At 38.4% G+C, this 144,179-nt stretch overlaps 2 protein-coding genes across 3 annotated transcripts; one reads left to right on the top strand and one right to left on the bottom strand.

The window, feature by feature from the left end:
• Positions 1-24,696: 24,696 nt before the first annotated feature.
• Positions 24,697-26,769, bottom strand: FBXO48 (F-box protein 48). The gene is made up of 3 exons (XM_021699217.1): positions 26,751-26,769; positions 25,404-25,745; positions 24,697-24,941 (listed from the first exon to the last, which is right to left on the bottom strand). Exons 2-3 carry the CDS (start codon positions 25,707-25,709, stop codon positions 24,780-24,782), a joined length of 468 nt encoding a protein of 155 aa, XP_021554892.1. The 5' UTR covers positions 25,710-25,745; positions 26,751-26,769; the 3' UTR covers positions 24,697-24,779.
• Positions 26,770-27,817: 1,048 nt separating this feature from the next.
• APLF (aprataxin and PNKP like factor) lies at positions 27,818-117,072 on the top strand. 2 transcript variants are annotated; one of them, XM_021699153.1, is made up of 10 exons: positions 27,818-28,164; positions 43,263-43,334; positions 52,430-52,602; positions 59,732-59,879; positions 60,196-60,328; positions 73,853-74,037; positions 87,145-87,500; positions 88,163-88,288; positions 106,470-106,516; positions 116,556-117,072. In XM_021699153.1, the coding sequence occupies exons 1-10, from the start codon at positions 28,069-28,071 to the stop codon at positions 116,759-116,761; spliced, it is 1,542 nt and encodes a 513-aa protein (XP_021554828.1). In that variant the 5' UTR covers positions 27,818-28,068; the 3' UTR covers positions 116,762-117,072. The 2 variants fall into 2 exon arrangements, with proteins under 2 accessions (XP_021554828.1, XP_044774646.1); XM_044918711.1 differs by having other exon boundaries at positions 60,196-60,337.
• Positions 117,073-144,179: the final 27,107 nt, after the last annotated feature.

Below are 144,179 nucleotides of genomic sequence, written 5' to 3'. Positions count from 1 at the left end.
TTCTAGTTAGGAATCTAGGAGTGACTGCTCACTGGTGGTTAGGGATCTACAGGACTGGAGCAAAGAAGAAAGGTCAAAGCTTTTAGATTTCAGAGTCAAGAGCTTGTCTGGGGGGTATTTGAAATGATAATAATGGATGAGAATACCCAGGGAGAGCAAGAACCCATGCATTCATTCACTCATACATTCAGTATTTACTGAGAGCCCACAATGTGGTAAATGAAGAAATGTGAGATCATCCTGGTAGATGTGTACTTTTGAAAAGAGCAGGAGTGTACTTTTCTTTCAAGGAACTTGATTGTTTAGGGGAAGTGATCAATAGCTGATAATTAGGTGGGATAGAAAACCAAGAGAACACTTTTTAAGGATGAGAGAGACCTTCTGGAATTGAAACTTCAGTTGAATTTTACCTACTTTTCAAAAAAAGCTTTTCATCAATGAGAGAAATATAACAAAAATTTCATTTGATTGTACACATAGCTGTTAATATTAAAATTTGCAGAAGTTTCAATCGTATTTATTAATGTAATTGTTCACTTCTTCCATCTGTTATCTGATTCTACTGCCCTGCAAACAATGAATCTAGGAGTCTGATGCTTCAAAAGAAGTTGATTGGACAAACTTTAATTGACCATCTCCTGAGGGGTTATGCAGGCACAGAAAAGTCAAGACTCGATCATGCCCCCTGGGACTTAGCATCTGTTTATAAAGATTAATGCCCTTGAGCTGCATAAATCATCACTGTGATGAGATTATACTTCCATTTGTAGATAATCTCTTAAAAAATAAGAAAATGGAAAGGTTGAGAAAAGTCTAGAAAACTGACTTGAGGCTCTATTTGTGCCAAATGAAAAGCTAAAGAATTTGAGCTTTTTCTTTTTCCTTGTAAGCAATGGGAGCCATTTAATAAAGGGGGCCAGGACAGAGGGAGCTTATAGGACAGTGACTCAAGGGACAGGGTACTCGGTTGGGGACTATTGTAGTTTATCTGTATGGGTGGTAATAGTATGTAGGTAGTAGAGATAAGGATGAGCACAACTATTTCAAAGGAAGAATCCACAGTTCGAACCGAGTGAATAAGATGGTAAGCATTAAAAGGTATTCGGGGAGGACTGTAGTGTCTTGATCTTCTGAGGACAGCAGTTCCTTAACAGAAAAAAGAAAGTCATAGAGTGAGGGCAGGTTTGGGACATGAATTTGAAGATAAGGAGTGAGGGGAGATGCAGGGATTTGCTTAGATTCCTGAGCAAAGAAGTTAAGAGCTGAGGTCTAAGGAGATGTGTTCACCAAAGGAGAATATGTGGAATTAAGAGATCAATACAGCTTTATGTCAAACCACTGGGAAGAACCATGGTGGTGATTGGGAGCAGGAAGAGGAGCCAGCAAAGGGATTGATAAAGATGTGGTTTATAGACGATGACTGTCAGAAGCCTAGGGAGAAGGGTGATTCTACAAGAAAAAGGAAGTGGTCAAAAGTGTCAAATGCGTAGAGCTTAAGGAGGCTGAGGCCTTAAAAAAGCAGTTGGGTTTGGTGATTAAAGCACCATGGTGACCTTCAAAGGAACAGTTTCAGAAGGAGGTCAAGGGGAAAAGTCACAGCACAGAGAGAGTGGGGTGGGAAGATGTGAAAGGGGGAAGCAGTGGTTGCAGACTATTCATTCTAGAAGTTTGTTACAGTGAATTATAGAGTAGAGAACTGGTTTGTAGCTTCCAGGAATAATATATAACTCATTCATTTGTTTGTTCAGTAGGGCCATATTTATTAGAGCCCACTAGGTGCTTGTTCACTGCTAGGCGAATAAGGCGGGCATGATCCCCGGTATTATGGAGCTTTCATTCTAGTGTGGAGGGACAGTCTGTGAACAATGAAGACAACTTCAGATATTGAAAGTGCCATTGATGAAAATAAAACTAGGCATGAAATAAGCACATTCCCATCTATGGAAAGAAAAAGTGCATAGATTCTGAAGCAGGATTGAGTGCATATTCAAGGAACAAAAAGGACAGTGTGTGTGGTGCTTGATAAACTACAGGGAAAGTGATAGGAGACATCCAAGGGACACAGGGAAGGACTTTGGATTTTATTCTACATGCAAGAGGACAGATACTCTTGTGGATTTTAAACCAGGAAGTGACATGATCAGATTTACAACTTTCAAATTCTCTTTGGCTGCTTTGTGAAGAATGGACTGTAGAAGAAAGCAAGAGTTCCAACTTGGACACATGAGAAGCTGCTGAATAATTCAGGCAAGGGGTAAGCATGGCTTAGACTGGACTGATAACCCTGAAAATGGAGAGAAGAGGTCAGATTTGGGGAATGTGTTGGTGGTAGAATCACAATAGGTTGTGCTAAATGATGTTGAGGATAAGAGAAGACAAATGAAGGATGACTTCTAGGTTTTGGTCTGAGTGACTGCATAAACAGTAAAACCATTTGCTGATATGGGAAGACAGGAGGAGGCGCAGATGTGGGGTGTGGTAGTGGGTAGGAGTCAGGGGTTTCGTTGTGCTCATATGTGATGATTTTTGAGTCATCCAGGTGGAGGTGGGGTTCAGAGGAGTGGTTAGAACCAAGTGAAAGATTTTTCCCCTAGTGAAGGACTGCATATTTGTAAGTAATAGATTGAGGGCAGGAATATGCTGGAGAGAAGAAGAGAGGAGGAAAATGAGGAAGGAGGGTTTTGGAGAGGGTGGGGAAGGATTGGATCATGGGGCCAGACAGAGGGTTGCCATGGAAAGCAGGAGGGACACCATTGATGCAGAAAAGGACATACAGATGCATGTAGCTATATAGTCCTTTAGAGGTTGATGGGAGAGAGAAGACAAAGCTTAGGCTGAATGCCTTCTGACATCTCTCTCTGAAGTGAGTGATAAAGTCACCTGCTCAGGGGGATTTGAGTGAGAGGAACAGTTGGAGCCTGAGGACAGACGAGGTTTGGAGTAGAAATTTTGGAGACTCAGTTGAGAGTAGAAAGCATCAGTCTCGATGTAGTGCAAGGAGTGAGAAAAGCCCTTGACATCTGTCAGAGTCCTTAGTGACCCTAAGGCAGGGACGAGGAACCAGAAGGGAACAAGTCAGGCTGGGGTGGTGGCTCCAGCAGTAGGACCAGGGCATGTGTGGGAGACAGAAGGGCGTCGGTGTACTGAGTGGGGCTAAGGGGTTAGGTTCCTGGTGTAGGCGAAAGGTTGGGTGTGTTAGCAGCAGCATAGAGATGCGGCAGTGCAACTAAAAGTGGGGTCCCCACATCGTTAGCATCCCCTGGGAGTCTGTTCCAGAAAGCCGGAGTTCCAACCCAGATCTCTGAGTCAGACCATGAAGTTTAACTAGATCCCTGGGTGATGTCCTATGTGTGTTAAAATTTGTAATGAGCTGTTCTAGGGAATGAGGCTTTCAAAAGTTATACACTTTTAAAAATAAGAATGGTGCATTTCTGCCAAAGATCCGAGGATCTTTCTTATAGATTAATTTAATACATTTACTTTTTATGTATCTTTATGTTTTCCTGATTTTAAAAAAGCATATACACTTGTTTCAGAAGTGGAAATACGAGCATGTTCGAAGAGACTAATGTTCAGCCACATTCTTAGGGCCTGTTTCAATAATAGAAGGAATTGAGTGGACTCCTGAAGGAGTATAATAAGGAAGGGCTGGGAGGCTCTCCCGGAGTTCAGTCTCTCCCAGGAGTTATCACTGGGATGCAGTTTAGTAGAAGAGCATTTACTTCCTGGTTAGATGACCTTCAGCCAGTTACTGAACTTAGCCTCTGTTTCTTTATCAGCAAAATGGGTATGTAAATACTACTACGTAGGGTTAACATGAGGATTACATTAAAAATTCACATAAATACCTGAGGACACTTCCTGGCACATAATAAAAGCTCAAAAGGTTATTGTTATATATTAAGATTGTACTAGGGTGAGAAATCACGAAGCAAAGCAAACTTTTAATGTATGTAAGATAAAAGTTCTCCTGCTTGGTGGTCTTCGGGCCACTTCAGGTATGGACCACAATTTTGAAGATCCTTATCAGCATGACAGTTCAGGAGAAGGACCCCGGAGGACTGAAGAGACGAGATACACTCCCAATCTGAGGCAAACAGTCAGGGAATAGAAGCCGAGATCTGCGCAAAGGGGGATACGATGTGAAGGCTTTGATGTGGGGAATTAGAAACATCAGAGCAGAAATCCCAGTCCTGGGATGGAGTACAAGTTTCTCCTGGGGCTCCTTCCACTTTTTACTTGGTGTGATGCCTTTTCTCTTTGTTCCATAAGCCCCCAGCTGCAATGTAATTGCTTTTGCAGTTAGCAGCTATAATCAACACTCTAAAAACCAGGAAATAAATTAATGCCCTCAGTTGCACCTGACTGGGGGGTAAACAGTTTAGAAATCCCCCACTTTCTCATTGTGGCTTGCCCACATAATTAAATAAGCACTGATGAGACACTCTGATACATGTTCAGCATAATGATGTGGAGGGGTACGTGAGATGTTTAATTTGCCATGTGGCACATACAGGGTTGAAGGAGTACATACTTTCTAATGCATTGGGTATGTCCCTCTTTTTGAAAGTTCCTTTAACCACATGTTCTGCTTGAGCGACAACAACAATGTATCTATGTGTGAGGGAATCATGAAGAATCCCGGTCTTGCTTCTTTAACATCTTTTCTCTTTCCTGGGGGATGAGTGGGAGACTCAAGTTATTTTATGAACCGTAGATTTGTTTGCAAGGGCAAAGGTGGTACAATTTGGGTGGCACAGTTTTAACCACATGTTTACAATTCTTCTGGGGAAAAATGCACGCTATCATTTATTCCTTGAGGAGTGACACGTGTGATATTGAAGCTTCCTCGGATTTAATAAAAGAACAACCATTTACAGAATAGGTAGCCTGGGCCAGGCACTGTGCTAAGGACTGAGCAAGCCTTGTTTTTTTCAACCTCACCCTAACCCTCTGCATAGTTCCTTTTATTATCCCCATTTTACAGATGAGGACACTGAGGCTCAGGAGGGTGAAATAAATTAGCCAAGCTTACATGACTAGAATAGCAGAGATGGGATTCAAACCCCGATTTTGCACTTTTAATCAATGTTACATTTTCTCTTCTATTCCTCACACTCTTCCCCTGGGTGTCATTTGAATCCATTGCTACATTTAGCATCTACGTAGCAGGAATTCTCCAGCCTTCTACGGTTATCTTTTCTTTTAGCATCCAAACAAAATGACTCTATTCTTGTATACCTGTATACCTGGGAAATCTGACAACCTCACCAATTTTTCCAAAATTTCTGAAGGGTGGAGAAGACTTACATTCTTTCACCCCTTCTCATTCTGAATTCTTCCTCCTATCCTAGTTCTCATCACCCATCCCTGACATGAAGCAGTTACTGTTCACTCTTTATATATAGCCTCATGCTACACATGCACACAGCTCTCCTTCCTCTATTCCCCCGAAAACCACTCCTCTGAAGGGAGAACATGTCTGCTGGGTTCTCTGGAAAGCAGATACTGAGACAGAATTAGGAGTGGAAGAGGTTTATTGAGAAGAGGGGCAGGGGTAGTAATCCCATGCAAGATAAAAGAAAAAGGAAGTGGAGTTGGGTAGAGAAAGCCTTCAGACTGTGATGCTGATCTGACCGGGGTTGCCTTGGAAGATGGTGACAAAGGGTAATCCTCCCAAAGGACAGAGGTTTGAGCTTTGTGTGGAAGAAGAGTGGCCCAGGATGATAATATATATGGGCTCATGAAGTGGCAAATGGGCCATACAGAAAAAGATCATAGACAAAAAGGTCTGGGGTAGTGGTATATGGACATAATGAAAGTGGGCTTCAAGTATGAAGGTGTTTCACCCTAAAGCTTGGCCAGTTGATGTCAGCAAGTCCTTGGTCTACTACAGACATGTGAGTAGAGTGGTCACAGTGGCAGAGATGGAGGCTATGCCCAGTGCCAATGGTATAGACCTCCACTTTCCAAGGCTCATCTAGCTCCTGCCACCTCTGAATGCCCAACCTGTCAGCAACAGAGACCAATGCTGAGCTCCCTGTATGGCCTTATTCTTCAAGGAGACCAACCAGCCCCTCGGCAAGTTGACTACCTTGAACGCCTTCCATCCTGGAAGGACCAATGATTTATTCTCATAGGAATAGACATCAATTTTGGGTGTTGATTTTCCTTTCCTGTCCATAGAATCCTCAGCCAGCATCACTATCCAAGGGCTTATAGAGTGCCTGATCTAAGGCATGGGATCCTATACAGCACAGCATTCAAACAGCTGACCCAGCTCACAATGAGGGAGGAGAGGAAATGAGCCCATTACCATGGGATCCATTAGTCATATGATGTACTGTATCATCCAGACGCTTCTGGAGTGGTAGAATGTTGGAATGGCCTACTGAAAGCATAGCTAAATTGACAGCATGGAGCAATACTCTGCAAAGATGGGGACCACCATCAAGGATGCAGTGTATCAACTGAATCAGAGACCTCTATGTGACACTGTGTCTGAGAACCAGTGGGTGGAAGCAGGAGTAGCCTCACCATCATGCCCAATAACCCACCAGATGGCTTGGGCTACTGGTCCTTGCAACTCTGGACTCTGCAAGTTAGAGGTCCTCATCCCCAGGCAGCATATTCTCGCTAGAGGACCCAGCAAAGTTCCCACTAAACTGCAAGTTATTGCTGCCCCCTGGGCATTTGAATTCTTTGTGTCACGGCACCAGCAGGCAAGAAGCGCAGTCACTATCTTCAAACAGAATTGGTATGTATTTTTTGAAAGACACCTTTCCTGTATTTCAGAAAGTGTCCTTACATATTTTACCTTTGTATTTCCTTAGTGTATAGTTAACGTTTAAATGAACTCTATCTGATCCTATAGAACATAAAATTCCTTTCTTCTCCCAATAAAACTTAGCACTTGCTAATGAAACCAATTGGTTTTCATAACTATTATCTCTAAAATGGGTATCAAAGCCTAGTTTGGAACTAAAAGCCGAACATTGTTTCCTTTTTTGGTAGCTGGGTTCTGCTCACCCCTCTGAAGAGACTAAGGGAGCAATAAAAATTGCCAAGAATAAGAAGTGCTTCTGATAATATTTCGAATTATTACCCTGCATAGATTCATCTCATGGATATTGCATGAAAGAAACCAGCCCCCAAAGACTACATACTGCATGATTCCATTTATGTGGCATTTAAGATCCAGCAAAATTAATGTTTTTAAAAGTCAGAATATTGATTACTTTGGGGGGCATGGGATATAATCTGAGAAATTGCAGCAGGGAATCTTGTAGGATGCTGGGATGTTCTATAACTTGATCTAGGAGCTGTGGATTAATATGTAGAATGCTAACCCGTTACCTGTAAGTTTTACACACATTTGTGTGCCTATCGTTATGCATTCATGTGTCAGTACTAAATGTTCTCTCTCTCCATGTGGATGCTTCACAATTTTATCACGAATTGGAAAAATATCTTTCCAGTTAATTCCCTCCCACATTCTCTATATCTTCACTCTTCATTTGCATTTGCCCTTAGGGGCTGGTTTCTTTGTCAAGTGAGCCAGCAAAGATGCAAATGTCCCCTTACTTGATTTGTTTCATGTGTTTCAGCATCATACCAAAACAAAGGTGCCAGGGATGCTGTTCCAAAGTCCACAGTGTCTGTGCATATGGTGCACACAGGTGAAAGCATCCACTTGTCTTTTCTACTCCATCTGGGAACCTGGATGTCAGCTACAAATACTAATTGGTTGAATGCATTGTGTACTTTCTCTTACTAAGCCTGAAGTTTTTTTTTTTAAATTGAAATTTCTAAAATCAGTAAAAGGGTTAGTTAAAAAGTGAGGCCTCAAAATAAAATGTGACAATTATAGTTTATTAAAGAGTTAACTTAGGTAAATTATCATTTAAAACACTATGGATGTATTGCTATGAACTAAATATGGCCCCATTGCTTAATACCCAGACAGTTCTATGCTCTTCTTAATAAATTGCTGCACAATGTGGGTAGCACCAATAGAATGACTTAGTTCTGCAAAATGTTGAAGAGATGGCTTGAAATGAGAAAACAAAACAAAACAACCAACTTGTTTTATGCCATTAAAAAAAAAAAATCCCTGCCTTAGATAACCAGCAAGATCAGATCAAAGACTTGGTCATTTGCTTGACATTTCAATTCATCATGCTGAATATAACCTTGCATGGGCATTCATAGGCGGTGACATAAACATATCACATGTAATCTACTCATTCTTAGTGAAATTCTTTTGAGGAAATTCAACTGGTGGAAAATAATCTGACCCACTTTGCTACGCTGAAGTCAGTTTACAAAAATAGAAATCATGGTATGAAGTATAATTGTGAAGCTAAGAACTAAATTTCAAAAAGTTCTCTGACTTCAACTTTATGAAAACAAGCTAAGATTATTCTTTTTTATCATCTGAGTATTGATAGTGTGGAAAATTGCTACAAAGGAAAGTTACTAAATGCAGTTAAACAAGAACATAAAAAAAGAAATCAAGTGATTTCAGAAGAGCAGAATTTCTTATCTTAAGAGTGGCTAGTCTAAAAACCATGGTGCAAAGATTGTATCCACATTTCGAAGTGCCTATATTTGTGATCAGCTGATTTCATTAGGAATAAAAATAATTATCTCTCTCACCTAAAGGTTTTAAGACTAAATTCTGCATTATAAACTATAACAAAAATACAAGCCTGGCAGTGACAGCTTAGTGAGGAAGAAAATGCATGATATTTTAGTTCCAAATTAAAGAAGTAACCAATTAAAAAAGGAAAATGTAACAGTGATGATATTTAGAGAAAAGTATAATTGTGCCTTTCCAAGTATATGACCATTTTCCTGGTTATCCTTGGAGGAGATTTGGATCTCCTCCAGAAGCGGAAAAGCAATGTGATAGCAAGAATAAGGTAATACTCTTTTTTTGGCATTCTTTGAGATTTATAATGAGACAATGTGCTTAAAATCCAGTTAATGGGGAGAGAGAAAGGGCTTACGCTTTTCTAAGTCTTGCAAACTGAGATCATAGAGTTAATGTAGAGAGGAGACTCCCACTGGGACAGCCAGGTGGGGAGGCTAGAGCACAGAAAGGGGTGGTGGTTGACACCTGCCCATTCTAGTTCTGGGGTTGTGGGACAAGCAGAGAGAAAGAATTGGGAGGAATAGAAGTGTGTTGTGATTGTCACTCTTTGGGCCTTGGTGTAGAGAATGGGAAGAGTCAGATAAATTGAAGGGAGAGTGGGTTTCCCTGCTCACAGTTGGAGATTCTGGAAGGGACTCTTGTATAGAGACTCCATGCCAATATGGGTGAACCAGCATAGCCAAGAGAGCTGCTGGGCGTGGCCAGGAAGAGGGCTGCTCTCATTTAGATTCCAAGCCTCTCTTGGTTCCATACTGAGAGCCAGGGGGCTTGTCATCATGGCTGCCACTGGTAGGAGCAGATTGCCTCACAGCAGAATTGAAGGGAGAGCTACTGGTTGTGAGACCACATGGAGGGGAGGAGAGTCGGGGCTATAGCCAAGCAATAGCTAAAGGCAGGCCTGGTTAGCATGAGACAGCGGAGAAAATCCCATGTAAGTCAGCAGTAGAGGCTAGTAGAAAGCCCAGGACAGTACCAGCCAGCCATGCTTCAGCAGCCATAAGACCAGATATGATAGAATAAATGTCATATGACATCTTCTGGTGCGAAATCACATGAATCCCTCTGCCCCCCTCCGCGTTCTTCACCATTTTGAATGAGAACAGGATAGAGAACAATGGAAATACAAGATGGTGAGCATTTCTCTCAAAGTTTGATATTTAATAATACTTTATGTCACTGGATTGGTCTAAGGTTTGAAATGGATTGAATAGTAAACCTTTTTTCCTCTGCTGAAACTCAGAGGTTAGAGGTTTGCAACGAACACCTGATCAGTTATGTCAGCTAAATGAAGGAACAACACTCCCAAAAGTGTTTTCTATGAAAAACACTTTTCTATAAAAACACTTTTATATGTTGTGTACGAAAACCTATGACAATATTCAGGATAATTCAATATTTATATTTTTCAATTTGTATTCCATTTCATCTTTAAAATAAAACTTCTAATATTATATAAATGTGTATGAGATTATGAGCTTAAGCCACAATTCTATAAAAATAAGGCAAATTTGATTATCTTTCCTCAGCTGACTTTTCTTTTTTTTTTAAAGGATTTTATTTATATGAGAAAGAGAGAGAGTGCACACACAAGCAGAGGGTGTGGCAGAGGGAAAGGGATGAGCAGGCTCCCCACTGAGCAGGGAGATGGATGCCGGGCTCTATCCCAGGACCCTGGGATCATGACCTGAGCTGAAGGCAGACGCTTAACAACTGAGCCACCCAGGCGCCCCACCTTAGCTGACTTTTCTTATATTCAGCTTGCTTCATTCCTCTTTATTGCCATCTTGGCCCCTGAAGGCATTTGAGGTTTACGTATTCCTATATTTAAAGAAATCAAATGACTCTCTAGGAACTTCTTGACTCTGAAAGGACACAAAGGGAAGAGAGAAAAGAAAACTCATATACTAAACTCACACGTTGAAACATTGAAAGGATCTTTTAGTAATTCCATGAAAAATGAACACAAATCCAATTAAAAATACATAAAAGTAGGCTTGTGAAGAATGGATTTGCCTTATTCCATAGAGATTTAGGGGAATGTTAAACATTATATGGTTCCTTACAAAAGTCAGCCTTTTCTTTTTTTTTTAAACCAGGACTGAGCCAAGAATAATTCAGAAAAGTAAAGTAATAGATTTGGTTAAAAAAATAAAAAAGAGGGGTGCCTGGGTGGCTCACTCGGTTAAGTGTCCAACTCTTGATTTCGGCTCAGGTCATAATCTCAGGGTCATGAGATTGAGCCCTGTGTTGGGCTCCACACTGAGCATGGAGCCTGCTTAAGATTTTCTCTCTCCCTCTCCCTCTGCCCCTCCCCACTGCTTGTTGCTCTCAAAAAGAAAAAATAAAATAAAATAAAAAGGAAAGAGTAAAAGGGATATAACTAAAAAATTAAAGAAACAAGGATTAAGGATAAATATTAGAGCTAAATAAAAAAGGATATAAAAAAGGATAAAATATACACTGTAAAGTCAAGAATAGATAAGGTGAAAAGTAAAAACAAAGCTAAACTAAGCTAAAGGATAAATACAGAGAACAAAAATAGAGAGGTGACAAAAGACTAAAGTGGGAAGTGCATAAAATAAAATGTTAAACCTTACTAAATTTAATTCCAAATCCCCAAGTATTTGTGGAATGAAGGTCAGAAAAAATAAGCTTCCATTACTTAAAAAGAAACAAAGCTGACAAGTCACATGAGTTACTCAGAGTGACCTCTCAGAGTGACCTCTGGGCTTAAGTAACTCCCAGGGGTTTGGGTCCCCAGCAGAGCTTCCTGAGGGCAGAGATGGTCCCAATTGCCAGAGTCTGCAGTCTCTCAAGTGCCTCTTTAATGCTAACAGAAGGCCTGTTCATCAACAGAAGGATTCAGCCTGGAGCATCACTGCTAACTAGTGTTAATAATTCTGTGGCTTTATCTCTGTTCCTATTTGCTATTGCACAAAAGTGTGTAATATGGAAAATACCAGAGGGATAATATATCTTGAGTATTAATGTATTGTTAAATGCTTTCTGCCACTTTAACCACAAAAGATATACTCCATGCTGAGATTGGCAGAAAAGACAGTCCAATCACTCCGAAGTCTTTTTTTTTTCTCTTTTTTCTGGGACAGTTTTCTCTCTCCTCCTTATTGAAAACTTCCCCAGCTAGGCTAAGGTTAAAAAACTATCCTCCTAAGACTCAGAATGGTCAAAACAATCTTAAAAAAGAACAAAGTTAGAGGACTTACTCTTCCTGATAGCACTTAATGCAAAGCTACAATAATCAAGACAAAGGGGCACTGGAGTAAGAACAGATAGTTCAATGGGATAGAATTGAGAGTCTAGAATGAACCCATGTAGCTATGGTCAAGTGATTTTCAACAAGGGTGCCAAAATTATTCAATGAGGAAGGAACAATTTTTTCAACAAATAGTGCTGGGACAAGTAGAGAGCTGCATGCAAAAGAATGAAGCCCTATCTTATGCCATTTATAAAAATTGACTCAAATGAAAATAATAGACAAATCTATGGGGACAGAAAGTAGATATGCAGTAGCTGAGGCAGGGAAAGGGGAAATGGGGAGATGGGGCATGACTGCTGATTTTTATAACAGTTCCATGAGATGAATCCTTTTGTAATCATATTACAGATGAAGATCTAAGGCATAGATAACTTGCCCACACAGTTAATAAGGGGGAAGATGCAGGAATGGACTATCTCCAATGGTTGTTGGAAAGATATCTTTTACATAGTGAGCACTCACCTTAGGGTAGCAATAATTATCTATAGGCATTAATCTTGAGTGGTGACTTTTATATCAGAAACATACTGTACTTTAGGCATGGTCAGAAAAGTAGAATAAAAAACCAAGTGATATGAGATAAAATTATACATTATACTTGAGCACATTTTGCTTTCCATTTTAAGATGTGGATATTACATACACAATCCTGAAATGGATTTCAAAATTTACAAGTGACAGGTTTATTTGTAAACGAAATGGAATCTTGCACATGAATTTTGATTACCTTGCTCAACTACTTAAGGCCCCTGGCTCACTCTTTTTGCCCAAATGAGTTTCAAAGGGAAACTAAAAACATAATTCTAGAAGAGTCTTCACTGCTGGATGAATTCCTTTTATAGTCTCTTCATATAAGAGAGTTGTATTTATTGATAATGTTGGTAAAAGGATGAGAAACTTCTTGACACCTAAAAACTGTTAAACCATAAATGTCTAATTCTAAGTCTTGGATGCGACAACCTCAGAGCTCACATCTGTTACTCCAGTAGAATATACTCACACTAACAGCCCAACCTCATAGAACTATAGTATCCATGGACACTGGGCTGAAAATTTGGAGAGTAAACCTATGAAAAATGAAGTAATACACCTATGTAAAAGCGTCTGCACAGAATAATGACGTGGACATACTTCTTTGGGGGAAAACCCTGCAAAACTGAATTCATATGTTCTTTATTGTGCTTGTGGAAATCAAGATAGGAACCTACTGGGTGGTCAGGACAGGAATAAAGGGCAGAGTAGGATGAGAATTCTTTTCGTTGGAGTGTTCTTTTCCCTGACAACTTTCTAGCTAGAAAAACTGTTGGTCATTTTTCAGTTATATACGGTGTTCTCTTCTGGGAACGGCCCAGAAGATGGGCAGGACTAGTTTCAGTTCTGTCATTTACAACAAAAAGGTTTGTACAAATTCTGACTTCCGAGATTTTCCGATCAGCTGACATGGCTGAAATGAGGAACTTTGTCCTCATACGCTCAAGCTCTGTCAGAGTTTCAGCAGAAACATTGCTCCCTCTGCTGGCGGCTAATTAGCATCTACCAGGTCTCAAGGATGGTGTAGCAGAAGCAGCTTCTGGGCCAGTCCTGGGGTCAAGGTCCCTTCCTCCAGGTACAAGCTGCTTGACCTTACTCAACTTACTTTGCTTCCATGAATCGCAATGTTTGCATCTTTAAAATATTAATGTTAACACACTAACTTTCAAGACTATTTGATGAGTAAGTGGCTATGTAAAAGTTAATCAATGGAAGATATTATTATTATTACAAGACAATTTTGGGGAAGAAAGCTGGCCTGTTCATCCAGTTTCTCAAGGTTGTAAAACATGATTTTCAATACTGTTGGCTTTCTGGATCTGAGAAAACATGCATGTGTTATATCAACCTAAGAAGCTATTGTTACAGCGTGTAGAATAATAACATAATATTTGTAAAGTTCTTAAAAATTCTCAGGTGAGAAATGTCTAACTTAAATCTTAAATGTCAAACAGTCCTTTTATAAAATTCAATATCCATTGCTAATAAAAGTATTAGATAAAATAGAAATTAATGGATGTTCCTTTAATGTGATTAACATAATATATATTATAAACTGTATAATATTATAAACATATATATATACATATGAGAGAGAGAGACAGAGATTGCTGAAAGAAACACTGAAAGCATCCCCATGAAGGTAAGGAACAAGGCAAAAATGTCCACAATCTTCATTACTATTTCACATCATTGTGGATGTATTAGTCAGTGTACTCATGCAAGGGGAAAAAAAATAGAGGCGTAAGAATTGAAAGAGAAGTAAAATTCCACTTGCAGGTGATATGATAATATATCTGGAAAACTCAATAGAATCAATGATAACACTAATATAAACAAAAGAATTCAGTAGTTAGCAGGCTACAAAATCAAGTTACAAAAATCAATAGTGTGTGTGTATGTGTGTGTGTGTGTGTGTGTAATGATAATCAAATAGAAGATAAAGGAAGAGAAAATCCCATTTATAATAACAAGATAAAAGATAAAAATACTTGGAAATAAGCTTAAAAAGAAATGTGCAAAACTCATATGAGGAAAATTTTAAAACACTCCTGAAAGACGAATGGAAATATTCCTTGGTCTTGGATCACTTGACATCATCGAGATGCAAATTATCCCTAATTTAACACTACTCCAGTAAAACTTCAACAAGTATTTTTCCTGAAACTGGAAAATTGATTCTGAAGTTCACATGGCAAAAACACCCCCCAAAACATACATGCATATATAGGAAAACCTGGGGGTGGGGAGAGATCCTTATCAATAAGGAGAGATAACTCTAATAAATACGAATAACACTCTAAATTCTCCATAATTAAAACAGCATGTCATGAGTAAATGGACAGATCTGGAACATAACTAGAAATTCAGAAATAGAACCAAGTCAAAGAAAAAAATTATGATTTGAATAAAACGGCAACTCAAATCGCTGGGGAAAAGAGAGACTTGTTAAAAAATAGTGTTAGGACAACTACACGACCATTTGAAAAAAATAATTTTGGATCCATAACATACATTCTGCTTCAGGAAAAACTCCAAATGGAAAAAATAAGCCATACAAGTACTAGAAGAAAACTTAAGTGAATTTATTTATAATTTTGTTGTCAGAAAACCTTTTAAAATATGCTCATCATCCAGAAACAATAACAGAGAAGATCAACAAATTTGACTACATTGATAAGAAGAAGGTTTATGAAAAAAAACTCTGCTAGAAAAATCAAAAGACAAGTGACAAACTGGGAAAAATATAATTGCAACATACATGATAGACAAAGCTCTAGCTTTCCGTATTTATAAAGCATTCAAAAATTGAGAAGGGCAAAAATTCATACACATAAAAAACATAAATGCCTTTAAACCTATGAACTTCATTTATGACAAGAGAAAAGCAAATTAAATCTGCAGGGAAAAAGTTCTTTCAACTTCACTTATGTTTGGAAAAGTTCATAATAAATGAGTAGAAAAGCTACATTGAAATATCATTTCTCACTATCAGACTGGCAAGCATCCACAAGCTTGAAAGCACACTTTTCTGCTCAATCAGTTGAGTGAAATTTGGGCCTGAGCTGGGTATTAGATGATATCATTATTGTATGAAAGTTATATTTCCTGGGTGTGATTATTGTGTTGTGGTTATTTAGGAGTGTGTGCATGTCCTTGAGGAACATATACTACAGTATTTATGGATAAAATACCACGAGACCTCGAAACCTTTCAAATACATCAGCTCAACAAAAGTGGTGTGTTTTTATTGTTGATCAGTGGTTCTTAATCAGGGACATTTGGCAATGTCTGGAGACATTTTTGGTTGTCACAACTTGGGAAGGAGGCTACTGACACCCCAATGAGTGGAGGCCAGAGATACTGTTAAACCTCCAGCAAGGTACAAGAAACCCCCTAAACTACTCTAAATATCAATAGAGCCAAAGTTTAGAAACCTCGTACAGATTATAGAGATAAAGCTAACGTGGTTACAGTTGGGTAATCTAGGTGATCATACGATTACACTATTCTTTCAACTTTTCTGTAAGTTTGAAAATTTTCAAGACAAAATATTTAGAGAAAAGGGGCACCTGGGTGGCTCAGTCAGTTAAGTGTCTGCTTTAGGCTTGGGTCATGATCTCCCTGCTTAGCGGGGAGCCTGTTTCTCCCTCTCCTGCTCCCCCTGCTTGTGCTCTTTCTCTGTCTCTCTCTCTGTGTCAAATAAATAAATTTTTAAAAAATCTTAAAAAAAATAAAAAATATATATAATCAAAGGAGTCTAGGAGAGAAAAAGGAAGTTGCATTGATAAAACAATAAGCCACACATCAGAAAACAATGGTAAAAGTCTTTTTTTTTTTATTAACCTGAGAATAAAGAAAGAGAAAATTCTGCCTAGTCTACCCATTGGCAATAAAACCAAGGCACCACATTAAGTTGAGGGATTTTCAAATGTGATTTTTAGGAAGCTTCTTTTACGATTATATATATTTTTAAATATTTTATTTTTTATTATTTTTTAAAGTAGGCTCTACACCCAACGTGGGGCCAGGTGCCCTTGTATTTTCTTTCCTTTTTTTTTAACTAGCCTCTCACTGTGTGATGGTCAGATACATAACTTTGTCATACTAAAACTACATCAAAATGAGCAAACTGGGAAACTATCAGCCAGTTTCTTCCCTACAGGGCTCAGAAGACCCACAGCTGAAAAAGGAGTCTCAGAAAAAAGTTACTAAAAAAAAAGTTTCCCTGACAACTTAATATTTATGGTAACATAGTGTAATTGGAGTGGTTTGCAAAGCTCCTGTTTTATCTGATTTTATCACCCATCCTGCCCTGACTGGGCAGGGACTAGGAGGTGCTGGGAAAGGCAAAATGGATTTACTACAAAAATGGGCTGGAAAAAAAATCTTCAGCAGGGCTGAAGATAAGGATACTGGGCTTTTATGAGACCTGACTTGCATCCCTTGCTTTGCGCTGTTACTTTCTTCCGTGTCATTCAGTCTTTGCCGTTCTTCATAGTCCTTACTCTTTCTTCCTTGCCCAGCACTGTTTTATTGTGCAGAGAGTATAGAATGGGTTGGTATTTTGGTAACATTTCTTCCTACTGTACTTTCTAGCCCCAGTAATTCTTGTTTTCTCTACAGCTCTTCATGCCTGATCATTTTTTACTGGAGGCAGACATTGCATAAGACAAGCTGTAGAGGCTCCAGGTGATGTTATCTCCTGCCAGACAGGGTTCACCCTGTCCTCTGCCAGGTGGAGGGGTTTGCTCACCTTAATCAAATTAGGGATGTAGCTGAATTGAGGCTGGAGCCTTTTGGTAAGACGCTCCATGGGCTTAAAATTGAGAACCTGGTCTGTTCACCTGGGCCACTGCCTCTGGTGGGTCCTTAGCTCTAATCACTGTCTCCTGAGCAGAGTGAGACTCGGGAAACTCCACTCTGCTTCCCAAAGCCTCTCTTGGCTTAACTTCTTAGCCTCCAACTCAGTAGAGCTTCAGAATTTGGCAAATGTCTTAAGAAAACTAGCCATGTATCAGACTTCATTCTCCGCCTGTCCCTTATGGTGAGCCCTCATGTCTCCAGTTTTGTTTCTCCAGGATCCCCCACCCCTGGAAAGGTAAGCTGATACTCTGCAGTTTTCCATATGTTCATGTTGTGTTATTAAATTCATCGGCTGAACCACCCAGGCACCCCTGTGTTATTAAATTCATGTGAATAGAAAAAAAGTTAAACTTTGTGAATTGTTTTTTTATCCTTATATAGTTTTGTAAAAAATCTCTAGTAGTGCATTTTCCCTTAAAGTTTAATTTGTCTGATATTAGGTGTACCAACTTTCCTTTTGTTGCTATTTGCACAGTATATAATTTTCCATCTTTTTACTTTAGACTTTTTTTTTTAAAAGATTTTATTTATTTATTTGAGAGAGAGAATGAGATAAAGAGAGAGAGCATGAGAGGGGGGAGGGTCAGAGGGAGAAGCAAACTCCCTGCTGAGCAGGGAGCCCGATGCGGGACTCAATCCCAGGACTCCAGGATCATGACCTGAGCCGAAGACAGTCGCTTAACCAACTGAGCCACCCAGGCGCCCATTACTTTAGACTTTTATGTATCTTTTTTTTTTTTAAGATTTTATTAATTTGACAGAGAGAGACACAGCGAGAGAGGGAACACAAGCAGGGGGAGTGGGAGAGGGAGAAGCAGGTTTCCCGCAGAGCAGGGAACCTGGTGAGGGGCACGATCCTAGGACCCCGGGATCATGACCTGAGTCGAAGGCAGACGTCAAAGACTGAGCCACCCAGGGGCCCCTGTATCCTTATGTTTTGATGTCTCTCTTATAAAATGCCTATAGTTTAAAAAATGCAATCTGGTCTCTTTATCTTTTCATTAGAGCATTTAGTATACTTATATTAACTGTAATTACAGATATATTTGGGTTGAAAATTCCCATCTTACTATTTTTTGTTTATTCTGCTTGTTCTATGTTACTGTCCTTTCTTGTGTTCATTATTTTTTAAATTATTCCATTTTACCTTGATAGTTACATATTAGTTTGGTAGTTATATATTCCTTTACAATTCCTTCAGAGTTTACCATAGAGATTACTTCACATACCTATTACTTTCCAAAGCAGAACATTAATTAGCTTTTTTACTTTCTTCTCAGACAATGCAAGAAATTTAAATTTTAATCCCATTTATGTCCTCCCTACTTAAATGCCATTGTTATCCTGTATTTTAATTCACTCTGTATTTTATTATTATCTTATGCTTGCTATTCATTGAGATTTGTCCACATATTTACCACTTTTCTTCCTATCTAGTGTTTCCTATACTTCAACCAGATGAAATCTGGGAACACATTCCTTTTACCTTTTGAATAGGAGTCTGTTCATGAAGAGCTCTCTCAAAGTTTTTTGTTCCTGAGCATGTCTTTGCTTCATCTTCCTTTTTGAGAAGTATTTCCTCTGGGTACAGAATTCTAGGTTGGTGGTTTGCTTCTTCTGAAAGTTTCTTTGAAGGTAACATTTCTTTGTTATTCTTAAGAAAAAACAAACAAACATTCAATTTAATTATTCCTCATCCAGAGTTAGTTTTCCTTTCTCTTTGGCTGCTTTCATTTTTCTCTTGGTCTTTACTTTTTAGCAGATTTACTGTGTTACAGTTTAGTGAGTATATGGTTTATTTATCATGTTTGCAGATTGTAGGGCTTCTTGAATTTATGAATTGAGGTTTCTCATCAGTTTTAGAAAGTTCGTAGCTGTCCCCACTTCAAAATTGCTTCTGCCTCATTCTTTTTTTTTTTTTTTAAACATTTTATTTATTTTTGACAGAGAGAGAGAGAGCACAAGCATGGGAAGCAGCAGGCACAGGGAGAGGAAGAAGCAAGCTCCCCGCTGAGCGGGGAGCCTGATGTGGTGCTCGATCCCAGGACCCTGGGATCACGACCTGAGCCGAAGGCAGACGCTTAACCGTCTGAGGCACCCAGGCGCCCCGCTTCTGCCTCATTCTATCCCGTCTTGTCTTCTTGGTCTCTAAGTACACATATATTAGACCTTCGTACTTTATTAATATTTTCCCACTGTCCTCTGTTCTGTATTTTTCATTCTTCTTTCCTTACTTCATTCTGGATATTTTCTTTTTTTTTTTTTTTTTTTAAAGATTTTATTTATTTATTTGAGAGAGAGAGAGCACATGAGAGGGGGGAGGGTTGGGAGGGTCAGAGGGAGAAGCAGACTCCCTGCCGAGCAGGTAGCCCGATGCGGGACTCGATCCAGGGACTCCAGGATCATGACCTGAGCCGAAGGCAGTCGCTTAACCAACTGAGCCACCCAGGCGCCCATTCTGGATATTTTCTTTGCTCCTATCTTCAGATTCACGAATGCTTTCCCCTCTCTTCAGCTGGGTTTAATCAGCTGTTAAATAGCAGATCACTTTTTTAACATTGCTTTTTTAATGTGCCATTCTTTTTAGTTGTGGGCTCTTTTTATTATTTTCAGTCCTTTTGTTGAAATTTTCAGCATACCTTTTATCTCATTGATTACCTCAAGCTTTGTTATTTTGGAGGCTTCATCTGATAACTCCAACTGTGGGTCTTTTCTATTGTGTCTTTCTGTTTTTATTTATGTTATCATGACCCCTTATTTATATGTGTGTCTGTATGTATGTGTGTATGCATCAGACACTGATTTTAAAAAATGTTCGCAGACATAATGTGAAGCCTACAAAGTTGATCTCTTTCTCCAGGGAGGACTTTTTTTGCTTCTGCCAGCTGTCTGGGGCATTATTATTCTGGGATCCTCACATGCCAGTTTCAGAGACTGAGGTGTTTTGAAAGTGCTTGATTCTCTTGTGAGATTTTGTGTACTTCCAGGCCACTCCCATTCCTAGGGTGGAGTCCTTCTGGGTCCCAAACTACAAGAGGGGAGTTACTAAAAGAGGGTTTCCTCATTCTCCTACTCTTATTGAGTCCTAGATTCCACTCATTGTCCTCATAATCTTGAGAAGCTTTCAGAATCTGTTTAATCTCTCAGTTGCTCTTGCAGAAATTGGCAAATGCTCCATGGTAAGACTAATCTTAATCATGGGCTTACCTCTCTGCTTCTCTTTCTTTTTCCAGAAACTGGTCTAATATTTCTTTACTACCTTGTTAGCTCTATGATGCCTTCAGGTAGAATAAATTTTTTTGCTTGAGGTTTTCAAGTTGTCCTATGTAGGAAGGCTTAGAATTAACTGTTCTACTATTAGCAGAAATGTTAAGTTCTATATGTCTAATATTGATTTCCTCTCATTTTCTAGATATTTGTACGGGAGGTGTTCCCTGTTAATTAGTCCTTCATGTTGCTTCAGTGTAAGGACTAAGTGTCAAAATTATAAAAAGCACTATACTCTAGTGGTTCAAAACTTAGTCTCTGAAGTCAAAGAGATTTGGGTTTAAATAGTAGCTTTACATCTTCTTATATTGATATTTAGATTAACTGCAAAATACCTCGAAGATGACTTCTTGTGTTCTTTGAAAGTCTAATTATGAAGATGAAATAAGAAAATGTTATAAAGCATTTAGCATAGGGTTAGTCAAAGGGGAATACTCTAGAAACAGGTTCTTGAAAAAACAAATTTTGGCTTTATGGGAAAATATCCTTTTTTTTTAAAAGATTTTATTTATTTATTTGAAAGAGAGAGAATGAGAGAGAGAGAGCACATGAGGGGGGAGGGTCAGAGGGAGAAGCAGACTCCCCGCCGAGCAGGGAGCCCGATGCGGGACTCGATCCCGGGACTCCAGGATCATGACCTGAGCCGAAGGCAGTCGCTTAACCAACTGAGCCACCCAGGTGCCCCGGGAAAATATCCCTTTTAATGGAGAGATCTGATGATTACCACCTCAATCAAATAATCAGACTTACTCTGTCACACAGTAAAACAATCAGACATTATGTGCCTTTTAATGTGGTGCATTAAGAAGCCTATTACATCCACCTACGTATAATTGCTAAATATGTTTTACCTGAATCAAATCATGAAGAGACGATCAGACAAATCATTTACAGAACATTCTATAAGAAAACCAACCTGAATTCTTAAAAAAAAAACCCCAACAAGTCAATATTCTGAAAAACAAAACCAAAGGCAGAGTGATGCTTCTGGTTAAAAGAGATTAAGGGGACATAAAAAATGATATGCACTTGTAAACTTTGTTTGGGTCCTGAATTGGAAAAAAAAAATCTATATATTTTTGGGGCCATTAAGAAAATTTAAATAAGGATTGTAAATTAGATTATATTATTGAATCATATAAAAATTTTAGATGTGATGATGGTATTGCATAGAGGAGAATGTACTTATTCTTAGGAGATGCATGTTGAAGTATTTAGGGGTAAAGTATCATGTCTGCAACTTAGTTTCCAAAGCTTCAGCAAAAATAAAACAAATGTGGAAATGTTAACAACTGGTATATCTAGGTTAGGATATACATAAGAGTTTTTTGTCATATATTTTTGTCATATATTTTTACTTTTCTGTGTTTGAAATTTTTCAAAATAAAAAGTTGGAGGAACATTCTTGGCATTTTCATTCAAGTTACTCAATCTCAGGTTTAATTCATTCAATAAAAATTTATTGAGCACTTACTGCGTGTTACATACTCATAGGTGCTGGGGAGTGGTGATGAACTACATAGATAAGATCATTCTCTAATTTTCAGTTTCTTCATCCATAGAAAGGACGTAGAATAATAGCATCCCCTATAGAAGCACTATGCTTGGTTCTGAGTAGGCACTCAATAAATGTTGGCTATTATAATTAATCAACTTTCTCCACTGTTGATCTAATTTCATTTATGTGATGATTTGGGTCTTTCAATTCTACTGTAAATAAAAATGTATGCTCTTTCATCTTATGTATTATTCTTCCCATGATGTTACTAGTCGTCTTATTTTTGTTATTATTAGGGCATTTGAAGTTTTGGAGAGAAGATATTATATGAAATCAAAGCAAAGATGAAATTAAAAGTGGTTAGTGGCATATTTTTCAAATTAGGCTTTTATTTACTGGGGTATTCTAAGGTCCAAAGTTTATATTCATACAGATTTTATTGGTGATTATGTTCTGGTCTAAGACTGGGTTATAAATTAGAAGCAACTAAAGAAAGGTTTCTAAATTAAAAAAAATACTAGCTCTTGAACTGATTAAATATTAAATAACACTGGAAACTCCTTAATATTCTATGCCAACAATATTCTGTGTTGTTGTTCTATGCAACAACAAAACTGTGTCTATGTAACATGGTATTTTATCTATGAGTAAGAGCACTCCTTCCCTCCATTCTACTCCACCCACTCATGTTCTCAGATGCTAATGGCTTGGTCTGATAAATGTACAGTTCATTCTAGGCCATACCATAAAATTTATCATTAAGTCCCCAAACTTTCCTTTCTGTGTAGAATGTGATCATAGCTTATAACTTATTATATAAAATAATTTTAATGCTATAGTACTAAAAACAACCAAACTAAAGATTATTCATATAACTTGCAAAATAATACTTAAAACTCATTGGGGTGACCCAATAATTAAAAATAAGTGATACTTTTGGGTTAAGTTGATTTTCAGGTGTTTATTCCCAGACATAAAACAAAACATTTCTATTTTCCTGTTTCTCTCTTACAGCTTTTGAGAAGACTAAAACAATTATTCATGTATTTCCATTAATAGTAAGCATCCCATCTACCTTATGGGTTGCACATTGCATTTCAGTACAGTCTTGTCCACTAACAATATAGCAAATTATTTTTATTATACAATCTGGGTAGGATTAAAATAAATAATACAGAAATAATTTAACAAATCTTTATGGAATACCTACTATATTCCAGGTTTGGGGAACATAAAAATAAATAAATGGTCCCTGCCTTCAAGAAGCTCACAGTCTAACGGGGGAGGCAGACAAATTTTAATGTAGTAGACAGCTTTAAGAGTGGTATGTACAAAGAACTATGGGAACTCTATTGAAGGTCACTTAATCCAGAATGGTAGGATCTAGAGATGGTTTCCAGATCAAGAGAGTAAGTTTTACAAAAGAGTTTGCCAAGAAGAGAGTTTGGCGGGTGGGAGGGTGAGAGGAATTTCTCTAGAAGGGATTGTTAACTAGTCCTAGAGACTGCACTGCCTGATCTTCAAGGCCCCTTCCAGCCAATTCTCACCTGCTTGATCCAACAAAGGGAATTTGTATAGAGTGAAGCATCTTTCTGATATTGTGTCTATTTGTTAGATACAGGTTTCCTGGATGCTTCTTTTTTGTGCTATGGAGCCCAATTTAAGAAGAAAATGCCATACTAACTTAAAATGTTTTGTAAACACTTTTTACTATGATGCTGACCACAGATTCAGAATGAACAATCTGGTATAGTGAGTACTATACCATCTACTTTTAAGAAAAAGAGAACTAAAGTTAAACTGAAGGTTCCTGAAGAGCTATAAACTTAAATCAGGTATATAGCGTTCTCTAAAATAATATATATATTTTTCTTTTAAATGTGAGGAAAACAAAAAGGACCTTAAGTCCTTTGCCTTGGTTATCTACGAGGAGTACACTAGATGGTGCTATAAGGCTGTTAGAAAGAAGGCTTTTACCAAGAAAAACAGTGTGGCAGTTCAAGTGTTACCGGATACTTTCCATTGTCCCTGAGAACAGTTCCAGGTCTGTAGGCAAGTAATGGGAATCTTAGTCTCACAAGTTTTAGCCTTCTGGTCAGGTTAATTTTAAACTAAACCACAAGTTTAACACATTTTAAAATGGGCTCAATGTTTGACAATTCAATCTGATTCCACTGAAATGGTTATTTTAAAGTTATTGAAATATAAGTGTATTACACTCTACATTTAAATATAGTGATTAATTTCATTTAGGTAGTCTTCCTAGTGTTGTCTACTTCCAGTTATGAGCCTAATTATGTCTACTGCTGAATGAATCTCTAATCAGTTTCTTCAAATGGTTTCCTGAATTTTTGAATTACTATTCAGTAGAAAATATCAATCAAACTCTCTTGTCATTAGAGTACTGCAATATGCTGATACAAATACATGAAGCAATACATTTTGAAATCACTCTATCCGTATAGTATTTCCTACATACACAACATTTCATGATTCTTCTACCTTACAATAAAACCAGAAAAATTTTTATGAAAGTGCAGAATAAAAACAGTTTGACTTTCATAATATTTTCTACTTAGTTTTCTTTTAAATGTTAAACATTAAAATGGTAAACAAAAAAATGAACCTAAGAGTCATTTTTGTTTGAAAGTCTCAAAGTTACAAGATCTTTGTAATTTTCTGGCTTATCTTTCCAGTTCTGCTTCTAGAATTTCCCCCCACGTATCTACATCCATTGGGTACATGATTTTTTCTGGTAGGCTCAGAGGAGAACATATGTTGCTGTATCTGCCACTTAGCCATTCGTGTTTCACTTTACTCTTCTGGTAATTCCTCAATAGTATTACCTGAAAGAGGTAAATCATCACTGTTAAAGAATGTAGTAGGTGGTTGGTCAGTGAGTTTGTTTAAAACTAGAGGAGCTGATTGACAGGGCTGAAAAGAAGATTAAGTATTTACACTGATACACATACACTAATAAATGTGTGTGTATGTGTGTGTGTGGGCGTATGTATATGTGTACATATGCAAAGTGAGCCATGGAGTTTGCTGTGAGTTTTGGATAAAGTAGAATGAAGTAGCTAACGGAGGAATATGCCTAAATTTAGGATTTAAAAAAATGTAAAAGGATGGATGGGATGGTGTGGTTTGTAGGAGAAGAATAATAATTCAACTTCAACTCCAAAAGCCAACACACTCTGTATGCCACTCCGTCTCTGAAATCCTACCTCCTCAGGCAGAAGGTGGGGTTGGCTCAAACCTACCACCATATTGTCAACAACACTGCAGACTACAAAGACTAAACTTACTCTCCAGGAATATCCACTTTCTAGATCATCGTCTATTTCTCTTTGGCACACAGCTCTTAGAGTCAAGCAATGAGGTTTCCACAAGGAGTCACTGTTTCTTACTGTGTTATTCCAGCTCCTGCAGGTTACTGAAGCCCTGCACAAACTCCGAATGTCTAGCTGACTGAAAATTTTAAAAGTAACTTCTGGAGGCAGCAGTTCAACAAAGTTATTTTGACTCTCTTTTTTTTCCTTCTCAGCATCCACAGAATTCAATTCTATGCCAGAAACTCTTGAATTATTGTTCCTCTTGGAGTTTTTCTGCATAGCTTGATGTTTTAGCAAATTATCCTCATATGTAACCTAGAAGGCAAAGTTTAAACATACTCAGTCTCTTCAGATCAGACGACAGAAACTTCTCTGAGCCAGATACGTTCTGGGTATGATTGAAAGAATCTTAACTTTCTTGACTTGAGTTTTTCAACCTGTAAAATGGGGCCAATGATGCATCTCTCCTGTGTGTTCTTAAAAGGATTAACAGGGATTATGTGTAAAGCATCTAGCTTCACATCTGAATTGCACATGGGAGGCACTCAACACATGTTACTTCCCTTCTTTTAAAATGTTTTTAGTAAACGGGCTTGTTTCTAAACATTTGTTTTTCTGTTCCCAGAGAACATTATCTAAAAAAGAGAAGTGATTCTTCACAGACTACAATTTGAGTTTAGTAGTAGAAATGACTATTGTGGGAACATATTTGATTCCAAGCATTTGCCAAAAATACTTCTGAAAATGTGTATGATTCAATTCTCTTCAACTCCTAAATACTTGTCTGTGGGAGCTGATGCCTTATCATTAAGTTCTTCATCTACAATCTGTGATTTAATCATAAATCTGATGGACTTTTGTAGGGTATATAATTATTTATCTACTTGTACCTAATGGGTAGGTGCTCACAGATGACATAAATACTATCTGAAATGGACAAGAGGTTGAAGTCCAGGTTATAATGACACAAGGTCTCAAATATTCAGTTCAGTTATAAGATTAGTGTTTTAGAAATGGCCTCTTGAAGCTATCCTACATGCATAATTATGTAACTAACAACAATAAACAATGTTTATAATTCAGCTAGGTACAGCATATAATTAAAGATGGGTAGGCTTCCAAAATCAGCTGAGACCATGGAGCTATTTTTGCATATAAAGACAGCTCATATTAAAATCAGTTTATTCCATGCTGCACTTTCTTTTATAATGGGTGTGTGTGTGTGTGTGTGTGTGTGTGACAGTGCAGGAAGAGGGGTTTGTTAAATGCTTCTTTTTAATTCAGCTAATGATTATTCCCCTTTCTAGACATGTTACTCACCTATGTTTCTGGACTTGCCGAGGCCACAGTTGCTCCCATTCATTTGGTTGTTTATTATCCCAATTAGCTTTGGTGGTTAGAATTTTAATGCCTCTGCTCAACAGAGAACTTCCTCTCCAAGTTTTGGGGAAGTAAGAAAGCAAACTGATAGAAACAAATTCATGAGTCAAGAGCGAGTTTTTGCCACGGAACTCATCTCTCTCACCATCAAACAAACCAAGCCAAACTACTATATTCTTGAAAAAAATTTCATATTAGGAGAACATTACCGTGCATTTAAACATTTGTTACTTTTCCCAGAATCTCAATGGTGAATAAAATGCATCTTCTCGTTACAGTTCTTCCCCAGGAGGCAAATGAATTTTTTGAATTTAACAGCTGGGGGTACCTTGGTGAGGTTCCTAAGCTCCCACTAGGCATCTTCTAAGTCCAGTTTTGCCTGGATACCTGGACAACTATCCCTCTTCTGCCCCTTCTTGTTTATGAACCGTATTTTGCTGAATTACCTCTCTAGTTAGGTAAGAGCTCGCCCCTTTTCCGGTGTCACGAGGAGGGAGGGATCGGGAGGCAGCGCAGACCAACCCCGCAGGTCGGAAGGAATGACCCCACATCCCACTGAGCCACCCTCCTTGAGGGTCTCGCGCAGGCTGCAGCTGCCCGAGTCCAAAGAACACGGAGCAATGACAAATAAGCGACAATAACAACCGTCAGCACCGACTGTCACCACAGTTCTAAGGCGCTGAGCCGAAGCTGAGCTGTCCAGACGTCGGCTGGAAGGGAAGACCCTCCTACCTCCAGTGCCTTGGTAGCTCCTCCAGCGAATTAAATCCTTTGGAATTCGAATCCTTCGCCATAGTCCCTCCAGTCCCGCCCACTGTAGCTCCGCCTTGCTGACTCGGATTTCGTACAGGCGTAGAGAGAAGCGCGCGTTGCCTTTTGGGAGTGGTAGTTTTACCAGGGCGTCTCAGTTCAGCAAGAGAGGAGAAGGAGGCGCCAAGGACTACAAGGCCCGGCACCCTCCACGACGGGTGGCGGTGAGACAGGGTGGGGGGGTGGTTAACCCGGGCTTTTAAAAAATAATTTTGAGGCGGAGTGTTGGAAGAATCCCGGCGCGCGTCGCTGGTCGGAAAGGGGAGGCGGGACTCGGACGCGGAGCTGGGGCCTCGGCTGAGCGAGGCCTGGAGACACTCGAGCGGATCCTGTGCTCCTCCTCCCCCTGCGTTTTTCTGAGGGCCTGCCTTGGCCCCGCGCGTGTCCATGGAAGGCGGAAACGGCTGCGGGGACCGTCTCCTTGCGAAGGGGTGTAGTCCTCGCCGCCATGTCCGGGGGCTTCGAGCTGCAGCCGCAGGACGGCGGCCCCCGGGTGGCCCTGGCCCCCGGGGAGACGGTGATCGGCCGCGGGCCGCTGCTGGGAGTAAGTGTGGCAGGGAGGCACGGACCCAGAGAGCCGTGCGAGGTCCTCGTTGTTTCCTGAAGCCCTGCTCCCCGTTTCTGGCTTCCCCACCACGCCGGCCCTGCATGTCTGGATTTTAGAAGTTTGGGAGCAGGACGTTTTTCAGTCAACTTTAATCAACTCACAAACGTTTCCTTATGTTGCCTTTAAAAAGCACGGACTTGTATTATCATTATTACATTCTTATCCAGAGGTCGGCAAACTAATGTCCCTGAGTCCAAATCCAGCCTGTTTTTATACGGGCCCACGTAGTAAGAATGGTTCTTAAGTTTTAAAATGTGAAATGTAACAAACAAAAAGCCTGCTAGCCTTTCAGGGAGAATATTGGCCCAAGGATTGAGGATATTGTCTCTTGGCCTGACAAGCTACGGTATTTATAGTAGAATCTGGCCCTTTACAGAAAAAGTTTGCCAACCTCTGATCTTGTCTTTCCTAGAGTAATTTCTTTTAAGCTTTTGGCCTCTTGTCGGACTGCATGAGCCTTACTTTTACTGTAATAGTCTTTTTCAATAATATCAGCAGCTAACCCTTATGTAGTGTGTAATGTTCCTGGCGTTGATCTAAGGACTTTACCTATACCAACTTTTTAACCCATTCAAAATCCTGTGAGTTAGGTGCTCTTATCTTCATTGTTCGGATGAGAAAATGGAGCCATAGAGTGGTTATTTAAAGGGCACACATAAGATTTTGGACACGTAGTGCCACTGAGCTATATATTCTCCACCGTCTTTAGGATGTTTAGGAGTTTGAAAATTTTCCTGTTGCATTCTGGAATTTTATAGGTCTCTACCTCAAACATATGTTGTCGTTTTAACATTCAGCATATCTTTAGTGCCTACTTTGTGTAGCACATTCGCTGATGGTAGCACTGTGGTGTTTGTTACAAAGATGAATGAGATGTGGGTCTCTGCCCTCTAGAAGTTTTCTCTTAGGCTCTGGAGACAAACCTGTGTCGGTGAGCTAATATCAGAGTAAAGAGTGTGGACTATTATCCCGGCTAACTTCCAGTGTCTAAGTGGAACCATTGATATTAGCCTTAGGACCCTTCTCTGAGAGGAAAAGAAGTGGTAATTGGGGGTTCCGATGTGGACGTCTATCCTAAAGCGGTGTGTGTATATGTGTATATGCAGTAAGATTATTGAGAAAGTTAAAGTTTACGTGCCGTTAATTTTATTTATTTATTTATTTATTAGCATATAATGTATTATTTGTTTCAGGGCTACAAGTCTATAATTCATCAGTCTTGCACAATACACAGCGCTCCCCACAACACATACCCTCGCCAGTGTCCATCACCCAGCCATTCCATCCCTCCCACCCCCCTCCACTCCAGCAACCCTCAGTTTGTTTCCTGAGATTAAGAGTCTCTTATGGTGCTGTTAATTTTTTTACTGGACAAGTAATTACTTAAATGTTTAGGTAATATTCTGTTACTTTTCTCCATAGTTTAACTTAAACATTTGAGAGAACTGCCTGGGAGGTTTTTTTTCCTCCCACCCTCCCTCTTCTCTTTCTCCATATATATGAAATTTTACAGAGTATGTGCTTCATCCAAAAATCTTATGTCTGGTGACAATTGAGTTTTGATTTGCTTAACAAATTGTATCACCAGTACAGAGTACTGTGGATCTGGTTAAAAGATCGATGAATTTTAGGCTTATGTTTTATAAACATGGCAACAGGTTACAGACTCTTTCATTGTTTGTAGCTTGATCTTTGTATTATAGGCTTGCTAAGGTGAAATGAGCCTAGTTGGTTTCTGTCTTAAAATGGTAAGGAGTAGAAAGGAGTAGAAAGTTAGTCTATCTGGTCAGAATTTTGCTTCTCCTTTTCAAATAATCATTCAGTGATGAGATTCTCTTGCCAAGTTTGGCAGCTATTAGAAGTGGTTATGAACAATGTCCTAAATGTGTTGAAGGAAAAATTTGAAGAACAAACAAATCAGTTTGTGGTTTTATTTTATTTATTTTATTTTTATTTTTTTTAAAGATTTTATTTATTTATTTGAGACAGAATGAGAGAGAGAGAGCTCATGAGAGGGGGGAGGGTCAGAGGGAGAAGCAGGCTCCCCGCCGAGCAGGGAGCCCAATGCGGGACTCGATCCAGGGACTCCAGGATCATGACCCGAGCCGAAGGCAGTCGCTTAACCAACTGAGCCACCCAGGCACCCCCAGTTTGTGGTTTTAAAGATTTTGGAGCTGTCGTGTTTCTTTCTTTGCAGTGGTTAAAACTCAACATGATGGAGGCGACTGGGTGGCTCAGTTGGTTAAGCGTTTGCCTTCCACTCAGGTCTGATCTCCAGGGCGGGGTCTTGGGATTGAGCCCTGCCAGGCTCCCTGCTCAGTGGGTCTGCTTCTTCCTCTCCCTCTGTGTCTCCCCGCCGCCCCCACCCCCCTCTCTCTCTCTCTCTCTCAAATAAATAAAATCTTAAAAAACAAACAAACAATAACAACTCACCATTAGGGCATGTTTCAAACAGCAGCAATTCCAGTGAGGCTTTTTTTTTTTTTTGTAGTGTGAGAGAGCAAGGACTTAGTTAAAGTAGGAAAATTCAGGAAGTTCATTGTAAATTATTCATAATATAATGATTAATTATTACTATGTGATGATTAATAATGATGATTTTGGAACTCACTTAACAAGTCATGTTTTTTGGAGATAAGTTTCACAGGCCTCCATGGCCGTACAAGCATAAAGGTTTATAATTCCAGTGTGTAAAATGGGCTTGGTGGTGAAACAATATGATAAGAATGTCTTTACATCTTTACAGTGGCAGGAAAACCCTTATAGATAACAGAGCACAGTGAAATTTAATTTTCTTGTGCCATTTGCTTTAGTGGGAGTCATCAGTGAACCCAAGGTCTTTGTTTACTAGGTTGTATTCTGTTTTATGGTCCATACCAGTTAAAGGTTTTACAGCAGAATGAATCTCCATGGAATTATCCTGGGTGAAAACAGCCAATCCCAAAGGTGACATATTGTATGAATTTATTTATTTATTTATTTATTTTAAAGATTTTATTTATTTATTTGAGAGAGAGAGAATGAGAGACAGCACGAGAGGGAAGAGGGAGAAGCAGACCCCCTGCCGAGCAGGGAGCCCGATGCGGGACTCGATCCAGGGACTCCAGGATCATGACCTGAGCCGAAGGCAGTCGCTTAACCAACTGAGCCACCCAGGCGCCCTGTATGAATTTATTTATATAACATTATTGAAATGACAAATTATAAATATGGAGAACAGATTCCTGGTTGCCAAGAGTTACAAGAAAGGGGGAGGGGAGTAGGAGGGAGTTGGTATGGCTATAACATAGCAACATGAGGGATTTTTGTGGTGATGGAAATGTTTTGTATCTTGACTGTATCAATATCAATATCTGGTTGGGATATTGTATTATAGTGTTGCAAGATGTTACCACTGGGGAAAACTGGGGATATGGTACAAGAGATTTTTCTGTATTGTATCTTCCAATTATATGTGAACCTACAATTATCTTAAATAAAAAATTTACTTTTAAAAAAGGTTTTACAGTACAGCATCTTAAGCAACAGAGTACCTTTAGGCCAAATTATTTGCTTTATAGTTTTTCTTAAAGAAAGCTGATTATACTCTTTTTAAAAAGCTGGTTATACCGTTAAGTGAAAACTACTATTTCTGATTTCAAATTTTCCTTTTTCTGTTTTGATAGGGATTATATGACACATTTCTTTCTGATCTTTTTCCTCCAAGGGAATAGGACAACAGAGCTATCTAGTTAGTCTTCCTAATGGCAGGTGTAATGGAATTGACTGCTTTGACTGAAAAGAGAAGAGGCCTTCAGTTGCGGGTGGAGTTAGTCAGGGGCTCTAGTATAGACTTTCGGGGCATCAGTTCACCATGTGTAAGAATGCTCTAAGTGTCCTACAGAGTTTACACAAAGTAACCAGTAACTGCTCTGGCCTGGCAACTCTGTATTATTTCTGCTTGTTGCAGAAGCTCACTGGCTGTTCTGGAATGCTGGTCCTACCTGGTCCCTAGGGATGTGCCAATCACTCCTAGCTGCTGGATATTCCTCCTCCCCCCCCCCTCCTGCCACCAGGCACCTTAATTATTGAGCCTAGTACAGTGCCTGGTACATAGTAGGCCTTCAAAGCACATGATCTCTTTCTTTTCCATGTCTCTGCTTTTCATTCTACCAACCCTCAAGAAGAGCCTACTTGTAACTTAGGTGTGAAAAGGATATAGAATTTTGAAGTGAATTTAAGTGTAGTAAAGAAACAGTGCTATCAACTGCTAAAGCGTATGAAGTAACATTCATGATGGATTAAATGTTAGCATTTTTCCTATTTTATTGACTAATAATTTAGTGAATTCAGAAAGTAGTTGAATATATACCAGTCAGAATGGAGGGGTGAAAGAGAAACAAGTTGGGGGCCCCTGGGTGGCTCAGTCGTTAAGCGTCTGCCTTTGGCTCAGGTCATGATCCCAGAATCCTGGGATAGAGCCCCACATTGGGTTCCCTGCCAGCGGGGAGCCTGCTTCTCCCTCTCCAGCTCCCCTCCGCTTGTGTTCCTCTCTCAGTCTGTCTCTGTCAAATAAATAAATAAAAAATCTTAAAAAAAAAAAAAAAAAAAGAAACAAGTTGTTACTCTCAAGAAACTTACAGTTTCATAGGTATGAGAGATAGAGGAACAGGTAACTAAACAGTGGTTGCAACCTCAAATGGGGACTGGAGCCAGGCAGGCACCTTGAGTGAGTGAAATTGGAGGGAGTAAGAAAAACAGGGATGATGGTAAATAAATCACAGCAGTGTCGTAGATTACAACTGCCTCAGTTTTGGGAAGGCCACAAGGAAAGGGATCCGTAATGTGGTCCCTGCTATTCACTTCCATACCCACCTGGTAACAGTGACCTATTCTTTTCAAGAGTAGTAAGAAATCTGGATTTTTAGACATAACCTCTGACTTTCCAAAGGTCACATTTAATTAAAAGTTTTGTTTCAGTACCATGAACCGAACAGAAAAGAATGTTCCATGATACAGAGAGGTATAGGAAGGAACCCTCAGTCAAGATGAGGGGTCAGGGAAGGTTTTCATGAATTCAGTGACGTTGAGCTGACTTTGAAGTGAAAGAACAGTTAGAAGTTTGGTAGGTAGAGAGTCGGTGGTAGAGAGGGAAAGGCCTTCAGGCTAAGTGGATGTATGATGTATGGTTTCCTGGCTCTACGATGGAAAGTGTATGACATATTGGATGACTGGATAGGTGCTGACTAGGCTTGTGGGATAATCACATTACATTACCGTTCCCCTTTAACTTTCAGAGACATTGCTTTTATATAGGATGTATCTTTCTTTTTTAAAATAGGCTTTATTTTACTGAGCAGTTTTAGGTTCATGGCAGAATTGAGTGCAAAGTACAGAGAGTTTCCATATATACCTCTGCCTCTTCCCCTCCATACACACACACACACACAACCTCCCTCACTATCAACGTCTTGCACCACAGTGGTATAGTCGATGAACCTATATTGACTTGTCATTATCATCCAAAGTCCATAGTTTAACACTAAGGTTCACTCTTGGTGCACATTCTGTGGGTTTTAACGAATGTGTAATGACACATATCAACTTTTATAGTATCACATAGAATAGTTTCACTGCCCTAAACATCCTTATGTTCTGTCCTTTATTTCTTCCTCTTCCAACCTCTGGCACCTACTGAATTTTTTACTGTCTCCGTAGTTTTACCTTTTCCAGAATATTATATAGTTGGAATTATACAGTATGTATATATAGACTTTCTTAGATTGGTTTCTTTCTTTCTTTCTTTTTTTAAGATTTTACTTATTTGAGAGAAGAGACAGAGCAGGAGCAGGAGAGGGTGGAGAGGTAGAGGGAGAAGCAGACTCCGCGCCGAGCAGGGAGCCCAACTCGACTTGGAGCTCGATTCCAGGACCCTGGCATCATGACCTGAGCCGAAGGCAGACGCTTAACTGACTGAGCCAACCCGGCGCCCCTAGATTGGTTTCTTTCAATTAGTAATGTGTGTTTAAGGTTCCTCCATGTCTCCTCATTGCTTTTTAGTGATGAGTAATACTCCATTGTCTGGATGTTCCACAGTTTATTCATTTACCTACTGAAGGATATCTTGGTTACTCCCAAGTTCTGGCAATTACGAATAAAGCTATTACAAACATCCACGTGCAAGTTTTTGTGTAGACATGTTTTTAGTTCATTTGGGTAAAAATACCAAGGAGCTCAATTGCTGGATCATATGGTAAGAGTGTGTTTAGTTTTGTAAGTAGCTGCAGCTATCTTTCAATGTGGCTATACCATTTTGCATTCCCATCATAAGTGAATGATTTCCTGTTTTTCCACAATCTCACCAGCATTTTGTGTTGTCAGTGATTTGGGTTTTGGCCATTCTGATAGGTGTATGGTGAATTACTTTTCATACATATATATTCATATAAATTTCATATATATTTATTTATTTCTAAATCAAGCTCTCTAAACTGTCTCCTGGATACTACTCAGCCTTAATATGCCATCTCCTCACATGCCTCCATACCTCTGTTTGAGTTCCTTCCTCTGGTAATTGGATTCTGTAGGTAGCATTTGGGTATCTGTAATTTTAAAAACTCTGAAGATGATTCTGTTGCAAAATTAGAGTTGGAAACCTCTTCTAGACATACTAATAATGCTTGGCACAAATAATTCTTTAAGAAATGTCTGCTGAACTGAATTAAATAACTATTGAGACACTTTAATTTACCGAAGTCTCAAGTGAGGGTTTAAACCCAGTTTTGTCTTCCTAAGTTCTGCTTCTGTTTTTACTCATTATGTTGCCTCTGTCATAATATATTCATAATAAGGATGATTCTCACATTTGGGTAGCGTTCACTTTGCAAGTAACATTGCAAGCCAAACAGGTTGGGTGAGTTGGGATTTCAGTGGTATCAAGTCAGCACAGTTCCATCATATTGGCTAACAATTCAGCAACCTTGACTTAGGAGTTCAGAAGGTATTGGATTTTACTTTTTAAAATCTAAGTGATCCATATTTCACCGGTATTGTGGATTAAATAGATGTTTGTGAGGTAGCCTGATAACCTAACTACTATTATACAATTAGTCTTATGGGAAAGTATTTCACAAGTTTCAAAGACCATTTCACATCCAGTATATTAATAACCTTTTAAAGAGAGCTTACTGGAATCTGTCTAGAGAGCCTCTGGCAAAAATCAAGTTTGTTTCCTCAAACTTGCCCTTGGTTAATATCAGAAAATGAACTTTGGTACATTCCAAGTGCAATAATATTAAATACTTTGTATCAACTAACTTTTGGCATGTTGAGGAATAAGATGGACTTATCTAATGTTATGACAGAGTCTTAGTGTTGATTGAACTCTGGAGTGTGTCCTGGATCTGATAACTGGGAAACAGTCTTGATAAGAAAATTTCATGGTTTGTCAACTGGTTTACAGTAACCAGCCTCCCATCCAAGTACTAACCAGGCCCCACCCTGCTTAGCTTCTGAGATCAGACGAGATTGGGTGTGTTTAGGGTGGTATGGCCATAGACTACAGTAAGTAGTCTCTACTTAATTCAAGTCTTAATTTTAGATTTTCTTTACCTGCCACATACACAAGTTTGAGGAAAATTTTTTATGTAAATTATGTCTGAAATAGATCCTGTGCTTCTTTAGGTTTATGCATTTTCTCATAATACAGGCCCAAATCCCATACCAGAGGGTTTTTTATTTTTCTCCACCACAAAAGTTTGAATTTGTCACTTTTTTATTTGTCTATTGTTGATAGAGCAAACCGGATAATCTTGTGTGACAGCACTGTAAGTTATAAAGTATTATATAAGAAAATTTTTATTATCTTAAGCATTTGGTGTGTTATGTAATTTATATTGGAAAAAACTAATCTTGCCTCTTCTCTGTTCGTTTATGTTTATAGGAGCCAGGCTACATGGGGATATTGTATTTATGAGATATATTATACCTGTCTGTGATATTCAGAAATTTCTCTAGGGAAACATTTTAAGAAAAATTAACTGCTGTTGGTTTTTCAGTAAATATATATAGGCAAAAGTGAAATGAAAGATACCATTGTATTCTATTTCAGGATCCAGTAGCTTTTCTGCTTTTTCTTTATTCAGGTTTGTTTTTTATTTTTAGAATGTTGGAAATAATAAACAAATAGGTCAGAGACCTTCCACGCATTTCTGCTAGTAGCATAAGAAATCTTCATTTTGTTTGACTTCAGTAAATGCCAAAAATAAATATTTGGCAAACAAATCACAGTTCTTTTATGTTTTCATGTCTTTATCTTTTTTTAGCACAAACTTCATGTCTTAAAAGCAAGACATGAAGACAAGGAGAAAAGAATTGTCCTTATCATAATGCGTGAAACATTCAATTTAGACCCAGAAAATGAAAGATAAGGGATCCACATTTTATCGATACAAAAGTGATACAAAAACAGAGTCCTGTCCCCGTTCAAGAAACAGTATGAAGAATTCAAGTAAAAAGGGTTGGTTTGTTCTGTAGTATCTGAAGAAGAATTGCTATCATTTTATCTGTTGTTAACAAAGGGTAGGGGTGGGTGCCTGGGTTGCTCAGTCGTTAAGTGTCTGTCTTCAGCTCAGGTCATGATCCCTGGGTCCTGGGATCGAGCCCCACATGGGGCTCCCTGCTCAGTGGGAAGCCTTCTTCTACCTCTCCCTCTGCTTGCCATTCCCCCTGATTATGCTCACTCTATCTCTCTTTCTATGTCAAATAAATAAATAAAATATTAAAAAAACAAAGGATAGGGGTGATTTCAGCATTACCTGTTAGCCTGTGTATCCTTCAGCTCCTGCCATATGTTATGCAACCTTTTTAATATTAAAAAAAAATTCTTGGGCTTGAATGTTCAATTTGGTTAGCTTCTCTGACTAGCTGATAATACATGAATTTATTATTAGATGTCCAGTATCAATATAACAGTTGTTGAAGTAAAGGATATTAATCATAATTGCTTTTGGCTACAAGTAACAAATGGTGACAAACAGCAGCTTAATCAAATTTTCTTTTGTAAGAGAATCTCTGGGGCAGTCAGTTCCAGGACCAGTGCAGATACTCAAGGAATGGCCTCTTCTGTGTTCCTCCTTTTTCATCCTTTGCAGGTGGCTTGCATGCCTGCAGTCATGAGATGGTTGCTGTACTTTGAAGTGTCCCATTTACACAGTAAGAAAAGAAGAAGGCAGAGACCAAAAAAAAAGTCCATGCCAGCTGAGCCTGTTCCTGGTTATCATGAAGACAATCATCTTTCCAGAAGCTCCACTGTTTTAAAATGGAGATTTTGTTGTTTTGTTCAGGAATGGTGAGGCCAACAGGTTAAAAGATGCTTGCCATTGAAAAGATAATTTATTACTCATAGTTCCCAAGAGAAAGAAGGGCACACAGGGCCATGCGGGGCCACATGAGGTTGGTTGAAGGCAGAAGACAGAGCTAGGGGAACTGCAGGAAAGCCTTTCTTATGGTTTTCTCAGCAATGAATGGGCAAGGCAAAGTAAGCAGGTGTAGGATGGTCTAGTTTGAATAATGTTATGGGGTTCTGAGCTGTAGGGGCTGCCCCTAGTTGTCTGATGCCTAGCCCTGGGGTGATTGGGGCAGCATAAGAGCCAGGTAAAGCCATAATTGGGAGTACAGGCTTCAGATTGGTTAGTTTGCTTATGAAAGGTATACTCGTAGGTGAGTCATTTACTGTCTCTAAGAAGCCCGTAACCCTGGGAGAGGTAACCCTTCCTTAGTTCAAGATGCGAAATATCAAAACATTAGATGCGGAAACTAGAAAATGTGGTTAATACACACTCTTATATCCTTTGCTAGAGCTTGTCATTTGGCCATTCATAGCTACAGGGAATTCTGGGCACTTGGATATTTTTAAATGGGTACATTCTTATCCTCAATAAAAGTGGAATAAATATTAGTATGGAAGAAGAAATGAATAGCTATTGATTAAGCAACTAGCAGCATCTGGTACACAATATCACATGTGAAGAAATGGCATCTAAAAGTACAGGTGTAGTTTAAAGCATAAGTTGCGGGGCGCCTGGGTGGCTTAGTTGGTTAAGCAACTGCCTTCGGCTCAGGTCATGATCCCCGGGTCCTGGGATCAAGTCCCGCAATGGGCTCCCCCTGCTCTGCTGGGAGTCTGCATCTCCCTCTGCCTCTGCGTGCCACTCCCCCTGCTTGTGCGCTCTCTGTCTCTCTCTTTCTCTCTCTCTGTGTCAAATAAGTAAATCTTTAAAAAAAAATCATAAGTGGCAAATTCAAATGCCTGCAGAGACCAGGTATACAATAGTGAAGTGTGCTCAGTGGAAGATTATAGGGAGTGCTGGGGTCTATGGTGAGATGGAAGGTACATATACTTTTCAAAGCAAAACTTAAAAAAAAAAAAAGAAGAAAGAAAAGAAAAACCTGAATGAAAAACCTGGCTACCAGTTTGTGGTGCCTAGTCTAAAACAGAGGTGAAAAAAGTTACAACTAAATAGGAAGAGGCTTATTAATTTTACTGAAATAACTGTAAATAAAATTATACTTCATTTATGTTTAACAATCATATACTACATTTTCTAGGTTATTTATTTTTAGAGCATGCGTGCGTGTGTGCGAGCAGGGGTGAGGTATAGGGAGAAGGAGAGAGAGAATAATCTTAAGCAGGCTCCACACCCATCCACACCCATCCACACCCTATTCGGGGCTCAGTCTCACAACTGAGATCATGACCTGAGCCGAAATCAAGAGTCAGAGGCCTAACTGGCTAAGCTACCCAGGCGCCCCGAAATTGTTGATGATGTTGTGTGATCACTTTGGGAAGGTGGTGTCTGTCAGACTTCTCCAGTAAAGACACAATTCCCTTTGTGAGTAATTTGTGCAATGATGCTTTGAGACTTCAGGAATATTCTTTTTCCCATCAAGCACTCACCTGAAAGTTAACATCCAATGATCTTTACTGAGTCAATTATTATATTGGTAGTAACAAAATAGTGATTTTCTGGTTTGATCATTTCTTCATTAGTTGGCATTCTTTTATGAATATGAGCTTTTCCTCCCAGCCCTAGCCTCAGCCCCTTTCTCGAGTTCTGTATGAACTCATGGATTATTTTGTATTCAAAGTGTGTTGTATTCCATTATTATCATTATTCATATTGATGCCCAAATTGTTCCCAATTTTGCTGGACCATTGAGCTGCTGGATGTGAGATATATTTTCATTATTTCTCAATCAAGGTGTGATTATTTTGGGGAGTGATCTTATCTGTGCCCCACTACCCCTAGCTTACCCCTAGCTTCTCACTCCCTCTCTTCTTCCCTCCCAGTTGTCACTTGACTTTCTGTTCCAGCATAGTAACATTTGGTTGCATTTGGTGTTTCTTTCCCCTCTTACATGTAAACTTTGTGGTCATCTCTGTTTCCTGTTGTGCTTTAGATGTGAATATAGGTGGCTTTATTTGTTCTATTTGTTGATCTCTGATTTTTTGTATGGTGTGATTAGTATTTAGATGGCTACAGTTATTTGATAGGAAATTGGAATTCCTCTATTTTAACTATTTTTATGGCTTTCTAAAGATGTGAAATGTCTGACTTTCAAATAAAGTTTTCATTTAAACAGGGTAATCAATAAACTCGGGTAAGTATTTAGTACCTTTTGAAGTATGTTATGCCATTTGTTCCTAGTCTCAATAGCTTCTAGCCAGTGCTATCTTTTTGAGTCTTTGGGTTTCTTTGCTTTTCTGTAGCTTTTGTCTTTCCACTTGCAGACCAACATCAGTCATTTTCCCCCATTGCCAATGCACCGCCTACTAAGCCTTATCCACTTTATTGTCTACTGTGAGTAGACAATTGGGAATTCAGACGAGATTGGGTACATTCAGGGTGGTATGGCCATAGACTTGGGAATTCAGATAACACATCTTGTTAGACTTGGGTATGACATTAGAATAAATAGGACCAATTGAAAACCTGAAGACCTTCTGGAGCTTTCTTTAGGGCTTGATTTTCTGAGAATGTCTATTTGCTTATTAAATAGTCATTCTGCCTTATTTCCAGTTCTTTAATATGTTCTAGTTTATATTCAGTTAAGCTGATGGTAAATAATCTAAAAAATTATATTTTATGTAATGATAATGAGGGAGGAAATATAGTTTTTTTTTTAAGAAAGATTTTATTTATTTATTTGACACACAGAGAGAGGGTGAGATCACAAGTAGGCAGACAGGCAGGCAGAGGGTGAGGGAGAAGCAGGCTCCCCGCTGAGCACGGATACCGACGTGGGGCTGGATCCCAGTATGCTGGGATCATGACCCGAGCCGAAGGCAGATGCTCAACCGACTGAGCCACCCAGGTGCCCCATGGAGGAAATACAGTTTTAAAAGGAAGAGTGTCCCTAGAGTCAGATTCCTTCTGTTCAAGTCCCAGTCCTGCTGCTTATTGGCTGTGTAACTTTAAGTAGTTGCTTAACCTCACTGTACTTGTATTTCTCACTTAAAAAATAAAGATAATAGTGTCTTCTCTGCAGCTTTTGTGAAGATTAAAAAAGATAATACATGATAAATAATAAAACAGTGCTTTGGTCTTGATAAATAATTGCTATTACAGTTAATATAGTAGTAAGAATATATGGGTATTTACTCTGCACAAGGAACAGTGATCTCTGTTTAATAAAGCAGGCCATCAGCTCCTTAAGGTAATCTATTTATGACCTAGCCTCCACATACCCTCTACCTTCTACCCTCCCCACACCCATCCTGAAATTAAAATAAGCCCCAATGATAATTTGTTAAAAGCTTCCTGTAGAGATGACATAAATTATTATTTTCTAACTTACTCGTTATTTAGAGGTATAGTTTAAAAGGGACTATTATAGCTAAATGCCCAAATAACATTAATTTGAAAGGCTCTTTAAAAAACACTTTTTGGTATGCTATAGAAATGCACAGCTTGCCATGAAATTACATTGTTATGGAATGACATGTCCACTAGAGGGCATGTTATGCTTTCATATATATATTTTTTTTCATGCTAGTGTCGGGAAAGCCTACTTCAAAGAAAGACTGAGATAGAAAAAGTCCATTATCGCTTCCTGCAAAAATATGGTTTGAAAAAGAAAGAAACCCAAGCTGGACTATTACAGGAACCATCATTGCATGCCATGGTTTTATATTTGACAGTCTGCTGCAAATGGATTTGTATTGTTGAAGTTAGCAATGAGATCTTACTACCCAAGTTAGAATTAAAAGCTTCTTACTCCCTGACACAGAGTAATTTTCTTTTCTTGAAACTGTTTCTGAATGATTATATGCAGGTATAGAATCATATATGACTATTTTCCCCACATATTTATTCTTATTAATGAGTATGGATTTGGAGTGCTACCTACTCAAGGAGTGGCCTACACAAGTTACTTCAGTTCTCTAGACTTTCAGTTTCCAAATTTGTAAAATGTGAATAATAGCTATGGCAGTATTATGGTGAATCTCAACATTTAAGTGAAAGTTCTGTGCAAATGATAAAATCTGCACATGGTAAATTAGGTTATCGGGTAACTGCTGGTGTTTTTGGCTCACAAGGCACATAATGGGGGAGAATATAGGAACCTCCAAATTTCTTCTCTCCTTTCTTTTTTTTTTTTTTTAACATATAATGTATTATTTGTTTCAGAGGTACAGGTCTGTGATTCAACAGTCATACACAATTCACAGCGCTCACCATTGCACATACCCTCCCCAGTGTCTATCACCCAGCCACCCCATCCCTCCCACCCCTCTTCTCTCCTTTCTGATAATTAGTTTATATTTACTTTTCTGAACTGTTGTGGCCAACAGTGTATATACTTTAAGTGGGCTACTTTTAAGGTACTTTATTTTAAAAAATGTTCTAAAAATTAACTGGAGCTGTTGCAATACACATATATGGAATTCATTCAACTGTGCCTATTTTTATATAGTCATGGTCTTACATGCAGAACTGCTCTCTGATTAAAAAAATGAGTACTTATTCCTGGTACTTTCACATTTTTGCAAGTTTTTGCAGAACTAATGGGTTTAATTGAATTAGGCATTGCTGTAGTCTGTTTTTACTGATAATTTTGGTCCTTAGGTGGATAATAATTAGAGTTGAAGTGATAGATACTAAGGTGATCCAGAGATGGGCCGAATAATTACGGTGTTAAGTAAAGTTTGTGCTTAACATGTTTTCATTATGTATCTGCCACAAATAACAAAGGCAATCCTAACTGTTGTGTTTATAGCCTTGCAGGGAAGGCTCAATTGGCAATTTTAGCATTTAAAGTGCAAATGATTTTTAAACTTTGGTATGCAGAAGTGCTTGTGAGGGGAAGTAGAACATTGTTGGCTCAAAACAGGAAGCAAATCTATTCATTATACATTATTATATGATATTAATATATGCGTATATATTGTTTTATATATATACACACACACATATATAAATGATGATCTCTGCTGCATGTGAATATTTGGTTTTCATCACTGCCCCTCCCACCTTCCTGTTTTCTTAACTACTACTGATGGCCCTAGAGCTCCAGTGCAGGTCTGCCTGACCCTAAAACTTGTAGTCACCCCTTTATATTTACCAGACTGCTGCTCCTTAAATCCTTTTGTCATCAAAACATACTATATATTTCTTATATTTGAAAGGTTTCTTAATAAGTACACCACATACAGATTTTTTTCTCATTTTATGAATTTTATTGATAAGAATCCCTACAAAATGTCTATCTTGAATGGAAACCATCATGAAAGGTTTTGGGATGTGTTAGATTCCAAGTTTGGGTCTCTGCTCTGCCATTTATTCTTCTTATGACCTTGGACATGTCCCTTAATCTCAGAGTTGTTTAATTATCTGTTCAATGAGGACAATCATTTTAATACGCAGTTGCTGAGGGACTATTTCATATCTAACCTACTAATTTCAGAAACCTTGCTATGGGTTTTGTTGTTGTTGTTACTGTTGTTTTTTATGGAGGTAGCTGTGTTTGAAATGTTTATTTTTTTTCCCCTGTAGATAACAGACAAGAGAGTGTCCAGAAGACATGCCATTCTTGAGGTGGTCGGTGGTCAGCTTCGAATCAAACCGGTATATATTTTTGCCTCTCACCTTTTTATAGCTCCTGATTAAAGTGGCTTATTTTCTAAGGTTATGGAAATAGAGAATGAATGTCAGAATATATTCTTCTTATTTCCAGAGGATAATTGGGAGATAAAGATCTAAACTTTTTAAAGTATTTATTTTCCCATAAAGCAGTGCTACATTTACCTAGTTAGAACTGTAGTGAAAGATGACTGCCAGTTCATGTATACATTATGACTGGGTATTACAAATAAGATTCTATAAGAAAGCCTGTAACTATATAATGGTTTGTTTTGGGGAGGTGAGGTAGTGACTGAAGTCACTTAAATATTACAGGGTTGTATTTTAAGAGATTTCTGTACCTCTGTGTGTAGAATTGAATATTTCTAAAATTTAAACCTTGTTCAACTTTAGGGTTGCATAAATAGTTTTAATTTGAAAGTTCTTGTTGAGAGCTAAAATTTTAATTGCTTGCTTTATAGTTTGAGCATTGATGTATCATAGGGATATTAGTTTCTGAGGATGTAATGTGATTATTCCTTTCCATTTGCACAATGTGTTGTATAGGAGAATAAAACGTGTATGAGGGTCCATCTGTTTTGGACTAGATGCCGTGGCGGTAAAATTATTATGGAACGAAATTCATTAACTTGTAACATTTTTAAACCTATATGTATTTTCATCTTATACGTACACTGCCTTTGGTATCATTAGTTCTTTCTTTTACACATAAAGTACTTTTATTATCCTGTGTTGAGCTGTTTTCAAATTTGAGAAGTATCCTTTTAATTCTAGTATTGGAAAAGTTTTGAATAAAGCTGAATTTACCCCATCTCAACATTGAATAAATACTTTAAAAAAGGTTTGTATATCATTCTGCATTGTCTTCGTGTCTTGAGAAGTGCTGATATCTATAGTCAGCTCTCCTGTGAGAACCCATTTATTTACCATCAGCTGTTCATCTCTGAATCCTCTCCAACTATCCTCTTAGATGAGACTTACTAGATCATAAACTTGTTGAGTATAGGAACACTGACCCATCTTTGTACCTTTAGTATCTAGCATAATGCTGAGCACATAGTAGGTACTTAATTCATATTTGTGAATGCATGAAGAAATGCTGCAGTGAGAACTATACATGACATGTCTAAAAGTGGAGATATCATGAATTTTTACAAAATTATGTTATTCCTAGCACCTAAGTTCTTTTTTTTTTAAGATTTTATTTATTTGACAGAGAAAGAGAGAGAGAGAGAGCACAAGCAGGGGGAGCAGGAGAGGAAGCAGACTCCCTGCTGAGCAAGGAGCCTGATGTGGGGCTCGATCCCAGGACTCTGGGATCCTGACCTGAACTGAAGACAGACGCCTAACCCACTGACCCACCCAGGTGCCCCCTAGCACCTAATTTCTAACGCCATTTCAATGACCAACTATGGCCTAAAATAAACAAGTTTGTTTTTATTGTTACTGAAGCACATTAAGGTAGAGAATATAGGAATCTCTAAATTCCCATCCTGCCTTCTCTGATAAATCATATCATTACTTTATATTTACTTTTTTTCAAAATAGTAATTATGGCAAATAATACACATGGCTCCTCAAGTGGAATACCTACAACTTAATACTACATTATTTAGATTTACTACTCTATCATTCATGTTAACGAAATGGAGAACTTCTAATGAGTACTTACTTTTGGAAAAGTGTAACATTTAAGTAGTCCTTGATGATTAGATTTCTAGTTATTTTTGATACCAAAGCAGAGAATATCAGCCCTGCAAGTAGGTTTATAGACTTTTCTAGATTTGCATTATTAGTATCCAAATCCTACGATGTATACATATATCATAGAAAATAAATAAATAAGCCAAGAGTATTCTTTATGCAACTTATAAACACAGATCCTTGGTCAATACCTATAATTCTTGATGTTTTTGAAGCTTTGTTTTTGTTTCAAATAACATCTGAAAAATTTGTAGTAGCAGAAGAGTTGTAGACATTTTGAGAACTCAGCACATTTATTTGTAAGCAAATTAATCAACTGAATTGTGAAAAATTGAATATTAGATTTTCTTTTTCCATTCTTATTTACTCAGTGCTAAGAAGAAACCCTTCTTATAACAAAAGTTACACGGCATTAAATTTTTTATGTATCAAAAGTAGGCCATTTGGGAAACCATCAGTTTAACTAATGCTTGAATATTGAAAAACTTACTTATATTTATATTTTAAAAACTAGAATGTTTTCCAAATTGGCTTAATAAAGATGCTTAACTAGAGTTGTGTCTATACTTGGATGAAAAGTATTCAGATATATTTTGAACATCTATGATTATTCAAAAAAGTAGTAATAATATAAAATAAGTATACTTATATTAAAATTTTGTTAATGAAAAATTCTCTCTTTGAGTTAAACTTTATTTTTTTGTGAAGTGGGTCAAATTTCTGCACAGGAGTTTAGTAATTTTTTAATTAAAAGAAGATATCTTTTCGAAAACATCCTTCTCCTTTACTTGGTCTTTAATTAGACTGTACTGATATAAAACAACTATATGAAGTCAACAAGTGTCTTTTGAGTATTAAACTGTGGTAGATACAAAATTAGAAGCTAGGGCAAAAATTCCTCATGAGATTATAAATATGAAACTAAAATTTGGTATAATATTGTTTATGCATACCTTTGTTTATACTTATCTTTTAAATATTATTTAATATAATTTATGAACTTTCTAGTAAATGTAACCTTATATACTTGGGAGAAAGATAAGTATTTTTTACCCTTTTCTTGGTAGCATTAGTTTTGACAATGTAGAATATCAAGGCTCTCTGGAGAATGCATAATTTTACATAGTCAGCAAGTTGTCAAATGGGAATTAGAACTCAGGTTCTTTGAAATCTGTGCAGTATTTTTTTTTTTTCATTATATTTCCCAAGTCAGGATTCTTTTGCCATTTGCTATTCTCTTCTTTAAAAAAAAAAATTCTTGAAGTTGAAAGTAACTTGATTTTTCTTCACAAGAAGTTTTGGTGCCTTCAGTTGGATAGAATTTTACAACTGAAAGCACTCTTAGATTCAGTCTTACATATGTGGGAATTTGATTTGGGCCAGACCTGGCATTGCTTATCGGTGGACAAGAGGACTTTTCATCAATAAATGGTACTGGGAGAGTTTGTTATTTGCTTGTGGGAAAAAAATTAGATCCCTACCTCAAACCATACATACAAATCAGCTTTAGGTGGTTTAAATGTGAAAGTTAAAACTATAAAACTGTTAGATTATATAGGAAAAAAAAACCTTTGTGACCTTAGGGTAGAGAAGAGTTTTAAAATAAGCTATAAAAAGAAAGACTAAAAAAAATCCAATTACAGGGGCACCTGGGTGGCTCAGTCAGTTAAGCGTCTGCCTTCAGCTCAGATCATGGTCCCAGGGTCATGGGATCGAGCCTTGCATCGGGCTCCCTGCTCAGCGGAGAGCCTGCTTTTCCCTCTCCCCCTGCCTGCTGCTCCCCCTGCTTGTGCTCTCCCTCTCTCTCTCTGTCAAATAAATAAAGTCTTAAAAAAAATCCAATTACATTAAAATTAAGAACCTTTGCTTATCAAGGATTATAATGACAATGGAAAATGTAACAGGAAGAAGTTATTTAAAACACATATAATTGACAAAGGAATGATATCCAAAATATATAGCAAATGCCTTCAATCAATGAGAAAAAGAGAAACAATCCAGTAGAAAAATGGGCTGAAGACTTGAGTGGCACATTATAGAATTGGAAATCTGACTGTTTAGTAAATATGACGAAGGTGCTCAGCCCTCTTATTAAGTAGAGAAATGTAATGAAACTGCAATGAGATACTAACACCCAACAGATTACAAAAACAAAAAGTCTAACAATTTCAAGTGTTGATGAGGATGTAGAACAAGTAGAATAGTTATAAAGTTTGGGTGGGAGCTTAAATGTTGCAGCCACTTTGGAAAATAGCTTGATACTATTTCCTAAAGATGAAGGCATGCATTCCCTACAAGCCAGACCTCACACACACATAAGTACCAATAGATGTGTACAAGAACCTGAAGAGCAAAATTGCTTATATCATAGCAGAAAACTAGACACAACATAAATTTCCATCAACAATGGAATTGGTAAATATATTGTGATATATTCATTTAATGAAATATCCTACAACAGTGAAGACAAATTATAGTGAAAGCATGAAAAAAATGGATTAGAGTCAGGAACATGATAAGGATAAAAGCAACCTTGGAAGAATATATACAGTATAGCTTCATTTACATAAGATTAAAAATTCTACAAAATAGGGGCGCCTGGGTGGTTCAGTCATTAAGCGTCTGCCTTCGGCTCAGGTCATGGTCCCAGGGTCCTGGGATCGAGCCCCGCATCGGGCTCCCCGCTCCGCGGGAAGCCTGCTTCTCCCTCTCCCACTCCCCCTGCTTGTGTTCCCTCTCTCACTGTATCTCTCTCTGTCAAATAAATAAAATCTTTAAAAAAAAAAAATTCTACAAAATAAATATTCACTGTCATAAGCTTAGGTGATAAAACCATAAAGAAAATTTCCTAAGGAAGTGATAAACATAACAATTGGTATAATAATTACCTCTGAGGGAACTGAGAAGAGACAGGGATAGGGAAAGACTCAAAAGGGACATCAGAAGTTAATATACTTTTTCTGAAACTGTATGATGGGTCCACACATAATATCTAACCTGTATTAGGTTTTCTTTTTTTTTTTTAAGATTTTATTTATTTGACAGAGAGATTGAGAGTGAGCACAAGCAGGCAGAGCTGCAGGCAGAGGGAGAGGGAGAAGCAGACTCCCTGCTGGGCAGAGAGCCTGATGTGGGGCTCAATCCCAGGACCCTGGGATCATGACCTGAGCTGAAGGCAGACGCTTAACTGACTAAGCCATCCAGATGCCCTGTATTATGTTTTCAAAAAATTATTATGGAATCCTTATGACATGAAAAAGGTGTAGAGAATAGTACAGTGTGGTGCAGTTCCTTCCGTAATGCCAAACTACCAAACACTGGAAGACATGAAAAAGTGTATTTATTTTTAAGGAAATGTACAACTCTAGTACTAGAATTTGATTGTTCTTTTAGAACAATATTTAATTGGGTTTTGAATTTTATTCCATGAATTATTTACACCATGCCAGTTGAAGAAAAACTGCTTCTTGGACTTGGTGATGTATGCATAGGTCCTTTGCTTTATGTAATGCTTGATTTCTTGTTTATGTTAATGTAGTTTCAACAAAACGCCTATCTCCTTGAAATAGATATATTTATTTATTCAGCTGTTTATTGTAGCTGTACCTTCAAGGTGCGATTTAGAGAAATTTAGAAAAATTCTAAACTGACCTTAATTGTGAATAGAAATGTTAAGGTCTTGAAAATAATGAGATAGACGAGCAACTTCTAATTCATTCATTTTACCTTTATGTGTGCTAAATATCATTTACTTTCTGTTCTCTAATAAGTCACAAATAAATTGATCTGCTAAAGCAGGCTATGTATACAACTGTGATAAAATTTTGAGAGAAGTTTTATTTTGAAAAGTTTTTGTAAAATTATTTAAATGAACTAGAGCAAATGTTTTGTTACAATCCTTCTGTAGGCTGTGTACTCCAAATTGTGTTTAAGTGATTAAATATTTTTCTGCTTTCCTTCAAATTAGAAATCCAATCAAATAGAAATGTAGCTTTGACAATGATAGATGAATGCGATTAGGGCATTTACTAATTTATACTTTAAATTGGATGAATTTGTCTTTTTTTTCTCCAATACTTCCTTTTTAAAAAGACTCTAGCTCTCAGCAGTTCTTGGAAATAGTGTGTGAGGAGATAATGTTAGCTCATGAGGAGATGATGTTAGCTTTTTTGTGTGTCATTTAAATTTAATCTGTCTGGTATCAGCAGGGAGAAAATATAAAAGCAAATCGACAGTGTTGTCTATAAATGATTGCATCACCAGTGGTTAGTTATGTCCTCTGGGTAAATTCATAGCTGTCAATGCTTTTATTTCATTTTAAGAAAATCTTACTCTTTTTGGTTCTTGGATGATTGAGGGAGTAGTTCTATAACTACAGATAAATTGCAAAGGATTAGATACATTTTTTGCCACTTAGTGTTAATCCTCAAAATATACATCTTTGAGTGACTGTGTTTTTTCTTTGCCCCAATAAAATTCCCGAGTTGTGATTGTTTTTCTTCCTATGAAATTATGAGTGTACTTGGAAAATAGCTATAAAATACTACAGTAGCTCTTCCACAGCTCATTTTGTAAAAAAAAAAAAAAAGAACAAGAAAGAAAGAAAAAAAGAATGCTTTACAAATTAAAAAAAAGAAAACATTGAAAAGAAGAGGAACTTTTTGGGGTGGTACACATCAATCCTTTAATGTTTATGATAATTACAAGAGAAAGCTATGGAAAACTGATTTGTATTTTAGTTCCATTTCTTCAGGGATAATGCATCCTTTGCACCACGTCTAAAATTATAGCATAATATATTTAAGTTTGCACTATATCCTATGGGTATGTTAAAAAGAACTTCCCACAGATATGCTTCTCATATAGGTGGCTCTATCTTTTATTCACTCTGAGTTTGGGTTTGCAAGTATTTTGCCTGCCCTTATCTGCTTTTAGAATCAAAGTTAACTTAGCCTTATTGAAGGAATTGGAGAGCTTTCCATTGGTCTCAGGGAGACTTTGAATATTCAGAAAAATTTTAAATCCATTTAGGTCTGGTTTAGGGAGAGATTAGAAAGATTTTTAATTACTGATTGTATTTTTAAAGTATAGGTCTAATTCAAAAAGACACACACACACACACTTTTTTTTTTTTTTATGTCAGTTTGGTGTATATTCTTTAAGATCATTGTCAATTTTGGCCATATTTACAAATACATTGCCATGAAGTATTTGTAGTATTCTACCAAGTTTTATGTGTACTTATGTCATTGTTTTCATTCCAAAATTTGTGTTTGTGTTATCTTTTCCCTTTTTTTTTTTTATTAATATTGCTAGATTTTTGTCTACTTTATAACTTTTAAAAGACTACCCTTTGTTTTGGACTTCATGTCTGTGTGGCTTTTTAGTTGAAGTGCATATAGTTGCTTTTTGTTTTTGTTTCTTTATAGAGGGAGAGGGGGCAGGGGGCAGAACAAGAGGGAGAAAGAGAATCTTAAGCAGGCTCTATGCCCAACATGGAACCTAACACGGGGCTTGATCTCATGACTCCGAGATCGTAACCTGAGCTGAAATCAAGAGTCGGATGTTTGATCGACTGAGCCACTCAGGTGCCCTGAAGTATACATAGTTTGACAGATTTTAAAAACTTATTCAATTAGTAATATTTATTTAGGTTTAAGTTATGGGATCGAATATTAGATTAGTTATAGGAATGTCATTTTTGCTCTTGGTTCTGGAATCCCCTGTATGAACAATTTTAGGAAAAGAAAAAGATGATCATGGACCATATGCGTTGGTTCACTTTCTCTTTGGATTTGCTAAATACCTAATATTTCACCACTTAAAATTTAAATGTTAAGTACATTCAACTGAGTAAAAATACTGAAAGTGAATGTTTCTTTGACTTTGGGTTTGTGATGCCTTATTAAAGGAATGTAATTAGTTTCCTTTTTTAAAAAGTATTTTACTTTTTCTACCCTTAGAATATTATGCCTTTGTATTTAACATCTTGGCCTTCGAAAATTTAGGACTATTGTTATTTAATGTTGTTTAGAGATTCATCTGAATCTTTAAAATACTTATGAATAAGAGCATGGTCTTAGCGTATTAGAAGCAAACCTCATTTATAAAATATTCAAGGTTCAGGCAGAAGCTATGGATATTTCTGTCCTGACTCTTGTCCCTCCTGCTGCTCAACATTCCTGACTCTGATGATTGTGGTATGCTCAAGGAAAAGGAGGCTTCATTTAAAAGTCCAAGGAATAACAGGGAACAATTTCCAAGCCCAGCAGTGTGCACAAGCTCAGAATCTGGTGGTTTGTCCTGGCTCAAAAACTCTAGCCATGAGCCAGAGCCACTCTGAGAGATAAATTAGGGGTGGTTGATAGCTAACGAAAGGTTTCTAAACATTAAGTTTAAATTATAACTTGATTTTTAAAAATCAAACATTCACAGTTCTTTTCAGCAATATGGTGTTACATAAATATGGTATTCCATAGCATGTCCATTCTTACGAAGTCTTGTGTATAGTTTGTAAAATAACTCTGACCTATAAAATAATTGCCTACCAAATTTACATAGTCTCTGTTTTAAATTTCTATTTCTACTCTTTATCTCCAAATTTTATTTCACTCCTTTCTTTTAACAGATTTAAAGGAAATAGAAATGTTTTCAATTGCAGATACACATAGGAAGGATTTATGGCCAGATCCTCATGAAGTTAAATTGCCAGAACCGGATAGATTATATTCATTATAGCTTTCAACCTTGTCTTTTTTTTTTTTTTTTAATTTGGGCATGTAGGCAACAGTGCTTATTTTTTTTTGGCGGCTTTTGTTTTAACGCTCCCTTTTCTATATTAGTCTATATTAGAAAACTCCTAGGTGAGGAGGAGCAAAAGCAATCGAAACAAGCTATGTTGTTTGCTTGAGAGATTTGATCAAAGTCTCTCTTCCTGTAATATCTCATTTTTTAATCACACTAAGAATTTACTAGGGGAAAATAAGTATAAAAGAAGCTAGCCGTTTCCAAGGGATTAGTGAATTATGGATATGAAAGTTGGGGGACTCAGTTTCCAAACTGAGAATTATTTTTCATGTTTCTCTTTCCAATGTCTGATTGTCCCTCTTAAGCAAAGCAGAAATATCTTTTAACCAGCTAATTGATAACTTTGCTTTTTTCTTTGATTCCTACAAAAGTGGGAGGTGTATTTTAGCTCTTTTTCCTTTTTTATGTATAGATAATAATTATTGTACTTATAAGTGCCAGATTTATTAGACTTAAGTCTGAGTTGGAATGAAATTGTTTTGATACCCAAATTTTGGATCAGTTCGTGTTAAGTTGTATTTTTCTCATAATGTAGAATTACACCACTGTATTCTTTTTTTATTTGTTAGATACACGCAAATCCATGTTTTTATCAGTCTTCCGAGAAGAGCCAGCTCTTACCATTGAAGAGAAATCTATGGCGCTGGTTGAATCCTGGAGACAGTTTTTCTTTGCTAGTCGACAAATACATATTCTGTGTTTTCTCTACACACTCTGAAACAGAAATGGAATGTACTTTAAGGTAAGATTGCCTGTGCTCTCTCTCTGTCAAATAAAAAAAATCTTAAAAAAATTTTTTTTTAATAAATTTTGAAAAAATGGTAATTGTAACCTAATTCCTCAGCCATCCACAAATGCTTCAGTAAAAACCATTCTAGGATTAAACTGTGTTGGCAGTATAGGAGTTACATGGAGTGTGTGTGGTATATATGTTTGTTATGTTTCTCTAGGAAAAATTTGACATTAGAAACCTACACCTCAATAGTGATTGCTCGCATATGTGGTATCCTTTTACCATCATGTTCAGAATGTATTTTCTATCTAATAGTAACCAGGATAGGTAATTTGAAACCAACTACATTTTCTTAATCTTTTCTTTTAGCTTTTTAAATTGTATTAAGGTATTATTAACCCCTCTGGCTTAGACTACACTCACATAACTCCTCTTTCTTATAAAAATAACAGAAAATATAGAATTGGGAAAATGAGGTATTACAATAAACATCTAATATAAAGTTAATACTCTAGTTTTGTTGAGGCAGTCATTAGCAGATTATTTGCCACTCTTTCAGCTTTTAAATTATAGTCTACATAAACTGGACTTATAGAAGTAGATGGACAAAAGTATACAGAATGTGTTCTGTGATTACAGTAATATTAAATTAAAAATCAGTGACAGTAGGGGTGCCTGGCTGGCTCAGTTGGTAGAGCATGCGACTCTTGATCTTGGGATTGTGAGTTCGAGTCCCATGTTGGGCATAGAGATTACTTAAAAAAATCAGTAACGATAAAATAGAAAAGTCTCCAAAAATTTGAAATTAAATAGCACATTTCTAAATAACTCTTAGGTCAAAGAGAATCACAAGGGAAATTAGAAAACATTTTGAACAAAATAATACTGAAAACAACATAAAAATTTGTGAGATGAAGCCAAAGTAGTTCTTAGAGGGAAATTTATATTAAATGCTTGTATTAGAAGAAAGCTATAAAACCAATGATCTTTGTTTCTACTCTAAGGAGACAGGCAGACAGGAGCAAATTAATCCCAAAGCAGATAGAAAAAAGGAAATAAGAATAAGATTAGAAATCAGTGACATAGAAAATAGACAACAAAGAAAATCAACAAAGCCAAAAGTTGGTTCTTTGAAAAGATTAATTAAATGTAAACCAAAATGAAAAAATACAAATTATCAATATCAGGAATGGAAGAGAATATATTACTAGGAATTTTACAGACCTTAAAAGAATAATGAAGAAATATTATTTAAAGCTTTATGGCAGCAAACTTGACAGCCTAAATGAATGGATACATTCCTCTGAAAACATAATTTACCAAAACTAATATAGGAAGAAATAGAAAATTGGGTGAATTTTATATTAAAGAAATTGAGGTCACAATTTAAGAATTTTCCATAAGAAACTTCACTAGTGAGTTCCATTAACTTTCAAGAAAGAAATAATACCAATATTGTGTCTTTTTTCCCCCCAAATAGAAGAAACTTCCATAATCCTCATACCAAAAGCAGACAATAACATTACAAGAAAACTAGACCAGTATTCTCATAAAAAATACTTCTAAGTCAAATCCAGCAATTTGTAGAAAGGGTAATACACTATAACCAAGTGGAATTTGTCTGAGGAATGCAAGGTGGATCTATGAGATAAAAATCAATGCAATTTGCTATAGCAGATTGAAGAACTGTCATTTCAACAGATACATAAAAATAGTTTTGACAAAATTCAACACCTGTTTGTGATTAAAAAAAAACAAACCTCTGAGAAATCTAGAAAAAGAAGGAAACTTCCTTTCTATCTAAAACAAACTTAACAGTCAAGTTTTGGAAGTTCTCTCCCTAAGATTGGGAACAAAACAAAGATGCCATTTTGTACAACTTCTATTCAACATTTATCGGAGGTCCTAGCCAGTCCAGGAAGGCAAGACAAAGAAGTAAAATGCATCAGATTGGAAAAGAAGAAGTAAAACTGTCTTTATTTGCAGATGATAGGATTGTGGATTTAGAAAATTCTCAAGTATCTACCTAAGAAGCAAGGCACAAAACAGTATCTATTGTGTGATTACGTTTATATTACGTTCTATAATAAGCAAACAAATCTGTAGTGATAGAAATCCAGTCAGTGGTTATTTCCAGGGACACAGGAAAGCTTTTTGTGGTGATGGACATATTCTGTGTCTCAGTAAGGGTGTAGGTTACATGGATGTATGCAATTGTTAAAACTGACCAAATCGTGCGCTTCAGATCTGTGTATTTCAGTAAATATAAATCACATCTACAATTTATTAAGCTAGTAAATGAAAAGAAATTATGTGAGGAAATGGGTTTTGATTTCAGTTAAATGAAATTCAGTAACTGTCGCTTGCAACTTTACATATCTTCCTCTTCTTTTTTCTCTTATCACACATGTAGAAAGAATGCTGTTTTTTTTTTTTTTAAAGATTTTATTTATTTATTTGACAACGAGAGAGTGAGAGAGAGAGAGAGAGAGCGAGCAAGCACAAGCAGGGGGAACGGCAGGCAGGGGAGAAGCAGGCTCCCTGCTGAGCAAGGACCCCGATGCGGGGCTCGATCCCAGGACCCTGGGATCATGACCTGAGCCGAAGGCAGCCGCTTAACTGACTGAGCCACCCAGGCGCCCCGAAAGAATGCTGTTTTTAACCAGCTGTTGAAATGAGAAATATAAAGAACTAATTTTTCTGTTACAGTAAATTTTCACAGTGGAATTATATAGTTTTTTAAAAAATCAGGAAAATATTGCACATCTCTATAAAACAAAATAGTCATTGCCTCAAAATTTAGAGTATTATATGTCAACTTTATATTTTTAAAAATTTTATTTATATCCATTCAAATAAGCTTGTCCCCTTAACATGAAAGACCAGTGCTGTACCTTAAATAAATGAGATTGTGGGATGACTGAATTTTGAGTGTTTTTAGTATGGATAAAAGTAAGAATACAACCTACTTCAGCAGCACTGTACTTTTTTAGGCTATTATGAGTAATATATCTGGTGTATTGTTGCTGTGAAGCTATGTGTTGAAAGAGGTAGTAAATATTTTGCATATGTTTTGGTAAATTGTGTGCCTGGGTTAGGGTAACCAAATTAATTGTGTTATTTTATATTTAAAAAACCTGTGTGCTTTGTGGCAGTGGTTGGGTCCTTGATGCCATTATAAATTTTTTCTTCCAACCACTTGTGAATATAAGAAAGATCTGAACAACAAAACAGCAACAATAAAAACCGAGAAAACAAAAGCTTGCCATTTCTTCCACTTTTCATTTTACTGATGTCATAATGTTTTCATGTAGTAGTTAGATTCTGTATAAGAAGTCCCATTTATAACCAATTCCGTGGGACCGTATGGGTCTGTTCATATCAGCTCTCATCAGTTTGTTCATTTCTCACTCTTTTCTGTATATATTTCTGTGAAATCATTCTGTTAGAAATACCAAAACCCATACTTTTTCGAGAAGTCAAAGTAAGAGAAAACCAAATTAAAAAAAGATTAAACACTTAGTTTTATATTTTAGTTAATTAAATTATGGCATATTTCATTCAGAAGCACCAACATTAATTTTGCATTCTTTTACCTCCCCAATAGTGGATGCTCATCAAGTGTTGGGTTCTTAAATACATGAATGAAATATTGTATAACACTTTGTTTTTGATCTGAATTTTGTATCTGAATTTCACTGATGAAGAAGTACAACGTTGTCTCTCTAGGGAGATTATTTCCTTTAAGACACTGTTGAGAAAAGTACAGTAAATCTTATGTCATACAAAGTTTTTTTTCAAATTGTTAAAGTTCTTAATTTTTAAGTTTCATATAAAAAGCTAATTTTAATCACTTTAATTTTGAACAAAACAATAAAATGATGAAAATGCCATTATAGTATGATAATATGCATGTTTAGAATTGATTTATGATTTTTAAAACTTATTTCTAGATCCAGTTCATTTATGTTAGTTGCATATTTTATATTAAAGATAAGGATATTTATATTTAAATTTAATTTGGAGTATATTTTTAAGATTTAAGAATAACTTAATTGCTAAGTCTTTAAAAAGAAGAAAAGAGTTTTCTACACTACCTAGGGAAGGGTCACTATGGTGTTGTTCTGCATGAATGCCCTGTGGGATACCTAGCACCACTCACAGCCACCAGAACAAGCTTCCTGCTGGAGTGAGGGATTCCTCTCATAACTTAAAGGGAAATTTTCACAATGTCTGGAGCCCTTGATGTCCTGCAAATGAAGGAGGAGGATGTCCTCAAATTCCTTACAGCAGAAACCCACTTTGTTGGCAACAACCTTGACTTCCAAATGGAACAGTATATCTAAAAAGGAAAAGTGATGGCATCTACATCATAAATCTGAAGAGAACCTGGGAGAAGCTTCTACTGGCAGCTCGTGCCATTGTTGCCATTGAAAACCCGGTTGATGTCAGTGTCATATCATCCAGGAATACTGCCCAATGAACTGAAGTTTGCTGCTGTAACTGGAGTCACTCCTATTGCTGACTGCTTCACTCCTGAAACCTTCACTAACCAGATCCAGGCAGCTTCTGGTGATAACTGATCCAAGGGCTGATCCTCTCACAGAGGTGTCTCATGTTAACCTGCCTACCTACCACTGCTCTGTGTAAGACAGGCCCTCCTCTGCACTATGTGGACACTGCCATCCCTTGCAACAAGGGAGCTCAATAGTGGGTCTGATGTGGTAGATGCTAACGTGGGAAGTTCTGTGCATACGTGGTACCATTTCCTGTGAACACCCTTGGGAGGTCATGCCTGATTTCTACTTCTACAGAGATCCTCAAGAGATTGAAAAGGAAGAGCAGGCTGTTGCTGAAAAGGCTGTGACCAATGAGGGATTTCAGGGTGAACAGACTGCTCCAGCTTCTGAGTTCACTACTACTCAACACGAAGTTGCAGACTGGTCTGAAGGCGTGCAGGTGCCCCCTGTGTCTATTCAGCAGTTTCCTGCTGAAGACTGGAGCACTCAGCCTGCCAATGAAGATTGTCTGCAGCTCCCACTTCTCAGGCCACTGAATGGGTAGGAACAACCACCGAGTGGTCTTAAGGTGCTCTTCCACAAAGGCAAACAAAATGGAAATAAGGTTGATGGAAAATAAACAGTTTCTAAAAGTTGGAAAAAAAAAAAAAAGAGTTGGAGGATTCACACTTCCCAATTTCAAAACCTACTACAAAGCTACAGTAATGAAGATAGTATGGTACTAGCATAAAGAAAGACATATAGATCAGTGAAATAGAATTGAGGGTCCGGAAAAGCCCTTACATTATGGCCAACTGATTTTTGACAAGATTGCCAGGACAATTAAATGGGAGAAACAATAGTCTCTTCAACAAATGGTGTTGAGACAACTGGGTATCCACTTGCAAAAGAATGAAGTTAGACTCCTACCTCACACCATATAAAAATGGACTTAAAATGGATCAGAGACCTAAATATTAGAGCTAAAACTGTGAAATTCAGAAAAAACACAGGTATAGATCTTTGTGACTTTGGATTAGGCAGTGGTTTTTTGATATAACACCAAAAGCACAGAATGTGGTACAAATGGATTTATATGATTTGTAGCCTTTTTCTTTTTTGCATTTTTAAAATTTTATTATGTTAATCACCATACATTACATCATTAGTTTTTGATGTAGTGTTCCATGATTCATTATTTGTGTATAACGCCCGGTGCTCCATTCAATACGTGCCCTCTTTAATACCCATCACCAGGCTAACCCATCCCCCCACCCCCTCCCCTCTAGAACCCTCAGTTTGTTTCTCAGAGTCCATAGTCTCTCATGTTTCGTCTCTCCCTCCAATTTCCCCCCTTCATTTTTCTCTTCCTACTATCTTCTTTTTTTAAACATACAATGTATTATTTGTTTGAGAGGTACAAGTCTGTGATTCAACAGTCTTACACAATTCACAGCACTCACTGTAGCACATACCCTTCCCAATGTCTATCACCCAGCCACCCCATGCCTCCCACCCCCCACCACTCCAGCAACCCTCAGTTTGTTTCCTGAGATTAAGAATTCCTCATATCAGTGAGATCACATGATACATATCTTTCTCTGATTGACTTATTTCGCTCAGCATAACACCCTCCGGTTCCATCCACGTCGTTGCAAATGGCAAGATTTCATTCCTTTTGATGGTTGCATAATATTCCATTGTATATATACACCACATCTTCTTTATCCATTCATCTGTCGACGGACATCTTGGCTCTTTCCATAGTTTGGCTATTGTGGATATTGCTGCTATAAACATTGGAGTGCATGTACCCTTTCAGATCCCTACATTTGTATCTTTGGGGTAGATACCCAGGATTTGTAGCCTTTTGTGGTTGGCTTCTTTGAGATTCATCCATTTTGTTGTATATCAGTGGGTTATTCCTTTTTATTTCTGAGTAGTATTTCCATCTATATTTTCAAATGTTCAAAAAAGTACATTTGTTGGATTGTCTCTATGTATATGTAATGAATAGTAATCCATCAACTTTGGATGATCTTACTGCACTTTGCAGCAAGTGGGAGGTAGTTGGTTCTGCTAGTATGTTCCACATGTGACCATGGATGTTCCTGTGTCAGAACAGTTAGCTTCCGACTGGACTACAGGTTTGGGGAGATTTCACAAATAGCTATACTGGCTAGAACTCTGGTAGCAGCTACGTGTGAGCATGACATCAGGATTTTATTTTTTTCTTCAAAAGCCATACTAGCTTATTTGATATTCTTGCAGTTTGCATTTTCTCTTTGGGTGCTGGGTGGGGATCTTAACTTTTATGGGCTGTCTGGACAAATACTGAGTAAGGACACAGCTCTTAAGCCTTAAGAGAGATGGCTACTACCCATCTCATAAGTACCTAGTGGTTTCTAGGCCGATCACTTGGAAAGATAAATGTATTTTATGCTGATACAATGAGTAGAAGATGAAGAACATATTTTAGTCTATATATTTTATTCTAATATGCTATCATCTGCTTTTTTGTCTTGCTAAGGCCAAGAAAAGAAGCACAATTCATTAGTTAGATGTACTTGGGAGAATCACATTTATAATGACATGGTATGATAAAAGTGTTTTAAATGATTTTTTATTTTGTTTTGTAGAAATAGTCAGATGCTTGATGAAGATAATATACTGAATGAAACACCAAAATCTTTCTCAGTTCACTCGCCTGATGAGACAACTCATGCCCCACAACTGGAAAGAAGCACAGAAATAGCTAAGACCCAAACTACTTCTGCAAATAGTGAGGTCAGAAATTTAAGATCTCATCCATCTGTAACATATTCCTTATTTCAAGGAGAGAAAAGACAACTGAAATTGGCCATATCATGACAATATTACTGGCATTGCTGTTTTTAGGTTAAGCTGTACAGACTACCACCCTAGTCCACCATGTCAACTGATAGAGATAATGAATTTCTTTCCTTGAGAAATTTGAATAATTCAGTCCACACTTGCAGATAGGTTTTTTTTTAATGGTAGTTTCCTGCAAAGTAAGTAATTTTACAGTTTCATTAAGGCTGCATGATTATTTTTAGTAATTAATATATAGGTGCCTTTTTAGTGTTTCCTAGGGGAATGTAGAGACCTCAGTAAGCAACAGTCAAACCCTGCACAGAGGAGAAGAATCCTTCCAGCATGGATGTTAACAGAAAATCTCAGTGATCAAAAACTTTCAGCACCAGTCAGCAGCGGGGGTAGGTTTTGTTTCGAAAACATTAAGCAGAATTTGGAAGTTTTTCTGAAGAAATGGAGACAGACTAGTGGTTGTGTAAGTGTATCACTTAGCCTAACATTTTTTTTAGATGTGTGCATGAAGTCTAACCTAAAAATTAAGCTATTATGTTATGTCATTTATCATACACCATCCTGCTAATTACCTTTTGATTTATGTGCTGGACTTATATTAATGTAGATTTTTCAAACATACCTGTTGGTGTCATGTCAGTGATAACAGGTCAGCACAGTAAGAGCTTTCTAAATTAATTTAATTAAATAAAAAACTGCCAGGCACACACTATTATGTGCTGGAGGATTCAAGAGGACCTCTGTCCCAGCACAGCTCACTGTCAAGGCAGATAGCACAGTGATTTATGCCAGCTGTTGGGCATTCCCATTGATTCGAGATTGTGGAAACGTTTACTGCATTGTCTTAGTCTTTTATTTGCAACTTTGTAGCCATCTTGGGTTTAGTTTCTATTGACTGCTTGTTTTCTTTTATATGGGTCACATTTTCCTGTTCTCAAGTTTAGTAACTTTCAATGGGATATTGGATGTTATGAATGATACAGAGATTTTTTTTAATTTTATGTTCCTCTGAATAAATATTTTTGTTTTAATAGCGATTAATTTGGCCTAATGGGCAATCTTCTTCTAATAGGCAACTAATTCAGACCCTGACCTCTATTGCCCCTGTTGTGGTCAGCAGCCACAGCCTCTGCTTAGTTCTAGCAGCTCCTAGCTGCTGCTTGTCCTTGCACGTGTGGCTCAGCAGCCAGTGAAGGACTTGGGTCAGTTTTATATGTAAATTTTAGTTCATGGCCCTCTGAGGCTTCCTTCCTCTCAGTATTTTATCCCTAACTTTCTACTTGATCTACCAAGCCTCAAAGTCTGTCCTCTGACCAGTTAAACCAATAAGGCTGCTTTCTGCCACCTGTGGATTGGGAGATGCCCTGGGTCGGTTGGGGGTGGGGAGCCACAAATTCACAAACCTCACAGGTTATACTTAATTTTTTTGGTTCTGCCTTTTTCATCACTCTGCAGTGCCTTCAAACAGTTGTTTTTTTAATATTTTGCCAAAATTTATACTGGTTTTATTTGGGATGATTAATTCAGTCACACTACTCTGCCATTTTACCCCAAGCACAATTGAATATGTACTGTAGTTGAATGTTACTGCTCTCACTGCTTCTCATACTCAGTATAGTGGTCATAGAAGCAGTCTCAAGATTTTGATCCCATATGTTATATACAAAATATTCCTTATTTAATTCTAGTTTGGAATTTAGTAGGATCAGAGTGACCTCTTGGGAAAAGTAGGTTATTATATTATATATTGTGAAAGATGTAATCTGGAGAATTTTCATATATAAACCCAAGATTTCCTGGTAAGAGTTTTATTCCAGTACAGTGGTTTTCAAACCTCCACCACCCATCATTACATGTGTAACATTTTTATCAGTAACATTTCTCATTAAGCGATGTAATTTCTCAGTTTGCCGGAAGGAAATGGGGAGTGATGAATGGTCGTGGAGAGGGGGCGGGCACTTTCTCTCAGTAGACCAGTTTCTCTAATATAGGAAGAAGAACTTCAACTGACCAAAAATTGGACCAATGTCAACTGCCTCCCTGCAAGCAAGTCCTTTTCTTTCAGAGTTGTTCTGTGTGGTAGCTGCTTCTGTGCTACCACTATTAGATTGCTTATGATAGTCCAAAATACATTTTGCTTCAAATTAAAAATAACTATTAACTTTTACTAGCCAGATGTACCATGTAAAATATGAAGCACCTTTTGAGTACTTCACCTTAAAAATGCAAAGGATAACAATTTGCCATTGATTTGGACAAGAATATTATATAATACCTGATGTACTTAAAATGCTAAAGCTTAAAATAAGATAGAAAAGTCTTTGGATTCTGGCATGTCTTCTTTCTTATAAGCAAACTTTGGAGGTACTTGTAAGAGTGAACTTAGGTTACTTGATTCCTTTAGAGACTGAAAGAGTTAGAAATACACATAGGACAGTTCAGCGCTTGAATCCAGCTAATTAAAAATCAAAATAATTTGACTTTTTCTGCCGTGTACTTTATTATTATTGTTGTTGTTGTTTTATTTGTTTAAGTAATAAATCGTCCAGGTCAATAGACCAATGTTAGAGATTTTAAAAAACCAATTTCTAGGATGCATTTTGGACTCATTTAGAAGTAGGTTACTTTCTTACGTCTTTTGCAGCTTTAGTACTATACTTTGTTCATTGATATCTATTTAGATTATCTGATTAACTTGATATTTTAGAACCCTTTGTATCATTAGGTACAGAACAGATAACGTGAACTGATGTTAAATGACTTATCTAGGATCGTGTACTAAAGGCCAGAGCCGTAACTGAGACCTAGATCTGTCTGACTTCAGAGCCCATGCCCTGAGCTGTGACACTATACAGCCACCTAAATTTACCCTTTCTCTGTTGTGGTGTTTTTATTCTTTTCTGTTTTAATATGCCCTTGCATTCTCTCCTAGGTCTTTTCTCGTTTAACTCTTGGTTTCATCCTTAAATGTATCTGAATATTTGCTGTGATCAGGCTGTCCCTTTTGTTTTTCAGCCAATATAGTTCTAGTTTATTTTCTGGGTCCCCAGATACTAGCCATTGGATGTTATCATGAGTTTCTCAGGCCTGGGCTAAAATTTTCTCCATGTCCCTTAGTGATTCGCAAGTGAATATATTTGGGCATGGGCTTTCTGATCTTCTCTTCTCTTCTCTTGGCTTCCAGTCATCTCTGTTCCCTTAGCCTTCTAGGCTCTAGGACAAGTTATAATTCCTGGGCTATGACACTCATGTTAGATTGCAGAAGGAGCTTTTAATTTTTTTTTTTTTTAAGACTTTATTTATTTATTTGACAGAGAGAGACACAGCGAGAGAGGGAACACAAGCAGGGCGAGTGGGAGAGGGAGAAGCAGGCTTCCCGCCAAGCAGGGAGCCCGATGCGGGGCTCGATCCCAGGACCCTGGGATCATGACCTGAGCCGAAGGCAGACGCTTAACGACTGAGCCACCCAGGCGCCCCGGAGCTTTTAAATTTTTAAATCATGCTACTCTGTAGTACGCTTCTTCTCCCATCTTCTAACCCTCCAACATGGAGTCGTGAAAAGTGGCACATGCTGAAAAAGGTTGAAGTAGTCCCCAAATCATCGTTTGTATTTAATTTTGTACTGAATATTTTCCACATGACCACTCAATGCAGACGATAAATACTGAACTGACATTCTGTTAATTTGACTGTAGCTTAAATTTTACTTAAAGTGCTGGTTATTCTGTTTACTTTATTTCCAGCAGCCCTGCTAAATTATCTAATTAATTCTCATAGTTTTTAAGTCTCTCAGATTATCTAGCTGTACAGTCATATCTACAAAATTATAATAATTTTGGCTCTTCTGCTCTATCTACTGCCTTTAAAAAATTTTATTTCATGAACTAGACTGTATAAATTTTAAATAAAAATGGATAAAATTGGTAGCTCTATCTTCTTCCCGATTTTAATAGGGATTCTATTAGTATTCCAGCATTAAAATGATTGGTACTCAGTTCTGATTCTCTTACCATGTTTTGGATGTTTTCTTTTTTCATTTTCTTATTTTTCCTTCAGGAATAACTATTGAATTCTTTGGCAAATTTTTTGGTGTAGATATAGTCCTGCAAAGGGGTGGATGGGGGTTGGAAGCAGGGGAGGGCATAGGCAAGCAGTGGGGTGGGGCGCTGGGCTAAAAAAGATAAAAGGAAAAAAAGAAATAGTCCTGCATTTTCACCTGTCAGTGTAATTAGTGATGTTGGTAGATTTCCTAATGTACACCACACTTGGGTTACTGGAATAAGTCAATTTGTCATGATGGCTTATTATTTTTAAGCTCTGTTAGATCAAAGTTGCTGATATTTAGTTTAAAACATTTGTGTCTGTATTCATAAGTGCATAGTGTTTTCCTCCATGGGTGCCATCTATGTCAGATTTTAGCATTGAGCTATGTGGGTGTTGTATACAATGAACTAGGAGATTTTTCCATATATGCTCAAGGACAGTTTGAATAATAGGAATACCTGTTCCTTTAGAGAATCTTTTTATATCACAATCTGGGCCTGGTTCCTACTTTTAGTAGCTGATAGTTCTAGCATGAGAATAGGTAAGTTAGACCAGTAAAAAATGAATGAACACCCAGAAACAGATCAAATTAACACATAGTTAATATATTAAAAATTATCAGTTCAAATTGATAGGGAAAGGAATTTTATTATTTTTATATTATGTTATATTTATTATTATTATAAATGATGTTGGGAAATTAGCTTTCCATTTGAAAGAAAACAATATTAGAGCGCTACCTCGTACCATATTCTTAAATTTTTATTGAATTAATAATCTTAATGTAGAAATTAAAACTATTAAGGCATTTGAAGAAAATATGAGAATGATATTTTTATTACAGAAGGAGGCTTTCTTAAGATGATAGGGAGCCTGGAACCATCAGGGGAAAATTGACAGGTGCATTTAGGTTAAAAATGAAAAGAAAAATAATCTGTGTGCAGAAGACACTATAAACAAACCAGAGGCAAGTAGCAGACTGGCAAACCTACTGGGAGATAATATCTGTCACAATTACAAAACATAGAAGGTTAACAATTGTTTACTTAGTAACAAAAAGGAAGGTAAAACTCAGAAATTTTGGACATAGTATATGACATACTACAGAAGAATAAATACAAATAGGCAAGGAATATATGACTACTTCGCCAGTCTTTCTTACATATTTAAATATACAACGCTCTTTGATCTACAAATTCTAATTCTACGTGTTTATCCCACAAGAATAATAGCATTTATAGTTTTAATCCGTGTGTGTTTACACATATGTATTTGTAGGTATATTTGGTTAACCTTAGCAAGTTGTGAAGGATACACTTCAAATTGTTAATATAACTGTTAGGGTAGTTCTTTTGGAGGATAAAGTTGGATGGATGTGATCGTAATGACATGTGTATAGTGTAGCTATCTGTCATTCATGCACTGTTAATGTAATGGCTCATATAAGTAAATGCAACTAGTGATATTAAAAATAAAGTGATTTGTTTTAACAGATTTTCTTTTATATTACAGTCATTTAACTGTACCTATTCTGGATATAGAAAAATATTTGGTATGCCAGATTTGAAGATTGTTATGAACTAATTAAGCTATTTTATTTACTCTTTTAAAGAGCATTTTTACAACAATATCAAAATGGCTTCTTCCTATGCAAAAAGAAATTAGCTCTGGTCCTTAGAAGGAATATTTGTAGTACAGAACTTGGAATTTTGGAGAATATTTTAAATATATATTTTTAATTTTGTGATTTATTTTATTTTATCTTATTATGTTATGTTAGTCACCATACAATACATCATTAGTTTTGGATGTGGTGATCCACGATCCTTTGTTTTCGTATAACATCCAGTGCTCCATGCAGTACGTGCCCTCCTTAATACCCATCACCGGGCTAACCAATCCCCCCTTCCCTCTAAAACCCTGTTTGTTTCTCAGACTCCATAGTCTCTCATGGTTCATCTCTCCCTCCAATTCCCCCCCCCCCCCATTTTTCCCTTCCTTCTCCTAGTGTCCTCCATGCTATTCCTTATGTTCCACAAATAAGTGAAACCATATGATAATTGACTTTCTCTGCCTGACTTATTTCCTTATGTTCCACAAATAAGTGAAACCATATGATAATTGACTTTCTCTGCTTGACTTATTTCACTTAGCATAATCTCCTCCAGTCCCATCCATGTTGATGTAAAAGTTGGGTATTCATCCTTTCTGATGGCTGAGTAATATTCCATTGTATATATGGACCACATCTTCTTTATCCATTCATCTGTTGAAGGGCATCTCAGCTCTTTCCATAGTTTGGCTATTGCGGACATTGCTGCTGTGAACATTGGGGTGCATATGGCCCTTCTTTTCACTACATCTGTGTCTTTGGGGTAAATACCCAGTAGTGCAATTGCTGGGTCATGGGGTAGCTCTATTTTTAAATTTTTGAGGAACCTCCACACTGTTTTCCAAAGTGGCTGTACCAACTTGCATTCCCACCAACAGTGTAAGAGGGTTCCCCTTTCTCCACAACCTCTCCAACATTTGTTGTTTCTTTCCCTGTCCATTTTTGCCATTCTAACTGGTGTAAGGTGGTATCTCAGTATGGTTTTGATTTGGATTTCCCTGATGCCTAATGATGATGAATATTTTTTCATGTGTCTGTTAGCCATTTGTATGTCTTCTTCAGAGAAGTGTCTTTTCATATCTTCTGCCACTTTTTGACTTGATTATTTGTTTTTTGGGTGTTGAGTTTGAGAAGTTCTTTATAGATCTTGGATACCAGCCCTTTATCTGTAGTGTCATTTGCAAATATCTTCTCCCATTCTGTGGGTTGCCTCTTTGTTTTGTTGACTGTTTCCTTTGCTGTGCAGAAGCTTTTTATCTTGATGAAGTCCCAAAAGTTCATTTTTGCTTTTGTTTCATTAGCTTTTGGAGATGTATCTTGAAAGAAGTTGCTGTGGCCGATGTCAAAGAGGTTACTGCCTATGTTCTCCTCTAGGATTTGGATGGATTCCTGTCTCACATTGAGGTCTTTCATCCACTTTGAGTTTATCTTTGTGAATGGTGTTAGAGAATGGTCGAGTTTCATTCTTCTGCATGTGGCTGTCCAATTTTCCCAGCACCATTTATTGAAGAGACTGTCTTTTTTCCATTGCATGTTGTTTCCTGCTTTCTCAAAGATTATTTGACCAAAGAGTTGAGGGTCCATATCTGGGTTCTCTATTCTGTTCCATTGGTCTGTATGTCTGTTTTTGTGCCAGTACCATGCTGTCTTGGTGATCACTGCTTTGTAATATAGCTTGAAATCGGGCAACGTGATGCCCCCAGCTTTGTTTTTTCTTTTTCAACATTTCCTTGGCGATTCGGGGTCTTTTCTGATTCCATACAAATTTTTTTTTTTTTAAAGATTTTTTTTTATTTATTTATTTTAGAGACAGAGCACAAGAGGGGGGAGAGGGAGAGGGAGAAGCAGACTCCCTGCTGAGCAGGGAGCCCGATGCGGGACTCGATCCTGGAACTCCAGGATCATGACCTGAGCCGAAGGCAGTTGCTTAACCAACTGAGCCACCCAGGCGCCCTGATTCCATACAAATTTTAGGATTGTTTGTTCCAGCACTTTGAAAAATGTCTTTGGAATTTTGATCGGGATGGCATTGAAGGTATAGGTTGCTCTGGGTAGCATAGACATTTTAACAATGTTTATTCTTCCGATCCATGAGCATGGAATATTTTTCCATCTTTTTGTGTCTTCTTCAATTTCTTTCATGAGTGTTTTGTAGTTCCTAGGGTATAGATCCTTTACCTCTTTGGTTAGGTTTATTCCGAGGTATCTTATGGTTTTTGGTGCTTGTAAATGGAATCGTTTCTCTAATTTCTCTTTCTACAGTTGCATTGTTAGTGTATAAGAAAGCAACTGATTTTTGTGCATTGATTTTGTATCCTGCCACATTACTGAATTGCTGTATGAGTTCTAGTAATTTGGGGGTGGAGTCTTTTGGGTTTTCCACATAAAGTATCACGTTGTCTGCGAAAAGAGAGAGTTTGACTTCTTCTGTGCCAATTTGAATACCTTTTATTTCTTTTTGTTGTCTGATTGCTGTTGCTAGGACTTCTAGTACTATGTTGAACAATAGTGGCGAGAGTGGGCATCCTTGACGTGTTCCTGATCTTAAGGGAAAGGCTCTCAGCTTTTCCCCATTGAGGATGATATTCGCTGTGGGTTTTTCATAGATGGATTTTATGAACTTGAGGAATGTTCCCTCTATTCCTATACTCTGGAGAGTTTTAATCAGGAAAGGATGTTGTATTTTGTCAAATGCTTTTTCTGCATCAATTGAGAGGACCATGTGGTTCTTCTCCCTCCTCTTATTAATGTGTTCTATCACATTGATTGATTTGTGAATGTTGAACCACCCTTGCACCCCGGGGATAAATCCCACTTGGTTATGGTGGATGATGCTTTTAATGTATTGTTGGATCCTATTAGCTAGGATTTTGTTGAGGATTTTGGAATCCATATTCATCAGGGATATCGGTCTGAAATTCTCCTTTTTGATGGGGTCTTTGCCTGGTTTGGGGATTAAGGTAATGCTGGCCTCATAGAATGAGTTTGGAAGTTTTCCTTCTGTTTGTATTTTTTGAAACAGCTTCAGTAGAATAGGTATTATTTCTTCCTTGAATGTTTGGTAGAATTCCCCAGGAATCCATCAGGCCCTGGACTCTTGTTTTTTGGGAGGTTTTGGATCACTGCTTCAATCTCGTTACTGGTTATTGGCCTATTCAGGTTGTCAATTTCTTCCTGTTTCAGTCTTGGCAGCTTATAGGTTTCCAGGAAGGCCTCCATTTCATCCAGATTGCTCAGTTTATTGGCATAGAGTTGTTGATAATAATTTCTAATAATTGTTTCTATTTCCTTGGTGTTAGTCATGATCTCTCCCCTTTCATTCATAATTTTATTAATTTGGGTCCTTTCTCTTTTCTTTTGGATAAGTGTGGCCAGTGGTTTATCGATCTTATTAATTCTTTCAAAGAATCAACTTCTAGTTTCATTGATCTGATCTACTGTGTTTCTGGTTTCTAATTCATTGATCTCTGCTTTAATTTTAATTATTTCTCTTCTAATGCGTGGCTTAGGCATCGTTTGTTGCTTTTTCTCTAGTTCTTTAAGGTGTAGAGTTAGTTGATGAATTCGGGATTTTTCCATTTTTTTGAGTGAGGCTTGGATGACTATGTATTTCCCCCTTAGGACCGTCTTTGCAGTATCCCATAGGTTTTGGACTGATGTGTTTTTGTTCTCATTGATTTCCATGAATTGTTTAAGTTCTTCTTTGATTTCCTGGTTGACCCAAACATTCTTGAGCAGAGTGGTCTTTAGCTTCCAAGTGTTTGAATTTCTGCCAAATTTTTTCTTGTGATTGAGTTCCAGTTTTAAAGCATTGTGGTCTGAGAATATGCAGGGAATAATCTCAATCTTTTGGTATCGGTTGAGACCTGATTTGTGACCCAGTATGTGGTCTATTCTGGAGAAAGTTCCATGTGCGCTCGAGAAGAATAAGTATTCTGTTGTTTTAGGGTGGAATGTTCTGTAAATATCTATGAGGTCCATCTGGTCCATTGTATCATTCAAAGCTCTTGTTTCCTTGTTGATTTTCTGCTTAGATGATCTGTCCATTGCTGAGAGTGGAGTATTGAGGTCTCCTACAATTAACGTATTGTTATCAATATGACTCTTTATTTTGGTTAACAGTTGGCTTATGTAGATGGCTGCTCCCATGTTGGGGGCATAGATATTTACAATTGTTAGATCTTCTTGTTGGATAGACCCTTTGAGAATGATATAGTGTCCTTCTGTGTCTCTAATTACAGACTTTAGTTTAAAATCTAATTTGTCTGATATAAGAATTGCTACCCCAGCTTTCTTTTGAGGTCCGCTGGCATGGAAGATGGATCTCCATCTCTTCACTTTCAGTCTGGATGTATCTTTAGGTTCAAAATGAGTCTCTTGTAGGCAGCATATGGATGGGTCCTGTCTTTTTATCCAGTCTGCAACCCTGTGCCGTTTTATGGGAGCATTTAGGCCATTCACTCTCAATAGAGTGATTTAGGCCATTTAGGCATTTAGGCCATTCACACTCTCTAGGCCATTCACTTTCAATAATCACTCTGATTATTGAAAGTGATTATTGAAAGATATGAATTAATTGTCATCATGTTGCCTGTGAAGATGTTGTTTTTATAGATTGTCCCTATAAATTTCTGTTGTATATCACTCTTGGGGTCTTTGTCCTTTTATAGAACCCCCCCCCCTTAATATTTCTTGCAGGGCTGGCTTAGTGGTCACATATTCTTTCAGTTTCTGCCGGTCATGGAAGCTCTGCATCTCTCCATCCATTCTAAATGAAAGCCTTGCCGGATAAAGTATTCTTGGCTGCACGTTCTTCTCATTTAGTACCCTGAATATGTCTTGCCAGGCCTTTCTGGCTTGCCAGGTCTCTGTGGAGAGGTCTGACGTTATTCTGATGTTCCTCCCTCTGTACGTAAGGAATCTCTTCCCCCTAACTGCCCTTAAGATGGTTTCCTTGGTTCTAAGATTTGCAAGTTTTACTATTACATGCCGGGGCGTTGGCCTGTTTTCCTTGATCTTGGGAGGGGTCCTCCCTGCCTCTAGGACGTGAGTGTTTGTTTCATTCCCCAGATTAGGGAAGTTCTCAGCAACGATTTGCTCAAATACATCTTCTAGTCCTCTCTCTCTCTCCACTCCCTCCGGGATTCCAATTATTCTGACATTGGAATGCTTCATGGTGTCACTTATTTCTCTGATTCTATTTTCATGGATTCTGAGTTGTTTTTCCCTGGCCTCCTCTTTTCCGTTTTTATCTATTATATTGTCTTCCAGGTCACTTATTCTCTCTTCTGCCTCAGTTACCCTAGCTGTTAGATTATCTAGATTGGATTGGATCTCATTGAAAGCATTTTTAAGTTCTGCCAATTCACCTTTTATTTCTGCCCTTAGAGACTCTATGTTGCCATTAATTGATTTCTCCATTCTAGCCATTGTCTTCACAATTGCTAGCCTGAATTCCATCTCTGACATCTTGGTTATATCTGCATCCATTTGTAAATCTGCAGCATAAGTCATAATCTCTGAGTCTTTTCTATTTTGGGGGCTCCTCCTCCTAGTCATTCTGTTGATGGGTGTTTGAGGGAATGTATAGAGTCCAAATTATTGATCAGAACCAAGCAAGATGCACCTGTTTTCTTCGGACCTTAGGGTTGCTGGCCTCTTGTTTTCCCAGCCTGTCTTCTGCGGGAGGGGCCTGCCGCGCTGTTACTCTGTTTGGGCGGAGTTGCCCTGCCCCCCTGTGGCGGGGGATGGGCTCAGCGGGAATCAGTTTTTGGGGCTTTTGTTCTCTGGCGGCTTTCTCTGGCGGCTTTCCCTGGCGGCTTTCCACGTCTCTTCCACGAGTCAGAGCAGAGGAGACCGTTTCCAACCCTCTGACTCAGAGCAGAGAGCCCGCAGTCTGTTCTTCAGTGAGCTCTCCAGGCCATACCATCTCCGTTTCTGTCCGTGCTGCTATAAACTGCAGCGTCCTGGGTCGTCTGCCCTTCTGCAGCGCTCCCAGTCCTGCCTCCAGGTCGGGGCACATCTCTGCCCTTTTTGCTTCTAAAACCGCCAGCCGCTCGTGTGCGACCCAGCTGCTCCGGGTTTCTGTCCCGGGGGTGCCCTAATGTCCTTTCCCTGCTGCTAGCGGTCTGCGAGTCTGTGCCCGTCCCCAGCGCGCGAGGGTGTCGCTCACCGGCGGTGTAGGATCCCCACAGCCAGGCACCCTCCTGCTGCCATTTATCCTCTGATATCTGCCCACGGAATCACGGCTCCCCTCTTCTACTTCAAAACCAACTGCCTGCAAAATCTGCTTGTAGAGATCCAGATCTTCTTACATCTCAGGCTGGTTTCGTGGGTGCTCAGAGTGGTCTGGTGGATATCCAGCTCAATTCCGGGGACCAGTTGAAATAGGGTCCCCTACTCCTCCGCCATCTTTTTTCCAAAACCCTAATTTTAAGATTTTTAAAAAAGATTTTATTTATTTTAGAGAGTGAGGGAGCGTGCTCGGGGTAGGGGGAGGGGCAGAGGGAGAGAATCTCAAGCAGAATCTGTGCTGAGCGCAGAGCCCTAGTTGGGGCTCAATCTCACGACTCCGAGATCATGACCTGAGCCAAAACCAAGAAAGAGTCTGATGCTTAACTGATTAAGCCACTCAGGCACTCCTAATTTTATGATTTTATGTACATGTGTGACACTTGGAATATGGTAAACTGCCATTTGGGCAGATGTTGTGTCTTAATTTACATTTTTAGTTCTTAGTATAGTAAGCAGTACTGTTAGTTGATTATTTCTCTTCATTTGACTAACTCATGTCTATTGTAGCATTTGGACATTTGCTACATGAAGCTGTATAGTCCTGACAGTTTCTAAAATGATATGAAATCTTCCTAATTTAGATTCAAAGCAAATATTTGAGTAATTTAGGTAAAGTTTAGTTATTGAATAGTTTATTCCTAAGTTTCTTATGTAAATACATTATGTTTATGTTGGTTCAGTTGACTTCACTGTTAAATAATGTGGATGGTATTTCTTTCCTAACTTTAATGAAGGACTGTTATTTCAGGCCACTTGAATATCCTTTAGTACAAATCTGAGCAACCCTAGCCCTTGAGCCAAATCCAACATGCTGCCTGTTTTTGTCAATAAAGTTTTACTGGAACGCAGCTATGCTCATCCCTGTATGTATTGTCTGTGGCTGCTTTTGCACCAGAAAGGCAGAGTTGGGTAGTTATGACAGAACACTATATGACCAATAGAACTTAAAATATTTACGCTCTGGCTTTTTGTAGAAAAATTTGCCAAACCTTGCTTTAGAACATTAGTGACTATGGATTGCCTTACATACCTATATTCAGGCTCTCAAGGGAATCTTTGGACCAATTCTGTTTATGTTCACAATTCATTTAGTCAAACATTTATTGAGCACCAGTTTTATGCTAGACACATTTCCAGGTGCTAGGGATACCAGGAGGGAACAGTGAACAAGACACATAAAGTTTCTGTCCTCGTGAAGTTGTTATTTGAATGTAGGGGAGACAGATAATTAAACATGAAGATTGTCCTCTTAAAAAGAGTAGATTTTTTTTCTGATTAGAGGGATCATGGATTTATTAACAAAATATGATACTGACTTAGGTTTGCCACATATATTGAACCTAGGGTAAATATTATATGGGGTACAGTGTCCATTGTTATTGAGACTTGTTTTCGAAATTGGTGAAGTTTGTGGAGGTCACTCTTGCTTTTGGGTTGTTTTGGGTTCTTAATCTGTTATTAAGTTGAATTCCTCACTGCGGATGTTAGGGGCTCAATAATTGTATGACATATAATTGTATGTCAAATTCATTGGATAGCTATATGTTAAATTTTCTGTTAGAGAAATTCAGTGCTAAAATAAAAAACATATATATTTAACACATATCACATACTCTGCTATATAGTTTATATATCACACCTCGTTTACTCCTAGTAACTCTATGAGTTATTATTATAATTCCTTTCTTTGGGATGATAAAACCAGAGTTCAGAGAGGCACGGTGAAGCAGTTCAAGGATGGCACCTGTTCATATTAGCATCTTGGCCTGGCTCTCTCCGGGGCTGGAGCTCCAGGCCAAAGTGCTGCTTAATACTTTCTGAGATTTGCAAATAAGTGTTTTCAAGTTGGCATTATCTAAATGGAACTTTACTTTTAATTGCCCTTTTATCCTTTTTCTTCTTTCTTTTGACATTTGAAGATATAGGAGATAATTTTTTTCTTCTTTTTCATTGTGTGTTTAAGATAATAATATAATCCAGGAAAGTGGAAAAGAAGGAATCTGCAAAGATAAAACTCAAGTAAACGTAACACAGCAAGGAAGAAAGCGATTAATTTCATCAGGAAGTTCAGAAAGTACATCTGCAGAACAAGACACAGGGAAAAAGTGCAAAAATGCTGATCAGGAAGAGTCTGTCACTTCATACAAGGTGATTTTTTTTTTTAATTATTATTTGGGGGTGCCGGGCTGGCTCAGTTGGTAGAGTGTGTCTCTTGATCTGGGGGTTATAGGTTTGAGCCTCACATTGGGTATAGAAATTACTTAAAAATAAAAATCTTTTTTTTTTATAAGATTTTATTTATTTATTTGACAGAGAGAGACACAGCGAGAGAGGGAACACAAGCAAGGGGAGTGGGAGAGGGAGAAGCAGGCTTCCCGCTGAGCAGGGAGCCCGATGCAGGGCTCGATCCCAGCACCCTGGGATCATGACCTGAGCTGAAGGCAGACGCTTAAAGACTGAGCCGCCCAGGTGCCCCTTAAAAATAAAATCTTAAAAAAATTTATTATTTGATCATTCGTTTTCTTCATCAAGTGTTTTAGATAAGAATTGACTATATGTTGTATACAGCAAGAAAAAAAGAGCTGTTCTTTATTACTCAGTTTATGAAGATAAAAAGTAGCCCAGATTTTTTTGGCTTACTAAAATTAATATAGTACTTGCTCTGTAGAAAACAAATCTATTTAATTTATAAGTTTTCAGACTGGAAAAAAAGTGGAGACCACTTGACTGGTTGTAATTGGTACCTTCATTCTGAAAACCTGGTTTATTTTATTTTATTGGTCATTCTCAGACTACACGTAACCACCTTTTTCTTGATACCTATGAAGAACAACTGATAGGCTAGTTCTTAATAGCCTGTTGCAGGATTACTTCTGGGCTAATTTACAGTATTTGGAAAAATTCTCTTTCCTCTTTCAGTTTTTGCTAACTCACTAGAATGGTTTGAATGACTTAAGCATTCTTTAACACTGGGTACTTAATGAAAATGGGGCCTATTATTGGATGCCTTTAAAAAAAGAGAGAATAGGAGAGAGAGCTTGCAAATGAGTGAGCAAGCCCAGGGCAGGTCAGGTATTTTTCCTCTTAAGAGAGCGGTGGCTTTAGGTAATAGTTTTCATGATTGTTACAAGCTCCATGGGTTTCCATCTTTTTAGTGTCAGTGGGAGCCAAAGGAGTAGGACTGGTTTTAGAATAGTGTACACTGGGATGATTGAAATGCTGCCAGCTTTTCCGGAGGGGTGGGCCTTTTATAGTACTCGCTTTGCTCTGCCTCCTCTCCCATTAGAAAAGATCTAGCTTCTCACTGGATCCTTTCTTCTAGGTAGGGAAATGGGGTCTAATCTCTATCAGGTCAACTCCTTGGCTTACTTATGGAGTCAGGTTTAATAAATGAAAACATTTTCTGACTCACTTGTATTGACCATAACAAGTTATTAAGATAAAACCTGTTTAACTTTGAGCCCTAATATGCTCTATTCTCTGAACATATTAATGTGACTGCCTGTTTTTTTCAAAAAAGAAGTTTGTTTTTTTTTTTTTTTCCAGAAGAAAATCTATAGTATAAGTATTTTGCTGTTTATCCCAACCCATTACCCAAGTTTGGCAATGACAAGTGAAACTTAAGAAACACTTTTCTTAATTGATAGATTGCAGAGAGGAGCAGTAAACAGATCCAAGATATTCGAGGTATTTGTGAGATTTTGATGACACATACATTGGACTGCCTACAATTTTGTGACTCTACTAATGTCAGGTCATGAAGATAATTGCTCTGAAATTGTCCATATTTTTCATTAATTCTCTTGCATCTTTCTGCAGCTCCTTATGGGTTATGTAATTGTCCAGTTTGGGAGTGAACATGAAGGGCTTGAATCTACTAACTTTAAAGAAATAATCTACATAATTTACATAATCTAATTAGGTCTCTGTTATAAATGACAGAAGGAAGCCTAACTGAAACAACTGAAGCAAGTAGTGTTATAAAGTGTATTAACTGTTGCTGGGAAGCCAGCTACCCTAACATTTAGTGACTTAACAATGTTTTATTCTTATAATTCTGTGAGTTGGCTGGGCTCAGTTGGGCATTTCTTTTGTGACGTCTTTTTGGTGTTGAGCTGGGCTACATTCAACTGGGAACTCAGTCAAGGGTGGAGCATCTGAAATGGCTTCACTTGCATGAATAGTGCCTCCATGAGGGTTGACTGAATGGCTGGTGGCTGGCTGGGCCTCCCTTTCTCCACTTAACCAGTAAGTAGTCTAGGCCAAACATCTTCACCTGACAACTGGATTCCAAGGGTATCAAAGTAGAAGCAACTATTCTCTTAAGGCCTAGGATTGGAACTGGTACAGTGTCATTTCGGCTGCATTCTTTTGGTCAGAGCAAATTACCAGGCCAGCCTGGATTCAAGGGGAGGGGATAAGAACTCCACTGCTTGATGGCAGGAGTAATTTGTGTATAAAGGGATGGGAGGAATTGCTGGCAGTCATCTTTGATAACTATCACATAGAGGAATAATTCAGTTTCCAGAATGGAAAGGAAAACAGCAGGAAATATAGGTCATAAAGACCAGCTGGGACAAGGGACTTGATCAAAATCATGTTGGTCTGTGGTTTTCCCATTTTCATCTCTCAAATCATCCTTCACTGCTGATGGCAGGCTTGCTTCACATGGTGTACAACACGGGCACTGGTAGCTCCAGGCTCATGTCATCTCATTTTTCAACTTAAGAGGAAAAATGAGAGTTTCTCTGTGGTTGCTTCTGTGGTAAGTTCTAGGGACTTGGATCATGAAAACTCCACTTAGACCATTCACAGTGCTCAGAGAGATGAAGTAGTATCATTATCCCTTTTTGGGTCATGTATACACCCATTATCAAACAGATGGAGGAAAGGGGGTCTAGAAAGAAAGAAATAGTAGGTATTGTATTTTTGGGGCAGGGGGATACTATAGTTAGATCTTCATAAATTCAGAGAGGGGGAGAAACTGGTAGTTTTTAAGTTGGTCGGGATTAACCTAACAAATGAGGTTTGGAATGGTTGGAAACCCTTGGGATATACCATAAGGTGAAAGAGCAGATGTGAGGAAGAAGGGACTTTTAGAATTTCATGCATCTAGAGGGGATTCTCTTGTTTTGACTTGGCCTCCGTTGAGCAGTCAGGTGTCAGCGTGGTCAGTTAAGACAGAGAACCAAATTGAAAAGAACTCAAGCCTTTCTTCACTTAGTGCGACAGGCAAGCAAAAGGGGAAATGACTTGTCAGCTCCCCAATGTTCCGTTTTGTCCCATGGAACAGCACTCAGCAAGAGTCAGCAGCATAGGTGTGGAGAATCCTCTAACTGCTGAGGAGCCCTGGACCAAATGCTTCTGCCTCTTTCTAGACAAGGATGAAGGAGAAGAGGAAGAGCTAGGAGTGAAAAGATACTGAATCAAAGTACAGAAAAATGCCTCATCCAAAGCCCCCCATAGGGAGGATCCTTGGGAAGGGTGATTGCACACCCCTCCCCCACACCTACCAAAGAGGCCTCTGGATGGAGGCATCTGGGCTAGGAATGTACCATAAGCATGGCTAACCCACTGAGGCTTGAGTTCTTGATTCCAACTCTCTCCAGAAAACTGTAACACACTGGCTTTGCACCATGTCTGTTGTGGGGAGGGCAGCTTCTCCCTTGAGGCCTGCCAGCCAAAGCCTTGAAATTGTCTAAGCTTGGGCCTGAAGGATCATAATAGGACTTTGGCCTAGAGCCAGACTCCTCAGTCTGCACTGTGCTCTGTTGACTACTGTTCCACATAAGTTCCAGACGGAGAGGCCTGAGTATCCTCCAGCCAGCTGCTGTCTATTCCTTTTAATCTGAGTTAGAGTCCCTACTTTGAATCCCATCTGCTTTTCTGTTTTTTTTTTTTTGACTGTATAGCATTGTATTTTGTTTTCCTTTTTTAAAATTTAAATTCAATTAATTAACATATAGTGTATTATTAGCTTCAGAGATAGAGTTCAGTGATTCATCAGTCTTATATAATACCCAGTGCTCATTACATCATGTGCCCTCCTTAATGTCCATCATCCAGCTACTCCAACCCCCATCCCCCCCCCACCTCGCCTCCAGCAACTCTAAGTTTGTTTCCTATGATTAGGAGTCTCTTGGGGCACCTGGATGGCTCAGTCAGTTAAGCGTCTGCCTTCAGCTCAGGTCATGATCTCAGGGTCCTGGGATTGAGCCCTGCATCGGGCTCTCTGCTCAGTGGGGAGTCTGCTTCTCCCTCTCGCTCTCCCTCTGTGCTCTCTCTCTCTCAAATAAATAAGTAAAATCTTAAAAAAAAAAAAAAAGTTTCTTATGGTTTGTTTCCCTTTCTGATCTCATCTTGTTTTGTTTTTCCCTCCCTTCCCCTATGATCCTCTGTTTTGTTTCTTAAATTCCACATATGAGTGAGATCATATAATTGTCTTTCTCTGATTGACTTATTTCGCTTAGCATAATACCCTCTAGTTCCATCCACATTGTTGGAAATGGCAAGATTTCATTTTTTTTTAAATGGCTGAGTAGTATTACATTGTGTATATATAACACATCTTCTTCATCCCTTCATCTGTTGATGGACATCTGGGCTCTTTCCATAGTTTGGCTATTGTGGACATTGCTGCTATAAACATTGGGGTGCAGGTGCCCCTTCGTTTCACTACATCTGTATCTTTGGGGTAAATACCCAGTAGTGTAAGTGCTGGGTCATAGGGTAGTTCTATATTTAACTTTTGAGGAACCTCCATACTCTTTTCCAGAGTGGCTGCACCAGCTTGCATTCCCATCAACAGTATAGGATGGTTCTCCTTTCTCAGCATCCTCGCCAACATCTGTCATTTCCTGACTTGTTAATTTTAGCCATTCTGACTGGTGTGAGGTGGTATCTCATTGTAGTTTTTATTTGTATTTCTCTGATGCCCAGTGATGTTGAGCATTTTTTCATGTGTCTGTTGGCCATTTCTGTGTCTTCTTTGGAGAAATGTCTGTTCATGTCTTCTGCCCGTTTCTGATTGGATTCTTTGTTCTTTGGGTGTTGAGTTTGATAAGTTCTTTATAGATTTTGGATACTAGCCCTTTATCTGATAAGACATTTGCAAATATCTTCTCCCATTCTGTTGGTTGTCTTTTGGTTTTGTTGACTGTTTCCTTTGCTGTGCAAAAGCTTTTTATTTTGATGAAGTCCCAATAGTTTTTTTTGCCTTTGTTTTCTTTGCCTTTGGAGACATGTCTAGCAAGAAGTAGCTGCGGCTGAGATCATGAGGTCATCCATTTTGAGTTTATTTTTGTGTGTGGTGTAAGGAAATGGTTCAATTTCATTCTTCTGCATGTGGCTGTCCAAATTTCCCAACACCATTTGTTGGAGAGACTGTCTTTTTTCCATTGGATATTCTTTCCTGCTTTGTTGAAGATTAGCTGACCATAGAGTTGAGGGACCATTTCTGGGTTCTCTGTTCTGTTCCATTGATCTATGTGTCTGTTTTTGTGCCAGTACCATACCGTCTTGATGATTACAGCTTTGTAATAGAGCTTGAAGTCCAGAATTGTTTTGCCACCGGCTTTGGTTTTCTTTTTCAACATTCCTTTGGCACTGTTCGGGGTCTTTTCTCGTTCCATACAAATTTTAGGATTATTTGTTCCAGCTCTGTGAAGAAAGTTGATGGTATTTTGATAGGGATTGCATTGAATGTATAGATTGCTCTAGGGAGCATAGACATTTTAACAATATTTGTCCTTCCAATCCATGAGCATGGAACTAAGGTCTCCTACTCTGCCATCTTGGAAAGTTAATCTTTTCTGTTTTGATAGGCTTGACTAGACATTGTAGAAGGTGGCATATGAAGCTAACAATTTGTAATAATGTAATCTTACCTCCATTTCCAACCCCCCATATTTGTCTGACCCAAATCTAAATTTCACATTTATGTCTTTGGGTACTTATATTAATATGCCCTTATTTGAGCCTTGGGACTGATTGTAGTAGGTGATATGGCAGGTGGAATGATCTTGACCTCTAGTTCTAGCTACAGGGGTCATGAGTCCCTAAGTCACAGTGGGAGTCTTAGCTAGTTAACCCTGGGCAGCCCAGAAGTCCATTCGGGCGGTAAGATATTAAAGAGATATAAAGAGGAGAAAAATACCCAATTCAGAATATCCTGAAGATAAAGGCTATTCTGCCTCATCAGGGTGCTATAGTGATTTATTTGGCAAAACCAATAATTTAGCAAATGTTTATCTCAGGAAGTATGAATCTAAACAACTGATTGTAGAGAGCCATGTACCCCTGTTTGTTGTTTGGTTGTATCTTTTTTTTCTTCCAACTTAAAGACTGCAATCAGGGTTACTCAGAAAGGGTTTTTTTTTTTTTTTTTTTTTTTTTTAAAGTCATCCAGAATATCAAAAGGTCCAGGTGTTCAATAAAGTTTTTAAGGCATTACCAAAAAGGTTGTTTATTCCTGGAAGCTGGTTGGGGGAGGGGTGGTATTTTGAGAGTATCTTCATTGTCTCAAGCACCCTAGATACCTTGGCTTGGCTGTTTATATTACGTTATTGTTTGGTGGAAGGTCTATCTTTGAGGGGAGGGGAAAGATGCTTATTTAATCGCTTTGAAGGAGATGTTTGTGTTAGGTGTTGAAAGATGGCTGGCATGCTAGCAAACAGGGTTAATGAGGAGGAGAACTGTTAGTGAGCAGCACAGTATGAGCGGAGGCATAGAGGCAGGAAAGTGTATGTGGCCTGTGGATGTACATCTGCACTGGAGTGTCATGTGCGTGCTTGCATGGGCGTGTGTGCGGATGTGGGTGGGTGAGACAAGGGGAGGAAACTACTGCAAGAGACTGGGGAACAACTCAGGATGGCACTTGATGCCAGACTGTGCAGAAGTCAGGACTGTACTTTACGGCCTCAGAGACTTTTTGAAGATTTTTTTTTTTTTTTTGACAGAGAGAGAGAGAGCCAGAGAGGGAACACAAACAGGGGGAGCAGGAGAGGGAGAAGCAGGCTTCCCGCAGAGCAGGGAGCCTGATGCGGGGCTCAATCCCAGGACCCTGGGATCATGACCTGAGCTGAAGGCAGACGCTTAATGACTGAGCCACCCAGGCGCCCCATGAAGGGTTTTGAGAAGGAGAATAAGTGGCCAGGAAGATGGCTGTAGCCAGCATATGTAAGATGGAGGCAGGAACTGCCTAAGAAGCTGCTCTGGGAGGCCTCAGGAAATGAAGGCCTGCGCTAGATGGTGGCACTGGGACCAGAAAGAAGTAGAGGGATATGAGAGACATTTTGGAGATAGAATTAACAGAACCTGATGACTAACAGCATATTGAGGAGGAGGTACTGAAAATGTTCTTTAGGGGCGCCTGGGTGGCTCAGTAGGTTAAGTATCTGACTCTTGATTTTGGCTCAGGTCATGATCTCAGGGTCATGGGATCAAGCCCAGCGTAGGGCTTTGGGCTGGGTGTGGAGCCTGCTTAGGATTCTTTCTCTCCCACTCCCTCTCCCCACTCCTCCCCCCTCCCCAACTCCCCCCCCCCCCCCCCCCCCCCCCCCCAAAAAAAAAAAAAGAGGGCTAAGAAGAGAGTTCTATTATAGTTGTATTATTTGGAAGCAAACTTGCAAACAGTGCATTTAGAGTAGAGGAGTATGTGGAGGTGGAGGCTTTGGCAGCAAGAGCCATTTCCAGTTTTGCTGCCTGTACTGTATGTATATGCAGTTGTGCTAATAATTGCTGATGTGAGTGCATTGGCTGCTAGGTATCTCATTTCTCTCTATACACATGCCTGCTGTGAAGTCTTACTCATATTTCTTTATGAAAATAGCAGGGGAGATGAAGACTAACTTATTGCACAGCCATCTCTTAAGTAAGGCTGTATTCCCCAGAGCTCCACAGTATTGGTTTACTACATCAAAGAATCCTGTACCCTTTGCTTTTCTGATTGGCCACTTGATACCATTTATGGCATGGCTCTCATCAGCTCCACAGAAACATCTTTTCATTCATTCATTTATTCAGCATGTGTTCATTAAGCAAGTAGTAGTGATATAATGGCATTGATAATGCTATTAACTAAAACAACTTACACACACACACACACACACACCCATTTATTGAGCTCTTATTATGGGCTAGAGCCACAACTAAGATATACTTATTTCATTTAATTTTTAGAAAATCCTGGAAAGTTGATTGATAATATCCCCAGTTTACCGATCAAGAGACCTGAGACTCTGAAAGTTGGAATCAGCTTGTTCAAAGTCAAAAGTTAGGAAATGGCTAAATTAATACTCAAGATACGATTTTTTTACTTCACAGACCATTCTAATAATCATTACACTAAGTAGTCTTTCTGTTATATGCAAGACAGTGTGCTAGAATCTGGGATAAAACGTGAATAAGAGATAGCTGATTAGGAGCTCATAGTCCTGTAGGGGACATGATTCAAAATGATGAAATAATGTTGACACCACACTGATTTTTCTGCGGGCTTTGGGGGCTGCCTAAGGCAACTCCTAGGGAAGGGATCCTCAAAGAACTGATCTGAGCTGAATCTTAACAGAAGAGGAGTAGGCATGAACCAGGTGCAAAAGAGGTAGAAGTAGGAATCCATCCAGGTAGATGGGCAGCAGGTACAGGAGCAGAGGAGGTACAGTAGCCTGCTGGGAACTATTGTTCTTAGAATTCGTGGTGTAAAGCCAGGTGAGGATGGAGCTGGCAGTGGGGACCTGTCATAGAGGGAGGACTTTGAAAGGATTTTGGCCACAAGGATAATCCTGGAAGCTCTTTAGAGGAGAGATTGAAAGAGAACAAAATAAAAGACAGGGGAATAAGAGAGGAAATGAGGACATTTCAGTCAAGAAATATAGAGAATCTGATCCAGGTTGGTGGCATTAAGGATGGCACAGAGGCATTGGGTAAGAGAAATATTTAAGAAACAAAACTGCAGGACTTATTGCTTGGGTCTGAGCAGAATGAGGGAAAAGAAGGAGTGAAAGGTAGACTTCCAAGTTTCTGGCCAGAATGAATGGAGAAGTTACGTTGGCAGAAACTTTGGTACAGAATACAGGGGGAGGACTTCAGTTTTCACATTTTGAGTTTGAGGTGCATTGGATATTGAGGAAGAAATGTCTAGTTAGTGGTTGACTGTAAGTTTGAAGCTCAAGAGTGAAGATGGGGCTGGAGGTTGGGATTTTTTAATCCTTAGTATGTGGGTGCTAATGAGACTAATGCAGGACCTTTAAGGCAACTTATTATAATGTACATTCTTTCCCGGGACAGCAAATTACCTCAATGAACTTGTATTGGGCATAAGTTCTGTAGCCTGTCCCTTGTGGTACATTAAAACTTCAGATGGTTGGGGTGCCTGGGTGGCTCCGTCATTAAGCATCTGCCTTTGGCTCAGGTCATGATCCTGGGGTCCTGGGATCGAGCCCCGCGTCGGGCTCCTTGCTCAGCCGGGAGCCTGCTTCTCCCTCTTCTGCTTCCCCTGCTTGTGTTCCCTCTCTAGCTGTCTCTCTCTCTCTCTGTCAAATAAATAAAATCTTCAAAAAAAACCACAACAAAACTTCAGATGGTTGAAGGGCAGGGGAGGGCTTACTAGGCAAGTTAATAGACAATTTAATAATCTTAATAGTACATTCCAGCCATTGCCAGGCACCAAGGTCACCTTACACCAGCTCCATGCTCCTTGATCCCTGAGGCCTCTAGCATATATTTTTATAGTATAGAAAACCCCATTTTCTCTAACATGAATCTTCAGCCTCCCACATTTCATTCTCCACCTTTTCATCTAAGCAGTGTAGGTGCTTATAAAATATGGACCTCTCTGCCTTTCTCCTGCTTCTTCCAAGTACACAGCACTTTCCATCTTTTCTATTCCCTTACTTGCCAGTTCAGTGACTTGCTCTGGCTCATGAGCTTTGTAATTGGCACAGGACAAATTTATGTCTCAGCAAACTTACAAATTACTGCATGTAATGGACTTTTGGGATCCTTTATAAATAATTGAAACCATGAATGTTAAATTCTTGAATGCCAAGGGTCTACTGAGTATCAATATTTCATGAAGTTCCATAAAGGACATTATGAATTCCAGCTTTTGTGCCTCTTAAAATATATTTGAGAACACCTGATCCATAGTATTGATATCTGTGACTTTATCATTCCTTTCTCTTTTAGAATAAATTAGTGTGTTTAACATATTCTTTGTGAAGATTTAAAAAAAAACAATAGAGGGAGTTGAAATAATGTTAAACATGTCTTATCTTTTATTTTCTTTGGTTTATTTTCTATTTTTTATTTTTATTTATTTATTTTATTTTTTTTTTTTTTAAAATTTTTTTTTTTTTTTTTTTTTTATTTGACAGAGAGAGATAGTGAGAGCAGGAACACAAGCAGGGGGAGTGGGAGAGGGAGAAGCAGGCTTCCTGCCGAGCAGGGAGCCCGATGTGGGACTCGATCCCAGGACCCTGGGATCATGACCTGAGCCGAAGGCAGACGCTTAACGACTGAGCCACCCAGGCGCCCTATTTTCTATTTTTTAAATGGAAAAAAATGCATGCTGTTATCAAAAAATAGAATGTTAGAGTATGTGGAGTATAAAGTGGAAATCTTGATTTGCCTTATCCTTCAATCCCATTGGCCTTACTAATATTTTGGTTTGTATCCTTCTAAACCTTTTTGTTTGAATTTATACAAGTAAAAACATACATAGGTAGACAGGGATTTTTTTTTTTTTTTTAAAGCTAAATGGAATCGTGTGTGTGTGTGTATGTAAAATTCTTGTTTAATTAAAAAAATTCTTATATGAAGAGAGAGATCTATTCATTTTCAACCTTTGCATAGTGTTTCTTGGTTAAGAATGGATTCTAATTTATTTAACTGCTTCCCTAGTTCTGTCCCTTTTTTCCCTATAATAATTGACAGGATGTTGAGTGGGATTTTTTTTACCCTATCATCCCAAAACTGCTACTGAGGCCCAAAGCTGGGGACAAAAGTACTAAGTATAAGTATCTCATGATTGAAAGGACCCGCCCCAGCAGTGAGAGTCAAGCCTTTCCCTGTGAGGCTTATTGAAAAGTATAAGAAGGGTTCACCATTCCTACCACCAGGCTTTGTATAAAGAAACCTGAGAGGCCAGAAGATTTTAAGGTTTGGGGAGTGCTCTGTTTGTGGGGAGACGTTATGTTCTCTCTTTTTAAAACCAAGAGAGAGGCACTCCAAGACAATTGACTGTGGAGTTTAGGGATGTCAACAGGAACAAGAGACTGGCATTTTATTGGACATTTGCTTAGCCAAGGGATTGCTAACCTGCCCTGTTTCTACCTAAACAGGGAAAAAGAAAATTGGTGAGTTGACCCAGTGGGTACCTGCCAAGAGGGGAGGTGGGTCAGGATTGCCCCATTCCCACCCCAGAGTTCCAGTCCATGACATGTGTCAGTTGGTCCTATAGTGGAGGGAGATGAGATTGGGGTGTAATTGAGCAGCTTGGGAGAAAAGAGTATGTGTTTTAGAGAGGTGTGGCATGAATACCACTGAGGGTTAGCTCCAAGAGGTAGCCAAATTGCTTCTCCCATCGGTTGTTTATTAGTATACAAGAAACATGGTAAGAACTAGGTTCCTTTTGCAAGGTCTTCAGTCAGTTTGGATAGCCTTTTAAAGTTACGTGCTCTGTTTTTTAAAAAAGAAAAGACTATCGGTGCACCTGGGTCGTTCAATCGGCTAAGCGTCTGCCTTCGGCTCAGGTCATGATCTCGGGGTCCTGGGATTGAGCCCCACTTTGGGATCCCTGCTCAGCAGGGTGTCTGCTTCTCCCTCTCCTTCTGACCCCACCCCCTTCCCCCACACATGTTCTCTCACTCTCAAATAAATAAATAAATCTTTAAAAAGACTATCAAAACATTTAAGTAATTAGTCCCAAAGAAGTCATGCTAATTAGTATCTTCTCAGGAAATGTGAACCATTGGATATTAAGTGATATCAACACTAGCTTTCTCCAGATGGCAGCCAGCATATACGAGTCCTCGGTTAAATATGTTTTGCTTTTTTTAAATTTTGTTTTATTTTATTGTTATGTTAGTCACCATACAATACATCATTAGTTTTTGATGTAGAGATCCACGATTCATTGTTTTCATATAACACCCAGTGCTCCATGCAGTACGTGCCCTCCTTAATACCAATCACCAGGCTAACCCATCCCCTCACCCCCCTCCCCTCTAGAACCGTCAGTTTGTTTCTCGGAGTCCATAGTCTGTCATGGTTCGTCTCCCCCTCCAATTCCCCTCCCCCCCATTTAAACCTTCATATATACCTGTTAGGTTGTTGGCACATCCTAGTAGTGGTTACCAGGAGGACTGAGGTTTATCTGAGCTATGTTTCCACTCCACAGGAAGTTAACTAAATAAGAAGTCATTTTTAATAGGATACGAATAGGCTTACTGTTTGTCCTGGTGGTAAGTACAGATTAAAAAGGTTCTGCAGTGCTAATGAGAATGTTTACTTGGTTCAAAACACCTTTCTGATTAAAATGAAACTTTTATTCAAACCACTTCAAAGGAATCATATTTATTTTCTGAGTTTGTCATAACACAGCTTCATCCAAGTTTTTCTATGTGAGGGAGGAGCAATTTTACCATTCAGCTAAAGGGAAAAAGTCACGATTATATTTAGAAGGTAGAAATAAAGTATTGCAGTAACAGAAATTATAAAGACAGTGCGAGTTAAGAGCATGACACATTATTGAATGGGAAATTTAAAAGACTAGTAGTTTTTTGGGGAAAGATTATATTCAAATGGAAACAAAGTTGTATTCGCTTATGTTTCATTTGTATTTTTCTGGTTCTTTTTCAGTGAATGTTTGATGTGATTGTAAAGGTTTGATACAGCTATATATTTTCTTTTTTTTTCTTCTTTTCTTTTTTAAAGATTCTCTTTTTTTAAAGTAATCTCTACACCCAACATGGGGCTCAAACTCTCAGCCCCAAGATCAAGAGTCACATGCTCTTCTGACTCAGCCAGCCAGGCACCCCTGTATATTCCTTTTCTAATAACTGTAGATTGTTTTAAAGTTACCAAATTACAGATATGGAAAATGGCATTTTTAATAACTTTAAAAAGTGAATCTTAAAGTTTTAAAAACATATATATTGAATGAATCTTGCAGTTTCATGCCTTTTTACTTAAGTTTACATATTTCTTTTAAAACATATTTATTTGTAATATCTTTTTTCTGATTTGTCTTTGTAGGCAATGCCAAAGTCATGTTCTGCAATCTCGTTAAGTAATGTAGAGGTGAATGATATGAAGGCTAGTATACAGAGAAATGAAATCCCAATAGAGGAACTTGGTAAGGTTCCTGAACATAAAAGTATTGTGAAAGGAACACAAAGTAAAGAAGGCGAGGAGATGAGCTGTTCTGAGAGTCACTTGAGTGCCCAGGACAAGTCCTTCCATGAGGAGTCTCAAGGATCTCCTCCTGAGTCCAGCTCTGATCTCTCCAATCTTGAAACTTTGCATGCAAAGGCAACTGACTCAGTTGCACAAGGTTCTGAAGAAAACAAGATCAAGAGGACATCTTGCATGTATGGGGCAAGCTGCTACAGGTAAAATGAAATTACAGGTAGCACAGAATTCCATTATTTCTGTAGGAGGTAGCTATGTAGTATATGTGTATTAAAAGCCTAGTAAAACACATTGGCCTAAAGGTTAAGAGCTTTATTATGTTTCTACTTGTTTATACTTTCTCAGTATTCAGTCCTGCAAATCTTGCTAGAGGCTTTCAAGATACAGTGGGGAAATTAAATGTTTCATATGTAGACATACTGATTAATGCAAGGACATGAACTAGGGAATCCAGACTTGAGAATTGAATCACCCAGACCTAAATGTCTACTTATTTAATGTCTTATTTAGATATTAGAAAGATGGCCTCATAAATAGTTGTAGTATATAATTTAACTCTCAAGAGAATTTTAAGTTGTGTTTAAGGCATCTTACTATACTTGTGCTTCTCCTTTATATTTTTCTAATTGTGCTTTTGAATCACCAAGATGCTTTTATTTTGCTACCATGAGGGTTCTGTACCAACCAGATGTCATGAGCTTTATTTTTAACAATGTAACACATTGGTTCAATTTCTGGAATAATTAGATGTGTATTGCTTGGTTTCCTGCTATATCCTATTAATTATTTTTTGTAGTATATCTAGAACTCTAGTATACCCTATTAATTATTTTTTCTGACAGTATATTTGCCACCCTCATAGGAAGAATCCTGTTCATTTTCAACACTTCAGTCACCCTGGTGATAGTGATTATGGAGGTGTACAAGTCATGTGTCAAGATGAGGCTGATGACCGACCTGAATGTCCCTATGGAGCATCTTGTTATAGGTATGTACACCTGAAATGTTAGGTTGTCCTCCTTTTCTCAATCTCTGTTATATATTCAGAAGAAATTGCAGGCAGCTTCTCACTTCAAGCCTTTTAGTCTTTAAACTTCCATAGATAGTAGGTTTTCATTTTGTTAATAAGATTATAATGTTTCTTTTAGATAATTATAAACTGTTGAGTTAACCTTGTAAATGCCTGACATTGTTCCTCATTTCTAACTTTCCAAAATGCAAATCAGATAACTGAAAAGCTGTCGATGCTATCCCTTGTACACTCTATCCAGACTCCTTAGTGTGACATAAATCAATTCAGGATGTTATCTCTGCTTTCCTCAACTCTTACCACTCTGCCATTCTTGCCAGCACATGAAACTTGATCCTAAAAGAAGAGCGCCTTCTCCTCTTTCCTTTCATAGAATCTTTTGCCTGTCTGTATCTTGCACAGTAGAATTTATCTTACAAGATTGTGTTTGTTTCTTTACTGGAATGGCATCTCCTCTAGACAGTGAGTTTCTTGACAGCAAGGACTGTTTTATCCTTGTATCTGCAACTTTGTTCAATGAATGAATGAACTTGAAATAAATCAAACTACCAAGCAAAGAAGTGATTCCAATCTTAGAGAGCTTTAATTCCAGACAGCCATCGTTCTTAGATAAATTTGGAACAGTTTACTGAAGCTACTGGTCTGTTTGAAGTTGTCACTATTTCTATGATTGTGGTTTTCAGTAAGAAGGCAGAATAATCTTCTGAGCTTGGAAAGAAAAATCGAAAAAAGAAAAAAGCCCTACCTTGTGCCAGAACACCTGTGAGGCCAGTTATCTCCCCGCCAGTCCCTCTGTTTCTGTTTTGTTTGCCCTTCGAGTGCCCTTGACACTGTTCTTTAGAAAGAGAGGTCAGAGAGAGACTGCGCTTCCTCGAAGCATCCTGAATGCGATCCTGCAAACAGTTCTGTCTCTCGCTTCTAGCAGCTGAGGTGCCTCCATACCTGGCTTGGCTTCCAGGCTCGGCTGAGCTGCAGGCCAACGGTTTCCAAACCTAGTCAACCGTCGGAATTGCAGCAGGGAGCAAAAAAAATAAAAGGGGGTTGGCGCCTGGGTGGCTCAGTCGTTAATTGTCTGCCTTCGGCTCAGGTCATGATCCCAGGGTCCTGGGATCGAGCCCCACATCGGGCTCCCTGCTCCGCAGGAAGCCTGCTTCTCCCTCTCCCACTCCCCCTGCTTGTGTTCCCTCTCTTACTGTGTCTCTCTCTGTCAAATAAATATATTTAAAAAAATCTTTAAAAAAGAATTATTTGAAAATTGCTATGTTTCATTCCAGCAGAACATCTTGTAGACCTATGCATATACAGGTGACATATTCATGAAAAAGGGGCATTGCAGGCATTGATAAAAGTATGAATTTTTTTGGGCGCCTGGGTGGCTCAGATGGTTAAGCGTCTGCCTTCGGCTCAGGTCATGATCCCAGGGTCCTGGGATCGAGTCCCACATCGGGCTCCCTGCTCCTTGGGAGCCTGCTTCTCCCTCTGCCTCTCATGAATAAATAAATAAAATCTTTAAAAAAAAAAAAAAGTATGAATTTTTAAAACTAATTTTATTGAGGTAAGAGTATCTATCTGGAGAAGGAAAATTGGAACCTTATTTCATACCATAGTCAAAAACTGGATTCCAGATGGATCATAGAACTAAACGTGAAAGGAAAAAAACAATAAAGCTTTAAAGATATGTATAAGAATATTATTTCATGATTCCAGACTAGGAATTGTTTTTTAGAACAAGATATAAAAAGCAATAGCTAACATGGAAAGCATTTAATTATTTGACTACATTAAAATTAAGATTTTTTTATACATCAGTAGACACTATTAAGAGAGCGAAGATAAACTACAGGGTGAGAAAAAAAATTGCAACCACATAACTGACAGTAGGCATATATCCAGAATACAGAAGGAAGACTTACGAATTGCTGTTGGTTTTCTCTTAGTGACATGTACAGGCTTTTTGTCCAAAAGGAAATGGTGAATTTCCTTAAGGTGAATAAACTTATGAAAAAGTACTCAGTATCATTATTAATTAGGAAAATTTCACACACATACACCCCCTTGAAGTAACTAATTCCTTGCTCCCGTTTATTCATTCATCACATATTATCCAAAGAATCTTCAAATGCCAAGTACCGATGAAACAATGTTGAGTGAGTTTACTTGTAGAACAAATGTGTGTGTGTCTCTCTCTATCTTTTTAAAATAAGACAGCCTTTCACAGCTCGTGGCAATTGGCCATATACCTTTTCATTTTTAGGGAATATTTTAGGGAACTTTTGTAATGCAGAATTTTATACATCTACACAAGTGGGGATAGTGTAGAACAAGTTCCAATGAAGCCATAACTCATTTTCAAGTCTTGGCCAGTATTGTTTCATCTATACTTCCCTTTCTGCCACCTGCTACCTCTACGCCTAGGTTATTTTGAAGTAAACCCTTGATATTGTATCTTTTCATCCCATTTTATTCATGGGTATCACTAAAAGATAAAGACTATAAAAATATGCTATGACACCATTATTAAATAAATATCATTTAGATCCTGTCAGGCATCCCAGTCCTCTTATAGTTGCATTTTCTTCCTTTCTTTCTCCCTTTCTCTTTTTCTCTTTCTTTCTTTCTTTCTTTCATTCTCTCTCTCTCTCTTCCTTTAAAAATTTTTTTTCTTTGAATTAGGATCCAGTTAAGGTCCATATATGGCAAAAGGTGGCCATGCTTCTTAAGTTATTTAATCAATAGGTTCCTCTTCATTTTTTTTTCTTGCAATATATTTGTTGAAGAAAGCAATCATTTGTTCTGAGGAGTGTCTGATTGTCTGGATTTTGCTAACTGCATTACCAAATTGTCATTCAGTATGTTCTACTGTATTTCCTAATAATTGGTAATTAGAACTAGAGACCGGATCAGATATCATTTCTAAAAATTGTAAAAGTTGTCTGGTCTTACGAATATCATGTCCCTCTTAGTCACTAAAATGCTTCTTGCTGTAAAGTCTACTTTGTCTAATATTTACAAATGTTTAGGGATTGCTCTAGATATACTGTTATTATTGATTTATAGTTTAGTTTCATGTGGTCATATAACATTTTTTAGAATTTAAAATTTATTGAGATTGGGTTTTGGTCCAGCAGATGGTCTATTTTTGTTGGGACATACTAGGTGCACTGAAATATATATTCTGTGATTTGGGGAATAAGGTTCTGTAGTTGTCAATTTGGGCAGATAGTTTTAGTGTGGTTCATATATTTATTATCTTTGCTGATTTTTTTCTGTAGTTGTTCTGTTAGTCACTGAGAAAAGGATGTGAGACTCTCCACTGTAATTGTAGGTTTGTCTATTTCTTCTCTTAATTCTGTCAGTTTTTGTTAATGCACCAACTGTGGTCTTTCCTCAGTGGAAAAGCCTTAAAAATGGGAAACTCACTCAGAGCTGCTCTCTTTTTCCATGTGTGGACTCCCTTCTGGTTTCTGCCTGCTTTTGGTAGCTATCCATTTCCTTAAGATTATTGTTTTTATACTTTTAACAGAGTATAATTGTTTCCTGTGGGAGGTTTGGTCTGATATATCTCCTCTGTCATTACCAGAAGTAGAACTCCTATTTTGTGTGATATAATACAGCTGCTCCAGATTCTGTTGGTTAGTGTTTGTGTGATAATATTTTTCATCCTTCTATTTTCAACTTCTGTCCTTATATTTAAAGCATGTCTCTTACAAATGGCATATAATTGGTTTACTGGTTTTATTTTTTTCTTATTTTTTTTTTTTTAGATTTTTATTTATTTATTTGGCAGAGAGAGACACAGCAAGAGAGGGAACACAAGCAGGGGGAGCGGGAGAGGGAGAAGTAGGCCTCCCGCGGATCAGGGAGCCTGATGCGGGGCTTGATCCCAGGACCCTGGGATCATGACCTGAGCCGAAGGCAGACGCTTAACGCCTGAGCCACCCAGGCGCCCCATTGGTTTTATTTTTAATCCAGCCTGATAGTCTGCTTTTTCAATGGATTGTTTAGTCAATTATATTTAATACAATTACTGATATTTTTAAGTTTAATTTTGCCATTTTGCTATTTGTTTTCTATTTGTCCCATATATTCCTTGTTCCTTTATTCTTTTTCTGACCTCTTTTGGATTAAGCAAATGATGTCATTCCATTTTTTTCTCCTCCATTTTTTATTTATAAATTCTTTTTTTTTCAGTAGTTACATTTGGTTTTAATAGGCATCACTGACTTATTACAGTCTACCATACTGTGATTCTTTTACCACTTCTGAAACAGAACAGTAATCTTTTATCAGTTTAAGTCCATTTACTTCCTCCTCTGCCCTTTTATTTATTTATTTTTTTTGAAGATTTTATTTATTTGAGAGAAAGAATGAGAGAGAGAGAGCACATGAGAGGGGGAGGGTCAGAGGGAGAAGCAGACTCCCTGCTGAGCAGGGAGCCCGATGCGGGACTCGATCCCAGGACTCCAGGATCATGACCTGAGCCGAAGGCAGTCGCTTAACCAACTGAGCCACCCAGGCGCCCTCCTCCTCTGCCCTTTTAAAAAAAATACTGCTGTCACAATTTTTATCTTTACACATGTTAACTTGTAAGGCATTGCTCTTGTTTTCTTAAATTTTAAGCATCAGCATTCTCTTATATTTATTGACAAATTTATCATTTTGGGTGGCCTTCTTTTATTTCTGAAGTTTTATCCTTTAATCTGGGATCATTTTCTTAGTCTTAGGAACGTCTTTTAGTATTTCTCTAGTGAAAATCTTGTGGGAAAGGATTTTTTCAGCTTTTATGTGTCTGAATATGTCCTGAATGATCGATTGCTTGGTGGCTCTTTTCACTGGGTGTAGAATTCTAGCTTGGCACCTTTGCTTTTTTTTTTTATCACTTTAAAGACATTCCATTGACTCTTGCATCCATAGTTTCTGTTGAAAGTTACTTGTTTGTTTTATTTTTGCTTTGAAATTAACATGGCTTTCCTCTGGCCATTTTTAAGATTTTTATCATTGCTTTTTTTTTTTTTAAGGTAAACTCGACCCTCAACATGGGGCTCAAACTCACGACCCCAAGATTAAGAGTCTCATGTTCTACCAACTGAGCCAGCCAGGTGCCCCTCATTTCTTTTACTTTCAACAGTTTAACTAACATGTGTTTAGGTATGATTTTTTTTGACATTCATCCTGTTTGGGGTTCATTGAGCTTTTTTTGCAGGTTGTTGTCTTTGTTAGTTTGAGGAGATTGCTTAGCTATTATCTCATCTCTCAGATATCGTTCTCCCCCATTCTATGTCTTCCCTCATTCTTCTCAAATTAACCATGTTAAGTTTTTTGACTATTTCCTTTATTTCTCTTATTTATTTTTTTATTCCTTCTATTTTTTTTTTTTTTTTTTTTTTTACCTCTGTGCTTCAGATTGGATATTTGCTGTTGCTTGTCTTAGAGCTCAGCAGTTCTCTCTTCTCATGGGTCTAAGCTGCTGATAAACCTATCCACAGATTTCATAATTTCAGATATTGCATTTTATGCATGTTATCTTCCATCAGTGAGGCCCCCCCTCCCTGTTTGGCAGATGGGGGTAGTCATCTCTGTCCAGTCAGAGATTTGGGTAAGTAATACCTATGTTGTTATTTTAATAAAACTCAGTCTGCTTTTCGTTTGTCCATGTTTCTTTGGCATGACTTGTCTAGACTTTTGACAGAAAAGCAGGTCTCTGTCTTCTTAGCTCTGATACTTCCCTTTGGATATTAGGCTACCACCCATACATCCTAAAATCTGACACATTTCTTGAGAGGAGACTAGTTATGTGTTTGTTGCAGATCCTTTCTCCCTAGTGGGACTTCATCTCTGAAACACGATATGAATTAGAGATTTCATTCTACCATTTTGAAGTTTCAGACACAGACCTTAAACCTCTCATACTTTCCAGGAACTCCACAGTTATTTCTTAGGAAGAATCAGCCTTGTGTTTGGGGTTCTTTTAGTTTTCAGATTGTCATGACAACCCCATGAGACCATGAAAAGCTCTGCAAGTTTCTCTTTCCTCAACTAGAGTTCCTCCAAATGACTCAAATCTTATTCTTTAGCCCACACCAAGAATTGGCAAAGACCTCTAGGGAAGAAAACAGCCAGTGATTGTCAGATAACCTAGGAAGGGCTTTTTCTCCGGAATTTTAGATAATCCAAAATTCTCATTGCTCCCACAGTTCTGTCATAAAAATAATTTTTACGGTTTATCAGGGTTTTTTTCCTAGTTGTTAAGATATTGGCCTGCCATGATGTCCTATGTCCTTCCCAGAAGCAAAATCCAAATGTGCCTATTCTTGAAAAGAATGAATGTAAAATACAAAACCTTCCTAAGAATAATCAAATGTCAAATACTGTCAAAAATAATGTCAAAAATTGCTGCCTCCATGTCATCAATCTCTTCAAGAGAGTTCAGAGCAGTGAGTAGTCAAGAGAAATTACTCCAATGCCAGTGACCCACATATGCTAATAGAAACTTTCAGATCTAGATCTAAATATATTTATACATACGTAAAGTGTATTTTTTTCATCTGTTGAGCTGCTTAGTGTCTTGGTTCAACTTGGAGATAAAATCTGAAGATTTTTTTCCCTTGTTAATTTTTTTTTTTTTTAAAGATTTTTATTTATTTATTTGACAGAGAGAGACACAGCGAGAGAAGGAACGAACACAAGCAGGGGGAGCGGGAGAGGGAGAAGCAGGCTTCCTGCGGAGCAGGGAGCCCGATGCGGGGCTCGATCCCAGGACCCTGGGATCATGACCTGAGCCGAAGGCAGACGCTTAACGACTGAGCCACCCAGGCGCCCCTCCCTTGTTAATTTTAATTACAGTTCAGAGAGACTCTTGGAGAACGTTAGATATGATCGCTTACCCTGACTACTGTTTTACAAATAAAGGAGCGGGAACAAGAAAGGTTAATGAGTTGACTAAGACTCTAAAGCCAGTGAGATGAAAACCAACTCTCTTTCTTCCTCCATTCCAGCATTTCTCTGTGTCAGGGCCTGACTACACCATTGTTATTCATGGCTGGCTGACTGGCTGGCTTCCTTCCTTCCTTCCTTTCTTTATTTTTTTAAGATTTTATTTATTTTTTTGAGAGAGAGAGCACAAGCATGGAGGAGGGGCAGAGGGAGAGGGAGAAGCAGACTCCCCACTGAGCAGGGAGCCTGATGCAGGGTTCAGTCTCAGGGCCTGGAGATCATGACCCGAGCTAAAGGCAGATGCTTAACTGACTGAGCCACCGAGGCACCCCTGTTTGTGGCTTTCTAAAGTATTAACAGTGTTTGTTTTTTATTCAAATGGCGAAGTTTTGAGTTTTTTGGAGTTAAAAAAAACCCTCTAGATAAGTTACTTTGATTGAAGAAATTGTGAATTTTTCAGATTATCAAAACAATAGAAGAAACCCTAGTTATGGAAACATGATATATAGTTATATACTCTTTCTTGACACCTTATTATTATTATTTAGGCAAAAAACATGATCTAGTAGATGTCATTGATGATAATATAACATCACTTTAGTTTTAGCAATTTACTCTTTAACAATCTTGATTTGCAAGAATATATCATTTTTTAAAAAATATTTATTTATTTGAGAGAGGGAGAGAGAGCGAGTGTGAATGTGTGCACTATGCAAGTGGTGGGAGGGACAGAAGCAGACTCCCCGCTGAGCAGGGAGCCCACAGTGGGCTCCATCCCAGGATGCAGAATAGGTCAGAAGGTGGGAAACCAAGAATAAAGAACAAGGAAGAGAATAATAGAAAATATCTGATTAGCTGGGGCCACAGAGTCAACCTTATCTGAGGTGAGAAAAAACAAGGAAGTAAGTATAGAGCCCAGAGTTGGTATGGCATTTGGGGGTTGGCAGACTGGATATATTGTGTTTTGGGTCAAAGAGAGCATTTATAGGGACTTGAAAGTTATCTAAGTGTTGGTTTGCTGACATGCCACCCCAGGCAGGAGTGATTCCATCTTGGGACTAGATTTTTATTGCTACAGTGCTAGAATATAAGCCTACTGTATTAGAATGATAAAATGTTCTAATTTGGTTTACTTAAAAGCAAGTTTTAATGTAAATGCATGCTAGATTTTTCCTATAGCCACAGAAGAAAAATACCGAAGTCTCACAGATCATAAAATAACCCACAAAAATCAGCCAGAAATTATTGTATTTACAGAAGTAAAAAACATATATATTCTAAAAGTAGAGCCATGATAAGCCTGTTTTCCATGATGGTTGACGCATTTGGAAGGGAGATGAAATTTATGGCTGAAACACTTTTATTTGCTTTTTATCTTTGAAAATTTGCCTTCACGAAACAGGATAAGAATTATTCTCAAGTAAAAACAGTCTCTCAAGTGAAATACTGAGTTGGTTTTTTGTTTTTTGTTTGTTTTTGCTTTCCAGTTTTACCCTCTAATCCCTTAAATGTGTGCAATTCAGTTTCTCTTTTTGAAATATATACGTGATCTCAATTGTGTACAGTATACTAAATAATCGCAGTTTTATACTATGTCAGCTACCTAAATTTATATGATACTGTATTTCCAAGTATTGCTGTCTATGGTCAAAGTTTTTATCACGATAGAGCAAATATGAAAATACCAAAGTACACATATATGGATATATTTCATTTTCAGCCATTCAGAAAAACAGATATGAATCACATTTTAAATGCATGCTATAGTAAAAATAAAGATTCCTAAAGCCCATATAAGAGGTTGATGTTTAAAAAAGATATTTAATTATTAAATTTTATTCTTTTCTAGACTACAGGCATTACTAAAATTTTCTGACATTATAATTTTTAAACCTCACAAAATTAAATCAACCTGAAAAAATGGTAATATGAAAGAACTAGTTAATGTTGTCATTTTAAGTATCTTGCCCATTAATAAATCTGATTTATTCCTTTTGTGCTGTACACTATAGTCTGTCAGAAGACTTGCTCAGTTTAATGCATTTGATTAGCTTAAGGTACTTGTCTGAATTAGAACATTAGATACTTAATGTCTAATATAACCCAGTGATTGTTGGGCCTGCCTCTGACTCATTCACTTCCTCTGGTGTGTAATAGGATGTTATGCAGTGCGTTACTCCTGTTCTTGTTTGTTAAATTAGGCTCTAACTTTAGAATATATATACACTAAAATGAATGGAATCCATCTTCAACCAGTTTAGTGTAAAAATGTAAAGTCAAACTCACATACATTTGCCTCGGACTTAAAAACTTAAGGCAGGTATGTATTATGCAATGAAAATGTTGATGCCTTGATGTTTTTTGGAAGCTAATGACCTACTTTTTATTTTTTTAATTATAATACCTTCTAAGAGGGATGACGTAAGGAAGTGTATTAGTTATCAACTGTAAGTGCTCTCACTGTAATGAATCTGCAACGTGATCTGTGTAGTTGAAAGAACACAGTGTTTTGCAACAAGCATAATTCATTTTTTAAAAAATATATTTGATAGTAAATTCATTATCTTTTGTTATTTGCTGATCCAAATTTATAGCTATGATCTAAAATTTTTTGCTATTTCCTCTTTTTACTTTATTTATATTTTTTATTTAGAGAGAGTGTGTGTGCATGTGCACATGAGCCGGGGTGGGGGTTGGGAAGAAGGAGAGGGAGAAAGAAAATCTCAAGCAGGCTCCACACCCAGGTTGGAGCCCGACATGGGGCTTGATCTAAGGACCCTGAGATCATAACCTGCGTCAGTCGCTCAATCGACTGAGCCACGCAGGCACCTCTCTTTTATTTTTGAAAAGTGTTCCAAATTATTGCAATATTATCTTAATTGATCATATGTGCAGATGTATACTTCAGACCAGAAGATACTGATTTTTGGGAGCTGCTTCATAAAAATTAAGAATGTGTGTTTAACGTAAATCCATATTATTTTATGTGAGGCAAAATAAATAGGTTTTAATAGGGAAACTCTAGTTGTCTGGTAGTTGAGATTCCCAGAATCAATCATGTGAGGCCATCAATCATTTTTTTAAAAAGATTTTATTTATTTATTTATCTGAGACAGAGCAAGAGAGTGAGCGAGCACAAGCAGGGGAAGTGGCAGGCAGAGAAGCAGGGAGCAGGGAGCCTGGAGCCCGATGTGGGTCTCAGTCCCAGGACCCCGGGATCATGACCTGAGCCTAAGGCAGCTGCTTAACCGACTGAGCCACCCAACTGTCTCAATTATTTTATTTATAGTTAAGAATAATCAGAGTTGTTAGAATCTTAATCCATTTTTATAGGATCTGCATATAGAGGAAATAACCTATCATTGTCTGCCATGCTTGCAGTTCTTTAATCATGTATAAGAATATCATCTTAGAAGAAAGTATCTTAGACTACATACACAGGCTTAGCTATGCAGTTTTACATAAGACTTGGCTATAATTTTTTTTTTAAACTTCATTTAGAAATAGTAGTAATGACATCAATTATGTTTATGTAGCCTTGAAAAAATGTATTGGAATGTCTTGTGTTTTTGTTTTTCTTACTCCTTTATTTGAATATGCACCTATTTTCATAATGAGAAAAAATTTGATTTTTTTTGTTACGTATAGTATTAATTGCATGTATGTCTAAGAATTTTCAGAGTTATTTTGGCATGGGTAGTAAAGGTAATCATGTTCAATTAACAAATTGGCTACTTTGTATTATCTTATTCTGGTTTACTCTTTTATTATTTAATAAAGACCATATTTACTAGCTCTTCTTTTTCCTCTAAATTTTGGGACTTAGATATTTGATAACATAGGATTCGTGCTTTTGCTTTAGGTTTTAAAATAGATGTTGACTTTCAAAAATGCAAGATATTTTGGAATGAAAACAAAAATATAGTATGATCACTTATTCACTGAGCAAATATTGAGCATCCAACATGCTAGTAGTCACTATTACAGAAGCGGATGTAAAATCGTGCTTCAGGTTCATTTAAAATTTTGGGTATTAAGTTACTTAATTAAGTTACTTTGGGTATTAAGTTACTTCTTTGGAAGTAAACAAAAATAAAAAGTATGATTCTGTTCTTGTTACCATTGCCTAGTTAATCTTTAGGTAGCTCTTTATGGTGGAGAGATAATGTGTTTTTTAAGTCAGTGGACTTGGGTTCTAGATGGTTGTACCAACTCTGCAGCATAACTTTGCTTGTCATTTTATTTTACTGGGCTTCAATTCCTCATGAAAACATGGGAAACTCAGAGGTTGGATCATTTGCGTTCAAGGGTCTTACACTGAGTAATGGCAATATCCAGAGCAGAGAGCAATTTATTCATGTCCATAAAGCCAGACCGGTCATATTCCTGGTCTGTTCTTTCTTAGCCTTCTTTGCTACCTCCTCTTCTTTTTCCCTACCTGTAATTATCACTGAGCCACAGGGCTCAGTTCCCTGAGTGAGACCCTTCTCTATATTTGTTCTTACTCCTGGTGGCATCTGATTCAATTAAATGGCTCCAGACTCGTACACTTGGTTGTAAAATAGGTAGTTCAAACTTATTACATCTGAAATAGAACTCTGGATTTTTATCATGAAAACAACTCTTTCCCAAGTGTTCTCCACCTGTGTAAATGACTTCACCATTCACACAGTGGTTAGGCCTCAAACCTAGAAACAGCCTTGATTTTTCTCTTTTCTTCACGTCACTCATTCAGTCCATCAGTGGTTCTTGCCATTTCATCCTTGAAAATATATTAGGACCCTGAGCACTTCTCTCTTCCCCTACCTCTATCATTGTAGTCATAACCACCACATCTTACCTCTGAAGTACTGCAGTAGCTTCTTAACTGATAACCCTTGTGTCTCCTCTTGCCTTCCTGTGGTTCATTTTCCATAAGCAACCAGAATAATTCTCTAAAATTAAGTCATATCATGTTTTCTTAATCAAAATCTCCTAGTACTTTCCCACGAAACTCTTTACCATAGCTTACAAGTCCTTCTCTGACTTCATTTCCTACTGTTTTCTTTCTCATTCATTCTCTTTGAGCTTTATAAATCTATATGTTTTTCCAAATACCCTAGCTTGTTTCCTATCTCAGGGCCTTAGCAAATTTATAGACATTTTACAGACACTCTTCCTGGAGTGTTTTTCTTCAGATATGTATTTATTCCAATACCAATATCATTAAAATCAGAATTTTTTTGGAAAATGTATATTTTACAATATAATGGCTCCTGAAACCCTGGTGTGGTTATGGGTGTATAGTGTTATGTTTAGAAACCAAAGATTACCATTAATAAGTAATAGTAATGCAAAAAAAAAAAAAAAAACCCAACTCAGAAAGAATTTTGAGGCCTGCTAAGTTACAGAAAATGCCATTGTGAAAAAGATGGATGTAAATCTTTTATGAATGAACTCTGAGTATTTCCATTTAGTATTAGGAAAAGTCCTGGGTGGAACTTGGCATTATCCTTGAAAGTTATTTCAAATGCTCATATGCCGCCAAAGAGCTGTACAAAACTGCCACTTAGCCCTAACCCAGGGTTATATGAAAAAGACATTCTGCCTTGTTATGAAATGACTGATTTTTGCAACTGAGATAGGCACAGGTGAATGTTAGAAGATATTCCATAGGGATGCCTGGGTGGCTCAGTCGGTTAAGCGTTTGCCATGGGCTCAGGTCATGATCCCGAGGTCCTGGGATCAAGTCCCATGTGGGGCTCCCTGCTCAGCGGGGAGTCTGCTTCTCCCTCTTCCTGCTGCTCCCCCTGCTTGTGTGTGTGTTCTCCCTCTCTGACAAATAAAAAAATCTTAAAAAAAAGAAAAAATATTCCATAAAAATGTGAAGTATGATGGGGAAAATATTCAGTCATAATAATACATATTATTAAAAACAAAATTCAGCTATTTAGTATTAATTGGAAAGTACTTTTTCCCTATATTTTATTATTTAATAGACTTAAAATTTTTTATTTTTTTCAGTCCACATGCACTTTTTAATTGGTAATTACTTTTACTGGCACACAGAGTTTCCAAACGTTGTTGGCTATCTCAAAGTAAAATTAATTTCTGTTTCTATAAAAATAGCTGACACGTGGAATATACTTAATAGCCTACAAGTGTTTATGCATATTACTTCATTTAACCTTTGGAACAGCCCTGTGTGAGCTAAGCAGTATTATCCCTGCTTTACAGATAAGTAAATGGTGACTTGGTTTATAGGACTTTGCCTGAATCACACAACCAGTAAAAGGTATAGTTTGAATTCCTAATCAGCTCTTCTGATCCTGAAACCTGAGCCCCTTCCATAGCAATGCCAGTGATCCAAAGTTCAGCCAGCCAGATGAGAACAGATCCAAGACACAGTGGCATCTATCTCTTAAGCATTTGTGAAGGACTGTGTGTTCCTGTGTTCCTTGCATGATTGACTGACTAGAGCTAAGTGTCTGGTGATGCTGACCAGTCAGTACCTCAGGAACCTGATTGCGGTGGAGTCTGCTTAATATGATTGCTACATTTTCATTGTTTCCTGGGAAAGTAACATGAATTGTTAATGGCAGGAAATTCTAACATGTTTTAGTGTTAGGTTTGCATAAAAAGATTCAGTGAGTACTTTGATTATTACCTTTGTAAGTGTGAATACAAAGCAGTTTCAGCACATTGACATTCTTTTCAATCTAATGAGAACAGGCATTCTCTGGCATATTTCCAGTAGAAAAACTGCCTTTCAAAGGATAGGGTTCTGAAAACATCAGGATCCATGGATTAGGATTACTATAAAAATATTAACTATTAACATGAACTCAGAAACACTTATTATCAGTCTAGAAATTACTAGAAACTGCTTTTTGTGCTCCAACCAATGAGAATTTTAAACTTCAGTTTGTATTGTGTCAATATAATATTGACAATATTCTGTCAGGTTCCTTTCAACAGTTATTTTAAGAAATAATAGTAAAGTTAGCAAAAAAAGTTTCTTTTTTTCTTATTAAATAGGAAAATATAAAATATTCCATCATTTTGGAAACTCATGTAAAAGCTTAATTAAAAAAACTTTTACCTTAAAAAAAAATCTACATTCTAGTAGATGAATTTGTTAAAACTAAATTAGAAGTTTGGCCTCTAAAGGTGGAAAAGTACTAAAGCGACTAGTTTCTTCTGGTTTCCATTAGTCTTATACTTGTCTTTTTTTTTCTTCTTTTTTTAAGATTTTATTTATTCAAGGGCACCCGGATGGCTTATTCAAAGGCACCCGGATGGCTCAGTCATTAACCGTCTGCCTTCGGCTCAGGTCATGGTCTCAGGGTCCTGGATTGAGCCCCGCATCAGGCTCCCTGCTCAGTGGGAAGCCTGCTTCTCCCTCTCCCACTCCCCCTGCTTGTGTTCAGTCTCTCGCTGTCTCTCTCTCTGTCAAATAAGTGGATAAAATCTTAAAAAAAAAAAAAAGATTTATTCATTTGACAGAGAGAGAGCACAAGCAGGGGGAGTGGCAGGCAGAGGGAGAAGCAGGCTTCCCACCGAGCAGGGAGCCCGATGTGGGGCTCGATCCCAGGACCCTGGGATCATGGCCTGAGCCGAAGGCAGACGCTTAACTGACCAAGCCACCCAGGCACCCGTATACTTGTCTTTTTATGAAAATAGCAAGTTCTCCTAGGAAAGGATGGAAACTATTATCAGAGCCTTAGAAACATCCCCGCCCCCCCACAAGGCAGATGAAAATCTGTCCATGGAGCTGAAAATTTTTTCCTTTTCTGAGTACAAAATTTCAAAATACACTTTTCTGCTCTTCCTTTTCAGAATATACAAGTGTAAAACTTTTTTCCTTATCTTTTATTCTGAAGTGGTTTGCCTTTTTCCTAGGCAGTATGTGAGGTTAGATTATGTAGGTGGGGTTTGTGAGTGCCATTGTGGATGTGTTTCAAGATAATAGAGAAGGGGGAACTATCTTCTGCAACCTTAAGGTTGAATCAGTACCCCTGCCCTCACCCCATTTGCCTTTAAAAACAGTTATTCTCACTTTCAGTCTCTCTGGTGGTGATAACTGTTATCAGCAGTCTTTTAACTGGTATTTGGTGCATAAACTGTACTTGAGTCTCTGTTAACTCCTTGGATCCATTTTCTGTACTTTTTTTTTTTTATATGAGTGTAATTGACACAGAAGTTACATTAGTTTCAGGTATACAACATAGTGATTCAACAAGTTTATATATTATGCTATGCTGACCACAAGGGTAGCTACCATCTGTTACCATATAACCTATCACAGTATCATTGAGTGTATTCCTTATGTTGTATGTTTTATTCCCATGACTTATTGATTCCATAACCGGAAGCCTATATCTCCCACTCTCCTTCTCCCATTTTCCCCATCCTCCCACTCTCCTCCCTTCTGGCAACCATCAGTTTGTTCTCTGTGTTTATAGGTCTGATTCTGCTTTTGTTTGTTTGTTTATATTCATTTGGATTTTTTTCAGATTCCACATATGAGTGAAATCATATGGTATTTGTCTTTCTCAGTCTGATTTATTTCATTTAGCATAATTTCCTCTAGGGCTATCCATGTTGTTGCAAATGGCATGATCTCATCCTTATTTATGGCTATATAATATTCCAGACAGACAGACAGACACACACACACACCACATCGTCCTTATCCATTTGTCTATCGACAGACTCTTAGGTTGCTTCCATATCTTGGCAATTATAAATAATGCTACAGTAAACATAGGGGTGCATATATCCTTTCAAATTAGTGTTTTTGTTTTCTTTGGGTAAATATCCAGTTGTAGAATTATTGGATCATATGGCATTTCTGTTTTTAATTTTTGAGGAACCTCCATGCTGTTTTCCACAGTGGCGGCACCAATTCACATTTCCACCAACAGTGCACAAGAGTTCCTTTTTCTCCACTCCTCACCAACACTTGTTATTTGTTGTGTTCTTGATTTTAGCCATTCTGACAGGTGTAAGGTGATATCTCATTGTGGATTTGATTTGCAGTTCCTTGATGATTAGTGATGGTGAGCATCTTTTCATGTGTCTGTTGGCTATCCATATGTCTTCTTTGGAAAAATTCTATTCAGGCCCTCTGTCTATTTCTGTACTTATTTTTAAAGACTGACATTCACTTACTTGAGACTTTCTAAAAGCAGCCTTTGAAAGAGGCTGTAGTAGCAAACAATTAAGACCATATTTAACTGTTCAATAAATTTTTTCTTAATTATTAAGGGCAAAGTGGGAAAAGTTAGGACTGCTTGGAACCTGAAAAATATATATATTAAAAAGGACCAAAAGATTTTAAATCTCAGAAGACTATAAATAGTAATAGTAATAACAACAATGGGGCATCTGTATAGAATTGTTAACACTTGAAGAATCTCACAGAGGTATATGGAATTTTACTTGCTACTTCTCAGTAGGTTTGACATTTTTTTCAAAACAAAAAGCTACCAGTGTATTTAATTTTACCACACTCACACAAAAAGATTTTTTAAAAGGTTACCAAAAATACTCTCAAATGACCAACAATCTTTTTCTAGGTTACTGATGAAGAATAACTTTGGTATTAATGTCCCTGTCCCTCATGTTTCTGTTCCTCCTCCCCTGAAGTCCAGCATTAATTGCATTTTCATAAAGACTGCATTCAACAAGTCAGTCTTCCCACAAATCGTCCCTGCAGCTTTGTTCACGTGCAACTCTCTTGGCCACATTGAAGTTGTCCAGTTTCTTTCTCTTAACTTTGAAGTGTCTTTTCCATTAAGAGGTCAGATTTGGGTTAATTATTCCAAATGCACAATCTTTTGTAGAATCTTTTTTCCACTTTTCGAAACTGTTGAGTTATGACCCTAATTAACTGTGTGGTTGCAGTTTTGTACTGTGTTAAAGGCTCACAGTGTATGAAAAGTGATCCCCAAAAAGAAGAGATATTAGCAATAAGAAATGTCTCTGACACCTGACACAGAGCCTGACATATAATTAGTGCCCCATGACTATTTATTGAACCAATGATGGATGTGTCAATGGCTAACATTACTTACAACCTGTCACGTCCTTGGACTAAGGACTTGCTCTGTATTCTTCATGAATCCTCACAACAGCTTTGTATGAGCTGTGCACTTCAGCACATACCTATTGTCAGTGTACCCCAGCTCTCCTGTGTCAGTCCCCCAAGAGAGGTCCCCATCAAGTGGGTCATGATCGACCAGTTACTGCTTTGGATTTTTGCTGCCTGGATAGTTTTGCATTATCTGGAGAATGCTTTATATATAGTGTACCCCAACACTCATTTAACTAATAAAATAATAGAAGAGATCATAGGTACATAAAATCAAAAATAGATATCCAAACAGTAGGTTCTGTATGACTTTGGAATATGTCGTATAAATTTCTCAATGCAAATTGACTTTTGTTTTCTCCTAACAATTGAGGATCTTTAGAGACATGACTTAGATGCTTTTGTCTTTGGATTCAAGAAGACCCTAAAAGTATCCTTTTAGACATTACAAACACATACATACACACACATATTTGATACTTTGTGTTCTATGTTTTATATACTATTATACATTTGTATTTTTATATATGTGATGTATGGCATTGACATTTTAGAAATACAGTATATCATATTTTGGGAATATGATATATTGTACTTCATCTCATACTGTTTTTCTCCAGTAAGTCATGAGGGAAAAACTTTTGTCTGGTTCACCAGTATAACTTTGCATCTAGAAATATGCCTGGACTGTAATAGGCACTTAATAAATGTTGTAATTAAAAAGCAAATGCTTTGGGGGGTGCCTCGGTGGCTCAGTCAGTTAAGCATCTGTCTTCGGCTCAGGTCATAATCCCACGGTCCTGGGATCAGCCCCATGTCGGGCTCCCTGCTCAGCAGGGAGTCTGCTTCTTGCTCTTCCTCTGCCTCTCCCCTTGCTCATGCTCTCTCTCTCAAATAAATAAATTCTTAAAAAAAAAAGTAAATGCTTTGTACAGCATGGTGACCATAGTTAACAAAAAAAGTGAATGCTTTTCAGTAAGAGGCTTATTGGGGCCTAATTTTATTTGTAGGTTAGTGAGTGTTCTTGTTTATTTTTGTTGTTGTTCTTGTTTTAGTTTAATTTAAATAGTCCTACTAATATTTAGTGATTGGAAAACTAGGTCTTAGTTTTGATTTCTCCTTTTTTTTTAGGAAGAATCCCCAGCACAAGATAGAATACAGACATAGTGCACTTCCAGGTAAGTAATTTTACTTCAGGAAACAAAATGAAATATTCAAATGATTCTCTTGTTAAACCTAGGTACAATTTCCAGTTATGTGAATTTTTTTTATCTCTGCTTCTATGAATTTGCTGATTTTAATGATTTTTCTTAGATTAAAAAGAGTGATAAATTTTTTGTACACCAAATGTTTTCTACAATCATTGCACAACAATATATTTATCCTTATATCTTTTAGAATTCTCTCATTGACCAGTATCTGAAAACAAAATCTCAAACTAGCCTAAGTGATAATGAGAACTTACTGACTTCTTTAAGTGAAAAATCCAAAGTGTGGATGGATTTAGACAAGATTTACTGCTTTGGCTCATTAGTAATGTCAGTAATGTCACCAATGACCCAATTTCCTTTCATCATTCTGTCTTTAGAGGGGGTCATTATCATCCTAAGACTGGCTCTTCCCCCCACAAAGGGACTATATGAATTACTGGGACCACTGATGAGTTTGTACCACCCCTGGAACTAGGGTAGGGTCTCCTTCTTCAGAACCACAGGGATGCCTGATGGAAACTAAAGTTTTGGGGGAAAGAGAGCGAGGGAGGACAGATACAGAGAAGCAACCATCAAATGTCCTTCAGTCTGAGGTGCAGGCATCCATTCTACCTTCTCTTTTCCCAGTTCCAAACTCGAATACTTTTTACCTTTAACAAATTCTGGCTTCTTCATATCATTTATATAATGCAGAGGCAAATTTGGCACACAGTATTTCTGCCCACAGAATGAGAGAAGAAAATGCATATTCTGCAGGCTATGACCCCATGCACATGTATGTGCGTAAACACAGCCCCCTTGTAACCAAGTGATAAAAATAAGGAATTTCACCATAAGAGAATTCCATTTGAAATTTCTCATTGAAACATACTTTTCGTGCTTTAGTACTTCAGACACAACTCATTTTATCTGAGCTAATAGGTTATAGAGGTTATATGTTATGTGTTATACTTTTTTTTTACTGGGGCTGTATCTAATGATGTAGCATTTCTGGTGGTTAAATAAACTTTCTTACCAGGAGTCATGTAATGTATGTTGATTAAAGCATATTTTATTGGCAAGGTTTAACACTGTCCCATGATAATGCATTTGACACATCTGTATCTTTATAGAAATAAGAACCATTTTCCTAGGGGCGCCTGGGTGGCTCAGATGGTTAAGCGTCTGCCTTCGGCTCAGGTCATGATCCCAGGCTCCTGGGATCAAGCCCCACACTGGGCTCCCTGTTTGGCGGGGAGCCTGCTTCTCCCTCTCCCTCTACTGTTCCCCCTGCTTGTGCTCTCTCGCTCTATCAAATAAATAAAATCTTTAAAAAAAAAAAACCATTTTCCTAAAAACTATCAATGTGCATCAGATGGCATAGTTTAATCTGAGTTTTCTTTGAAAAGTCTCTATGAATTATCATTAGGGAATCTTCTGAAGGAAGAACATATTTTTACAACTGACTTTTTTTAACAGAAGCTTTTCATTTCATTGGAAAGCCAGTTTTTATAAAAGTGTAGATATTTTTAAGCAACATTTAATTTAATTTTTTAAAAAAATTTTATTTATTTATTTGTCAGAGAGAGAGGCAGAAAGAGAGAGCACACACAAGCACGGGGGAGCGGCAGGCAGAGGGAGAAGCAGGCTTCCCGCTGAGCAGGGAGCCCGATGCGGGGCTCCATCCCAGGACCCTGGGATCATGACCTGAGCCAAAGGCAGACGCTTAAGCTACTGAGCCACCCAGGCATCCCAACATTTAATTTTATATTTTTAATCTACTTTTAAGGGCTGTTATGTGGCGATATTGTCAGAACACTCTTTCTACTCTAAAACTTATAAATTAAGGTGTCTGGAGTATTTCCAATCTTAAATTAAATGTTGGGGTCTCATATTTCTTAATTTAGAGATATCTAACACTGAATTCTAACGTCCGTGTTTTTTTTCATCTCCCGAATCCTTCAAGTTTAACATCATCCAAGATCTTAATCTCGTTTATATAGATTCAGTATACACTTATTGATTCATTATCATGTCTTCCAAGTGAGCACAGTTAACAGAGATCCGTGAGACCCAGCTCTGGCTCTGTATGCTTGTGGCAGGACGGTCTAAAATCTCTGAGGAGAGGGAAGAAGCACTTTCTGCTGGGGCTTACCACGGTAGAGCATGGTGTGGGAATTTAGGCTAAGTTGGTCGTTAAGGTGGTTGGATTTAAATCATCTTTGTTTCTTAGCTCTGTGGTTGGTAGGTAGAAGATATCCCAGACAAAGTGAGTCATGGATCAGTGAAGGACATCGAGGTAGAAGATGGTAAGTGGTGTGTGGAGTTAGCAAGTGGATCAGTTTAACTAATACGGAGAGTGTCTGTAGTTACCGTGGATGATACTAAAAAGATGTATGGAGGCCAGATTATAGAAGCTCTTGAAAACTAGACTAAGATGTGGGTGCGTTGGCATGTAATGGTGAGGTGGTATTTTATCCAAATCAAGTTGGTAACAATGAGCCGTCCGAGTTAGAGTGGGGAAAGGTTTCTGATGTCAGGCAGTTGAATAAAGGGCCAGAGCTAGGGTGGCTACCATGAGAATGGAAAGATAGGCATGGATACAAGTGAGATTTTGAAGGAAAAATCAGTCAGATTTGCCAACTAATTGGTTTGGGGCCTGAGATGACATAAAGGAAATAATGATGCCTCAGAATTATAATACGATTTATCAGGAGACTGGGGATGACATTTACATATCATAGAGATCAGGAGGAAGAGCCAGGTAGTTGTTGTTGTTGTTGTTTTAATTTAAACATGTTGAATTTGAGGTGGGGGTATCATAACTACACAATGAGACAATAAAATTTAATATGGTACTGGTGTTAAAATAACTGCATTGAACTCTTACTATTTAACTTCTGATTTGTAGCACTCCTAAAACATTTCTGTCTACAGAGTTCTTCCACACATGTAACAATTTATGTAGTGTATTTTTTTTGTGTGTAGGTTTGACTGCTGTCATCTCTTAAGCTTCTTATATATCTAATTGGTTTAAAATTTCACTAACTTTCCACACTTTTTTTTAGAATTGCTGTGGTTTTGGCACAAAATACTGAATGCAAGAGTAATCAATGCCAGGAAAACTTTATTTTATACTTTCTTAGCTACCTTACCTGTTGACAACATTAAAAAAAAATTATCACCAGCATTTTATTATCTGATTATTGGAGTCATTCTGGCTTTTATCATTATGTGATATGCGTTATTCTAGGCTATAGGTACCATCCATGGCTGAAAATTTTTTTTTAAAAGGTTTTATTTATTTATTTGACAGAGAGAGACACAGTGAGAGAGGGAACATAAGCAGGGAGGGGGAAGCAGGCTTCCCGCGGAGCAGGGAGCCCGATGTGGGGCTCGATCCCAGGACCCTGGGTTCATGACCTGAGCTGAAGGCAGATGCTTAATGACTGAGCCACCCAGGCGCCCCATGGCTGAAATTTTAGAATGTTCTACTGATAGTTATTTTAATTTCTCTCTAGTTCTGCAGTTGTATGCACACATTTGCTTATATATACTTTTCTTCCAGAAGTAGAACCCAAAAGTTCTAGAAAGCTATTGTGGAAATTAATGGAACTTAAATGAGATTCTATAAACTGCTGCTTAGTGTGGGGAAATTGGAGAGATTTGGGGATACAAAGAAGGCTAGTGCAGTGGGATTTAAAAAGAGGAATAAACTTCATGTATAATAAAGTAGATCAGAATACACAAGCTGCTTTTCCAAGGCTAAACTATGAATACCCAGCTAGTAGCTTGGTGCATGAGAAAGATGTGTCTTTCGTAGTAAAATGAAGTATTTAAAAAAGTGTTTATTCTTGTAGTATGTAGTAGATTTTCATCTTTAGAATATTGGGCTAAAAGTTTTTTTACTTAATGAGAATTAATATCCTAATTAGTTCTCAGATTTACTGGTAAAGAAAGGAAAATAAAATCTGAAGAATTATGATGTTAAGCTGTAAATCTGCTATGAGGCATCTCTTAGATGTCATCTAAGATGACAATCTTAGATCCTAACACCAGAAATCTGTTTGGAAAAATCAGCACTTTGGAATGATCTTTTCTCTCTGTAAAAATCAACATTTCTTCCAACATGCATTTGACACAGTGTACTCTTCACTAGCTCTTCAGACTTATGTTCTTAGGGTAAGAACTGACCGTGAAATTTTAAACCGTAAAGAAAAGGTTAGATACAAACTTAGGAATTGTTATTCTGATATGACACATCCCTCCACATGAACAGAAATTAAGAAATGACCACAGCCTAATATCAAATAGTTAATCTCCTGTTGTTTTAAATACGTTAAAAGAGTTTGTTACTTTTCTAAAGGTGGTTCTTTTCCATAATGGAAGCCCAGCATTACCCATCAGTTTTTAAAACTAAGTGACCGCCTGTCCTGTGCTGCTTCGTGCAGTCAGGCTGTCATCCCTACATTCCATATGACTTCACTGATTTGGAGAGAAAGTGATGATTCCTACTTTGGCCTTAAAATTAGAACTTTGGAGTCAGAAAAGATTTTTGAAGTAATTCAATCAACATCCTTTGACTCAGAGATAAAAACATAAATTCCATTAAGCCATTAAGTTAAGTGACTTGTTCATTGTTTATGGGCTTGTTTATGACCTAGATCTTTGGGCTTCTACTCCCCAGTCTATCCTCTCTCTTAAACCACAGCTGCTTTTTAGAAACTTTCTGTTGGATGAGGGGGATGGACAACCACATAAAAACAGCAATAACTATCAGCAAGAAACTTCTAGGTGAAGATAGAGAAAAAAAAATTATTTCATCAGAGTTCACCTCGATTTGGAAGAAACAAGCACACTTCTGATTTCTTAGACACACTCAAGAATTATATTTCAGGGGCGCTTGGGTGGCTTACCTGAATCAGACTCTTGATTTTGGCTCAGGTCATGATTTCAGGCTTCTCCTTGGCTGTGTGCTGGTCATTGAGCCTGCTTAAGATTTCTCTCTCTCAAAAAAAAAAAAAAAAGATTTCTCTCTCTCCCTCCACTTCTCCCCCCCACCTTGCACACACACTCTCTCTCTCTCCCTCTTAAAAAAAAATTATATTTCAAATCAGCTAGTCATTATTTAAGAAAATGTTATGTGTAAGCACTTATTTTTTTCAGAAATGCAATTATGCTATTTAATTCTGTGGAAATCTACAAAAAATAACACTAAAAATTATGTTTTGTTATTGAGTAAAGAAAATTAAACAGTTCCTGGCTGTGTCTCCTGTTACTATTTTTGTACTTTAATAAGCCTTTCACCAATCATGACATTATCTGTACAATACTGGAGTCTTGGCTTGGGATCGTCCATGATGGGATTCCTCATGTATGTTACCTGGTTCTCTAACCAGCAAGCTTCCTTGTATGAGCTTTCTTTGAAATTTTTATATAGCAAACAGTGCTACTAGCAAGGTTTATGTGAACTTTATTAGTTTTATCACTTTAAATCCAGCTATTCAGATACCATACTATATGTTTCAGCTTGCCCAGTTAGAGAATACATGCATGGGTTTTTTTTTTTTTTTTGCTTTTGCTTATATCCCTTTTGCATAAAAACTTAATTGTAGGGGCGCCTGGGTGGCGCAGTTGGTTAAGTGTCTGCCTTTGGCTCAGGTCATGATCCTGGAGTCCCGGGATCGAGTCCCACATCGGGCTCCCTGCTCGGTGGGAAGTCTGCTTCTCTCTCTACCCTCTGCCCCTTCCCTTGCTTGTGCACTCTCTCTCTCTGTGTCAAATAAATCAAATCTTAAAAATAAAAAATTGTATGCTAAAAACAGGCATTTTATTCCCAGGTTAGGTGCTAGCCATATTTAGTTCAGAACCCTGCTTCCTGAGTTTATTCCCATGATTCAGGAAGTCATGTAATAATTCAGATCAACAAGTGTGCTTATTCAAAGCATTTTCCAAGTAAGTCATGTTTCACTATCTGCATAGCCTAGTTACACTGAAAGGCAGAAACTGTTATTTTTCTAAAAACACCTTCAGCAATTAAAAAAAAAAGGTAAGCTTCCATCTAGCTGTCATTTACACTGTGGGATATTTAAAGTCACTGATTGAATTTGCTAAAGAGGATCCATTGTAATTGATTCCAGAAAATAATCACATGTCAGCATTCAGTACTCTGTTAAGAAGTGTCCACCTGGCGCTGCTAGCGCAGGACATAGAGCTGACTTTGCCTTTGTCATGAGCTGGCTCTTCAGGTGCTTTTACTTAAAGCACGAAATGCCTGTTCATGTGAAGTAAAATGGATGAAATTTGACTACCAGCTACATGGAGTTCTGTTATGGGTGGGTTTTTTTTTTTTAGATTCTGAACCTCCTATTTAAAAGAATATGAATGTGATGTTTATATAAATGAAGATTTGATAGATACAAACAATTTTTTGAGGAATAACATGACCTTATTGCTCAAGAAATTAGCCTGCCCAGTAAGTTGCTAAAGATTTCCAGGGTTCATTGAAGCTTCAAGCCCCTTCAATTGGCAGGACTTAGATAAAAGTCTTTAATGTAATTCATTATATTGACAGGCTAGTGATAAAAAGTGTAGGTTATAATAAGGGTTTCTGTAAAACTAAAGGTGTTCAGCAGCTGATTTGCAAATTGTTCATTTGTTCATCCAGTCATATATTTAACAAATATATATATTAAATGTCTTCCATGTGTTAGACATTGTTGTAGGAGCTGAGGATACAATAGAGGCAAAGCCTTGCCCTCGTAGAATTTTACAAAGGTGGACAGTGTAAACAACTATATGACATCATATAGTGATAACTGCTAAGAAGAAAAAGTTGTGTAAGAGGACAGAATGGCAATGTTGTGTGTGGTGGGGGACAGGTGCCACTTCAGATAGGATGGTGAAAGGACTCTGATAATTTGACATTAGAGCAGAGGCTTGAAGGAGAGAGCAAGACAGGTGATTATCTGAGGGAAGAATATGCCAGGCAAGGGGAATGGTGCCTCCAAAAGCTCTGGAGATGATCCTGCTTGTCCTATTCAAGGAGCAGTAGAAAAAGGGTATGAAACAAAGAGAATAAGGAAGGAGTGGCAGATGGGATCAGAAAAGCTAGCAGTGAGCTAGTTGTGTAGGGTCTTAGAGGCCAGGACCTCCAAGTCAGGACTTCAGATTTAATACAGAGTGAGATAGAAAGGTATTGGACGGGTGCCTGGGTGGCTCAGTTGGTTAAGCAACTGCCTTCGGCTCAGGTCATGATCCTGGAGTCCGGGGATCGAACCCCGTTCAGGGCTCCTTGCCTCGGCGGGGAGTCTGCTTCTCCCTCTGACCCTCCCTGCCTGTGCTCTCTCGCTCTCAAATAAATAAATAAATAATCTTAAATTAAAAAAAAAAACAAAGAAAAAAAAAGATATTGGAAGGTTTTCTGGCTTCTCTGTGGAGAATAAATAAGAGTGGAAGCGAGAAACCAGTTGGGTGAACATTGGAATTGACTGAAAAAAGAAGATGATGGTATGGGGACCAGAGAATGGAGTAGATGTAGTGAAAAGTGGCAGATAGTTTTTGATGGCAGAGCCAATAGGATCTCTTGACACATTGGATATTGGGTTTTCAGTGGAGGATATTCAAGGATGACTCCAAGGTTTCTTGGAAGGTTGGAGAAGTCATATACTCAAGACTGATAAAAGAATGACTAGATTTGGGTGAAGCACCTCAAGAGTTGTGTTCTGGGAATATGATGTTTCAAGATGCCTGTTCATTATGCAAGTAGAGAGAACCCATAGGCAGTGAGATAAAGGAGTCTGGAATTCAGATGGTGGTCAGGGCTTAGGATATACATTTGGGAATTTAGGATGTAAGACTGGAGTGTGTTAGAGAAGAGATCCCAGCCAGAAACTTGAATATTCCAACATTTAGAGATTGGGAAGATCTGAGGAAGAGCCCAGTAAAGGAGCCTGAGAAGGAACAGCCAAATAAAGCAGGAGGAGAACCTGAAGGTGTTTCAGCTTTATATATGTTTTTCTTTTTAAAGATTTTATTTATTTATTTGACAGAGAGAGACACAGCGAGAGAGAGGACACAAGCAGGGGGAGTGGGAGAGGGAGAAGCAGGCCTCCCCTCTGAGCAGGGAACCCGACGCAGGACCCTGGGAGCATGACCTGAGCCAAAGGCAGACGCTTAACGACTGAGCCACCTAGGCGCCTCTGTATATGTTTTTCTTGTAAATCTGCTAGGTTAATTTCTGAATCTGAGAGGAGACGCGTTACTGAGATGTCACTAGTTATATATATGAGATACTTCCAAAGCCAAATGGCCAAGAACAGAGACATTGACGGTCTTTCCTCCTCCCTCCTTCGCCATCTGCAAAACTACGCTCGAAATGTTTTTAAATGTTTCCCATCATAAAAGTTTTATGGGAAATTGAGATTAGCTAGACATAAAACATGCCCTCAGGATGCGTACAGGAGATAAGAAATGTTTACAAATAAATACAATGCTAGATTTCCCTTAAGGCACTGATGTGCTTCTTATGCTAATGAGAACTGTGCAAATCATTATGTAGCCTTTTTAGCCTTGGCTGCGGAGAAACTCAGGGAGAAACCTGATGCTCAGTTTCTAATAATTATGTTAAAAATGAAGGTTGACATGTTTACATTCTGGTTTTTATGTTCTTAGTTTCTACTTTTATTTGTATTTTTTTTGTGACCTCATTATTATAAGCTGTCTCAAATCCTCTCTGGAAATGAATGGTGATATTAAGAAAAATGTAAATGTCTGGGCTGTCAGAGTTAAGAGGGCAGATAAATTACCTTTTTTTTTTTTTTGTCATCCTCATTTCTTCCTCCTCAAATTTCTTGAGTTTCATTTAAGTTACATCTATCTATTGCATGTGAACATTTTAGGAAGAAGTTAAGTAAAGCATATACAGGAGTACAAATAGTAATTTTTTAACCCATATATATGGTGTTGATCATAGGGATTGTCCCCTGCCATTCAGAGATTTCCAGATAGAATGTTCCTACTTGTTCCTTAAATGTTCCACATCATCCTAGAGTCTCTCGCTGCTTATTTTAAAACATGCCTGTTGCTTGCAATAGAAAGTAAATAAAACAGAGTGGGATGAGGGAAGAAGTGGATTTGGAAACCGAAGAATTCTAGTATTATAATTCTAGTTTTATAATATTACTTAGAAATCTATAAATTCTGTACTATTATTTAGAAATCTATAAATTTTAATGGCTGTTACCATAGCAATCCTGATATTTTCAGTAATCACAGTCCCTGAAATATGAACTGTAAGATCTATAAAACCAAACGTTCCAAAGTGTATAGACTCATATTTTCTCATTTGATCACAAACATGGTGTGTTAATCAGATTGTGCCAATTCTCCTGTGATCACAGACTGTCCCCAGATTTCAGTGCCTCACAGCAATAAATAGGTGTATTTCTCCCTCATGTTTCGGCTGCATGTTAGCTGTGGCCTTGTCCGATGTGGGTTCTCATCCTGGAATCCAGGCTGAAGGATCATCCCTGAGCTGGGATGGGACCTGAGGGAGATGGTGGCAGAGGGAAAAGGACAGCAGCAGAACCACAGAAAGGCACCTAAAGCTTCCCGTTGGAAGTTGCACAAACTATTTCCATCCACTTTTCTTTGACCAAGTGTGATGTCAGTGGGGTTGGTTAAATTAATCATGTCACAGGGAGGGACAGTAAGTACCTGGGACAAAACTATATTCTACCACTCCGAGGGTAAGGTAGCGTGAATATGATTATGATATTATTAAGGAACCATTATTAGGATTCTCACAGGACATTTTAGTTTCAGGAGCCTCATGGTAGGAAAAGTTAGAAGTCTAACAAAGAGTAATTTTAGCCCCCTTTCTAGAAATTTGTGGTGGTTAGTGATGTCTTAAGTAAAATTAATTCTTCTTGTCAGAGAAAGACATTTTACAGTTAGATATCTCTACTCCTGGGTTTGAGTGGCGATTGATATGTTGGCTGCCAAATTCTTTTTTTTTTTTTTTCAGTGAGAAGCGTATCAGATGAAAACAGTGATAATGTTGGGCAACCCAATGAGTACGACCTCAATGACAGCTTTCTAGATGATGAGGAAGAAGAATATGAGCCAACAGATGAAGATTCTGACTGGGAACCAGGACAGGAAGACCAAGAGAAGGAAGATGTGGAAGAGCTTTTGCAAGAAGCAAAAAAGTTTATGAAAAGGAGAAAGTAACTTTTTTCTGAGATAATATATGGCTCACAGTTATTCTGTATGGAAAAAATTCAGGTACTAAGGAGGCACTTAAGCGATAACTGTTTTCCTTCTTTTGATAGTTATGACTTTGCTGTTGACTGTGCAGATGAAACATTGATATATCAACCTTCGATGCAGTGGATGGAATTTGTTTTGTTGCCTTGCTTTTTCTATCCTATTTAAAGCATCTGGAAATAGGAAGCAGACAGAGAGTTAAAGAGAAATAATTGATATTTTTCATGTACTTTGTGTGTTAGTAATAAAAAGTAAAAGCCATGGGTCGCACAATACTTTGACCTTGTTTCTTTTTTCCAAAGATTCTATCTTTATAGAATATGAGGCAAGCAGAACCAGGAAAATTACATCATGGGTGGGAGAGCATGCGTCTTTTATTGCTATTGAAGTAATTCTTCAAGCAGAACCAGGCTTTAGAGAGTGACAGCCATCATATAATGGCTATTATTTTTCTAGTACCCTGGGTATGAGCTTTACAATTTCATTTACTACTTTTGTTCTTTGAAACTCGGGGAAATGAGTATCAAATGGATACTGAAAATATATTCAACTAGACCGTAGAAATGTCCACCCTGCAGGTAATGTTATTTCGTGCCCCACATCTGTAATTTACTCTATGTCTGAATTTAAAAGTAGAAAAAGTCAAAGGATTTGACAGTTTCTTTTTCAAACTAAAGTCCTGCATGGTTATTTTAACTCTCAATGTTTCTTCTTTACATGAAAAGATCTAGAAATGATTTTTGACCATCGTTTTCTCAGATGACATTAGGTTCTTTTGTCCCCAGATGAAGGCAGCAAGCTGTCTGCTAGTATTCAAGATTTCAAGAAGAAACCCTTTATTCTCCAGTTTTATGAAGTATATCTCTGTTCTCAAACTACTTCAGGCCCTGTAATACTCTTCATTTTAGGTGACTTAGAATTTTTGAAATCCAGTTTCGAATCTTTAATAGCAGTTGGGTATGGGAACACCACAATAGGCACAATATTGAAATCATAAATCGCTAAACCAAAAGTGTCCTAATATTCATCTAACACTAATATTTTCTATTCTAAGAGAACCTAGGAATTTATAATTTAAAAGAGCAAGACAGCTTTATAATTGTTCTCTTAGTGTTTTTTAATGTCTTTCAAAGTTAATTATGTAATACTAAAATTAACTTAAACTGGCCGGGACAAGATAAATATTTCTTTAGACTATTATTACCTATTATTCTGACTTTGCCTCTGTTATTTAGGAACTGATTTGCCCCTTGTAATGTCCCTTTAGTCTTGGGGGCTTGACAGATGTATGAAAAAAATCTTTGAACTCATTTTCATCCCTGCACTGACTTAATCCTTAAAGGGTTGGTTTTTTTTAAGATTTTATTTATTTATTTGACAGAGGGAGACACAGCGAGAGAGGGGAACACAAGCAGGGAGAGTGGGAGAGGGAGAAGCAGGCTTCCCGCGGAGCAGGGAGCCCGATGCGGGGCTCGATCCCAGGACCCTGGGATCATGACCTGAGCCGAAGGCAGTCGCTTAACGACTGAGCCACCAGGCGCCCCTTAAAGGGTTTTTTAATCCACTCATAGATATATCCCCAAAACACTTGAAAATGTGTTCACACAAAAACTTGTACACAGTGTCCATAGAGGCATTATTTATAACAGTCCAAAAGTATAGGAGCCTGGGTGGCTCAGTTGGTTAGGTGTCTGCCTCTTGATCTCAGCTCAGGTCTTGATCTCAGGGTTGTGAGTTCAAGCCCTGTGTTGGGCTCCACGCTGGGCCTGGAGCCTACTTAAAAAATAAATAAACAAATATAAATAAAATTGGTATAATAGTCAAAAAGTGGAAACATCTAAATGCCTATCGGTTGATGAATGGATAAACAAAATGTGGCATATCCCTACAATGGAATATTTTTGGCAATGAAAAAGAACTGAAGGATTGATACATGCTATAACATGGATAAACCTTGAAAAGGTTGTGCTAAGTGAAAGAAGCCAGCTGCAAAAGGCCACATATTATATGAACTAATTTATATGAAGTATCCAAAATAGGCAAATCCAGAGAAAGTAGATTAGTGGTTGCCAGGGGCTGGAGGAGGCAGGGACAGGAGGTGACTGCTAATGGGTACAGGGTCTCCTTAGGATTGTTAAAAATGTTCTATAATTAGTGGCGATGGTTGCACAACTCTGTAAATACACTAAAATCCACTGACTTGTACACTTTCAAAGTGTGGATTTTATGGTTTGTGGATTATGTGTTTTAATAAAGCTGCTATAAAAAGAGAATGCAAAAGGTGACACTAGTCTTTCAGAAAGAAAAAAGCATTTAATCAGAATATGTCCTTCTTGGCAATAATGTCATAGCTCATGGTAACTTGTTTTTAGAGTGTGGAGGGGGGCTGAGGGAGAGGAGAGAGAGAATCTCAAGCAGGCTCCACACCCAGTGTGGAGCCCAATGTCAGGCTCATTCTCACAACCCTGAGATCATGACCTGAGCTGAAATCAATAGTCAGATGCTCAACTGACTGAGCCACCCAGGCACCCCTCATGGTAGCTGTTTTTAAATATAGTCTGATGTGGCTTCCATAATCATCCCGAAGACACCTTTCAGTATAATATATAAATGTATGACTTAATTGACTAGAGTGTAGTGAGCATTTGCCACTTGGAATTGGACCATATTTAAATCTGAGACTTACAAAAGGGAGGGAAAACTGATGACATTAGCTTGTCAGTGGGTACAAGAGCAATGTTAACAAAAACTTGATTCTTAAAGTAATTCCCGTCCTAAACAGTGTATAGGAGCCAACTCTCCCTATCATGGGTGTTCACAGAATTTAAACTATATCTCAGCCAAAAATTGTACACAGACATTTCTTACCAATGTGCTTAATTCTGAAAGCAAATGTTTTTTGTTGACTTCTTGTTGGAGTTGGGGGGCTGGTTCTGGGACCTTGGGAAGCTGAGACATGAAGATTTTTCAGTGACACCCAGACCCTGCTTCTGTTTTTGCCCCAGGTTGAGGATGGCCTTGTCAGTACTGTTGGTTTCTAGAACTGGAAGATTCCTAGTGGTTGTAAACATTCATTTCATGTAATTGAAAGCAAATAGATTGTGAGCATAATTTTCCAAGAATGGTGACATAAAGCTGGGAATAAATAGACAGTGACTTTCTTCCAATTAATTGTGTGCAGAGTTCAGTGTCACCAACACACCCCGTGGTGGGAGAAACCACACACTGACATGCTGCATCCAACCCTGCTCTGTTGAGACCACCTTGTTCCTATTAAGTTCTCTTTCTTGAGTAGGAATCTATAATGGGGTGTGTGGTGTGTCTGTGTCTGTCTATGTATGTATTTTCCTCCTGCCAATCTGTAAACCATACTTACGAAGCTCCTCTACAATAGATACTAAAAGAAAAGGGATAAAGATGAATTGCTGCTGACATTATGACTGGCTATCCTAATACAATGTATGTAAACTTTATTATCATAAGCAACCACAGTTGTGCTTTGTTGCGCCCAAGACCCTGTCTAGCACAGAACGGCATAGAATCCCTGTTTCCATGTGCTTACAGTCTATTCGGGAAGTTGGATATTTATTCATTTAGTAACAATGACTACTGCATACTATGGGGGTTCAAGGGAGAAAAAGACATGGGGTCTACAGTCACAGAGTTTACAAAGGCAATGAGGCAATTAGCCAAATAACAATGGGTAAAATGGGACTAGTCAGAGAAGGGAATGCTGGATTATAATCTAAATATCCTGTCTTGCTGCATATTGAAATATATTCTCAATCTTGAGGAAAAGCCTTTGTATGATGGAGTTACAAGCTGAATTAGATTTTTTCATAGAACACAATTTTTACTTGAAAGAATGATTAGAATAGCAGATATGCTATGGTTATTCAAATTTGAGTATTTGGCAGATGTTTCCTCAAAAAAGTACAAAGCGAGCCTGTTTTTCAAGGAAAACAACCAACAGTATTTGTTGTAATTGTAAAACTTGAGCTTTCAAGCAAAAATTAGAATTTTGGAAAATCTGTATTTGTCACTTGTGAGCTTCTTAGCTTCCCAAAGCTTTCAAAACTGTTATCATGGTAATATAATATAATGAAGTGTGTCGACATTTGGATGAGCTGCAGAAGTGAGCAAGCCAATATTTTCCAAATGACCAGTGTATGTTACAAAATCAGGGATGGGTAAAATCCATTCAAAGCAAAAGATAGACCAATGGAATTTAATGTAACAGAGCCTGTCTGTATGGTTCATTAATTTAGTTTCAGACTACATATTGTAAATAACCTTTCAGAAGCTACCATTTTTCTAACTTCAGTGACATATCAAAAATAATATCCATAATTATCTGAAAAGCCTATTAAAATACTCTTCCTTTCCCAAGTACATATCTGTGTAAGGCCTACTTTTCTCTATATACTTTAAGCAAAACAACATATGAGAGTAGATCCATGAATCCGGCTATCTTCTATTAAGCGAGGCATTAGAAAGATTTATAAGAAAATAGAACAATGCCACTCATCTCACTAAGTTAAAAAAAACTAGTTGTTTTTCATAAAATACATTTTTTGTTTATTTTATTATTTTTCATTATTTTTTAAAATTTTTAATTGTTATGTTAATCCCCATACATTACATCATTAGTTTTAGATGTAGTGTTCCATGATTCATCGTTTGTGTGTAACACCCAGTGCTCCATGCAGAACGTGCCCTCCTCAATACCCACCACCAGGCTAACCCATCCTCCCACCCCCCTCCCCTCTAGAACCCTCAGTTTGTTTTTCAGAGTCCATCGTCTCTCATGGTTCGTCTACCCCTCCGATTTCCCCCCCTTCATTCTTCCCCTCCTGCTATCTTCTTCTTTTTTTTTTTCTTAACATATATTGCATTATTTGTTTCAGAGGTACAGATCTGAGATTCAACAGTCTTGCACAATTCACAGCGCTCACCATAGCACATACCCTCCCCAATGTCTATCACCCAGCCACCCCATCCCTCCCACCCCCCACCACTCCAGCAACCCTCACTTTGTTTCCTGAGATTAAGAATTCCTCATATCAGTGAGGTCATACCACACACAAAAATAGACTCAAAATAGTTGAAAGACCTAAATGTGATAGGAATCCATCAAAATCCTAAAGGAGAACACAGGCAGCAACCTCTTCGACCTCAGCCGCAGCAACTTCTTCCTAGAAACATCGCCAAAGGCAAGGGAAGCAAGGGCAAAAATGAACTATTGGGACCTCATCAAGATAAAAAGCTTTTGCACAGCAAAAGAAACAGTCAACAAAACCAAAAGACAACCAACAGAATGGGAGAAGATATTTCCAAATGACATATTTTAGTTTTTTAAAAGATTTCTTTATTATTTATTTGAGAACCAGCACGAGTGGGAGGGTCAGAGGGAGAGGGAGAGAGAATCTCAAGCAGACTCCTTGTTGAGCCCGGAGCCCGACACAGGGCTCGATCTCACAACCCTGAGATCACGACCTGAGCCAAAACCAAGAGTTGGACACTAAACCGACTGTGCCACCCCAGTGCCCCGGTTTGTTATTTTTAAATGAGTTAATAAATAAATATTTTAAATTTCTCAGTTACAATTTCCAAAATGATATGTCACTATAGATATGACCCTCATAAACAAAAGCTCTTTGGGGTCGTTAATCTTTATGAGTAAAAGGAATCCTAAGGCTCAAAATTTTGAGAACCACTCCGTTATATCAGTGTACCATTCAGTTAGGTTAGTTATGGTGGAATAACCCTAAAATCTCAGTGATTTAACAAAAAGAAAGTTTTCTTATGCCAAGATTTTTTGTGTTAGGTGACTCTCCGGGGTACTAACGTGACAACTTGACATCCCAGGCTTTCAGAGGCTTCATCATCTTATAGTTGCACCATCTGGAACCTGGGAACTTCTTAACCAGGACTGCCAGGGGAATAGAGAAAGTTGGCGGTGAGGCCCTGCGAATCCAATGCTGCAGGCTGAAAGTGAACTCATCACTGTTGCTCACAGGCTGTTGGTCACAAGCAGTCACATGGCCCTGCCCACTGAAAGGGGTGCCCAGAAAAGATGAGAACCAGATAGTGTGCACACTAGTCATGTCCACCACAATCACCAAAGGAGTGAGTAATACCAGGGAAACAAGTTGGGGACAAGATCTCGAGTGTCACTATTTAAGGGATGGAAAGATAAGATTCAGTGAAGGAGTTAGAGGGAAAAGAGGAATGTAAGGAATTTGCCCTCTAACTCACAGTCTGCATCTGCTCACCTCTTCCCTGAACATTCCCATGACCTGGCCCTTCATGATGGGCTCCTGCCTACCTCTACTAAAGGGAGAGGTCTCGGGGCACCTGGGTGGCTCAGTCGGTTAAGCATCTGCCTTTGCCTCAGGGTCCTGGGATTGAGCCCAGCATCGGGCTCCCTGCTCAGCAGAGAGTCTGTTTCTCTCTCTCCCTCTGCCTGCCACTCTGCCTACTTGTGTGCTCTATCTCTCTGTCAAATAAATAAATAAAATCTTTAAAAAAAATAAAGATAAAGGGAGAGGTCTCTTACCCCTCCTGGTCTTCTGCCCCTCCTCCCATCTTGCTCATTCTACCTTCAACACTCTGGTTTTCTTGATGTTTCTGGAACTCCCCAAGTCCCTCCTGCCCTGTGTCTTTCTACTTGTCACCTGTGTTGGGAATACTCTTCCCCTAGATCTTCACATGGCCACTGCCATTCACTCATGGTCTCTACTCAAATATCACTCTGCAGGGAGACTTCTCTGACTACTGACCTAAAATAGCCACCACCTCAAGCCCACATGCCACCATTTTCTGTCTCTTTTCCCTGCTTTATTTTCATAGCCCTTTTTATACTGCTTCATAGTCCCAGTTTTACTTGTTTACTTGCTGCCATCCCACTTGAATATAAACTCCATTTGGAAAAGAACATTATCTTGTTTATTTCTGCATCTTCAGTGCCAAGAACAATGTCTGCCATGGTTACAGCTACTCAACACATATTTGTTGAATGAAAGAGTGAATGGATATTCTAGAATTTCCAGAATGCTCCAGAAAAAAAAAAAGTCATGTTTATATAAGTTTCAGAGACAGTAAATACTATAAACCCAATTTTGAAGATCTCACCGTACAGATTTGCTTATGCAAGGCTATGCTGTGTCTCCGAGAAGCCCATTTAGTCCAGCATTTCACAAACTTATATCACTACCATACTCCTTTTTGAGCCTCATCTAATAAACATCTTATAAAATCAGAATTCCATTTGGGAAAGGCTGCTGTTGGCTATGGAAATCTGTTGAGGATATTTTAGGGTGAAGGACATCTCCTGACCTCTAGGCAATCCCCTGCTCCCTCTCTTCCAACTCCCGCCTCCAATTTCCTATTTTCTTTCCTAGACCAGGAACAGAGCCCCACTCTCAGCTGTCCGAGCACCTGCGATGTGGCACTCACAGGAGAGAAAAAAAAAGTCTGTCTGTTGGTGGCCACATGGTAACCAGCCACACGGTAACCAGCAATATGACACCCAAACCCATCTCACAGAGATCTCAGAGACCTCCAGTACAGCATTCTCCAAACTTGCCCCAGTTGCAGCCTCCTCCCAATAGCAAACTGTCCTTCTTATTGCAGGATGTGTGGCTTGGAGGACAATGTTAGGAGTGAGGATATATTTGCTTGCCACTGCGACTCATTACTTTCCCCCAGAAGACCATCAAGCTGTTCCAGGGAACACTGCAGCCAGAGACACACTGCTGTAGGAGACATCGATTACATTTCATAGACTCCCAATTTCCCCTAGACAGAGTGAAAGTCTTTGAAGACAGAGAAATGCAGGCTAGAGAGCTCTCTCTGACTTTACTCAATCTTGGTGCAGCTACAGTTCTAACTTCTGATGCTTAAGTGGGAGCCTCCCAAAACCACTCGATCCTGATTGAAGCCTCCCTAACAAATCCTAATTGCTCACTCTGCTTACATCCTCTCTGCTCTGTAATCTTGCAACTGGATTATTTTACCTGCCTTGATGGCAGTTTAAAAGTTGACCTGGAAACATGAGAAACCGTAGGCATGGAAGTAGTCTCCAAATATTGCTGATGCACAGTGCATGAGCAGGAAATTTTGAGCATGCATATTTCTTCATATCAAGTATTTATGTAAATATCAAGTATTTATGTAAATCCTTGCTATAAATTATTTATACGCACCACTATATTAATATATACACTATAAAACACAAACAAAATTAAAAATTTAAAAGGATGAGGTCAACTTGAAATAATCAATATTTTCTAACAGGATTCTTTTGTTTTCAGATTAACTACGATAGAGCTATTCGTCACTTTCTTTTGTCATTTAAGAAATCATCCCCATGTTTTCTTTCCTTTAAATTGACTTAAGATTTTTAAAGAAAAATCTCAAACATGCAGAAAAGTTGAAATAGTAGTAGAATGAGTATCTGGATACTCACCACCCAAATTCAACATTAATTAACATTTTTACCATATTTGCATTATCTGTGTGTGTTTATGTGTGTATAAACAAAGCCATTAGAAAATAAGCTAAAATTATTATGCCACTTCCACTATAAATACTTCAGTGTGTATCTTCTACAATTGAGAACAGTGTCCCTCAGAAGCAAAATACTGTTATCATAACTGAGGAAATTAACAATAGCTTCCTAATATCATCTAATATTCAAATTTAGTTCATATTCAGATTTCTCCAATAGTCTTAAATACATCTTTTATAGCTGTTTTAAAAAAAAACAAAAACTGGGGCGCCCGGGTGGCTCAGTCGTTAAGCGGCTGCCTTCGGCTCAGGTCGTGGTCCCAGGGTCCTGGGATCGAGCCCCGCATCAGGCTCCCTGCTTGGCGGAGAGCCTGCTTCTCCCTCTCCCTCTCTCTGCTGCTCTGCCTACCTGTGCTCTCTCTCTCTGTGTTAAACAAATAAATAAAAATCTTTAAAAAAAAAACAAAAACAAAAACCAAAAACAACAAGCAAGGATCAAATCAAGATTCATGCATTGCTTGTGGTGGTTCAGATTCTTTATGCTAGGTCTAGAATGGTCCTCTGCTATCTTTTTAGAACACTGTCTTTTTTTAAGAGAAAAGGTAGAATCTCCCACATTTTGTACTTATCTCATTATTTTACTATGGTGTCATTTACCACATTCCTCTATCCACTGTATTTTCTGTATCCTGGGAGTTAGATTCAAAAGCTTGATTAGATTCAGGAAAACACTTTTGGCAAAAACATTGCTTCAGGAAGCACATGTTAAGCCATCCCACTATTGGTGGGTGACACCTAATCTCTTCATTGTAAAGTGATGTTTTCTCACTTGCAAATTATCTGTGGGATGATGCTTTTCAGGATCTACTGATGATTCTTACCTGAATCAATTATTACACTGGGGGGATAGAAAATGGTGATTTCCTTTCCCATTTATTAGCTGGTATTCTATTATAAAGAAGAGATTTTTCTCATCTACTGGAAATGAAATATAGTTCCTCTCCAAAGGTAGAATAAATGTTTCTTTAAATTTCTAGAGGAAGAAGTTAGCGAATATGAGCCTTTTCTTTCTTTTGATTTTTTAAAAAAAATATTTATTTAGTAGTAGTAGCAGTCGTATCTCTAGGTACTCAGAGGTTTGTATTTATTTGATGTTTTATAATGAATTAGAGTCCTTAGTTTTTTTTTCTCTAAAAAAAATCAGAGAAAACAGACAAGCAGAAAGAACAACATAAAAATCACCCATAGCGGGCGCCTGGGTGGCTCAGTTGGTTGAGCGACTGCCTTCGGCTCGGGTCATGATCCTGGAGTCCCGGGATCGAGTCCCGCGTCGGGCTCCCTGCTCGGCGGGGAGTCTGCTTCTCCCTCTGACCCTCCCCCCTCTCATGTGCTCTCTCTCTCATTCTGTCTCTCAAATAAATAAATAAAATCTTAAAAAAAAAAAATCACCCATAGCTGCTGCCACCTTCAGACCATCACCACTAATCCCTTTTTTGAGTGTCCTACTCTTGTTTTGCAATTGATAAGTCAAAGATTAGAGAGTTTAAGCGAATGTTCCCAAGTTACAGAATAAAAATTAGTAGTAGCAGGTGGTTCTAAGAATGATGGCAGGTGACTGAGGCCTTCTCCTCATTCACTCTAGGTCAATAGTTCAAGAACTCCCTTCCAACCTACCAAGACCCTTCTACCTTTTGAAGCTGCCCCTAGTTAATAGTGGTGGGTTCAAGGATAGAACCGGTTCACCTGATGCCTTGACCAACTCTCTCACACCTAAACTTATAAACAAAATGAAGGGCCAAGAGGTCTGATTTTTATCTTGTGCTTCGATCTTGCTTCAGGGCACCAATTTAGAATGGACAATCAATTACAGATTAACACGGTGACTGGCCCTATTGAATCCCTCCTTTTGTGAACTAAATTCTCCTTTGCTAGATTTGCTATTTAGAAGAATGAGAGCCCAGGAAATAAAATATATGCCAACCTGGTGTCATTCTTTCAGTGACAAATCAAGTATTTCTGAAACAGGAGTTCACGATTAAAGATGCAAGGACCTGTCATGTTAATGTTAGCTCATTTCCTGCCTCAAAAGGTCTTCCTGCCTCTGTCACTGCCAATTAAATTCAAGCAGTGTTTGCTTTTCTTGACCTTTAATGAGAAAATGCATTTTCAGGCTCTGGACGTGAATGAAGTGCTTTAATTTGGAGAGAATAATGTGTTTGCATCATCCCAGCAATCTGTGGATCTGACGACCTGTGTTATTTCTACATTCCACTTCACAGCGGACTTCTGGAGGATGGCTGGTAGCGTCAGACGCACCGTAATTAGTGCCGAACCTTGTCTCTGCACATGTCACCCCCAAAAGGGCCTGTTTATTTCTGAAGGGAATGAATGAAGGCTCTAGCTGACCGCTGCTTTCAAGAGCCTCCGAAACCTATTTCTTTTGGACCACCTAGATTTTTCATATTCTGTTAAGGTCTTTGTTTATGCTGGCTCATTTGAACAAATAGTTGTCTCAAGTTGTACCTCGATTCTCTTGCCTTCACCCGCTCTTTCCTGGTTTCCTCATTGCTCTCCACCCCCCTCTAGTGGGGAAGACTGGGTGGTGCAGCAGCTTTGTGCCACGCAGGGGGTGCGGGAGAGGAGCGCCAAGGGAGTGGGCTCAACCGCGCAGGTGGGGAGCTGCCCAGGAAACAAAAATAAAAAAATGGATAAATTGGGCTACATAAAAATTCTAGAGCAAAAAAATATTAAAGCTTCTGCGCATCAAAGGACATAACCAATAGAGTGAAAAGGCACCCTATAAAATGGAAGAAAATATCTGTTAATCATGTATTTAATGAGTGAATACCCAGAGTATATAATGAACCTCTACAATTCTACAACAAAAAACAAATAACCTGATTAAAATATGTGCAAAGGACTTGAATAGACATTTCTCCAAAGAAGATTTACAAATGGCCAACAAGCATATGAAAAGATGCTCAACATCAGTGATCATTAGCGAAATGCAGATCGAAACCACAGGAAAATACCTCTCACCCATTAGGATGGATACTTTCAAAAAACAAACAACAACAAAACGCAGAGAATAAGTGTTGGTGAGGACATGGAGAAGTTGGAACCCTTGTGCACTGTTTGGTGGGAATGTAAAATGGTACAGCTGCTGTTGAAAACGTTATGGCGGTTTCTCAAAAAATCTAAAATACAATTATCATATGATCCATCAATTTCACTTCTGGGGATTTACCCAAAGGATTGAAAGCAGAGTCTCAAAGACATTTCCATGCCAGCATTATGCACAATAGCCAAAAGGTGGAAGCATCGCAAATGTCCATTGACAGATGAATGGATAAACAAGATGTTGTATATATGTATAACGGAGTATTACTCAACTTTAAAAGAGTAGAAAATTCTTTCTTTTTTCATGGTGCAAAAAGGTGTTTTTATTATAGCACAGGGACAGGACCCATGGACAGAACGAGCTGCATTGTGATTGGAGGGAGTGACTGATTACACAGGGTTTTCTATCCTATGGAGGTGAAGGTGATGTTAGGGCTCTAGGAAATTGAGTCTATAGGTTCCTGGAGGTCTGATGATTAAGATTGTGTTTTTCTTTTTAAATTTAATTAATTTAATTTAATTGTTTATTATTATTATGTTCAACTAGCCAACATATAGTACATTAGTTTTTGATGTAGTGTTCAACGATTCATTAGTTGCGTATAACACCCAGTGCTCATCACAACACGTGCCCTCCTTAATACCCATTACCCGGCTACCCCATTCCCCCAGCCCCGTCCCTTCTGTAACCCTCAGTTTGTTTCCCGGGGTCCAGAGTCTCTCATGGTTTGTCCCCGTCACAGTAGGAAATTCTGACACCTCCTACAACATGGATGAAACTTGAAGACATTATGCTGAGTGAAATAAGGCAGTTACAAAAAGACAAATACTCTATGATTCCACTTAGGTGAGGTAGTAGAGTAAGTCAGATTCAGAGAGACAGAAAGCAGAGTGCTGGTTGCCAGGAGCTGGGAAGAAGTGGAAAGTGAGCAGTTGTTCTTTTACAGGGATAGAGTTTCAGTTTTGCAAGATGAAAAAGTTCTGAAGATGGTTTGCAAAACAAAGTGAGTGTATTTAACATTACTGAAATGTTCACTTAAAAGTGGTTAAGATGGTAAATATTATATGAATTTTATCACAATTAAAAACAAGAAATTCTTCTTACAAATAGAGACATTCCAAAGCACAATTAGAGAATATCAGTTAAAACTCTTATTCCAATTTTTTAGATCCTCTAGCTTTATAGGGATAAATTTCAACATTTCTGCTTATAAACTTTTTTTTCAATAATTGTAATTTTCTAAAAGCTTTAAAATTTAAGCCGTTTGGTGTTACAGTCACTGAATACTTTAACTGAAGATCTGAAATTGTTTATGCTCAGAATGCAACCTAAGTTTAGAGGTCCTATTAAAAAGGTTTTAAACAATTTTATACAACTTTAATTGACAAAGTTGTTCTTCAAAGGAACAAACATTTCTAAAATCTGATTGATATCACAAAGTAGAGAACATTCTGCCAACCTAAAGGCCTTTTTTTTTGTATTTAGCAGTAACTTAATTTTAAAATTCTGTTATTCTATGTATATTTATAATATTTATAAATGTTGACAACTGTAGCTTCTATGTGGTTTTGTAAAATATTGAAGTTTGAGTATAATATTGAATTATGTGTGCAACAGAACTAATTCTGGAGATGGAATTCTACTCCATAAGTTTCTTTATTTAATAAGAACATAGTTTTTGCCACAATACTGTACTGCATCGAAATTCTGATTATCAGCACACACACACACACACCATATAATTTTGTCATCAATGTTGAACTTATTACTTGACTTTATAATAACATTCGCTATAATGTCAAATGTTTGCCTTTGCCAGAATGAACTTCCTAAAGCTTTACTGTGAGTCTGTAAGATTGAAAAAACCTGATCAAACCATTATTGGATTCAGCTGACTTTTGATTAGAGTCATTTGAAGACACCAATATAAAAGTTTATGTAAAATTTTTCTTTTATAAATGGAGCCAAAACACTAATAGCTATTGCTTCCTTTGTTTGCACAGACCAAAAAAACTGAATTAAAGCAGAGTTAACTTAGAAGATTGGTCATTTGTTCTAAATGAAAAGCCTTACTTCACAGAATGTAAGTAAATGCACCTTCTGCATTGGAACATAGCAAATTCTGCAGCCTTCTTAAAATAATTTCTAATTCTTGTGCTGATGCTTTCCGGCACGTATGTATCTTGTTTTCATGTGGTCAGTGATACCACCATGGCCCCCATAGTGGACATTTGTCATCAACTTCCCTAAAAAATGAGAATAAGTATTTTCCTTTCTGTAAGTTCATTGCTACCAAGGAGACTAATACAAAATAAATTTTAAGCCCATATTGTAAATTTTTAAAACTTCATATTTTTCTGATGTCTTCCACAAACAGACTGTGAGCAGCCTGCCCAGATGACCAGGTACCCAAGCGTGATAAGGCAGGTTCCCCTCCTTGCCCGCCCTGTGACCTAGCGGCATTCAGTTGCACTGATGAAATCCCCTCGTGCCTTGTGCTGTGTTCTTCACCTTGACCCCAATGAGGTTACTTGTCCACAGGTCCTCACTCTCTCTTGGCTCCCCACTTGCTTGGTTTAGCTCACTCCCTTGACACTCCTCTCGGTGGTCCCCTGCATGACACACTGCGCCTTCCTCTTTTAGGACCTAAGAATATAATAAATCTCTTTGACTTTCATACACCCCTCCGTCATGTGATTCCATGTCCGTAACAGACTGATCATCCAAACACCCCATTTTAAATATAATTATTCCGTGTGATGCACAAACATTAAAATAAATACACGGATCTAGATTTACACCCCAAATGATTAAAACACTGTAGCACAAGCATTCAGACTCCTCTCTAACTCTGTGGCAGGGCAGCTCCCGACACACTTGCCGTGTTTCCTAGGGGCCCCGGCAGCGGACGGCTGGGAAAGCTCGGAGCATCTCACAGGCCACAGCGTATGGGCCATGGTGCCCCTGGCTGGCTCGTTCACCGCGTAGCCAGCACAACAGCAGCCCTGAAGACTTCCGCTCCCACCAGAAGAGCTGAAGAAGTTAAATAACCCTCAGGTCTGGTTTTCTCTGTCCTTTTGAGGCTTCACCGGTTTACACTGCCTTCCAGGCAGACATCTGAGTTTGCAAGCCCTGGTTCTAAAATGCCTCCAGCCTTGTTAAGGTATATTTTTGTTTATAATCCTTGGATTTCTCTAGGTGATTATTTAATTAGATTTGTCTAGTTTTAGTTTTTATTTATATATTTATGTATTTATTTTAGTTTTTAATTTTTATTTATTTTTTATTTGACGTGTATTTAAAATATACTTGACATATAACCTTGTGTACATTGAAGGCTTACAGCAGGTTAATTTGATGTATTTATATACTGTAATATGTTTGTCCCTGTAGCAATAATTAGCGCCTCTATCGTGTTGCATAATTATCCTTTCTTTTCAGCAGTTGGAATCATTATGTTCTGGTCTCTTAGCAAGTGTGATGATTATAACAGAATATTGTTGTCTATGTTTACTGTATTGTGTATTATATTCCTAGGGCTTATTTACTACTCATGGCATGTAGATGCTTTCAAATACCTCTATTTTGCACCCACTCACCTTCTCAGACACCTCTGACAAGAAGCAAAGTGCTGCTCCCCGGCCTGCAGGGGACGTCGAGAGTACAGATAATAAATGGCAGCACAGGACGGCTGATCCCAGGGTTCATGCTCTGTCCGAGACTCCACGCTGCCCCTCTTACCCCGGAGCACTGGTGGGAGCACGGATGATGGATGAATATAACCATCACTGTTTGTTGAGAGCTGCCGGGTCCTGCAGTAAGCATTTTAGGTTCTGAAGCACTTTAGAGGCTCAATGTTGTTGTTTTAAGTGCTCAATTTGAGTAATTTTTATGTAGCAATCGATAATGAATGTAATTAATGTTACTTTGATTCCTTTAACCAACCAACCGAACTTATTCAGCTTCCATTGTTGTCCAAGAAGCTTACCCAGAGAAAGCAGCTGATTCCTGGGGATCTGCCTGTTCCAGATCCCATGGGAGTTAGAGTTCTTCAAGTTTGTCAACGGAAGTGTTGATTTTATTCTTCTGTCTCACATGCTTGAATGATAGGAGTTCACCATTGAGAGGTGCACCAGCCTCGTTTGGCTGCAAGGCCTTACCCTGCGTGGTTGTGAACACAGGAAGTTAATGATTGCCCAATGAGGGGATAACAGCCTTCAGGCCATTCCTTCAGTGAATGCAGCTGCTTTTCTACATACAACTCCTCAATTTGGCTACCTGGGAGTAAGTAGGAGTCCTGAGGAGCCTAATTCTCATGGGAACTTGAATCTGCAGAGCTCATGACTCCTCTGTTCTCTGTTTTAAGTTTAAGTAGAAGCTGAATGAGATTGAGGTGGTGGTGGTTAAATAAAGGAATCAAGTATTTGTGGGTATGTGATTATTGATTACTGTCTCATGTTACCCCAAACAACAAACACTTATTTCTCTAAATTTCTGTGGGTTCAGAAATCTGGGCATGGCTTAGCTGGCAGCCTCTGGGTTAGGATCTCTCATAAGACTCCAGTCAAGGTGTCATATGGGGCTTGGGTTGTCTCAAGGCTCACTTCTAAGCTCATTCATGTGGCTGGTGGCAGGTCTATGGTCCCCACTGGCTACTGGCCAGACATCAGTTCCTTGTCACGAAAGCCTCTCCATAGGGCAACTCACAATATGGCAGCTTGCTAGCTCTAGATCAAATGAGACACCAATATGGAGCCATAGCTTTTTTTTTTTTAACCTAATCTCAGATGTGACACATATCATCACTTTTGCCATATTCTATTTATTACAAGTGAGACAGTAGGACCAGCCCATGCTCGAGGGGAGGGGATTGCACAGGGCATGAATACTGAAAGGCTGGGGTCATTGGGCGTCATCTTAGAAGCTACCTACCACAACCCTCCCTGTTCTTTTTCAAAATTGTCATGGCTATTCTTTTTTTTTTTTTTAATATTTTATTTATTTATTTGACAGAGAGAGACACAGCGAGAGAGGGAACACAAGCAGGGGGAGGCGGAGAGGGAGAAGCAGGCTCCCTGCCGAGCAGGGAGCCTGACATGGGGCTCGATCCCAGGACCCCGGGATCATGACCTGAGCCGAAGGCAGACGCTTAACGACTGAGCCACCCAGGCGCCCCGTGTCATGGCTATTCTTGGAGATAGACTTTAGAACCGGATTTCCAAATTCAATAAGGAATTCTTTTCAGATTTTTAATTGGAGTACACCAAATTTATAATTTAATTTGGAGACTGCTGACATACTTACAAAATTCAGTCTCATCCAGGGGTGCCTGGGTGGCTCAGTCGTTAAGCGTCTGCCTTCAGCTCAGGTCATGATCCCAGGGTCCTGGGATCGAGCCCCACATCGGGCTCCCTGCTCCACGGAGAGCCTGCTTCTCCCTCTCCCACTCCCCCTGCTTGTGTTCCCTCTCTCGCTGTGTCTCTCTCTGTCAAATAAATTAAAAAAAAAAAAAATTCAGTCTCATCCAGAAACATACCAGCTCCTTGATCTATTTTGTTCTTCTTTTATGTCCTTTAATATTATAGTTTTCTTAATAGGCTTGCATATTTTCTGTCACTTTTATTTCTAAGTACTTCATAATTATTGTTGCCTCTGTGGATGGAATATTTTTTTCTTTGCATTTTCGAATTGGTTATTGCTATTCCTGTAAATATGAGAACAACTCCATTTTCCTGTGCTGATCTTTTATCAGCCCAATTTAATGGACTCTCTTATTAGTTTTAACATTTCTTTCACGTATTCTAGAGATTTTCTGGTCAAACAATGATGTCATCTGCAAACTATGGTAGCTTTGTGTATTCTTTTTTAAATTTTTAAAAAAGATTTTATTTTATTATTTATTTGAGAGAGAGAGAGAGCACGAGTGAGGGGAGGGGCAGAGGGAGAAGTAGACTACCCACTGAGCAGGGAGCCCGATGCGGGACTCGATCCCAGGACCCTGGGATCATGACCTGAGCCAAAGGCTGATGCTTAACCGACTGAGCCACCCAGGTGCCCCCATTCTTTTTCAATATTTCTACTTCATTAATTTTTCTTGTTACATTAAATATTAGCTAGAACTTCCAGGACAGTGTTGGTAGTGGAAGTGGCAGCCAGAATCCTTATCTTGTTCCTGATTTTAATGAAGAGTGCTTCTAATGTTTCACTATGAGGTATGGGACCTGCTGCCATTATAGAAAAAAAAAATCACAGCATTAGAATTTTATAAACTAGGGGCGCCTGAGTGGCTCAGTCGGCTTAGCGTCCGACTCTTGATTTCAGCTCAGGTCACGATCTCAGGGTGGTGAGATTGAGCACCCCCCTACCCCACCCCGTTGGCTCTGCACTGAGCCTGGAGCCTGCTTGAGATTCTCTCTCTCTCTCTCTCAAAAATAATTTTACAAATGAAACTTCTGTCTCTTATCTGAAGAATTGTATAGAGGAGGAAATGAAGGAAACAAAAACAATAGCTTGGTCCTTTACGCATTAAAATCACAGGGTCTTTTTTTTTTTTAATAATGTAAGCATAATCTAAGAGCTCTTCAAGAATTGCCTTAGGGTAAGCAAGGAGAAGGGTCTCATGACATAAAGCAGGAAAGGTAAGACCCATGATGCTCAAAAAGGAAGATGAGAGTGGCACTTGGGTCATAATTTAGAAAGGTCATTGACGGGGCACCTGGCTGGCTCAGTTGGTTAAGCGTCTGCCTTCGGCTCAGGTCATGATCCCAGGGTCCTGGGATCGAGCCCCACATCGGGCTCCCTGCTCAGCAGGGGGCCTGCTTCTCCCACTCCCTCTGCTTCTCCCCCTGCTCATATTCTCTCTCTCTCTCTGTATCTCTGTGTCTCAAATGAATAAGTAAATTAAAAAAAAAAAAAAAAGAGAGGTCATTGATAACACACATGATATTTATCCAGGAAAGTATTTGAGAAGGCACCACAACATCGTTTCCAAAGGAGTCAAATACTGAGCGCCTATAAAGAGATCCCAGAGTTGGTCCAGAGGAGTAAAATATTAAGTAATTCTTTGAGATGTTAACATTTAGAATATATGACATGATATTTTATTGATCACTGGGTCTGCTTTCTTCTGTAAATAGGTTTCTAGTTAAATAAGTTTACTTTTATTTATAGCTTATAAAGAATTTTAAAAGGAAAGAATGGTTTTGAATTTATCACAATTTTTAGCATCTACTAAATATGTTTCTTTGCCATTCACCTATTCTTTAATTATGTAATGAGTTACATAATATATTTCTAATATCGAACTATGCTTGTATTCCTGGAATAAATCCTGCTCATGATTCTCCTGCTGTATCCAATTTTGCTAATATTTATTAAAGGTTTTTGATCTTTGTTCATAAGGGTGATGGGCAAATATTTGGGGAGATTTCCATCATCTGTTCCTCAACAATTCTATAGACTTTTTGCATAAATCTGGGCTTGGTACGTTTAAAGAAGGAGATCTTTAACTACTTTCTCATTTATCTATAATTACTGTGATTTATGCCTCTTCTTGGGTCAATTTTTATAATTTCCATAAAATGAGACATTTCGAATGTATAAAAATTTACTTTCACATTATAAAAATCTCCTGTACAACTTTACTAATATTCCTTTTTTGACTGCTAAAGCTATCCTCTACCACTGATCTGTTCATTTCCTTCAGAGGTTTCATGCCTTGGAAACTTCCTTAGTAATAGTGCGTGAAGTTTATGGTGATTTGAATGTGTATGATTGTTGTTTTCTTTTCCTACCACTACCTGGCTATTTCCTTTATTCTGTTTGCTTTTGTTACCTCCCTGAATCACTGACCACTAACAGGGCAGAATGGAATAGGGGAAATGTTCTAAAATCAAGATACCAAGTTCTCATCCTGGTTCCAGAACTTATAAGCCTCAAACACATACCATGCTGTGAACAACTCATTCCTCTCAAAATGAGAATCATTACAATAGGGGCCAGTGCTACAAGGTGGGGAAGGTAAGCCATAATGATGTTTGGTCTCTTTTCTTGCCCTGATTCAAGGAACAAAGTATAGAAAACACTGCTAAGAATTGAACTGTGTCCCCGCCCCTCAAATTCATATGTTGAAATCCTAATTCCTAGTTCCTCAGAATGTGCCCTTATTTGGAAATAGGGCCATTGCAAATATAATTAGTTAAGATGAAGTAATGCTGGAGAAGAGTGGGCCCATATCCAATAAGACTGGTATCCTTATTAAAAGATTTCATGCTTATTATAACACAGGGGCACAGACATGCATACAAGGAAATCACCATGTGAAGAGGGAGGCAGAATTTGGGGTGATGCTTCTACAAGCTAAAGAATGTCAAAGACTGGGGCGCCTGGGTGGCTCAGTTGTTAAGTGTCTGCCTTCGGCTCAGGTCATGATCCCAGGGTCCTGGGATCGAGCCCTGCATCGGGCTCCCTGCTCTTCGGGAAGCCTGCTTCTCCCTCTGCCTTTGCCTCTCTCTCTCTCTCTCTGACTCTCATGAATAAATAAATAAAACATTTTTAAAAGAAATTAAAAAAAAAAAAAAGAATGTCAAAGACTTCTAGCAAGCCACCAGAAGTGGGGAGAGACATGGAACCAGTTTTCCTCCTGGCTCTCAGCAGGAACCAACTCTAACTACACCTTGATCTTGGATTTCTAGCCTCCAAGACTACAAGACAATACATTTCTGTTTTTTAAAGTACTCAGTTCATGTTACTTTGTTGTAGCAACCCTAGCAAACTGATACAAGTGCTGAGCTAGATGGTATCTCTAGGAGTATTCTGGATACGCCAGCATTCCATGCTTCTTGTATTTGTAAACCATTACGGACTATATTAATCAGCCTTTGCTGCAATAATGGTGCAGTAACTCTGAAACTCAGTAGCTTAAACCATAAACATTCCTGTTTCACTCATGGGTCTGGGGCTGTGGCCCTGCCAAATGCTGCTGGGCTGGGTGGGACTCGGCTCCAGCACGTGGGAAAGATCCAGGTCTGCTCTCTTTTCTCATTTTGGGACCAAGACTGAAGGGGGCCCCCACACACTGCCAAGGCTTTTCTCATGGTTGTTCCCATCATCAGTCAGGACAGTGGAGGAAGTCTGGCCACACAACCATGATGCCTCTCGAAGACCAGTTCACTTCCACTATTGGCTCTTCCATATGGCCTGTCTGTGCGTCCCTGCCACCTACCCCAAGGTCCATCCGTTTCCTGCCTGTGCATGACCGAGATGCAGAGTGACTGCCTTATTGTCTTGTCCTTTTGGGTTCCCAAGAGACCAACTCCCCGGGGGGGGGAGTAATCTGAGCTTGGAATTCTACCAAAGCACGGATTGTTCATCCTTCTACCTGGTTTCTCTCACACGTATACATAGAGAGTGTGCTAACAAACCATGGATGCCTCAGAATGTTTAATGTTCTGGCACGGAGGCAGATACTTTCCACATTTGTGAATTTATAGTCTATCCTATTTGTTAAAATATATGTTAACATATGCTACTATCACATTAATGAATTCTGTATAAGATTATTTTATTTTATTTATTTATTTTTTTAAAGATTTATTTATTTATTTGACAGAGAGAGACACAGCGAGAGAGGGAACACAAGCAGGGGGAGTGGGAGAGGGAGAAGCAGGCCTCCCGCGGAGCAGGGAGCCCGATGAGGGGCTCGATCCCAGGACCCTGGGATCATGACTTGAGCTGAAGGCAGTCACTTAACCAACTGAGCCTCCCAGGCGCCCCATGTAAGGTTATTTTAAAACACCCTATATTTACGAAGCTATCTATATCCAACTGCTAATCATGGGATTAGGGATAAAGGTAAATGTGACAATTTTTGCTTTCTATGTTTAATATGGTTTACTTTTTTTTAATGACAACACATTACTTTTGTGATTAGACAAAACTTAAAGACATTGAAAATATATACCTCATGTACTATTCCTAATTAAACATTATATATATGCTATATATATATTATGTGTCTATGTATGTGTATATATCCCCTTGTTCGTGAGAATGGAGTTTGTTTGGGGAGGGAGAAAGAGAGGTTGAGACGGAGAGCAGGTGCAGGTGAGCACCAGCTCTAGATACATGCTGAGCACTGGTGAGGGGTGCCATCACTCGGGAAGGACGGATGAGGAGGCCAGGGAGTCGAAGAGAAGGTGCTCCCCTACAAGGTGGCCTTTCTGTGAGCACCTTCAACTCCTCAAACCCTGCTTACTACGTCATGGCTTCCATTCTACTTCACCTACTTCACAGAAAGTTCTAGTCCTTTGTCTTGATATTTGCCCTTCCTGTCATTGCCCTCTACCCAAATGCCTTTAGGTTAATCAACATTAAACGTGTTTTCATTAGGTTGGCTGCGTCACTACATTCTGGCTTTTGGTTGGCGATAAAGTGCCTCTGGGGCTTTGCCAGGCATATCCCTTGTCTCCCACTCCCCACCACACACACACACACACACACACACCCTTGAAAATGGTCTGCATATAAGATAGTACTGTAACTTATTCAAGAAACCATGCAAAAGATTAACCACACATTTTTGAAGTATAATGTGAGTTCAGTCTTCTCCTGTGGTTTCTCTCTAAGTTTAGGAAACAAAGTACTCTGACACTTGACCTTACTTCGAATGACATCATCTTCTTGGCCCCGTGCCTGTGTCTGTTCTCCTGGCGGCAGCTCAAGTAAATGTCAGGCAGAACTAAAATCAGAAGAGGAGAAAACGGTTGTGTGGAATCAACGGAATCAACCTGTATTTATTACAGAGCGACTCTAAACACAAGGCAGGAAAGGCTGAGGAATCTCAGAAAGCTCAAGATTCTTTCCAAGTTACAGAGCTTATTCGATTCTTAAAGTGAGCTACTGATCCAATTTCAATTTTTAGTTTGTGATGTTGGCTTATGTGATAGGCAAAATGGTATCTCATTGTTTTTAGATGACATTTCTTTTTGTGAATTGCCTATTAGTGTATTCTGCTCATTATTCCTCTGAAGTACTGATTTGTTTTATTTTTCTTATTACAGTGTAATAGTACTTCATATATTAAGAATCATGACCTTTTCTTTGCAACATTTGTCATAAATATTTTTCCCTGGTTTGACATTTATCTTTTAGTTTTGTTTATGATTTTTCTTTCAAATGTTTTGAATTTTAATGTAGAAATAAATATAAATATCTATTCATCTTTTCTTTTGGGAGCTCATCGATTGCTTTTTTTTTTTTTTTTGCTTAGTAAAACCTTCACTACTCTGAAATCAGATAAATTTTTATCAATTTTTTTAAGTTTTAAATTTTTTGAATTCAACTGTTTAATCCTTTTTAAATTTTTTTATATATTGCATTTTTAGAAAGTAGTGTGAGATAAAGATCTAAATTAATATTTTTCCCTAGTAGTTGAATCTCCTATTCATTGTTATTGATTAATTCACACTTTTCTCATTTATGAAACGTAAAGCATTATACAAATAATATAGGTTCATTTAAAAAAATTAGAAAATAAAAAATAATTGAAGTAAAGGGGAAAAACTTGTATTTTCTTTCTACTCTGAGTTGAATGTTAGCAATTTGCTTTGTTTCTGCAGTTATTTTCTTCTATAGATATATGAATATTTTTCCCCTCCAAATGGAATCATATTGCAATATGGTATTGTAACTTGATATTTTTCCATTCAGTAATATGATTATCTTTCCGTGTCAATCAATACACTTTTTACAGTGCTAGGTCCTAATTAACTTCTCATTGAAATATACTATACATTCAGAAAAATGCACATTTCATAAGCGTATAGCTGGTTGAGTTTTTACCAACTGAACATAGCCATGTAACCAGCTACCACATCAAGAAAAAGAATATTACTGGCACCCAAAAGCCCTCCAAATGGCTCCTTCCAGGAATCTCCCTTCCCCGAGAGTAACCTTTACCCTTCTATCCTGACTTCTAGCAACATAGATTCATTTCACAGCCCCATTTTTGATAGCTTCATAGTATTCTGTCACACATAAACGTATCGTAATATGCTTGTTATGGGTTAAATTGTGTCCTCCGAAAGGATAGGTTGAAATCCGAACCCCCAGTATCTGCTAATGTGACCTTATTTGGAAATAGGGCGTTTGTGGATGTAATCAAGTTAAGATGAAATCATTAGGGTGGGTCCTAGTCCGGTCTGACTGGTGTCCTTATGAGAGGAAAAGGCCCCACGAAGACAGAGACACACAGGGAGCATGCCCTGTGAGGACAGAGGCAGAGACTGGAATGGCACAACTTCAAGCCAAGGACACCAAGGGTTGTCGGCCACCAGCAGAAGCTGGGGAGAGGCAAGGAAGAATTCTTCCCAGAGTCTCAGAGGGAGCCGACCCTGTCAACACGTTGATTTCAGACTTTAGCCTCCGGAACAGTGAGAGAAGGCATTTCTGTTGTTTTAAGACACCTAGATTGAGGTACTTTGTAATGGCAGCAGTAGGAAACTAATAGATACTTAAGTAATTTTGATGGAATTGGGGTCTTTCTAACATTTTATTATTTTTTTACACTGTTATGAATATTCCTTTAATTTTTTTTCCTTAGAAGAAACTACAAAAGTGAACTCTTTGTATCAAAGAATATTCATAGGGAATGTTAGTAAGACAGTGGCTATGAACCATCAAATCACTATCTTTAAGTGTTGTACTTGGTGATATAGTTGATGTGGACTGCTTCCTTTGTTATGTGTTCTCCTATAACTCCACTTTCACCAGGATTCCCTAACTTGTGGGTACAGTGGACTCACATAAAATATAACTGTCTCCTGCCACCAACCTCATAAAGCAGAAAACCCCAGACCCTTATTTCTGGAAGTCTCTGGGGTGAGGGAGGTTATCATTCAAGTTCTCACTTTCTCCCCCTCCTGCCCAACCCCTCAACACATCCAACCATAAAGACTTTTGGGGCCTGGCTGTGCTATTTCTCTTGAGAGAACACCATGTTAATGGAAAGGACCCATGTCAAGGCCTCAGAAGGTAAAACAGTGTGCAAAGAAGGACGTTGTGACATTCCATGTGGTACTCACTGCCTTAGAACCAGGCCACATGTCTCAAACAAGGAGAGGCCTTTCTTTCCCTCCCTGCACTAGGGGCCCCAAACCAGCACTACCAGCGTCCCCCGTTTCCCAGAGTCCCATTGCCTCTGGCCCCGTCTCCACGGGGCTTAGTCAGGAAGACCAGAATCGGAGGCAGATACCATGCACTAGCTCCATCCTTGTCCTCAGCTCTCCCCTCCCCCATCCCTATGTGAAATATGCCAGACTGGCGAGTCCACTGAGTTATCAGACTTCATGTAAAGACATACCCAGATCTCAAGAGTGGGCACACTTTATGCTCAAGCTCATTAGGTGCTGTTTCCTTGAACCTTCATAATATTTTAATATTAATAGGTCAGATTTCCCCGTCTTACTCTTTTTCAAAAAAATTATTTTTTTTAAGGTTTTATTTATTTATTTGAGAGACAGAGAGACAGAGATAGCGAGCGAGAGAGAGAGAGAGCATGAAAGGGGAGGAGAGGGAGAAGCAGACTTCCTGCAGATCAGGGAGCCCGATGTGGGGCCCAATCCCAGGACTCTGGGATCATGACCTGAACCAAAGGCAAACGCTTAACCAACTGAGCCACCCAGGCGCTCCTCAAAAAAATTCTTATATGCTATTACCTGTTTATTCTTTCAGATAAACATAGGGATAGTTTGGTCAACCATTAAGTATTTGTTAGGGAGGTATTAAACCAATGAAATTAATGAAAGAATTGACATCTTTGAAGTGTTTGGCCTTCCATCAAGAATGAGGTCATGTCTCTGTATCTATCTGAATCTTCCTTCATGGCTCCTCCAGAGGGATTTGGGGAAGTGGAGAGGAATAGCAGAGAGCAGTCCGAATGACCCACTGAGTGGGCTTTGGGAAGCCCATCAAACACTGCTGGCTTGAGTGCTTCAGAGGTAATTGGAAAAGAAAGCAGGATGGGTTCCGAGCCAGCTCTGGGTTTCTTCCAGGAATCCTTGATTTTTTTCATGGCACTGGATGAGAGTGTGTGCCAAGAGAACAAATCTGATGAAAGCAGAAAATGAGCTGATTTAGTAAATTTGCCAGCCAGGAGGAATTGTGACCAGAGCCAAGGTTCATGGAGAGAGCGGCAAATGAAGGCTGGTAGCAGTAGGTGTTGTGAGTGTGGCCGTCGGAGATGGAGGATGGGGCTAAAAGTCAGGAGATTGGGATTCCAGTCTGGGCTCTGAAATCAGCGCTCTCTGTTCCTTGGGCTAGTGGGCTTCCCTCCTGAGCATCTGCTTGCTCCTTGCTCAACCTCAGAGCGCTCACTGAATGAATTCTGAGGGCTCCTTGAGCTGAATTTCTATGTGGTATTTACTAGAGCATCACAGGAGTTACATGGCTGAAAAATGCCCCAAGACATTAAAAATTTCCATGTGTAAACCAAAGGATATAAGTATAGACTAAAATGATGAAAAAATGAGATTCAGAGGACTTTTTGGATGATTCCTGCTAGTGAAATAGGAAAGAAATCTAAAGTAGCCTAAGGACATTATTTAGGGGTGAGGGACATCTCCAAAGAAAGTGCTTCCTAAATGAGTTCTTTGATCTTGTTTGGTGAGGGGTCCCTGAGATGGCAAATTCTCTCAGATATTGTGCCTTCTTTTGTAGGTAGGATGAGGCAAAGCACTTTTACCTCTCCTAGCAGTAGACTGTAATCACAGGAAAGATTTTTAGGCTGTTGGCATCCTTGTGGCTGCAAGTTTGAAAAAAGAAATTGTACCAACGTAGTACCGGATTTGTTCATTCCTTTCCTTTCCTCCCCTTTTTTTTTAAAAAAACTTTTTTAGTGCCATATTTTGCTCTAAGCTCAGGTTGCCCTGGTTTAACTCTGTCACAGAGACAAGCTGTTAATGTAGGGCCCCCGGTGGGCGTCTACTCCTCCGGTGGAAGGGAGGTCTCTTGAAGTCTGGCAGAAACTGACACATAGGGATTGATTTCTCCAAGGGAGTTCCCAATACGACCTACCAGACTGTATCTATTTCCATTATTTCATTTCTTTCATGGGGGTCCTGGGCCAATAAATCATCCCAATTATACCCTCCAACTCCAGAGGTTATGCAGGACCCCCCTACTCTGAAGTTCAAAAATATCTTCTTTGTGGCTAACCTCTTTGCTAACCTCAGGCACCATTCCTTGTCAGGTCTTTGAAGGGGAAAAAGGAGAATTCTAAGTTTTGCATGGTAACCAGTCCTTAAGGTGGCCTATACCACAATCAGTCCCCAGGGACCCCCCCCACCCCCTGGTATTCATACACTTGTGTGGTTCCTTCCCACATTGCACCAGGGTGATCGTCATTGTTGTTTGTGGTGAATAACATATAACAGAAGCAGGTGGGGGTGCGTCAGCTAGCAAGTTGTGAAGTCACTCGGGCAGCCTATGCGAGGCTCACATGATGAAGAACCAAAGTCTCAGCAACAGCCAGGGAAACACTGAGGCCTGACAACAACCTCGTGAGTAAGCTTGGGAGTGAATTCTTCCTCCGGTTGAGGCTTCAGATGAGACTGCAGCCCTGACTGACAGCTTGACTCCAATCTCATGACAGACCCTGAGCCTGGCTCCAACTAGCTGAGCCATTCCCAGGTTCCCAACCTTCAGAAATTTTATGAGATAATACAGGTTTGTTGTTTTCTGGTGCTGGAGTTT

This window comes from Neomonachus schauinslandi, chromosome 10, assembly GCF_002201575.2.
Source record: "Neomonachus schauinslandi chromosome 10, ASM220157v2, whole genome shotgun sequence".
Classification (NCBI taxonomy): Eukaryota; Metazoa; Chordata; class Mammalia; order Carnivora; family Phocidae; genus Neomonachus; species Neomonachus schauinslandi.
This window is presented reverse-complemented; position numbering and strand designations above follow the sequence as displayed.

Coding starts and splice junctions, on each gene's coding strand:
- FBXO48 (XM_021699217.1), bottom strand. CDS start 25,709: ATGCAGAAAAACTCCAAGAGGAACAATAATTCAAGAGTTTCTGGCATA. Junction 24,942..25,403: donor AAAGTGGATATTCCTGGAGA/GTAAGTTTAGTC, acceptor TACCTCTTTCAG/GTAATACTATTGAGGAATTA.
- APLF (XM_044918711.1), top strand. CDS start 28,069: ATGTCCGGGGGCTTCGAGCTGCAGCCGCAGGACGGCGGCCCCCGGGTG. Junction 59,880..60,195: donor CTACTTCTGCAAATAGTGAG/GTCAGAAATTTA, acceptor GTGCCTTTTTAG/TGTTTCCTAGGGGAATGTAG. Junction 106,517..116,555: donor CAGACATAGTGCACTTCCAG/GTAAGTAATTTT, acceptor TTTTTTTTTCAG/TGAGAAGCGTATCAGATGAA.